Here is a 144,179-nt window from a genome sequence, read left to right on the forward strand (position 1 = left end):
CACACTGCACACTGCCCTAACCCATCTGGACAAGAGGAATACCTATGTGAGAATGCTGTTCATCGACTACAGCTCAGCATTTAACACCATAGTACCCTCCAAACTCGTCATCAAGCTCGAGACCCTGGGTCTCGACCCCGCCCTGTGCAACTGGGTCCTGGACTTCCTGACGGGCCGCCCCCAGGTGGTGAGGGTAGGTAACAACATCTCCACCCCGCTGATCCTCAACACTGGGGCCCCACAAGGGTGCGTTCTGAGCCCTCTCCTGTACTCCCTGTTCACCCACGACTGCGTGGCCATGCACGCCTCCAACTCAATCATCAAGTTTGCGGACGACACTACAGTGGTAGGCTTGATTACCAACAACGACGAGACGGCCTACAGGGAGGAGGTGAGGGCCCTCGGAGTGTGGTGTCAGGAAAATAACGTCACACTCAACGTCAACAAACAAAGGAGATGATTGTGGACTTCAGGAAACAGCAGAGGGAGCACCCCCCTATCCACATCGACGGGACAGTAGTGGAGAAGGTGGAAAGTTTTAAGTTCCTCGGTGTACACATCACGGACAAACTGAATTGGTCCACCCACACAGACAGCGTTGTGAAGAAGGCGCAGTAGCGCCTCTTCAACCTCAGGAGGCTGAAGAAATTCGGCTTGTCACCAAAAGCACTCACAAACTTCTACAGATGCACAATCGAGAGCATCCTGTCGGGCTGTATCACCGCCTGGTACGGCAACTGCCCCGCCCACAACCATAAGGCTATCCAGAGGGTAGTGAGTTCTGCACAACGCATCACCGGGGGCAAACTACCTGCCCTCCAGGACACCTACACCACCCAATGTCACAGGAAGGCCATAAAGATCATCAAGGACAACAACCACCCGAGCCACTGCCTGTTCACCCCGCTATCATCCAGAAGGCGAGGTCAGTACAGGTGCATCAAAGCAGGGACCGAGAGACTGAAAAACAGCTTCTATCTCAAGGCCATCAGACTGTTAAACAGCCACCACTAACATTTAGTGGCCGCTGCCAACATACTGACTCAACTCCAGCCACTTTAATAATGGGAATTGATGGAAATTATGTAAAAATGTATCACTAGCCACTTTAAACAATGCCACTTAATATAATGTTTACATACCCTACATTACTCATCTCATATGTATATGTATTTACTGTACTCTATATCATCTACTGTATCTTGCCATCTTTATGTAATACATGTATCACTAGCCACTTTAAACTATGCCACTCTATGTTTATATACCCTACATTACTCATCTCATATGTATATACTGTACTCTATACCATCTACTGCATCTTGCCTATGCCGTTCTATACCATCACTCATTCATATATCTTTATGTACATATTCTTTATCCCTTTACACTTGTGTGTATAAGGTAGTAGTTGTGGAATTGTTAGGTTAGATTACTTGTTGGTTATTACGGCATTGTCGGAACTAGAAGCACAAGCATTTCGCTACACTCGCATTAACATCTGCTAACCATGTGTATGTGACAAATACAATTTGATTTGATTTGATTATAAGCATGTACATACTTATATTACAAATTAATTTGGGACATTTTATCTGCTTTCAAAATGTACAACAAACATTACATTTAAAAACATGACTTCTTTATCTGATTATCAAAACCTGAATTTAGAGAAATATAATCTTTATAGTTCTCTGTAAAATGTTGATTGTCGGATTCTGAAATTTCTTATGCATGAAATACATTGTTTTTTGTTAGATGTTTAAATTCTCTTTTCCTATCTTTATTTTGGCAAACTAAGAGGTGTTTCCGTAGTGACCTGGTATACTGTATAAATTGTGAACTTAGTTGCTTACTTAATTGATACCGTAACTAATGCGGCACATGTGATTGACAAATTATTATCACAATCAATAGGATCCAAAATATAAATATTTATCTATGCGTTTAATGTAGATTATCATTTCAGATGTTTTTTTCTCTCAATAAATGTAAAGAAAGTCAATTAACAATCAAGTGTCAATAGCAAAACAAAGCTAATTGTTTTAGTTGTGACTGTTTCGTGTTGGTCAAGTTAGACTTATTTTGGTCTTTAATGAATCCCCATAGCTAGCATATGGCTAGCTATCTATCCTTTGGACAGATGTACATCCCCCAAAAAAACATTCTAGTCCCACAAGCATTATTTTCATATTTTCTGAAATATATGTTCAGTATTTAATAGAGCTGTTACAGTGAACGTATTAATGCCACACCGGCGATCACGAGTCATGACGGCAGTCAAATTTCACGTGACCATTAGCTGAAGGTAAGGTGACACAGTATGTGGCGCTGCAATGGATTATAATTATTTTTTACAAATCAACATAAATAATTTGAGTCTGTAACAAAAACAATTTAAAAAAATCCCAACTGAGCTTCCTTAGCTGGAATATAAAAGTGCTGAGTCAACCTTTAGGACGTCATTTAAAAAAAAAAGATGTTACTGCTACATTTCAACACGAGCACGTCATAGTCAGTAAATGGTGGATGAATGACTGACTGCTGTGTACTCTGTTTGCTGGCCAATAATATCCTGTGCTCTTCTTTAAAAGGCTGGGTGTGTTTTGTGGGGCTTCATTTCTGCCGAGGTCATGATGAAGGGAGTCTCTGTAGGAGTCGGGCTCCTTGGGCTGCTGCTGGCCTGCGTTACCACAGCACCAACCAATAAGGTAGGGTCACACACAGGTAACAGTGGGGAAGGTACTCTACCTAGTGGTTAAGAGCGTTGGGCCAGTAACCCAAACTTTGCTGGTTTGAATCCCTGAGCCGACTAGGTGAACAATTGGTCGACGTGCCCTTGAGCAAGGCATTTAACCCTAATTGCTCGTGTAAGTCGCGCTGGATAAGAGCGTCTGCTAAATGACTAAAACGTAAATGTAATATTGTTTTCGATTGTGTTGATTTGCCTGCATGTAAATGTGACCGTGTGTGTTTGATTAGTTACATCAGCTCAGATGTGTCTTTTGTTCACAGCTTTGGGGGCACAGAAAGCACAAAATAGAACAGTTCAAGATACCTCAAGTTGAAGGGGTCAGATTGAGCTAGACCGTGTTAGACTAGGTGAGGTCTATAGCTGTCCTGGTTGCTTTGCTTCTTTGCCCTGTCCAGTCCCTTGAAAACAGGGTGCACCATGTCTCCTAGCTATACAAACAAACACCTGGGGTGAAAGAACGACTGGTCAATGCTTTTTCTCATTTGAGAGTATGTGGGCGTGTATGAGTCTAGAGGGCAGTCAAACAAAAAGTAGTTGTAATCAGTGCGAGACCAATCAGGTTTCAGATATACTAATCTTGAGTTCTGCTGGTTATGTATTTGTAAATGGTGGGATTGCTTGTGTGTACAGTGTGTGTGCCTGCGTGTGTCTGTGCGTGTGTACGCGTCATCAACTAGCACTCAGTCTCATGTCAGAATTAGACGTTCAGACATGTTTCTCAAACGTCAAATGACAAAGTTGTTGCAAACGTCACATTTCGAAGTGTTTAAGTTTAAGTGTAAGCATTAACTCAGAATTTCTCAGGTTAGGGTTAAGGTTTGGGATAGGCAAAAAATACATAATTCTATCACTGGATTGTAAATTGCAACCTTTATAATCAGAGGCAGATGCTTACGCCTATTCGCTATCCCTGTCCACAGTGCCCTATTAAAACCGAAAACTATTTGAAGGTAAGAGTGCTCACTGTTGCCCCTAGTGGTTGGTTTCCACATCATCTCCTGATGTCCTCAGACATTGATGGACGTCAAATACTGACTTGTATCACGGGTGACCTGGCTGTTGTCATTGTGATCATAAAATTGGGTTCAGCTATACCGGCCACGTGGAGTGTTTTCAGTATGTTCTGGATCTACAGTATGTAAACAATGGAGCAGGTGATGGGCCCTGTACAGTCTGCTATCCAACTAACCTCTGTCTTTCCAGACTCACATACCATCCCCCCCCCCCCACACACACACACACACACACACGCCACCCCCCTGACCGTCATGGATGATCCCTAGCTCACTTAGGGCCTGTGACAGCTAGGGAGAGAGAGTATGGACCAGGGTGGGGGGGTGGTGAAAAGGAAAGTAAATAGGGAGAGTAAAGGGTAGAGAAAGAGAGTGATAAAGTAAAGAGAGAGCGGTGGAGTGGGCTTACTGAAGGCTGGGAGCTGGGGCGGTGGAGGGAGATAATTATCCGAGTGTGGGGGTCAGGGGCTGAATGGTGGAGGTGGAGAGAGTGACAGAGCCGCCGATAAGCCCTTGTTCACACAGACAGAAAGAGAACAAGGAGAGAGAAGGGGACAGAGAGAGAGAGAAACACTGTGACATCCCTTACTGAGGCGGTGGGAATAATGTTGAATGGAAAGAAAGGCATGAGTAAACAAAGAAATGAATGAAGGGGGAGACCCTTTTCATAGACCACCATGGCTGGACATACAGTACTAGTACTGTTACGCAAGCCACACACACACACACTTAATGCGTATGGAGCGGGATGACATTGTGAATCAAGGGGCGTTTAATCAATGTCAGAGCTCAATCAGAGTCCCATGTGACAGTGTTCCCCTCTGCTGCACTCGGCCCTCGTCTCACCTTCCCCATGTTGACCCTAAGAGTGGTCAATATGTCCTCACCAAAGATTCTCTAACACAAGAAATCCAGACACTGCCTACATAAAGTTGTGTGTTACTGGGTATATTTAGTAAGTAATACCCTCTCTGTGTGTGTAAGTGCAAGCTTATATCCCTGTTGTGAGAAACATTAGGCTCTGCCTGCCTGCCTGCCCAGGTCCTCTTAATTACAAACATACAGGAGATAGTTTATTAAACTGCCACCCTCTCCTGCCTCCTCACACGCATGTGAGTGAGTGTACAGATGTAGTCCTTTTTGTTTTGCATGTCAGTGTCAAGCCACAGCATGCCAACATATTACAGAGTGTTATCAGTGCTCATTCTACAATTCAATCTCTAAAATCGGGACGCAAAAATGATAAACGCAGTCATTAAATGCTAATTTGTAATGGTAATTGATAAACGTAATGCTTAAATACTACATTGGAATTCCAACGAAGCATTTCATTTTTAGAAATAATGCTATGACGTGACACACGCAATAAAAAGACTGCATATGTATTCAAATGTTGTCTGATGGTAAACAGTGTGCCCACTAGGCACACACTGGTTGAATCAACGTTGTTTCAACGTTGTTTGTCAATGTGTTGTGACATGGAATCTATGTGGGAAATACATTGCATTTGAAAAAAAGTTATCCACGTACACTGGGGGAAATTTCAACCACAGGATTACATCATGATGGTAACCAAATTTCAACATAGACAAACCTTAGACAAAAAAATATGTTGAATTTGTACAACGCCAGATCTTCAACGTTACATCCACTGTCAGAAAAAAACTATAGGCTGGGCAGCACCTCCTACTGGAGAATTGATCTGTATCTACAGCTACCCTTTGGTCCAGGGTTTTATCCAAGACCAGCGATGATATTTGTCACTGACTGTTACCAATGTTCCATTGTGAGAACGATTGTTGAGATATCTCCACTTAACAACGAAAAAGATACACTGATGCTATTGAAGTCATTCCAAAGGGTAGGTTTAACAGAGACTAATTAAATGTCACCATACTTTATCATCAATGATGCTATATACAGTGCTGTGAAAAAGTATTTGCCCCCTTCCTGATTTCTTTGCACATTTGTCACACTTAAATGTTTCAGATCAAACAAATTTAAATATTACACAAAGATAACCAAAGTAAACACAAAATGCAGTTTAAGTGATGATTTTATTTATTAAGGGAAAAAAAAGCTAGCCGAACCTTCATGGCCCTATGTGAAAAACGAATTGCCCCCTAAACATAATAACTGGTTGTGCCACCCTCAGCAGCAACAGCAATCAAGCGTTTGAGATAACTGGCAATGAGTCTTTCACATCGCTGTGGAGGAATTTTGGCCCACTCTTGTTTGCAGAATTGTTCTAATTCAGCCACATTGGAGGGTTTTCGAGCATGAACCGCCTTTGAGGTCACGCCACAGCATCTCAATCGGATTCAAGTCCGGACTTTGACTAGGCCACTCAAACCGTATTATTTTTATTTTTTAAGCCATTCAGAGGTGGACTTGTGTTTTGGATCATTGTCCTGCTGCAGAACCCAAGTGCGCTTCGGCTTGAGGTCACGAACTGATGGCCGGACAGTCTCCTTCAGGATTTTTTGGTAGAGAGCAGAATATGGTTCCATCAATCACAGCAAGTCGTCCAGGTCCTGAAGCAGCAACGCAGCCCCAGAACATCACACTACCACCATATTTGACTGTTGGTATGATGTTCTTTTTCTGAAATGCTGTGTTACTTTTACACCAGATATAACGGGACGCACACCTTCCAAAAAGTTCAACTTTTGTCTCGTCAGTCCACAGAATATTTTCCCAAAAGTCTTGAGAAAGAGACTGGGCAAAAATGGCATCCATGGCAGAGTTCCAAGGCGAAAACCACTGTTGACCAAAAATAACATAAAGGCTCATCTCAACATCAAGATGTTTTTTGCCAAAAGTGAGATGAGCCTTTGTTATTTTTGGTCAACAGTGGTTTTCGCCTTGGAACTCTGCCATGGATACCATTTTTGCCCAGTCTCCTTATGGTTGAGTCATGAACACTGACCTTAACTGAGGCAAGTGAGGCCTGCAGTTCTTTAGATGTTGTTGTGGGTTCTTTGTGACCTCTTGGATGAGTCGTCACTACACTCTTGGGGTCATTTTGGTAGGCTGGCCACTCCTGGGAAGGTTCACCACTGTTCCAAATTTCTCCATTTGTGAATAATGGCTCTCACCGTGGTTCGCTGTGGTCCCAAAGCTTTAGAAATGGCTTTGTAACCCTTTCCAGACTGATAGATGTCAATTACTTTGTTTCTCATCTGTTCCTGAATTTCTTTGGATCGCGGCATGATGTCTTGCTTTTTGAGCTCTTTTGGCCTACTTCACCTTGTCAGACAAGTTCTATTTAAGTGATTTCTTGATTCAACAGGTCTGGCAGTAATCAGGCCTGGGTGTGGCTAGTGAAATTGAACTCAGCTTTCCAAAAAATGTGATTAACCACAGTAAATTCATGATTTAACAAGGGGGGGGGGGGGAAATTACTTTGTCACATAGGGCCATGAAGGTTCTGATAGATTTTTTTCCCTTAATAAGTACAATTATCACTTAAACTGCATTTTGTGGTTACTTGGGTTATCTTTATGTAATACTAAAATTAGTTTGATTGTCTGAAACATTTAAGTGTGACAAATGTGCAAAAAAATAAGAAATCAGGAAGGGGGCAAATACTTTTTTCACAGCGCTGTAAGTCTATATATGAATTGCAAAGTCATTAACAACTATTGTTTCAATTCAACCCTGAATTAAATCAAAATAGACAATACAATATGCATTGGGTTTCAAGCGCTGGTTGATTTAAAATGTTATATTTAGTGATATCTAGTTGCGTTTGCTTGTCAACGCAACCACATATCGACATTTGAAGGAGATGTATCCTCTGCTTGGATAGCTCCGTCCGGCTTTAATTCCAGTTTGTCTACAAATTAATAATTGATATGTTGGATTCGCGTCTCCAACTCAACCGAAACTCAAACTGTATTTAATGTGCTCTTAAAGTTTGTGTTTGAACATTTTTGGTATGCCCAGTGGGTTGATGTTGCTTCATTATCCTTTATAGAACAGGGACTGGGACATCTACAGCTTTCACATGAACTCCACAGTGACCAGTCGCTATGCAACCACTATCATCACCAGCCGGGTTGCCAATCGGATCAACCAGTCACAGGAAATAGAATTCCATGTCAAGATTCCCAAGAATGCTTTCATCAGTAAATTCAAAATGTAGGTCTACATGAATGTTTCACTGTCTAAGATGAGTTTACACACATATTACATCAAATATTACAAAAATGCTCACACATACAGTAACCCTACCTCTCTCTCTCTCTCTCTCTCTCTCTCGCTCTCTCTCTCACTCTTGCTCTCGCTCTCTCTCTCTCTCGCTCTCTCTCTCACTCTTGCTCTCGCTCTCTCTCTCGCTCTCTCTCTCCCCTCCTCCGTTCCTGTCTTTCTCAGGACCATTGAGGGGCAGACGTATGATGGGGTTGTGAAACAGAAGGAGGAGGCTCAGCAGCAGTACACTCAGGCAGTGTCTCGTGGTCAAAGCGCTGGCATAGTCAGGTGTGTGTGGGTGTGTGCATGACTATCTAAACCTTGTCGTACTGTAATCATGGTCAAATTATTGACCAGGCACCCAGGGCACATGTCCAGGGGCCCTGACCTCCACCATTGACTTTGTTAGTCACTCTACACATTTTGCCATGACTAATGCCATGTTCAAAATGTATGGACATGGCATTAGTCATGGCAAAATGTGTAGAGTTGTAGGAAATTAGTATGAAACATTTTAACATTTTCTCTCCACCCCATCACAAAAACAAATGGCAAAAAAGGCTAGGGCCGCCCCTGTGTGTGTGTGTGTCTGTGTATCTGTGTCTACAGTATGCATGTGTTGTTATGTATTAGACGGTACCCCTTTTTGTCTCCTAAAGTTCAGTGGGGAGGACCCTTGAGGAGTTTAAGACATCTGTGACTGTGGCCGCGCTCAGTAAGGTGACCTTTGAACTGACCTATGAGGAGCTGCTGAAACGCCGACTGGGCAAGTACGAGCTGCTGATCCATGCTCAACCCATGCAACCTGTTGCTGACTTCAAGGTGAGAGGGAGAGAAGAGAAGAGGAGAGGAGGGAGAGAGAGAGAGAGAGAGAGAGAGAGAGAGAGAGAGAGAGAGAGAGCACTGACCAATGATCGATGAGTCATTTGATATTTGGGTTGATGTTGTGTTTTCTTGCTCCTTTTTTCTGTCTCTTCCTTATGGCCAGATTGATGTGTACATCAATGAGCGACCAGACATTAACTTCCTGGAGATAACAGGAGGGCTGAGCACCAAAGCACTGGCAAATGCCATCACCAAAACACATGCTTCAAGTGAGGTAATGTCCAAAACAGGGTAATGTAGAGCTAACCAACAGAAAAGTCCAGACCCCAATACATTACATGGTAAAAAAATCTGTTTATGAGCCCTTGAGCAAGGCACTCAACCCTAATTGCTCCGATAAGTTGCTCTGGATAAGAGAGTCTACTAAATTACTTAAATGTACATTTTCACACCTCTGGATATGTTCATGCTAATACGAATTAGCTCATTCTAACAGGGTAGGGTAAAGCAGGGTGTGTTTTGAAAAGCATAACCGTAAACTACCAACTCCTCCCCAGGCCTGGGTACATTTCTACCCCAGCAAGGAGCAGCAGAGCCAGTGTGAAAGCTGTGGAGAGCAGGGCCTGAATGGAGACCTGGTCATCGCCTATGACGTCCACAGGAAAACATCCATGGGAGATCTCAATGTACCCTTCTTCCATCCTCTTTCTGGCATTACTTCTTCATCTCTTCCCTATCATTTAATCACTGTCTCTCATTCCCTCTTCAGGAGTCAGAGGGGTATTTTGTCCATCACTTTGCCCCCAGTGACCTACCACGCATTCCAAAGAATGTGGTCTTCATCATCGATCGGAGTGGCTCCATGAATGGCAGGAAAATGGAGCAGGTTTGTGTGTGTCTGTGTGTTGCCTGTTGTAATGCAGCTGAAGGCTTAGCGTTTAAGCAATGTACACATACACCACATATTTACATTCAATGAAGGGGACAATGCATATTGATTGAGTGGTTAATTGGTTGCATATGATTGTATTTTGATTGCACTGCGATCTGTCAGACCCGTGAGGCCTTGTTGAAGATCCTGGGAGACCTGGCGGAGGACGACCACTTTGGCCTGATCACGTTCGACAGCTCAGTGTCTACCTGGAGGAAGGAGCTGCTGCCGGCCAACCAGGACAACCTGGAGGCTGCTAAGAGCTTCGCACGAAACATCCATGAAAGAGGAGGTACAATTATTACTTACAGACAAGACTCTAGTAACACTGAAACAAAAAAAGATAAGAGGAAACGGAAAAAGGGAGAGGAAGAGGCCTCAACCACAAGCAGCTGCAGCCAGAGAGCGGCAGGAGCCAGTCAAAGGCAGAGAAGAAATGACCGGTGCGGGTAGACTGTATGCAGATGTTCCTCTGCTGGAAGGCGGAGGTTCATCTCATATGGCGACATCCACGTCAGATCTCGGCCCTGGGATGGAGTTGGTAGAATTGCCTGATAGCATGTGGGTCATGAAGCAGATGACACCACAGATTGTCATCACCTACAAAGGAACCAATGTGTTACCTGACTCTGTGTAGACGTCACGTGTAAAGGAGACAATGCGTTATGTAACTTTGCCTAAATGTCACGTGTAAGGGAGAGGATGTCTCGCGTGGCTGTAGTCAAAGGAGGCATGGGCTTGGAAATGAAGGGGTATAACTACCAATGTAAAAGGTAGGGAAAGAGCGGAGAGGAGATTCTTGGGAAGACGGATCAGGAGCTGATTGATGTATTAGAAGTGAAACGACTTTTGGTGTAAGGTCAGAACAGAACTTAGAAGCTTTTGCATTATAATTGCCATACAAAAAAAACAATGAAATCCATCATTTGTGAAACTGTGGAACCAAAAGAGAAGTGTTACTGGTTTTCATTAACTAGTTAAATTACTTATTGAATAAAATGCTGAAGAAGAAGAGTAGCGTTGCAACAACTACAGGCTCAGGGGGTTCACCTTAGGTGTCCCCAGACCATATCGTGGGCTCGAACAGGAAACCACAGGGGGTAACTGTGTAAAAAGATACAAAAGGAGCACTGGGTATCTATAGTTTGTCCTTACTCAGACAAAGTGTTGAACCCCTGCTTTCAGCTAGGAAATTATTTCAAGAAATGAGTCTTAGCTGAAACCCTATACCCGGGGCAGCGAGTGTGACTCACCCATGAGGGTAAACTAGAAAGGGAAGACAAGCCGCTAGCAGGAATGTCTGAGAGTATGCCGAGCTTATAAAAATCGTATAACCCTGTTGTCGTGTCTTTGGCTATGCCGGATTCAGGCCAACGTCATGACACTGTGGTTGCGTGAAAGGCGGGATGACACGTAGTAAGCCGGACCATGGCGCAGATAAATATTGGATTTCTCCCGAGTGGCGCAGCGGTCTAAGGCACTGCAACTCAGTGCTTGAGGCACCATTTCAGACACCCCGGTTTGATTCCAGGCTGTATCACAACCGGCCGTGATTGGGTATCCCATAGGGCGGCGCACAATTGACCCAGCGTCGTCCGGGTTTGGCCGGTGTAGGCCGTCATTGTAAATAAGAATTTGTTCTTAGCTGACTTGCCAAGTTAAATAAAGGTTGGTGTTGTACACAAAAATAGCCCCAGCTCACGCGTAATATACTGTGACACAAACTACCCTTGAAGTGTTAACAGTAGGAAGGACTGAGCTAACCTCTGGCAGGCAGAGATAGACCAAGAGGGGTGACCCGGGTTAATAAAATGGAGCCTAGAGCTTCTCTGCTAACTCAGCCTAGGATGGGAAGAGGGAGTCCCGCTCACTGGGAAAGAGGCTCATACCGCGGAATAATCCAGGCCTACGGCGCAGTGGTAGTTGACCCACCCTGTGTGGTCAAGAGAAGATCCACAGGCAAAGACTACCGGTGCGTTTGTGACCCTAGTATGACCCGTAGTAGTCACCTCCACATGACCTACTTACTTATTTTCAAAGATTTCCATAGCTGACAGTACAGTTACGATATAGCAGAATTGTGTAGCACTTAAAGGGATAGTGAAATTTTGGCAAGGTGAACTCATGAGTCAGATGAACTCATGGATACCATTTTTCTGTCTCTGCGTCCAGTATGAAGGAAGTTGAAGGTAGTTTCGCAAGTCAATTCTAACTAGCACAATGACTGGAAGTAAACTGGAACAGCTAGCATGCATGATATATTAAAATGTTATCCATGAGTTTATCTCCCTCTGGTTAAGTAGATAAAGGGCTTAATTGACAAAGGCTCTCACTAACCCTTTAAAGGGCACACAAGGTAAAATAATGGCAGATATGAACAACAGCCTAGTTGGTGACAATAGCAGCTAATCCATAGATGTGTTTTCCTCTCTCTTCTCTTCTTAGCCACCGACATCAATGCTGCTGTGTTGGAGGGCACAGCCATGCTGAACCGACACCCACTAAAGGGCTCAGTCTCCCTTCTTATACTTCTCACTGATGGAGACCCAACCACAGGTACACACACACACACACAGTTTTGTATTGCTATCCTTGTGGGGACCAAAGAATTGATTCCCATCCTAACCCTAACCCTAACCATAACCCTTAACCTAACCATAACCCTAAGCCTAACCTTGGGCGTCCCGAGTGTCACAGCGGTCTATGGCACTGCATCATAGTGCTAGAGAAGTCACTACAAATCCGGGTTCGATCCCGGGCTGTGTCGCAGCAGTGACTGGGAGACCCATGAGGCAGCTCACAATTGGCCCAGTGTCATCAGAGTTAGGGGAGGGTTTGGCCAGCTGGGATGTCCTTGTCCCATTGCGCTCTAGCGACTCCTGTGGCGGGCCGGGTACATGCACAATGACACGGTCACCAGTTGGACGGTGTCTCCTCCGACACATTGGTGTGGTTGGCTTCCGGGTTAAGTGAGCAGTGTGTCAAGAAGTAATGCGGCTTGGCAGGGTTGTGTTTCGGAGGACGCATGACTCTCGACTTTCGCCTCTTCCCAGTCCGTATGGGAGTTGCAGCGATGGCATAAGACTGCAACTACATATTGGGTAGCATGAAATTTGGGAGAAAAAGGGAGGTCAAATGTTTTATCAAAACAAAAAACCCTAACCTTAACCCCAAACCCCTAACCCTAACCCTGACCAAAATTCTAAACCTAACCCAATTGTAACCCTAAACTTAACCCATAAGCCTAAAATAGCATTTCTCCTTGTGGGGACTGGCAAAATGTCTTTGTTTTATTATCCATGTGAGGACTTCTGGTACCCACAAGGATAATTAAACAAAAAACACACGCACGCACGCGCACGTGCACGCGCACACACACACACACACACACACACACACACACACACACACACACACACACACACACACACACACACACACACACACACACACACACACACACACACACACACACACACACACACACACACACACAATGAAAGCCAATCTCACTTTCCTCAGGTGAGACCAACCTGGAAAAGATCCACAAGAACATAAAGGAGGCTATTGGTAAGAAATTCCCCCTTTACTGTCTCGGCTTTGGAATGGATGTCAACTTTGACTTCCTGGAGAAGATGGCGCTGGAGAACAGTGGTGTGGGACGCAGAATATATACGGACTCTGATGCTGCTCTGCAGCTGCAGGTAAGGTAACACACAGTGTGTGGCACTGCAATGGACCGTAATTATTTCTTACAAATCTCAACATAAATAATTTGAGCTTGTAACAAAAACAATTTAAAAAAAATCCCAACTGAGCTTCGTTAGCTGGAATACAAAAGTGCTGAACCAACCTTTAAGGTTTTATTTGAACAAACCTAACGCAAGGCGTGTCAGAAATATTTTTGCTATTTTTACAACCAGAATTATGAGCCCAGTAGCTGGCGGTGGCACGAAAGGGCTGGGTTTTGATGAATAAACAAGTTGAAGGTGTGTCGAGGCTTGATCCCTCACTGGCCAATCAGAACATGCCCCATGGCTAAATACTGTATGTGGTTGCTTCAAGTTTTGTATCTGCGGTCTTTTATGTATTGTAATCAACTCTAATTAGAATGTTAGTCTGTTATAGGCTAGTTTGTTAAATAGCCTACAGAAACAAAATATATTTTGTTCTGACCTATCGCATATTTGCTAAATATATTGAACTTGTTTTTGAATAGTAATTACATGGGTTCAATATGGAAATATATTGTTAACATTCACACTGATAATGGCTTAGTGTAAAATGCACCACGTCTGAGCCACGGACAAACGTTGTCAATAAGAATGATTCAATCGTTATTGATAAGAGCTAAAAAAGAGAGCGTGAATAATTTGAATCAAATTCGAATAAAACGAAACAACAACTTGTTTTAAATATGCTGTCTAAATACTGTTACAGGTAGGGCTGTTATGGGGACTGTATTAGCGCCACACCGGGGGTCAGGAGTCATGGCACCATCCAGTGTAATTAATAACTTCACCATGCTCCAAGAGATATATAATGTCAGATATTTTTACCCATACCAATATGTGCCCTTATTACCATGCAACTTATGTGACTTTGATGTTTACTCCTGAACTTATTTAGGCTTGCCACAACAAAGGGATTGCACACTAGTGCGACAGTTTTTACATGACAAAATTGCAAACTAACGTTTGACACTTTCACCTCTTTACCCCCAGTTGAAAATAGAGCCCTTAATAAAGTGTAATCAAATCCTATCTCATCTAAGCAGGTTGTTTCCCGTTTATCTGACTGTAGTTGACTTGGGAGGAAACAAGGAGGAGCAGGGGGTGGGACTAATGGCTTCTGTACTGTATGATTGACAGGGCTTTTATGAAGAGGTGGCTACACCCCTATTGACGGACGTGCAGATGGTATATCTGGGTGGGGCTAACCTGACCCAAACCAACTTCAGCCAGTATTACAACGGCTCCGAGATCGTGGTGGCTGGCCAGATCCCCGATAACAACATAGAGATGTTTACCGCAGAAGTCATAGCCATATCGGTGAGGTCACCTCTGCTCTACCCCCCTTTATAAGTTCATAGGTCAGATCACTCCACACTGTCCTGTTCTTTGTTTAGTATGTTCTTTTGTTTTTTTTAAATATACAAAATGTTGATTAAAAAAAGGTGCTCCATATCAGTACTTTAGAGACAGCTCAGTCAAACGTCAATATATACAATAAAGTCAATGTTTAGTATTGTGATGTGAGGATGCTTTGATTATTTCAGAAAAGCAATAGGGTGATGTACTCTGACACATTACCAATGAAGGAGCCCATTGAAGCCAGGTCTGACAGCCACATCCAGAGGCTGTGGGCCTACCTCACTGTAAAGCAGCTCCTGGACAAAGAGTGAGTTTGCTTTGCATGGCATTGTCTGTGATTGGGTGTGTTTGCACCTGTGTCTATGAAGAGAGGTATCCTACAAGGCAAGCTAGATTTACTTAGGGTTTTCTAAACCCAACCAGCTTCAGTTAGCTTCACACACCAGCTCAGGCTTCATCCATACTACAACGGTGGATATTGCTCATCCGCCTGCTGCTAACTCTAGCAGATTTGTAACTGCACGAGCATAAGTCAAATGCCAAACTCTACATCGAGACAATGCTGAAACATTCATTCATGGGCGAGTCAGTGCCACATTTTAATTTGTGCCAACAACAAAAAACTATTCTATAAAAATCTAGCAAATTCAGCAGGCTATGGTCTGAAATAGTCTTTTAGAAGTGCAGTTTTTTTTTATTACTTATCGTTAATACCATCTTTGGTTTGCTTATCAATGCAGATTCACCTTTTTTTCCCCATTCCTGTCAATATTTCTGTATTATTAAGTCATACAAAAGTGTTACATTGAGTGAAGTTTAAAATTAATTCTGTGATATATTTTAACATTAAATGTTTACAAAAACAAACAAACATTTGATTAATAAAATATGTAATCAGTCATCTTCAAAAATTGATTTGTAGACATTTTTCAAATGTATATAAAAAAAAATGAAAATATCATATTTACGTAAAGTATTCAGTTACTCAGTACTTTGTTGAAGCACCTTTGGCAGTAAATACATCCTAGAGCAGGTGTTCTTAAACTTTTTCAGCCTGGGACCCAAATCAGAAATTCTGTGTTTTCCTGGGACCCAGGCTTACGAAAACATGCAACAATACGTACATATCGGTACATTTCATTGCACTTATGTCCATTAACAAATGCAGCATAGACAAATAACAATTAAATGAAATACCCATATAAATAGCTATTCATGTCTCTTTGCCCCCTTAAAACATTTTTGACGTGCGTTTTTCTAGATTGTTTTGTTGTTATTCTGTCTCTCACTGTTCAAATAAACCTACCATTAAAATTATAGACTGATCATTTCTTTGTCAGTGGGCAAACGTACAAAATCAGCAGGGGATCAAATACTTTTTTCCCTCACTGTATATACAGTATATTGAATTTTTTTGCAAACATTTCTGTTTTCGCTTTGTCATTATGGGGTACTGTGTATAGATTGCTGAGGATTTTTAAAAATTTAATCCATTTTAGAATAAGGCTGTAACGTAACAAGATGTGGAAAAAGTCAAGGTGTCTGAATACTTTCCGAAGGCACTGTATATGCCAAGTCACAATCGAAACAATGATGTCACTACCAAAACGCCTGTTATTTTGGCAAAAATGAAGATAGTAAAAGTAACAAGTAAATGAATCAATACGTTTCAGATTCATACATTAATCATTGGACATTATTCAGAGAATAATAGAGATTATATGTCTTTAAATTCAATTTCAAGGAATAAAACACCTGTCGTGGAAATTCTACACAGGGACACTCAAAGTCAATATTAAATGAATCATCCTTTATTCTCAATGCGCTGGAGAGGTTCTAACCAACTCAATGCACCATGTACACATGTCGATCAGGAGCTCCAAAAGGGCAGCCCGTTAGTTCTCTTATATACTTACACAGAAAGTAATAATAACATGATTTAGCTTATTCATTATTCATCATTAATTCATCATTAACATTTGCTTCATTCATATGACCGACCAATACTGGTTCATGCATGTGACAGACCAATACCTCACGAGGCTTTCTTCTCTCCAAGCTGAGACCTTGAAACTGAGATATCTTTCTCAAAACAAGGGTCTGGGCGTACTGCCAAATTGCAGATACTACAGTGAGGAATTCTCCCAGGCACGTTCAATCAGTCACTTACATGAACACAGCAATTGGTTATTAGAAAAGCACAAACGTAAACATTTCCAGTTCATTACACCCAAACCATTCATTCCTATGCTTTACAGTGTTAAATAACACAAATATATGATAACAATATTGTTTGTGAACAAAGTTTCATTTTGTCATTTTAATAAGGTTAGGAGCAAAATGTGAAAATCGTTGTGGAAATCTGATGCAGCTCAAGTCGACTACAAAACCCACGGTGCAATGCTCTCTCTCTCTCTCATTTGCATGCTTTCTAGCTAGCTAATGTACACACAATAATACCAAAGATAGTACAAGGTGCCAGATGTTTCACCGGATGTATAAATCTGAAGCATCCAAATATGGTGAGGAGATGAAGCCCAGTGGGAGAATATGGAGTGAGATGGAACTGGGCCTACATTCTGCAGATTTTCTCACTGAAGAAAAGCCCGATCTCAATACAGTTTTCTGTTACCAGAACTAGAATCTGTTACAGATAGAGTGCATTAAGTTTTGCAGGTTCAAGTCCCCTACTTTTTCTGAATGTCCTCTCTCGATATGATCAAATTCATGAAAATGTGGTCATTTAAATGTATGTAAAATTGTATTCATATTCGTGGGTTTATTTACCTTCATTCAATACACACACACACACACACACACACACACACACACACACACACACACACACACACACACACACACACACACACACACACACACACACACACACACACACACACACACACACACACACACACACACACACACACACACACGGCAAGGGGGGAGAATAGAAATCGCGTTGCGTGATGGACGTTGAAAGAAAAACTGAGTTGAATATTTGGTCCACTGTTTAGTTTGAGCACATCTTAGCAAAATACATACTTTGTCATGACGATATAAAAGGATGGATGTGTTCTAGACAAGTATGCCCATACCATATATTGGCTGATATGGCAATCAGGAGTGGAGGTAATGTTTTACAAAGCATTATGAAATGTTTGTTACTCCCTCTCTCCATTGACAAGAACCTTATTGTGAGAACGTGGCACAATGCGATTTCCTGAATTCACTGACGGACCACTTATCTTAGATGTTAAATCACGGTGAAAAGACATGTTTTACCCAACTCATAGAACATAGACTATCACCAAATTAACAGGAGTTTCATTCTGTAATGGATTATCCCTTTAAATGTTTTGAAAATCGTATTTTGTAAATGTTTTATGCAAATACAATTATAATACCCGTGTTTGTGTGTGTTTGTTTCAGGGTGCAGTTGAGCGGGAAGGCAAAGGAGAAGGTGAAGAAGGAGGCCCTGGATCTTTGTCTGAAGTACGGCTTTGTGACTCCTTTCACCTCAATGGTGGTCACCAAGCCCCAGGGAGAGGACTCACAGGTGGCCCACAAGCCCAAGGAGGGGGAGAAACCGATACGATCTAGTCAAGTCCTCTCCGGGTCAGCATTCTTGAACCGCCAAGCCCACGGTGAGCAAAACTACCCTCACCATCATCATCATCATCACACACACACACACACACACACACACACACACACACACACACACACACACACACACACACACACACACACACACACACACACACACACACACACACACACACACACACACACACACAATTAATGTATGGTGTGAGTCAATGGTGTAAATAAAAGACCAAAGGCTGTCAATCTAGAGTATAAACTTTACATTATAAACTGTATATGAACTTTAAATATATGTTATGTTTATCAGGCCCCCCTCCAATGCCAGCCCAAGACTTTTATGGTAAGACAAATACCTTACCCCTAATTTTACTCAATCTTCTATTTTGGCCGAGATTAAGTTCAAAACTGCGATAAAGCGAGCTTGAAGTGCGATCGGATTGAATCCTGGCCCTTGTCTAGGTTATATTCAGAAGTCACTACTGACTGTACCCAAAATGTTCTCTCTATTTTTATCCCTCGCTCTCTTTCACTCTCGTTCTCTCATCTATTCTCCGGTTACTTAACTCTATTTTTTCTCAGATGGTGAAATACACATTTGTCTGTGCAGTATGTGTGTTTGTAGTTGGACAGAATGGAAAGAAAATAACTACAGTAAAAATATATAGTCACCGGCCAGTTTATTAGGTAACCACCCCGTTCATGAAAATGGAGCGCTCCTACAGACAGTGAGTCTTGTGGCCGTGGCTTGCTATATAAAGCAGGCAGACAGGCATCAAGGCATTCAGTTACTGTTCACTTGAATGTTAGGATGGGCAAAATAAGTGACCTAAGAGACTTTGAGCGTGGTATGACCGCCGGTGTCAGGTGAGCCGGATCCAGAATCTCAGAAACATTGCCTTCCTGGGCTTTTCGCGCACGACAGTGTCTAGGGTTTACCGAGAACGGTGTGACAAACAAAAACCATCCAGTCAGCAGCAGTCCTGTGGGCAAAAACAGTTAGTTGATGAGAAAGGTATGTGGAGAATGACCAGAAAGGTCAAAGGAGAATGGCAAGAATGGCAACAGGTGGGCCACAAACAGGCAAATAACGGTGAATTACAACAGTGGGGTGTAGAACGGCATCTCGGAATGCACAACTCATCGATCCTTGTCACGGATTTGATATTGCAGCAGACGACCATACCGGGTTCCACTCCTACAACTAAAAACAAGAAGTGGATCCAGTGGGCACACGATCACCAACACTGGACAGTTGACAAATGCTGTTGCATCACGATGATGGCAGAGTCAGGATTTGGCATAAGCAGCATGAGTCAATGGCCCCATCCTTCCTGGTGTAAACTGTACAGCCTAGAGGCGGTGGTGTGGGGAATGTTTTCCTGTCACACACTAGGTTCCTTGATACCAATTGAGCATCGGATGTTTCAGACACCTTGTAGAATCAATGCCCCAAAGAATTCAAACTGTTCTGGAGGCAAAGGCGGGTCTGACCCAATACTAGATGGGTATTACCTAATAAACTGTCCATGAGTGTATGTGAACATATACAAACACTAAAACCTGTATAAATAGCATCAAGATCAGTGGGATCAGGTTAAGATTAGTACAGTTGAAGTCGGAAGTTTACATACACCTTAGCCAAATACATTTAAACTCAGTTTTTCACAATTCATGACATTTAATTCCCTGTCTTAGGTTAGTTTGGATCACCACTTTATTTTTAGAATGTGAAATGTCAGAATAATAGTAGAGAGAATGAATTATTTCAGCTTTTATTTCTTTCATCACATTCCCAGTGGGTCAGAAGTTTACATACACTCAATTAGTATTTGGTAGCATTCCCTTTAAATTGTTTAACTTGGGTCAAATGTTTCGAGTAGCCTTCCACAAGCTTCCCAAAACACGTTGGGTGAATTTTGGCCCATTCCTCCTGACAGAGCTGGTGTAACTGAGTCAGGTTTGTAGGCCTCCTTGCTCGCACACGCATTTTCAGTATTGCCCACACATTTTCTATAGGATTTAGGTCAGGGCTTGGCCACTCCAATGCCTTGATTTGTTGTCCTTAAGCCATTTTGCCACAACTTTGGAAGTATGCTTGGGGTCATTGTCCATTTGGAAGACCCACTTGCGACCAAGCTTTAACTTCCTGACTGATGTCTTGAGATGTTGCTTCAATATATCCACATCATTTTCCTACCTCATGATGCTGAAGTGCACCAGTCCCTCCTGCAGCAAAGCACCCCCACAACATGATGCTGCCACCCCCGTGCTTCACGGTTGGGATGGTGTTCTTCGGCTTGCAAGCCTCCCCCGTTTTCCTCCAAACATAACGATGGTCATTATGGCCAAACAGTTCTATTTTACTTTCATCAGATCAGAGGACATTTCTCCGAGAAGTACGATCTTTGTTCTCATGTGCAGTTGCAAACCGTAATCTGGCTTTTTTATGGCGGTTTTGGAGCAGTGACTTCTTCCTTGCTGAGCTGCCTTTCAGGTTTTGTCGATATAGGACTCGTTTTACTATGGATATAGATACTTTTGTAGCTGTTTCCTCCAGCATCTCCACAAGGTCCTTTGCTGTTGTTCTGGGATTGATTTGCACTTTTCGCACCAAAGTAGGTTTATCTCTAGGAGACAGAATGCGTCTCCTTCCTGAGCGGTATGACGTGGTCCCATGGTGTTTATATTTGCGTACTATTGTTTGTACAGATGAACGTGGTACCTTCAGGTGTTTGGAAATTGCTCCCAAGGATGAACCAGACTTGTGGACGTCTACAATTTTTTTATGAGGTCTTCGCTGATATCTTTTCATTTTCCCATGATGTCAAGCAAGGAGGCACTGAGTTTGAAGGTAGGCCTTGAAATAAATCCACAGGTACACCTCCAATTGACTCAAATTATGTCAATTAGCCTATCGAAAGCTTCTAAAGCCATGACGTAATTTTCTGGAATATTCCAAGTTGTTTAAAGGCACAGTCAACTTAGTGTATGTAAACTTCTGACCCACTGGAATTGTGATACAGTGAATTTTAAGTGAAATAATCTGTCTGTAAACAATTGTTGGAAAAAGGACTTGTGTCATGCACAAAGTAGTTGTCCTAACCGACCTGCCAAAACTATAGTTTGTTAACAAGAAATGTGTGGAGTGGTTGAAAAACGAGTTTTAATGTAAACTTCCGACATCAACTGTATATACTAAATAATTTAATCAAATTAATGGGTCATTAATATATAGTTTAATTTTACAGACAATTTTGTCACAATACACTTCACAAACAAAACAAAAATGATAGGGAAGAGGAGAGAAAAAAGGATTAAAGGGGATGGAAAACCGTCAAATCAAAAGGAATGGCAACAACAAATAGATGCTATATCAGTGGATTCCCCCAGCACTATTAACTCAGTCAACTTTTCTCCTGTCATTCCCTACCTGGTCTTCACCCAGAACAAGGACTAAGAGGCAAGTGTGCCCATTTCAACTGTTGTGAAAGTGAAGTGCAGAAGAAAACAATTTCCGCAATGATTGAATTCTGGCCAATTCCCAAAATTCGGTGATGAGTTTTACAACTGCCCCTGCTTTACAGGAAATGCTAGGAGAATGGGAGGGGCAGGAAGAGGAATCACGTCAAGAAGCGGCGGCAAGTGACTATCTTTCCCTTGTATCACAGCTGAACGTGTTGGACATCAGCTTACGTGTGCTCAATTTGTGTTTTTTTTTTGTCGTAGGCTTGATGAAACATACTGATTATGATGTCGGTCATGCTATACAGGAGTCATTTCCTGCCATGGGTAATTCTTCCACATAAAAAAAAAATATTGTTTGATATTTTTGTGTGTGTGTGTATCTGTGTGTAGGATTCTTTGTGTTCATGTTCTGACTGTGTGTAGGGATCTCAGCTTTACTTGATTTTAGTGAACCTCCGCGAATTCGCCCAATTGAACCAGCAATGAGAACTCCAACTACAACTGGTACTGAAATATTTATGTCGCCCTGAAAATGTATTTTTTTAAATATTTAAGATGTTGTCTAAGGTTATTGCTGTTTTTTCTCACACAGTATCTTAAGCACCCTTCTGCTTTCTCTCTCTCTCTCTCTCTCTCTCTCTCTCTCTCTCTCTCTCTCTCTCTCTCTCTCTCTCTCTCTCTCTCTCTCTCTCAGTGAGTCCTCTCCGGAGGTTCCTGTTGCCCGCTGAGGGTCAGGCTCTGCCACTGTGCTATGACATTCCTGTGGCTCTCTCTCTCAGACTCCTAATAGACCCCAACAATGGTGACTTGATTTTGAATTCAAATGTTATTTAATTCTTTCATTCAATTATTCATTGTCCTTTCCACATCATCCACTCACTCATCAAACATCGTCGAATGAACCGTGTCCGTCTTTCACCAGAGTTGTCTATGAATGGTCAGCTTGGACAATCAGCCAGTGCAGGCTACCAGAATATTGTGATCCATTACAGAAGCGATCAACATATTGAGTTAGACACTACTGGCATCACCTTCAACGATGGCCAGAATACAACATACTTCTCCTGGAGCCTGAAAATCAACCGCGAAACGGACAGGTGCTCAATCATATACCAACGACATACTTTCGAATAAAAGTCCTTTTGTGCTATTGTTTTGTTTCTGTGATGAGAATTCTGATTTTGCCTTTTGTGCAGTGCAAGGTGTTTTATGCATAGCCTGGTTAAACCAAGTGAAGTGAGCCAATAGTGAGCGTAGCGTTCAGTCTTGTTCAGTATTTAGTATTGTGTTGTCGACATAAAGAGCTCTAGAGTGTATATTACTAAAGTGGCCTAATGACAGGAATTGTTATATGGTAGCTATATAGGGTACTTTATATGGTGCCGTTTTTTGTTGTTGATGAAATTGATACATCTCAGTCTTGTTATGTCTCTCCCTGCAGTGTGTCTCTGATCCTAAGGGACAAGGAGATGGATGTCACCATAGCGTCGACACGGGTCGTCATCATGCTCTACAGGAGGAATGGAATCAAGTTCCTGTGGCCCGTCCTGAGGCAGCGCCCGACAGGAGACAACATTATCGGGATCATGGGTGTGTGAAACGTTATCGGTCACTCCACTTCATATCCTTATGGTCTAGTCAATAGTCATGACATATTCTCTTTGTTTCTATGTGTGATGAGACGCTTTTGAAAACAATGTTTGTTTCGATTTTTGACAATACTTGTTTTTGTGTGACAGATGAAAATACGTTACTTAGTGACACGGTATAATATAAAATATGACAACATATACCATTTAGCAAATGCTTTTATCCAAAGCAACTAATAGTCATTTTACAGATGGGTGGTCCCGGAAATCAAACCCATAATTCTGCCGTTGCAAGGGTCATGCTCCACCTACTAATCTACATAGGACAACTCCTGAGCTTCAGAGGACCCTCTCTTTATAATGGCCTTGTAATTTATGGTGACAGATCAATCGAGTACAGGCTTAACTGAATGACAACAGAATATAATAAGGACATTTTATTGAATAATTTGGGGTAGGCCTCATCTCCGAGGAATGCTCCTCACAGCCAGATGCTGATGACAGGTTGCCCTATGCTGGGCAGCTGGCATCGGACCCCCCGCTGAGGGAAAGGAGTTCCAATGACGGGCCTTAAGGTTATTATGCTGTTGGTGGTGGGGAGGTGGAAAGTCATTGGAAGACTGTTGCTGACATATAAATATTCCCCTAGTTTCATGCCCATTGGTTGAAAGAAAGGATAGTGATTATTGCACAAGTGAGCCAATAGGTTCATCAGCAACTGTGGTGGAATTGCCATAGTGTGCCATGCTTATAGGTTGACGTTTAACAGGTGGATGACAATCCGCACGCTTGCCAATAGGAAAGGAGGAAGAGAGACGTGACTCTATGCTGACGAGGCGACATTGTAGACACTACCATATAAAACACCTACTATGCTGATGAGTGAGATAGGAAGCGATGTGAATTATGAGTTAACTAGATTAATGACAAGTGATGATCCATTCAGACCTGCCTTTCTGATTGAACTTTCGTAAGTACATTATTTGTACTGTGTGTTGCAGCTCGTCCACCTGTTGCCTATGAGGAGGTCCAGGGAATAGCAATGAAACTTAAGATTCAGGACAAAGAAGTAGACGTCTCCAGGTAAGCAGTGGTGGAAAAAGTACCCAACTGTCATACTTGAGTAAACGTAAAAGATACCTTAATAGAAAATGACTCAAGTAAAAGTCACCCAGTAAAATTCTACTTGAGTAACAGTCTAAAAGTATTTGTTTTAAAATATACTTAAGTATCAAAAGTAAAAGTATAAATCCTTACATACATCCAAATTCCTTATATCAAGCAAACCAGATGGCACCGTTTTCTTGTTTTTGTAATTTATGGAAAGCCAGGGGCACACTCCAACACTCAGACATCATTTACAAACAAAGCATGTCGGTTTAGTGAGTCCGCCAGATCAGAGGCAGTAGGGATGACTAGGGAAGTTCGGTTGATAAGTGGCGTGATTTGGACTATTCTCCTGTCCTGCTAAGCATTCAAAATGTAACGACTACTTTTGGGTGTCAAGGAAAATGTATGGAGTAAAAAGTACAATATTTTGTTAAGAAATGTAGTGAAGTAAAAGTAGTCAAAAATATAAATAGTAAAGTACAGATACCCCCCAAAAAACTACTTTAAAGTATTTTTACTTCATCACTTTACACCACTGCAGGTAAGTTTAACTGTCTATCATACACAAGCTGTTTAGAGATCTGACTGTTCATATGTAGTCTGTGATACTACTGTGTATCTATATCAAGGATGCGTATTTGGTATTCTGTTTATGCTATTAAATGAAGAACCTTGCTGTGGATTGTGTGTGCGTTGTAGGGACTCTGCTGTGGATCTCAGTGTTCGCTCTACTCCCACCGTGGCATGCTGGTTGATGCCTCTTCAGTCTGCCCTACAGGGAGAGCTAGCTGACTTCACCGTCACACAACTCTAACTGACCATGTAGTTGCTCCCACCGCCAACTCATAAACATTAAACATACAATAATTATGTTCCAGAATTAAGAAGAGCAACCATTAAGACTGAGGTTTCTAGGAGTTCACATAGTAACACAACTCAAATCTCCTGTGACAAATTCATTGTAGAATAAATATCATTTTCGTGAACAGTTTGACGACTTTTTTGTGTTTGCACTCCACCCTCTTCAATAATCGCTGTCTTTCTGACGAAACTCAAGCTGATCCTCTAACTGCCATCATGAACAAACTCACACACTCACACACTCACACACTCACACACGCACACACGCACACACACACACACACACACACACACACACACACACACACACACACACACACACACACACACACACACACACACACACACACACACACACACACACACACACACACACCCCTGTTGTGTACCTGTGTTTACAATCAGGTTTGACTCTCTGACCACCATCTACAAGGCAAAGGCTGTTTGCACTTGGTGGTTCTGGGAGGTGATTGTTACCAAGTGGGCCACCAAGTACATAACATGGAAATAATCAAACATTCTCTATTTATATATAACTAACCATCATTTTATCAGAGTTGTGTGTATGTGAGTCGTGCTTCGATCCGTGTGTATTATCCCTGCCAGTGGAAAAAAAAATCTATTACGCAATCCAGGAATGCATTTCTGCAATAGTTCACATGCACTAAGGTGACTAACTTGTTTTACCAGACACGTTGCTGAATGAAACAGACTGAAAAGGGAAGCTGACATTTATGTGGACTCAACCCTTGAACTCAAACTAGTATCACAAACATTTTCAGTAAATCTACAATCTAATTGTCCCAAGGCTCTTCAGTGTGTCTTGACATATGCTTATGTAAATACACAGACATATGCTATGTAGATTTTACATTTGCTTTATGCTTTACTGATAACAAACAAAGCCCAAGGATCTAGACTTTGATCCGCCTGAGTGCTTTGGGCATACTTTTACCATAACAAGCGTTCAGGGTTCTTGGATATTACTTCTGTAATACCTTGTGTTTTGTGTCACTGTATTTTTTTTGTGTGTGTGTGTGTGAGTGTGGGCGGGACAAGGACACAGAAGGGAGGGATCATGCCATGGTTGAGACATTCACTACATGACTCAACCTACCGTATACCAGTTACCTAGCAATGACAGAACACACTAACCACAAAACTGTTGGATTTCACTGGATACTTAATTACCATATTCCCTAACTGCGGAGATTTGTAGCTTTTTCAACCACGGGAACTCTGACAGATGGATGTGAAGATGAAATATCAATGACAGAACACACTGACCACAAAACTGTTGGATTTCACTGGATACTTAATTACCATATTCCCTAACTGCGGAGATTTGTAGCTTTTTCAACCAACGAAACTCTGACAGATGGGTGTGAAGATGAAATATCGATGCTGTAAGTATTACACATGTATGCTCATGTAACCACTGACCACAATAGCATACAGAAAATCACATACGTTATCTGAAATTACATGGTTAGGCTATTCTACCATGGCTATCATTCATTTTCACTCTACCAGTTGAAATTGAGCAAGGCATGTCACAAATGTCTTATCTAATCGCAGCTATAATAGGCAGCACCTTGCACTCTAACCATAACCCTAACCCTCAGGTATTCATCTCCATTCCTTGATATTGCCTACAGTCTGATATCAGGACATTGGTTTCAGTCCAGACTTCTACCGAAGCCCAATGAAAGAAAATAGGACTCGCTCAACTTGTTTTCCATGTGTCACCAGAAATACGGAGGCGTACTGATAGGGTTGTGTGTGGATATATCTGACAACGGTTGGCACATCATACTCACAGAAGAAAAAAACACTAGTGCTTGAGGATCCAAATGGTACAAACCCCTGAATGTGGCCAATTTGAGGACAATTATGAAAGTGATGTTTTTTGAGTGGTCGCTTGCAATCCTGCTCTCCATACAGCTTTTGGTTTCGGCATCGAAGTTGGAGATGATTGACTATGAGAGTCAACACGTCACCTGCTCAAAGGTAATATGCCAACGATCCTAACAACAAGAGAGGTCAGCGATCATGGAGTGTGTGTGTGTGTGTGCCTGTGTGTGTGTGAGAGAGAGGGACAAAGAGAGAGGATTCAGAGGGGAGAGAAAGATAGACATCAACAATCATGGTTTATTATGTTGTCACATCACACATTCAATTTCCTTTATGTACTGTATGCCACGATCTGTTAATAATTTAATTAAAAAATAATAATAATATGAAATGAAAAAAAAAGAAAAACACCTTGCACGTCACTTATTTAATGTCTTCAAATATTTGAATATCGTTTGTTTATTGTACAAATATTTAATGACTATGTAATGAGATCACAAGCTGGCAATACGGTCTACATACTACAGAGCACACTTTGTCAAAAGACGTGTCATATTACTGTTGCATGTAGTGTCATAACAGCACACAAGGAAACCAAACAAATTGGTGGAAAAAAACTATAAGACTATAAATCCATGGCTCACCAACACCTGTCACCTCAACAACATCCTGTTTCCACAAGTAGGCCTACACAGCTATCTAGACTCTAGGGCCTTGGGAACTAAGGAGCAGTTTGTGTATATATATACATATATATACATATATATATATATATAGAGAGAGAGAGAGAGAGAGAATGTCAGTCATGATTAAAACTGATCCCACAACAGGTATGTTTGCAGTTGTGTAGTCACTGTGTATGTATGTATGGACACACCTACTCATTCAAGGGTTTTTCTTTACTTTTACTATTTCCTACATTGTAGAATAATAGTGAAGACATCAAAACTATGAAATAACACATATGGAATCATGTAGTAACCAAAAAAGTGTTAAACAAATCAAAATAAATTTTAGATTCTTCAAAGTAGCCACCCTTTGCCTTGACAGCTTTGCACACTCTTGGCATTCTCTCAAACAGCCAGCTTCACCTGGAATGCTTTTTGATTGTGGAGGCCAGCTCATCTGATGCAGCACTCCATCCCTCTCCTTCTTGGTTAAATAGCCCTTACACAGCCTGGAAGTGTGTTGGATCATTATCCTGTTGAAAAACAAATGATAGTTCCACAAGCGCAAACCAGATAGGATGGCGTAACGCTGCAGAATGCTGTGGTAGCCATGTTGGTTAAGTGTGCCTTGAATTCTAAATACATCACAGACAGTGTCACCAGCAAAGCACCCCCACACCATCACACCTCCTCCTCCATGCTTTACGGTAGGAAATTCACACATGCGGAGATCATCCGTTCACCTACTTTACGTCTCACAAAGAGACTGCGGTTGGAACCAAAAATCTCCAATTTGGACTCATCAGACCAAAGGACACATTTCCACCAGTCTAATGTCCATTGCTCGTGTTTCTTGGCCCAAGCAAGTCTCTTCTTCTTATTAGTGTCCTTTAGTAGTGGTTTCTTTGCAGCAATTCAACCATGAAGACCTGATTCACACAGTCTCATCTGAACAGTTGATGTTGAGATGTGTCTGTTACCTGAACTCTCTGAAGCATTTATTTGGGCTGCAATTTCTGAGGCTGGTAACTCTAATGAACTTATCCTCTGCAGCAGAGGTAACTCTAGGTCTTCTTTTCCTGTGGTGGTCCTCATGAGAGCCAGTTTCATCATAGCACTTCATGGTTTTTGCCACTGCACTTGAAGAAATGTTCAAAGTTTCTGAAATTTTGATGGATGGTCATTTCTCTTTGCTTATTTGAGCTGTACTTGCCATAATATGGACTTGGTCTTTTACCAAATAGGGCTATCTTCTGTATACCATCCCTACCTCGTCACAACACAACTGATTGGCCTAAATGAAATAAGAATGAATGATGTTCCACAAATTAACTTTTAACAGGGCACACCTGTTAATTGAAATGCATTCCAGGTGACTACCTCATGAAGCTGGTTGAGAGAATGCCAAGAGTGTGCAAAGCTGTCAAAGGCAAAGAGTGGCTACTTTGATGAATCTCAAATATAAAATATATTTTAATTTATTTAACACTTTTTTTAGTTACTACATGATTCCATATGTGCTATTTCATAGTGTTGATGTCTTCACTATTATTCTACAATGTAGAAAATAGTAAAAATAAAGAAAAACCCTTGAATGAGTAGGTGTGTCCATACTTTTGACTGGGACTGTATGTTTGTATTCATGAATACAATATAGTACTTATTGACATTTGTGTAGTCACTCTGTATGTATGGATGAATACAGTATGCCGGTGTTGATCTTAATTTGAGCCAGTTTGCTACAGTAGGAAAATAATCCTGCAGCAACAGGAAATGTTAAAATAACGGACAATTTTGTAAGGGTTGATACTTTTTTTCAGGGCAAATCAAGTCGGAAATTTCAAATTGGAAATTTCAAACTTTAGAAGCCTTTTTGGAACTCAAATACACTACAAGTTTGCATTTCCTGCGAAGCAGGAAAATTCTCAGCAACAAAAGAGTGATCAAATTAAGATCCTACATCTGTAGTACCTATCAGTAGGTCTTTAGTGACCTTGTATGTATGGATTACTACACTACAGTATAATATTTTTCGGTGGGTGGTCATCACTGTGTCTGTATAGATAAACACGGCGTAGTACTTACATACAAGGTAAACAGTTTATACCGTTGTATCTCACCAGGGTCTCTTTAACTGCACAGTGAAGGCATGTGCTGGGATTCCGATCCAAAAGTGTCCTGTGGATGCAAAAGGGCTGTCGGTGCAGCCTGTGCTGTGCTGCAGACAGGGCACAGCATGCAGACCTTGCCTACACATTCGCCTTGACATCCAGCCCAGAAACGACCAGACAGGTGTGTGAACAACCTACACACACTTTTTTTCCATTTCAACCTCTGCGGTTACAATGTGAAACACGATATGGAAAGTGTACCCATATTAGCTTCTACTGCATGGTTTATTGCTCAACCCCTCACGTTGTGTCAGTAAGTCGTGCCGTCGTCACTCCTGCGGTCAACTGGGTTCTCTCTGTGTTTCAGCATCGTATGCGAGTGTGTGTTACACTGTGCCACAGCTAATAATGCCTCTGTGCAAAAAGCTCGAGTTCACAGTGATCCCTGCTGCTCCGGATGAGCAAGCTTCATCCAAGGTATATTCCATATGAATTCCCGTGTGAGTGTGTGAGTGTGTGAGCCTGTTTTGTGATTCATCTCCATGCTCTCCTATATACTCAGCAGGCATGGCTGTCACTGCTGCTTGAGTCTAAAGCCCTGTCCTTCAGCAGTCAGGTGACTGTGTATGTTTGTAACCTTCACTCGACTGTGGTGCTTCCGTCAGTGGATGAAGGTACGGTCTTGGAATTCCCGTTGTGATCAAACAGCTTACGTCAACACATATTTGTTTGATAATGATCCTCCGAGGATCCGACTGGTTAAAATCTGATAGTCAATTGTTTCTATCCGTCCTTAGTGTGCTCATCCGCCTCACAGGGAGTTGTAGAGGAATGTGAAGGTGAGTTACATGTTCTATGTTTGTTTGTTTCCATGTTGTTATTGCCATAGAAATATAAGTACTAGAATGGTTGTACCTATTCAGGAGTGTACCCATAGGACTAAAGCAGGATGTATCGCATTCAATCTGGTTTAAAACCCATTCTAATCATTCTAATTCTATGATTCTTGCACCTCCTGAGTCTTGGTTGCAGACACATTGGTCTTCCTTTAATGGATCGTCCCCAATAGAGGGGCTATTGATGCTCAGACGTTCAACACACTATCAATTGCGTCCCTGTTGAAATGCAACAGCTTTCCTGGGGTTAGAGGTAGGGACAAGGCTCGGCAAAGGGTTAGGGTTATGGTTCAGGCTAGAGCTAAGGTCAGGGTTAGGGTTAAGACTAATGTTAGGGCTAGTGGATAGTTGAACATTTGTTGATAGTCGGATGAGCCTATATTAACCATCTGTAGGGGTCTATGCAAATTCCAAACCAATATATATTTTATTCATGACCATTTGTTCTGTTTTTCCATAATGACTCTGGTTTATGAAGTGAGAGACATGGTTAGACGTGTGCAACTCTGGAATTAGAGTAAATGGCTTGGTTTTGCTGCTCTCTAATTTGCCGGTGTGTCTGTCAGTCCCCAGTTTCAGCACTCCGATTGATCCGGAGAGACGTGAGGTGATGCTGCGAGTCGCAAAGGAAGAGGACAGTCCCTACCACCTAGAAATGTGCCTACAACATGAACATAATGGAATGTGCAGGGTCCGTGTTGTACTTGGCTTTCCTCCCAACTCAGTTATTTATATGCAATATTCTTCTCAGACTTTCACTCTTCCCTCTTCGATGATAACATGTTGTCTGTTGTCCTACAGACCTGGAAAGAGAAGTCCCTTCCACTGCACTCTGTCACCCCCTGCATGTGCTTCCAGGTACTGTTGCTATTTCCCCCTTAGCTATTATCAATCTGTATCGGGCCAACTTTTGTCAGTTGTGATATTACTACACACTCACACATCCAACTCAGTCTAACTGACAACATTATCCCCTTTGTGTTGCTCATTCGAGTTCTCCGGTTTTGTGTGTAATTGGTGTGTGTGTGTGTGTTGTGTGTGTTTCAGTTGTGGTGGGATAAAGGAGACGAGAGGTCTCGTCGATCTAGGAGCTGTCCTTTTAGGAACAACACCGGTAAGAGATGAACCGTGCAGCGTCCTCCTTGTTACACGTGTTCCACTATGACAGTCATGAATGTGGGTCATGGAGTTGATTCCCATTGCTTCTGTAACTCCCCTATAAAGTATCTTATACCTTTATCGCTCTCTTCCAGAGCTGTTCCAGAGGAACCTATGGGAGAATGTGTCAGTATCTGTGGTACAGGGCCAGATGAACAGTGGCGGTGCAATGCTGTCCTGGAACCTGACTGCCCCCTGTAGGGTGGAGGCTGAAGTGTGGCCCTGCCAGAGAGATGCAGGCGTGGACAAGGACAGATGCACAGAGCTGGGGGACATTAGGCAGCGTCTGTCAAATGACATATGGAGGGAAAATGACAGGGGACTCTGGGTACGTATACAGGAGCATTTGATTGGTGCCTCACATTTTTTATCGGTGCATCTTTAAATGTCCTTTTGTCATTGGGATGTGCTCTTATCATTTGTATCAATTGGTTTTGTGTTTTTATGGTGTGGTGATATATGGATAAAACAGATTATTTTATGATTTTTTCCCTTCTGTTTCAGCTGATGCCAGGTGTGTTTGAGGATGTCAAACCTGGCCTTGATCTCTGTGTGATGGTAAGACACTTCTACTGGTTGACTCTGTAGGGGACTTGGCTCTAATATTGAACTTGGATCCTGCTGTAGCATGATGGGAGCTCGTCTTATAGTAAATGTGTGTGTGTGTGTGTGTGTGTGTGTGTGTGTGTGTGTGTGTGTGTGTGTGTGTGTGTGTGTGTGTGTGTGTGTGTGTGTGTGTGTGTGTGTGTGTGTGTGTGTGTGTGTGTGTGTGTGTGTCCATCCTTGCAGGTGAAGGTCAAAGGGAAGAACAGTGAGCTTGGCCCCTTCTGTCCCATTGACTGTGAGTATTTTAGGAAAGGGCTGAAGTATCAATATACTAAATAGTATCAATATAAGTATCAATATACTAAATATGGACCCTACTAAAACTGATACATGTACCATTTCCTGACCACTTCTCTGATTGTGTGTGTGAAAAGAAGGCAGTTATGTTTAAAATCTTCATCATCAGTCAAGTATTTACTTGTATGCTTTATGAAACAAATGCTCACAAAAAGTTGATTGGTCTGTTTTGCCTACCTGTAGGGACTGATAACAAGAAATTCTGAGGATTGGGAAATAATTCATATCTGTACTTCTCCCTCTCAGCCAGATGGTGGCACTGGCGCTGGGGTTTGCTGGTTCTGGTCTCCCTGATGCTGGTAGGCCTAGCAGGAATGTGTCTCTATTTCCTGCATGGCAAACTGAAACGTGAGTCATTCTGGTCAGATCTCCCCCAACTAAACACAAGCAAAGGCACTGTGTGTAGAGACAAAAAAAAGTGTTACATTTGTGTTACTATTGTGTTAGTGTTGTGTTATTGCGCTACTCTGTGGTGAAGTGAGAGCTAAGCTCTTCTCACCACAAATACGCTCTCTGCCTCCCGCCAATTCATGATTAATAGTGGAGAACGGGGGAGCTTTAAAGGAGATCAAGATGTAGAGAAAGACAATAAATCCGATATCTTTTCTATTGTGCGTATTCTTCAGGCTCCCACTTCTCTCAATAGCACTATTCATTCTTTTTTTTTTGTATTCTAATTTTCTTTTTTTATAGCTCTATTCATGTATCTCTCAGACTTTTTTTCTGGTGGGTGTTGTTTACTACAGTCAGGAATTTTTTTTTTGGGGGGGGGGTCAATGGTCAAAGTTGTTTTTGTAAAGGACAAAAAAAACTCTCATTGAAAATGACACAAAGGCCTCTGTGTTACAGAACCATGTCAGGGTGTATCATATTACATTTCTGTCTCTCCAACAGGGTGGGCATGGGAATGGCACCAGAAGGAGTGTGATCAACGTAAGCAGGTTTCTCATAGTCCAAATGTACAACATGTAAAATAAAGAAGATACATATTTATCTGGCAATAATCCTTGACAAAACAATGGAAAATGAATGTATTTAACTCCCCCTTCCCTTCGGCTCCCTTCCTTCCTTACTTCCTTACTTCCTTCCCTTTGTAGTACCTATAAGGGGCCACGTGGTGCTGCTGAGCCCGCCGGATGTGGATAACTCTGTGTCAGAGCTGGTATGTGAGCTTGGCTCCTCTCTGCATGCCAGGGGCCTCAGTGTGTCTGTGGACCTGTGGAGTCGGGCTGAGCTGTGCTCTCTGGGGCCCCTGCCCTGGCTGCACTCCCAGCTGCAGCCCCTGGACAGCCAGGGGGGCAGGGCCTTACTGGTACTGACGCAGGCAGCCTGGAAGAAGGCAGAGGATTGGGGTCAACAGTGGGACCAGCATGGCCAGCAGGGAAGGGACATAGCCCAGGCAGTGGAGGAGAAGAGGCTTCTCCAGGGCTTGTCCTCCCCATACGCGGACGTGTTCAGTGCCGCTCTGAGCTGCATCAAGGTGGACCACCAGCAAGGGTGCGCTGGAAAGCGCTTCCTCCTGGTCCACTTTGAGGCCCATTCTTCCAAGCCCCTCAGCAGTGAAAGGGATCTCCCAGAGTTGTTCCAAGGGCTGCCCTTGTTTCACCTGCCCTCCCAGAGACAGGAGCTCCTCGTTCAGCTGGCCATAGGGTCTAATGGGCCTAGGGCTGGTATAGGTGGATAGAGGGGCTGAAGGACACTATTTACGGGCTGTCTAAAGGGACTCCAGGGTTTGAGGAGAGACAGTGGGATACCTGATGAAGGGGTTTCCCCATAATTATGTTGTCATTGGAGTGGAGAACAGCTGGGAGACTGTGCCCTTACAGTAGAGCAGTCGCCCTGAGGTCTAATTCCTCCCAACCATCCAAGCCTGCTCACATCATCACCCCAACACCCCCGGCCACTCACTTTACATTAGCACTGCGATACACTGGACGCAACTTGTTGGATGCAGAACCCTTGGATTATACTGGATGTGGTGATGTTATGAGGGCTAGAGTTATTGAGAGTGTATGAAACTACAACACAGCTGTCACCTTCCGTACACCTTGAGGATGGACTTCTATGTGTGACACTATTATATAGGTTAGGGGAGACCAGGGAACAAAGTAACTGTTTAAGCTTTTGTTTAGTATGAAAATAATATTCGATGTAGATTCATTATCTTTTTATACAAACACACATATCTTAGCTATCATTATACACTGTAACGAAGTTTGCAATCTGTTGAAATGATGAGAATAGAAAGGTCATCACACAGAACAGTAGAAACATATATGGCAACTAGAAATCAAAACTGGATGGCTTTCAGAGATAGATGAGAGGGGTTGAGGGTGGCTGAAGGATGGGACTAAAAACAAAAAAAGATAACCAATGTAAAGTATACTGTGTCTGTAAAATGTATATATATATATATATATATATATATATATAAATGTATAAGCTGGACGTAGAAGTCTAAGTATTGTTGTCCATTAGTTTACTCCAATAGGGGAGGGGGTGGTAGGGTTGAGGAAAATAATAAATAAAGAATAAATATTTATGAAAAAATACATATACAGTACAAGTCAAATGTTTGGACACCTATTCATTCAAGGGGTTTTCTTTATTTTAATGTTCTATATTGTAGAATAATAGTGAAGACATCAAAACTATGAAATAACACATGGAATCATGTAGTATCCAAAAAAGTGTTAAACAAATCAAAATATATTTTATATTTGAGATTCTTCAAAGTAGCCACCCATTTGCCTTGATGACAGCTTTGCACACTCTTGGCATTCTCTCAACCAGCTTCATGAGGTAGTCACATGGAATGCATTTCAAATAACAGGTGCGCCTTGTTAAAAGTTAGTTTGTGGAATTTCTTTCCTTCTTAATGCGTTTGAGCCAATCAATTGTGTTGTGACAAGGTATGGGTGGTATATAGAACATAGCCCTATTTGGTAAAAGACCAAGTCCATATTATGGCAAGAACAGCTCAAATAAGTAAAGAGAAACAACAATACATAATTACTTTAAGACATGTAGGTAAGTCAATGCAGAACATTTGAAGAACTTTGAACATTTCTTCAGGTGCAGTTGCAAAAACCATCAAGCGCTATGATGAAACTGGCTCGTATGAGGACCACCACAGGAAAGGAAGACCAAAAGTTACCTCTGTTGCAGAGGATAAATTCATTAGACTCACCAGCCTCAGAAATTGCAGCCCAAATAAATGCTTCAGAGAGTTCAAGTAACAGACACATCAACTGTTCAGACGAGACCGCGTGAATCAGGCATTCATGGTCGAAATGCTGCAAAGAAACCACTACTAAACCTCTATTTTCTTATTCTTATTTCTTTTTAGGCATCATTTTTTGGGGTGTTTTTGTTTTTTTAAATATTTTATTTTTTTCATTATATTCATATTTTGTTTTCTTTATTTTAATTAAATTTTATAATTAGTTTTAAAAAATTGCCTGCATTGTTGTTTAGGGCTTGTAAGTTAGCTTTTCACTGTAAGGTCTACACCTGTTGTATTTGGCGCATGTGACAAATAAGATTTGAATTTGATTTAAAGAAGTGACTTGCTTGGGCCAAGAAACATGAGCAAGGGACTTTAGACCGGTGGAAATCTTTCCTTTTGTCTGATGAGTCCAAAGTTGCAATTTTTGGCTCCAACCGCCGTGTCTTTGTGAGACGCAGAGTAGGTGAACGGATGATCTCCGCATGTGTGGTTCCCACCGTGAAACATGGAAGAGGAGGTGTGATTGTGTGGTGGTGCTTTGCTGTTTACACATTCAGTGATTTATTTAGAATTCAAGGCAGCGATATGACATCCCGTCTGGTTTGCGCTTAGTGGGACTTTCATTTGTTTTTCAACAGAACAATGACCCAAAACACACCTCCTGGCTGTGTAAGGGCTATTTGACCAAGATGGAGAGTGATGGTGCTGCATCAGATGCCTTGGCCTCCACAATCCCCCGACCTCAACCCAATTGAGATGGTTTGGGATGAGTTGAACCGCAGAGTGAAGGAAAAGCAGCCAACAAGTGCTCAGCATATGTGGGAACTCCTTCAAGACTGCTGGAAAAGCATTCCTCGTGACGTTGGTTGAGAGAATGCCAAGAGTGTGCAAAGCTGTCATTAAGGCAAAGGGTGGCTACTTTGAAGAATCTAAATTCTAAAATATATTTTGATTTGTTTAACACTTTTTTGGTTACTAAATGATTCCATATGTGTTATTTCATAGTTTTGATGTCTTCACTATTATTCTACAATGTAGAAAATAGTAAAAGTAAAGAAAAACCCTTGAATGAGTAGGTGTATCCAAACTTTTGACTGGTACTGTATATATATATATATATATATATATATATATACAGACATTTTTAATTATTTATTTTATTTATTTTTTACAAAATAATATATGGGGGATTGGAAATGATGCAGACAATTACACTCATAGAAGCCACAATCTATCTGCAATATTAAAGTTGATATACCACTTTATGTATATATTCCATGTATGGAATATATATATATTTACAGTGGGGAGAACAAGTATTTGAAACACTGCCAATTTTGCAGGTTTTCCTACTTACAAAGCATGTAGAGGTCTGTAATTTTTATCATAGGTACACTTCAACTGTGAGAGACGGAATTTAAAACAAAAATCCAGAAAATCACATTGTATGATTTTTAAGTAATTAATTAGCATTTTATTGCAAATTGGGGTTGTACTATTATATGGTATTTAGACACATTCACACAATGATGTAAAATGTAACTTATTTACATCAAGTTTGCCAGTACAACTAAGATTAGGCCCTAGAAAAAAAGTAAAATACACACTTTTGACTGCTAAAAGTATTTTATATAAAATGTATAAACTTTGGCTACTCTGTTTTTACAAATCTAGGAGTCTAATCTGAGTCTTGTGTGAAAATACAACAATAACTAGAGAAGTACATATCCTGAAGAAAATGTGGTATGCATGCTAGCTTGTGAATGATCGATTGATTGGTAGGAGAGGATATGCTGAACATGTTTTGGTTTGGTGTCTCTAGCTTGAACGGATACAAGAGTTACTGTTGGTTGGTTATTTTATGCCAATGTATGGAAATGTATACAGCTAAAGTTGTAAAAATGATTTAATAATTTGAAGTAAGGATCGCCTGAACATGTGAAAGTTGCTTGGTGTCTATAGTGTGAATGTTTCAAGAGTTACTGTTGGTGAGTTATTTTATGCTAATTTATGCACATGCATGGAATTATAGTTCATACAAGTTTTAAAGAATTTTAATTTAGGATAGCCTGAACATAAGAAAGTTAGTTTGATGTCTCTAGCTTGATCGGTTCAAGAGTCACTGTTGTTGAGTTATTTTATGCAAAAATATGCAACTGTTATAATACATTTTTTAACATTATAGAATTGGATATTAGGATAGCCTGAACATGTGAACGTTGGTTTGGTGTCTCTAATTTGAACGGTTTAAGAGTTACTGTTGGTGAGTTATTTTATCTTAATTTATACACATTCACATCGTAATAATTGATAAAGATCTTAAATCATTTGAAGTTTAGGATGGCCTGAATGTTTTACAGTTGGTCTTATAGCTTAAATGGCCTAGGAGGAAGACCATTTTAAATAGCCACCACTGTATTACTGTGGTTCTAATTCGAACCCAGGTTATTTATGTAAATGTTAAATGCTTATAGTTTAAAAAGTATAAAAGGCTATGGAGCTTTTATTAACATTTAAAACGGTTATAGTTCAAAAAGTATAATTGATCAACATTTGAAAACCAATCCATTTAAGTTGGGTCAGTTTGAACATCTCGACGTTGGTTTGGCGTTGATAGCTTAAATGGTGTAAGAGGAGATTAGTGTCACATTTAGATTTTTTTACCATTCAAGTCTATGTACCATTTTCCCCTGTTGAAATGCATTGGGAGATCATTTAAACATTGTCACAGTTAAAAAATGATAAATGCTATAAAAAATATTTTCTCAACAATCTAAGTTGGAGTTTTCTGCTCATCTGGAAGTTGGTTTCGTGTTAATAGCTTAAATCATTTACGGGCTATAGAGCAAGCCGAAGAAATGAAACAATGATAATAATAATGAGTATGTAAGAAATCTAGAGTTGTACATTATTTTGGATGCATAATTAATTATTGTCATCAACTATACCAATCAAAATACATTTTTACTGATAAAAATTACATGTGATTGGATACATGGGGAATGTTCCGCAGGTCAATAATCAAGAAAGAGAAGAGGCAAGAATATTTAGAATTCGACCTGAAAAATATATTTTTTGTAAATACAAAACAAAATAATTTATGGGTTGAAGCAAAACTTCCTCGGCATGTAGATAACCAAGCATTAGCACATTGAATAACAGCTTTCTAAGTTATTCCTAATTGTATAACTAGTGTTAGTGTTACTTTGTTACCTGGTCCCTCCTACATACAATGTTCAACAATTGCTCTTTATCTTACTCTTAAATCTTTTTTTGTTGTTGTAGATTTCTGAAAGGTATTTTGAAATATTAGCTGGATCAAAATAGGACAATCCTAAATGCCATGCTCCTTCTTATCTGTTTATGCATTGGTGTAATGACCTAAATTACTTTTGACCAAAACAATATCTCTATCATGTAATGTATAATATATTCTATTTTTCTATGTGCAAGATGAAAAATCAATGTATTTCGATACAAACAAATAGTACTTTTAGTTTTAAAAAACTTTACAGAAGTGACAGACAACAAATACCCATGGGAAACAGCCGCGGGTGGGGGGGGGGGGGGGGGGGGGTCCCACAAAGGACAGAATGCAGCCCTCCGCTCACACAGTTATAAATAACATTGCTTCTTTGTGTGGTGGTGCGCTTGGTGCTCTGATTGACCGACTTATACAGTAGTCCCGGACCCTTTTGCCCCTCAAGAGGTTGTGATTGGTCAAGGGCTAGCCTGTCTGAGCGCAAACCAGATCCGATGAGCAACAAGAACGACGACAGCTGAAATCAACAGAGTAGAAAGACGGCGGTCCCACAGAGACTTGCACAGTTCAGTCATTCCTTTGAAGGGTGCCTTCGGACAAAACCGTTTGCTGTTCACGCTCAGCGTCGAAAAACTTAGAGGTAAATATAGTGTGAACTTTTCAAGGTAATTTACAAAAAAATAGTCCATGTGATCTACAGTGTTGTCAAGTTGCAGAGAATTGCATGGAGCTATTTTCCTTAGTTGTTTGTCGTTACTGACAATAACACTCATTATACTTTCTACAGCAGGGTTGGGGAGTAACTGATTACATGTACGTTTGGAAAAACTAGATGATTTCTTCTTGGATACTTTTAAATTCAGAAAGGATGTTTGCTAAACAATAGATTATGACACTTTCAGTTTTCTCAGTTACATTCAATTCAGCATTGAAAAAAAGGTGCAAGTTTAAAGTGCCAATCAGCAGTTGAAACAATGACAAACTGAACTCCCTGTGCCTATTTTGGTAAAAAGCTGAGGGATGATGCTGGAGAAATGTAACCACTCTCAACTTCATAGACATAGCTATGAATTGACTCATTCCAATTGGCTCATTCATCCCCCCTCCTCTCCCCTGTAATTATTACGTAGGTCGTTGCTGTAAATAAGAATGTGTTCTCAGTCAACTTACCTGGTAAAATAAGAACAAATATATACAAATAAATGAATGCAAAGGCTGACCATCCATGATATCAAAATTATAGTTTTAGTTTTGTGTTTAGGCCATACAGTGTTTGTTTCCATGTACTTTTACTTACAAACATTGGAGTAAAACAATTCAATATTTCGGGTTCTTAAGGAATACGACAGTTGAACTTAGTTCATGAAGCATTTATAAGATATATTCTTCAAGAATCAATGGGTACATATCATTAACTCACAAGTCCAAAAATGGATGTAGCAACTGCAGATTGCCCCTTTAAGGCCTAGATTCAATCAGTTCAAGCGTTTTAAGGGCGATAGCCGACAACCGCATAGCTGATGTTTTGGCAGTATCGGAGGTAGAATAGAGCTCGGCTACCTGATCCGAGCCCGACGGGCCCTGACATTATACATTGGGTTAGGGCGGGGTAGGGCCTGTTTTTCCATCAATAACTAGGGTACGGGCAGGCCTCAGGTATCACTAAATTGATCACAAAAATGTTGAAGTTGAGCCATTTGCTCGTGCTCTGCTGCACAGTACAGTCATATCTGGGTGATATCATAACGTTGTGTCAGATGTGCTCCAATCTCATCAAATATAAAACAGGAGAGATTATTTTGCAGAAAATAATAATGTTCCTTGAGTTTTGTCAGAGTTTAGAGTGATGAAAAGTAGCTAACAGCTAACTGCTCGCTCATGTCTTTTCATTGAGCAGAGCAACCCAAGAAGAGCAATTACCATGGTTACTCAGACTCAGAGCCACAATAAACAGAACAAGCTGTGCGCAAGGAGCGACTGACAGACAGAGAGAAGCAGCTAATAGATTTACTAAGGAGGCAGTTATTTTGGGTTTCGGGCAGGGCCGGCCTTAAATTTGGCAGAAGCAATCGATCCTGGGTAGGTTAGGGCCTGAGCTTCGGGGGCATGGGTAGGGCTCGGGCTTAAAATTCATGCCTGTGCAGTGCTCTGAGTTGGAGCTATCAAATCGGTGATCAACTGCTCTTGTGATCATCACGAAGCCACAGCCCTCCCACTTGATAGAAATTCAGAACGAGAAAGTGTGGGCTATATAAAAAATAATGACTCTCAAATTGAAAATCATTAAGCAAAATACTGAGGATTTCTATCAGCCTAATCGATGTGTAGATTATGTCTCACATTCCAGTTTTCAAACTTGTAAACAAGGCTGAATGGGATTTCTCTTAATGTGGGAAGGTAAAGGGGATACCGAGTCAGTTGTCTTCTGCATTTAACCCAACCTCTCTGAATCAAAAAAAGTGTTAAACAAATCAAAATATATTTTATATTTGAGATTCTTCAAAGTAGCCATCCTTTGCCATGATAACAGCTTTGCACACTCTTGGCATTCTCTCAACCAGCTTCAGCTGGAATGCTTTTCCAACAGTCTTGAAGGAGATCCCACATATGCTGAGCACTTGTTGGCTGGTTTTCCTTCACTCTGTGGTCCGACTCATCCCAAACTATCTCAATTGGGTTGAGGTTGGGGGATTGTAGAAGCCAGGTCATCTGATGCAGCACTCCATCCCTCTTCTTCTTGGTAAAATGGCCCTTACACAGCCTGGAGGTGTTTTGGGTCATTGTCCTGTTGAAAAACAAATGATAGACCCACTAAGCCCAAACCAGATGGGATGACATATTGCTGCAGAACGCTGTGGTTGCCATTCTGGTTAACTGTGCCTTGAATTCTAAATAAATCACAGACAGTGTCACCATCAATGCACCCCCTCACCATAACACCTCCTCCTCCATGCTTTACGGTGGGAACCACACATGCGGAGATCATCCGTTCACCCACACCGCGTCTCACAAAGACACAGCGGTTGGAACCAGAAATCTCCAATTTGGACTCCAGACGAAAGGACAAATTTCCACCGGTCTAATGTCCATTGCTCGTGTTTCTTGGCCCAAGCAAGTCTCTTCTTCTAATTGGTGTCCTTTCTTAGTGGTTTCTTTGTCGCAATTAGACCATGAAGGCCTGATTCACACAGTCTCCTCTGAACCATTGATGTTGAGATGTGTCTGTTACTTGAAATCCGCGAAGCATTTATTTTGGCTGGTAATTAATTTACTTATCCTCTGCAGCAGAGGCTCAATCAGTAATCAACTTTACGTTTCTATCGCACAATCTCTAGTGCTTCAGTGATAAAGAATGAATAGAGTCTTGAACTCATGAGGCATTAAAATTAGGGGTCGTTCCAGGAAATTAGTGCCTTTTTGTTTCCCTTTGATATTTTATGTAGAAATTGTGTCATAAGTTCCAGACTTGTCTCCGTGCTGCTGTGCTGTTTGATGCTACTTGGCTACCTGCCAAACTTTACAGATTGAATTTAAATCTGCATTTAACACATTTATGAACACTTAGTTTTTCCCTTGCTCAACTTTTTTCATTCAACTATTTCACCCCGGATGCTTTTTCTGGACATGTTTGTACAGGACCTCCACCAGCCGAAAAAAGCTAAGTAGTAACATTAACACTACGCCATCTAATTGCAGTCGCTGTAATCATAATATACAGGAGACCTATCGCCTTATGGTGAGGATAGCAGTGTTGCAAGCCCAGCTTCAAATGCAATCATTAGGCAAGGGTCATTTAAGTGCAGGAAAGGATAAAACAGCTTGTTATCTGAAAAAGTACACATATTACTTTAAATACCCCACACACAGTCCCCGCAGCCAGACAATTTTCTCAAGGCTTCTTGAAAGAAATGCTGTCGGCATGCTCAGCCGACAGAAACGTTCAACCGCCGAAGCCTCCCACCATTAGCTCTGACAAATGGAAAACCCTAGTCATTGGCGACTCCATTACCCGCAATAGTAGACTTTTAAATAGTCATCCAGCAATCATACACTGTTGACCAGGAGGCAAGGCTACCGACGTTAAGGCTAATCTGAAGATGGTGCTGGCTAAGGCTAAAACTGGCAAGTGTAGAGAGTATAGGGATATTGTTATCCATGTCGGCACCAACGATGTTAGGATGAAACAGTCAGAGGTCACCAAGCGCAACATAGCTTCAGCGTTTAAATTTGATTAAAAAAAGATATGTCAGCTTCAAGTAACTGTCTCTGGCCTCCTCCCAGTTAAGGGGGGTGATGAGCTCTACAGCAGAGTCTCAATGTTTTCTGCCCCTCCCAAAATATAGAATTTGTAGATCATTTTTCTGGGACTCACCCACAAACAGGAAAAAGCCTGGCCTGTTGAGGAGTGACGGACTCCATTTTAGCTGGAGGAGTGCTCTCATTTTATCTATCAACATAGACAGGACTCAAACTCCTCTAGCTCCACAATGAGATAGGGTGCCAGGTTAGCACAGTCAGTTTAGTCAGCTCACCTATCCCCAATTGAAACCGTTTCTGTGCCTCGATCTGGGTTGAGCAAAACTAAACATGGCGGTGTTCTCCTTAGAAATCTCACTGGAATAAAGACCTCCTCCATTCCTGTCATTATTGAAAGCGATTGTGATCTCTCACATCTCAAAATAGGACTAATTCATGTTAGATCCCTCACTTCCAAGGCAGTCATAGTCAATGAACTAATCACTGATCATAATCTTGATGTGATTGGCCTGACTGAAACATGGCTCAAGTCTGATGAATTTACTGTGTTAAATGAGGCCTCTCCTCCTGGTTACACTATTGACCATATCCCCTGCGTATCCCGTAAAGGCGGAGGTGTTGCTAACATTTAAGACAGAACATTTCCATGTACCCCCCCAAAAGATGACTGCGTTTTCGTATTTTTAGCTTCTAGTCATGAAATATATGCAGCCTACTCAATCACTTTTTATAGCTACTGTTTACAGGCCTTCTGGGCCATATACAGTTTTCCTCACTGAGTTCCCTGAATTCCTGTCAGACCCTGTTGTCATGGCAGATAATATAAAACATTTTGGTGACTTTAATATCCACATGGAAAAGTCCAGAGACCCACTCCAAAAGCTTTCGGAGCCATCATCGACTCAGTAGGTTTTGTCCAACATGTCTCTGGACCTACTCATTGCAACAGTCAAAACCTGGATCTAGTTTTGTTCCATGGAATAAATATTGTGGATCTAAATGTTTTTCCTCATAATCCTGGACTATCGGACCCCATTCTTATTACGTTTGCAATCACAACAAATAATCTGCTCAGACCCCAACCAAGGATCAACTAAAGCTGTGCTATAAATTCTCGGACAACCAAACGATTCCTAGATGCCCTTCCAGACTCCCTCCACCTACCCAAGGATGTCAGAGTACAAAAATTGGTTAACCACCTAACTGAGGATCTAAATTGAACCTTGTGTAATACCCTAGATGCACCCCTAAAAACAAAAAGAATTTGTCACAAGAAATTGGCTCCCTGGTCTACAGAAAATACCCGAGCCCTGAAGCAATCATCCAGAAAATTGGAACGGAAATGGCGATCCACCAAACTGGAAGTCTTCCGTCTAGCTTGGAAAGACAGTCCCGTGCAGTATCGAAGAGCCCTCACTGCTGCTCGATCATCCTATTTTTCCAACCTAATTCAGGAGAACAAGAATATAACATTTATTTTTGATACTGTCGCAAAGCTAACTAAAAACCAGGATTCCCAAGAGAGGATGCCTTTCATTTCAGCAGTGATGAATTTATGAACTTCTTTGATGAAAAGATCATGATCATTAGAAAGCAAATTACGGACTCCTCTTTGAATCTGCGTGAATCTTTGAATCTCTTTGAAACTCAGGTGTCCTGAGTCTGTACAGAACTGCCAGGACCTAGGATCAATGGAGACACAAACGTTTTTTTTATCCTGTATCTCTAAACACATTCATGAAAATAGTTATGGCCTCTAAACTTTCAAGCTGCATTCGGGACCCTATTCCAACTAAACCAGTGAAAGAGCTACTTCCTGTAATAAATGGCTCCCTATCCACCGGATGTGTACCAAACTCACTAAAAGTGACAGTAATAAAGCCTCTCTTGAAATAGTCAAACCAAACGTACAAATCTTTCGGCCTATATTTAATCTCCCATTCCCTCTCAAACATTTTTGAAAAAGCTGTTACGCAGCAACTCACAGCCTGACCTGAAGACAAATGTATGCGTAACACTTCAGTCTGGTATTAGACCCCATCATAGCACTGAGACTGCACTTGTGAAGGCGGTAAATGACCTTTTAATGGCGTCAGACCAGGGGTCTGCATCTTTGCTCGTGCTCCTAGACCTTAGTGCTGCTTTTGACACCATCAATCACCACATTATTTTGGAGAGATTGGAAACCCTTATTGGTCTACATGGACAAGTTCTTGCCTGGTTTGGATCTTATCTGTTGAAAAGATATCAGTTTGTCTCTGTGGATGGTTTGTCCTCTGACAAATCAATTGTAAGTTTTGACGCTCCTGAAGGTTCTGTTTTTGGACCAATATTGTTTTCACTATATATTATACCTCTTGGTGATGTCATTCGGAAACACAATGTCAACTTTCACTGCTATGCGAATAACACACAGCTGTACATTTCGATGAAACATAGTGAAGCCCCCAAATTGCCTACACCGGAAGCCTGTGTTTCAGACATAAGGAAGTGTATGGCGGCAACATTTTACTTTTAAACTCGTACAAAACAGAGATGCTAGTTCTAGGTCCCAAGAAACAAAGAGATCTTCTGTTGAACCTGACAATTAATATTGATGGTTGAACAGTCATCTCAAATAAAACTGTGAAGGACCTCAGCGTTACTCTGGACCCTGATCTCTCTTTTGACGAAAATATCAAGAATATTTCAAGAACAGCTTTTTTCTATCTTCATAACAATAATCACAAACTAAACTAACATAAAAGCTAATCCATGCTTTTGTCACGGCTCAGAGGTGAGCCGACAAGGCAGAGACAGCAAGGGCGGTTCATCTCTCCAGTGCCTTGCCGTTCACCTTCGCACCCCTGGGCCAGATTACACTCAGTCATCGGAACAACTGGCTATGGAACCATGACCTGTTCACCGGACGTGCTACAGTACCTTGTCCCGGACCTTCTGTTTCTGACTCTCTCTCTTCCGCACCTGCTATCTCAACCTCTGAATGACCCTGCTGGTCGTCTATGAACGTTTGAACATCTTGAAGAACAATCTGGCCTTAATGGCCATGTACTATCTCCACCCGGCACAGACAGAAAAGGACTGGCCACCCCTCAGAGTCTGATTCCTCTCTAGGTTTCTTCCTAGGTTCCTGCCTTTCTAGGGAGTTTTTCCTTGACACCGTGATTCTACGTCTGCATTACTTGCTGTTTGGGGTTTTAGGCTGTTTTTTTGTGTAGCACTTTGTGGCATCTGCTGATGTAAAAAGGGCTTTATAAATACTTTTGAATGATTGGTTTTAAAAGCCTTTTATATTAAATTAAGTGCCCTTTAATGTGACTCACCACCTGGATTCTGTCTTATGTAGCAACATTTGAATATCTGTTTTTACATTGGATAAAAGTAGAGACAGAGGTACAACATTGTATTTCATACACTGCATTTGAGGAAACAATGGGAAAGTAATTCTGCTTTGAAAGTTGATCAACTTGTAAACTCACTTTGGAGAAAATCGCCTTTCAATGTTTTGGTACTACCATTGGAGAGCCCTTCTTTGTCTACACCCATTCAGCATTGTTCACACCCTCTTAAGCCTTAGCCCCACCTATCTCTTTAAGGGTTGATCCAAGCATTCTGTACTAACTTGCCAGCTACTTCTAGACATCTAAGAGAGAGAGAACACCTCACTGAACATTACTCGTCCTAGCAGAGCTGGTTACGCTGTTATGTTTTCCAGAGCGTTGGTGACTACAACTATGCTGTCAGATTGTCCGTTAGTAAATTCAGAGCGGTTTGCTTTCAGAGCGCACACTGGACGCTCTGGCCAATAAGTAGGGTTGTTCCGAAAGCTCTGACCTCACAACGACAGACAAGCACCCAAGTTAACTGGCTAACATTGGCTAGCTACTTCCAGACACATAATGAGAGAACACCCCATTCTGACCATTTTACTCCCGCTAGCAGAGCTGGTTAGGCCGTTTTCATGTTATCCAGAGCGTTGCTGACTGTAACTGTGCTGCTGGCAACAATTGAATTATGCTTTGTTGCCGACGGTTACTGACACCGGACATATTCAACGGGCGTTGAGCGTAAAAAATGGTATCAGTTATTCTGCGCTCTGGCACACTAAGACGAGAGTCTTTTGTTGAGAAATATAGCTAGATAACTAGCGAGGTAAACAATGAATCCAGCCAGCCAGCTAACGTTAGCTAGTTAGCTAACAGTACACTAACTTGAAATGAAAATACTTTGTCAAAATTAGAGTGGTCTTTTGTTAAGACAGGTAGCTAGTTAGCTAAACAATGGACCATAATCACAACTCATGGCGTTACTACCCTGCATGAATCTGCAGGTAGCTAACCAACCAGATTCTATGGCTAAACTAGTCAAGCAAATGTGTCTGAGATACGAAGAATAAGATCATGCACATAATGTTAGCTAGCGACCCAGCCAGCTAACGTTAGCTAGCTAACAGTACACTTGAAATGAAACCACTTGCTGTCAAAATTAGAAACGTGCAATATCTGAAAATGTAGCTAGCTAGACTATCTTACCAGTATACATCATGTTTGGATGCATCTCCTGTCTGATGCCATGCATAGTTTCCCTTAGTTTGACGACATAATCCAAACTGGTGTTTTCTCCATCTCCTTAGCTATCATACTCGAATTCCACTGATTTCAAAACTCGGTACTCCAGAAAGTGGAGAGCATACACATAACGTTAGCTAACTAACAGTACACTTTCACTTGACATTAGGTTTATGCAGTTTTACGATGCGATACATTTGAAAAAAAGCCGCGTTTAACACGATTACCTAGCCATACTGACAAGCTCCAATAGACAGATGCGTGCTATATGGCAGACCAATCCAAACTCATCTCTCGGCATGTCCAGCCCACTCAATATCTCAGCCAATCATGGCTAGCGGGAAGGTTGCTCACTTTTTCTGTGGCTAAACCAACTAGGCTCGTAATCTAACAATTTTATCTGTATTTACAGATGGCATACAAGTTTGATATTAAGGCACATGAAAGTTTACATGTTCGAGAAGACATTTCTGCCAAAAAATGCATTTTGATAAAAATGTGAAGTCATGACATGCGACATAACGCCTAGTTTCCTGAACCGGGTCACTAATATAGACCACATGGAAAATTCAATAAATACATTTTTTAAATTAATAAAGACTTGCTAAAAGTGCAAAATTCTGATTTTGACATGTCCCTTTTGTGGATCCTCTTTGACTTCTAGGAAGATTTTAACCAACTTAACCACAACATTTATTAGTAGTTATTTTGTTGCTTTGACAAAGTATTTTCTGAGGATTTGTATTTATTTCAGTTGATTAGGGATTCATTTTAAGGTAAAAAGAAAACCTGTTCCTCATTTTAAGGTCAACCCTGTGGCATGAACTGAACTCTCATTAAACAAATATATTCTAAAGAAACAACGAACATCTAATAGTGAAACTATAGCGTAAAAGCTGGTGAGCAGGTTCTACTCTTTTTGGCCATTTTCTAGTGTTTTGTTGTGGAAAACTGAGCTGGTCGAGCAGGTCAACCCTGTTACCTATAGATAGACATGCTAGGGGTGAAACTTGCGTTCACCCCATTTTTGGGGTGAAACTTGCGTTCAATTGCCCCTTCTTGTTGCAGACAACAAGCTTCCATCCCCCTGTCACAAGGGGATTTATGGATATCATATTACAATTAGGTGAAATAAAACCAAGTTACACTACTCAAAAGGCTACAAAAGGTGCAATTACCTATTCTACAACAATCAATGGGTATAATGTATAATGGGCTATGTGGGCTATGTATAATTCATTTAAATTTCCCAAAAATGTATGTATCAATTGCAGACTGGCCTTTAAATTATCTAAACGATTAAAGTAAGTGTTCAACCTAATACAGAACTGTATACTTTCCTGTCTGTGTCCCCTGGTTCCTATAGAACTCGTGGTCCAATCCACTCTCTCATACTGTCTCAGTGGCTGCTTGATAGGGAGGGTGTGATGAGGACTGGCTGGCCCCTCCTTGCTGCAGGGCTGTACTCAGTGCTGTCCCATGTGGTTCTGGTCCGAGGCTGTCTGGACTCCTGTAAGGAATGCTCAGGGCTTCAGAATGACCTGTGTCTGGAGTGCAGAACAGGCTGGACCCTCCATGACAACACATGTGTAGGTAAGCGGGACTGTGTTTGTGTGTGTAGAGAGAGAGATATATATTATGTGTGTGTGTGTTTCTCAGATAAATGAAGAGATGCATCAACATCTAATATCTTTCTAAATGTTGGTGTTTATAATGTAAAATGCTTCAATGTACAATCTTACTGTGCTGTACTTTATACAAAACCTGTTCTGTTGTGTTGCTATAATATCTGTTGCTGTTGTGTTCCAGACATAGATGAGTGTGGCACAGAGCTGGGCCAGTGTCCCCCCAACACCTACTGCTTCAACACAGAGGGCAACTATCAGTGCAAAGGTCAGTGCTGCTACCAGGGTTCAGAGGTCAGTGCTGCTACCAGAGCTCACTTCTTCCTCTTCAACAGCAGTTGGTCGGCCTCCGACCGCAAGGCACTACAGAGGGTAGTGCGAACGGCCCAGTACATCACTGGGCCAAGCTTACTGCCATCCAGGACCTCTATACCAGGCGGTGTCAGAGGAAGGCCCTAAAAATTGTCAAAGACTCCAGCCACCCTAGTCATAGGGTAGACTGGAAGCGGTTCCGAAGCGCCAAGTCTAGGTCCAAGAGGCTTCTAAACAGCTTCTACCACGAAGCCATAAGACTCCTGAACATCTAGTCAAATGGCTACCCAGACTATGTGCAGTGCCCCTCCTCCCCCTCACCCCCTCTTTACACCACTGCTACTCTCTGTTGTCATCTGTGCATAATCACTTTAATAACTCTACCTACATGCACATACTACCTCAAATAACCGTTGCCCCCGCACATTGACTCTGTATCGGTACCCCCCTGTATATAGTTTCGCTATTGTTATTTTTATCTCTTATCTCTTATTCTTATCTGTATTTTTTTGAAACTGCATTGTTGGTTAGGGGCTCGTAAGTAAGCATCTCACTGTAAGGTCTACACCTGTTGTATTCGGCGCATGTGACTAATACAATTGATTTGATTTGATTTTAAACACTATGGGGCGAATCCTAACTTCCCCTTAAGTAAACTTTTTTGTTTCCCAATTATATAATTTAAAAAAAGGTGAAAGTTTGTCATAAGACTATCAAGAGCTTCATTGTATAGATAAGAGTTGTCTTGAATACCACAGAGATCCTATTCAATTTAATGTGTAATTCTATGTTCAATACAATTTCATTCAGAATCCATAAGATTTCTCCAGGTTGCTGTATACAATTATATTATGATCTCTGAAACAGAATCTCCTCTCCCATTAGTGTGAACTGTGAACTGTGTATGGGTGTTATGAGTTGACACAGATCGTTTGTGGTCTTCCAACAGGCTGTGACCAGGCCTGTGTAGGCTGTATGGGTGCTGGGCCAGCTCGCTGCAGGAAGTGTGCTGCTGGCTACAGACTAACCGGAGCCAAGTGTTTAGGTAAGTGGCGTATTTTGTGTATGAGAATGTGTACAGTATGTATAAGGATGAGTGTGTGTGTGTGTGTTTGTCTGTCTCTCTGTCTGGATGTTTGTCAGTCTGTCTGATTCTTAGTCCAGAAGTATCTCTCTCTCACTCTCACTCTCACTCTCACTCTCACTCTCACTCACTCCCTACTCCCTCCCTCAGATATAGATGAATGCAGTGAGCGGGTTCTGGCGTGTTCAGGGCTAGATGAGATCTGTATCAATTTGGATGGTTCTTTCCTCTGTGACTGTGCTGAAGGCTTCACACGCATTAACAATGTCTGTGTGCAGAAAAAGCTACCCAGAGGTAAGTGTTCTAACCACACGTGCTCACACCACGCACTGACGCGCGCATGCACACACACACACACACACACACACACACACACACACACACACACACACACACACACACACACACACACACACACATCCCCCATCTCTTTCCCACTCTCCTTCTAGCTGTATTTATTTTATTTATTTATTTTTGAGATTTTAAAACATACATTGAACACCGAAGAGAAGCCGCACCGAACACCCAAAATTCTCCGGTTGTACCCCGAACACCCCCCCCCCCCCCCCCCCCCTTCCTCCTCATAACCCCACCCCCATGCTCACCAACTACCACCCCAGTTCAACCAACACCCCCGCCCAGCCACACCCCCGCCCAGCAGAGATAAAAATAAACATATGAGGAATGGAGTGGGTACAGTGCCTTCAGAAAGAATTCACACCCGTTTACTTTTTCCACATTTTCTTGTGTTACAAATTGGGATTAAAATTGATATTTTGTCATCAATTTACACAACATACTCTGTAACGTCAAAGCGGAAGAAACATTAGAAAATGTGTAAAAACAAAACAAAAACAATGATGTGGTTAGATGTAACGTAATGTAGACAGACATTCACGCTTGCCGTACAGAGTTGAAATGTCTAGCCAACATTTTGAATTGAATAACATCGCTTGTGAACTTCAGAGCGGTAACGATTTGACGCTTTGACTTTGATTAAAGGCAAGTACAAACGCATATTAGTAGTAGTCATCGCTCCTTCTCGAGAGTCTACACATTCTGGGTGATGTGAAACAACGTCAAAATTCACTGGCTTCTTCTCTGGCGAGCTCTCATTGGTTATTGCTCATCACCGTTCTAAAACTTGTCTCACACGACAAGAGCACTGCAGATTTTATGCCGATAATAAATCGGGAAGTCTGGGACTGCTCAAAGACAAGATCGGTATCCTTCAGAATGCATATCTGACCCACTCACGTTAAACGAGCCTCAGTGACGGCCGCGCGCCCAAGTAGACATTGACATGGGGATTTTGTCTTCGATCTCTACAACTTGTCTGTGACAGCTGAATCGGGTCCAACATCGTGTAATGTGTGTGTACCTGGCTTGAGCTTTCCACACCTGGATTGTGAAACATTTGCCCATTTATTATTTTCAACATTTTTCAAGCTTTGTCAAATTGGTTGTTGATCATTGCTAGACAACCAACAGATGAGAAAGTATGAATTTGCTTATAGAAATGAAAATATCAACGAAGATAATGTATTTATACCGGTAAATGTGTGCTTTCCTGTTGATAATTAGATTTCCCTGGGGCACAGACATCGACTCTAGGGGGTTAAAGATAAATATTTTTGCTAAGAGTATTATTATACTGTTGTTTGATTGACTGTCTTTCCAAATCTCCCAACAGTTGTATTTGTAGGGTTAATTTTAAGTAATGTTGTGATTTTTCAGCCATTCCTTAATTTATAACCAGGAACAAGCTATCTGTGGGCAATACCAGAATAAATGGTCTGATGATTCTGTCTCTTAACAGCAAAATCTGCAGAGCTGAGATGGTTGTATGCCGCATATATGTTCGTAGCAAGAATTTTGTACAGTACTTTAAATTGAAAAACTCAAAGCGTTGAATCAGCTCATACACCTTGTACCCTGGAATCGGTACATCAAACATTTCTTCCCAGCTATTTTGCAACCTGCATGGCACAGCTGTCAACATTTTGGTCCTCAAATGAAACTGGTATATTTTTCTATTTTTGCAAATGTTTTTCACCAGTTTTGGTCCTTAATATAGGTCAGACAGACCAGTTCCCTACTTCTTCCCCCTTCTACTTGCCTTCTCCATTTCTGCGGTAGTGCTGCAATCAATTGGTCGTAACTTTGAATTGAGCGAACCTTCTCATATATTTCCAATAGCTGCTGTTGTGACATAACTCTACCATTCCTATTCATAATATCATAAATATAATACCCTCTTTAATACTTTTTTTCCATAAAGATTTTTTTTAAATCAATGAGTATATTTGAGTTTAACTATAATATTTGTTATAATGTACTTTGAACAAGGTTTAATTTTCAGTTAACCGAAAATGAGAAGTAGGGTGGCAGGTAGCCTAGTGATTAGAGCATTGGGCCAGTAACCGAAAGGTTGTTAGATCAAATCCCCTTGCTGACAAGGTAAAAATCTGTTGTTCTGCCCCTGAACAAGGCGGTTAACCCAATGTTCCTTGTCCGTCATTGTAAATAAGAATTTGTTCTTAACTGACTTGCCTAGTTAAATGAAGGTTAAATAAAAAATAAAATTAAAAGTAGCTGTATTTAGGCAAAAATAAAAATTTGGAACAAGATATGAATCTACTGGAGAACAAGTTTGGGTTTAAGTGAGAGGTTTAGTGCTTTCATATTTAATAATTGCAGCGCCTCAAACTGATATTCATTATAGATATAGGCATGTTTAATCTTGTCTGGCTTAGTGTTCCAGAAATATGTTTTGCTCATATGATTTGAAAAACAAATCACCTGGAGCAGGCTACTCCATAAGTAAGTAAACTGTGATATAAGTTTATCAGTGTAGTTTCTAAGTCATTGCAGGATCTTGTCTATTTTTGTTAACTTTCTATTGAAAAGTATTGTTGAAAATGTATTTATTTCTCTCTCTCTCTCCCTCCCTTCCTCCCTGTAGGTGTGGGTGAGAAGGGTCTGTTTGAGGACGTCCAGGATGAAGAGGTGGAGGTACTCCAGCAGATGTTCTTTGGGGTGCTGCTCTGTGCTTTGGCCACCCTGGCTGCTAAAGGAGACATGGTCTTCACCTCCATCTTCATGGGTGGAGTGGCGGCCATGGCTGGATACTGGCTCATAGACAGGGGAGACCGCGTATTGGACAGCTTTCTGAAGGGACGCTAGAGCTACACTGCTGTCAAGGACTTATTACCATAACCTGTTGGTGGGTATATGTACATAGGAAATGTATTATTGACATTAACACCAATCAGACAATAGCCTGGGTGCCAGTCTTTTAATGCTCTCTTGCCACAACTCCTCATGAAATTGTGTAAACATGGCAATTGCTTAAGGAGTTGGCAAGAGAGTAGAAACAGACTGGCACCCGGGCTAAACAGACTATTACATATGAATAAATAAATAATGATCCCTGAGACAAACTGTCATTTTAAAAGCTTAAATAATAAACATTGCTGTGTTAGTTAACACTATCATGCTCTCAATGTCAACAAAGATTACAGAAAGGACACTTGATCTCATAAAACGGTGTTAAACAAAACATTTAAATAAAATGTGTCTGTGTGTGTATGTACACTGAGTGTTCAAAACGTTATGAACACCTGCTCTTTCCATGACATAGACTGACCAGGTAAATTCAGGTGAAAGCTATGATCCCTTATTGATGTCACTTGTTAAATCCACTTCAAGCATTGTAGATGAAGGGAAGGAGACAGATTAAAGAGGGATTTTAAAGCCTTGAGACAATTGAGACATCGATTGTGCATGTGTGCCACTCAGAGGGTGTATGGGAAAGACAAAATATGTAAGTGCCTTTGAATGGGGTATGGTAGTAGGTGCCAGGCGCACTGGTTTGTGTCAATAACGCCAACGCTGCTGGGTTTTTCATGCTCAACAGTTTCCCGTGTGTCTCAAGAATGGTCCACCACCCAAAGGACATGCATCCAACTTGACACAACTGTGGGAAACCTTGGAGTCAGCATCCCTGTGGAACGCTTTCAACACCTTGTAGAGTCCATGCCCCTAATGCTAGTTAGTACCTTACTTCAAAATGGGGGAGGGTGTTCTTAATGTTTTGTACAGTCAAAGTATGTATGTACACTATGCATAGTAAGTTATCAATTTCAAAAGAAAAATGACAGAAGTCTCAAAGATGCATTAAATGTTAAAATACAATGTGTGTGTGTCTGTATGTGTGTGCGTGCGTGTTTGTAGGTATGCACAGTGATTTAGCAAACTGTCAACGAAAAGTCTTCATTACTCTGGTCCACCCTCCTGCTTCTCTTTGGAACTCCTTCAAGACTGTTGGAAAAGCATTCCTCATGAAGCTGGTTGAGAGAATGCCAAGAGTGCGCAAAGCTGTCATCAAGGCAAAGTGTGGCTACTTTGAAGAATATAAAATATATTTTGATTTGTTAAACACTTTTTTGGTTACTACATGATTCTATATGCGTTATTTCATAGTGTTGATGTCTTCACTATTATTCTACAATGTAGAAAATAGTAAAAATAAAGAAAATACCTGGAATGAGTAGGTGTGTCCAAACTTTTGACTGGTACTGAACTTTGGCTTTGATCATCCTGTCTGGCTGTAGGTCTGTACAACATAAAAGTATAAGAAGGTTGTGGTAAGAACATCTCATCATGGACAATACAGAACTAAAGGTTGATACAATCTGCATCATATTCACAAGGGGAATTCTTACCTCTGACAATTGGTTTTCTCTGAAAAACGAATTAGACCATATTATTATATTGAATATAGCCTACCCTATACAATATGACCAAAATTTGTTGATAGATATTGCCTAACCTATACAATATCACCAAAAGGAGTTGATAGATTAAGCCCTATCAACGGCACTAACATTAATATGACAAAGGAAAATGTTTGCAAATTATTTGTTATGCAGAATCAGAAGTACTAACCTGTCCTCCAGCGAAGACAGACAGATGTCAATCCCATCAGGAGCACGCCCACTCCAGAAGCCACACCCACTGCTGCCTGCCATAATTGGGCCACTGTTTGGTGACATGATGACATCAGGAGAGGTCATTAGCTTTAAATCCCAATGTAAATATTTAAAATGGTAGACAGGTGTTAGAATACCACATTATTATTAGTCTTGGTAAATGTTTCCGTTTTCATATATGTGAGGAAAGACAGCTAGTTTTACATTTAATTAATTTAGCAGACGTTCTTATCCAGAGTGACTTACATCAGTTATTAATTCTTCTTGACATAGCTAGGTGAGACAACAACATGTCACAATCGTAGCCAGTTCCCTCAACTAAGTAGTTATCAGCAAAGTTAGTGCTAGTAGGAAAAGGAAAGTGTATTTTTGCCGTGGGATTAATAAAAAGGATACTTAACCAAAACTATTTTTTGAGAATTTTGCGTTCACAACACTGTCTGTGGAGCTTTGACCTCCAGTGTGTACATTTGTGGTGAAAAAAAGAAATATATATACAAAACCTGGGTAAGATAAAGGTAGTCTATTTGTTTCAGTTTTGCTAACTAAAGATGACCAACACACCTGATGTAGGAGAAGAAACATTATGAGACGAAAAATGTACGTTTGTTTCATATCTAAGAAGTGTACTACCAATATAGAGGGAACGTACAAGCAGCTATGAATAGGTTAATGAGTAAACCACAGTCAAACCTGGTGCAAAGAAAGTCATTCTAATTATACAAAAAGATGGTATCTAAATGGGTTGATTTAATTCGTCAAGTATCACCTTTTTTTGTAATGAAGCAAATTTCTAATGATAAAAAACATACAAAAACCTGGAGAACATAAAGCAATTCTATGTGTTTAGGTTCTATCTGCTAACTAGGTAATGATGACTAACACACCTGATGTAGGATTCAGTGCTGTACTGGGGGTCAAAGGAGAGGTCAAACCTGGTGAGAAGAGATCTCATATTACACAAGAAAGTCCTTAATTAAGCAGAAAGAGAGAAGTACAGTACACATGACCTACAATTTAGATGGACTAAAAGTACACAAATCTGGACTGAAATTACAAGCAACTGTGAATAGATCTATTAGTAAACCGGTCAGAGCTTTAGTGAATTAATGTGAACAGAAAAATGTCAACTGTAAACTAAGTTACATTTAGTCGGTCTATTTGTAGTTGGTCTCTGTAATGTATCGACGTGACTCAGACTCTCGTGAATCATTCACTTGTACTTTATTCCTGGTCCACCAAGAATAGCCTCCCTCCTTTCCTCACGTGACCCATAGTGCACCACTGGTATTGCACCACTAGATGTCGCTAATACACTACATCCCTCGTCTTCTTAGATGTTTGACTAACCATTATGATAACATTATGATCTCTAAACTGTAGATCTATGCATTATAACGTAACAAAACATTATCTAGTGCTCAAAATAAAGTATTTCTGGTACGAAGGTAGTTGACAACTTGTTTTGCTTTGGTTGCTGTAACAGAAGCATGTCACCTTGTTGGATTGTGCTTCCAGTTGCTCTCCTAGATCTGTCTGAGTTCTGTCAGCCCTTCTCCTTCCTTTCAGCATCAGCAAGCCCAATGGCGTTGTCGTGTGGTGCAGCTCCTGGCTGCATGTCGGCTGACAGCTCTGGCTGTTTGGTTCTAATTTGGAGGTTGAACAACAGTTCAGCTGGACTGCGGCCTGTGACTGAGTGTAGCGTACTCCTGTAGGCCATGAGAAACGTCTGTAGTTCTGTGCACCAATCCTTCCCTTCTGATTGAGTGGTGTGAATTGCTTTGACAAGCGTCCTGTTGTGTCTTTTAACTTCGCCATTGGCCTGAGGCCAGTATGGAATGATGCGTAGGTGTCGGATCCCGTTTCCCTCCACAAATGCTCGGAAATCACTCGCTGTGAGAGAAGCACCATTATCCATCACAATAGACTCAGAATAGCCATGGACTGCAAACGTCACCCTTTTGATTATATTGGCGGTGGTGATGCAGTTTAGGATACATCAACCCATCTTGAGTAGTAGTCTGATGTTACGAGGAGGTGTTCTCCTGTTGGGACGGCCCACACATGTCAATGGCTAGGAATTGCCATGGTTTAGCTGGTACTGTAGCTCTGTTCTGACTGTGTGGACCTGCTTTGGTGGTGTGTCATTGACTTGACATGCTGGACAGGACTTCACGAGCAGTTCAACCTCTTTACCAATGTTTGGCCACCACACTTTTGTGCGCAGTCTCTGTTTTGTTTTTACTATCCCTTGATGCCTTTCGTGTGCTAACATAAAATTCAGATTCTGAGCTGCTCGTGGCATAATAATGTGGTTGCCTCGTTGAACTATCTGTCCAGCAATAGAGAGTTCTTCTTGAACATGTCGGTATGCAGTGCCGCACATGCTCTAATCACCCTGTCTGATGCTTGTTGGTATAGTAGCTAGAACGGAATCCTTTGCTGACATTTATTCCAGCTCTACGTAGTAGAAGTGGTCTTTCTGAGGCCCAGGCTTGTATACAACCTTGAATCTGTAAGGCTGCATTCTCAGTACCCATTTCTCAACCCTCGCTGATGGTTTGGATTTTGGAGAATAAATTGTCTCTAAAAGCTTGCAGTCGGTTACCATTACAAAGTCTTTGCCATAGAGAAACACATGAAACTTCTGGCATGCCCAGACTATGGCGAGTGCCTCTCTATCAGTCTGAGAATACCGTCGCTGTACATCTGTGAGAGCACGGCTAGCGTAGTACACTGGCCTGTGTGAACCATCTTTTTGCTTCTGACTCAAGATAGTCCGTTCTTCCCAAACACAATGACATCATCTGAGATGTTGTGGACCCCCTCAATGCCTTGTAGGACATGACGGATGATGTGCTGTTATGTCTCTGGAGCAGAGGAGACACTGAACATTAGTCTCTTGTAGCGCCACAAACCTGTGTGAGTCATAAATGTGGTCAGGGAACGAGACTCAGGTTTCAGTTCGATCTGATGATATCCCCACTTTAGGTCCAGTTTTGAGAAGACCACGGCTCCTGACATGTCCTCCAGGATCTCGTCGATGGTGGGGATGGGGTGTTGCTCCCGCACAACAGCTTCATTTCTTCTAATCATGTACACACAAACTCTGATGTCACCAGTTTTCTTGTGTACTACAACTAATGGGGACACCCATGCTGTAGGTCCATTCACTTTCTCAATAAAATCCATGTCCTCTAGCTCGTTCGTCTTCTCTTCAACCAGCTTCCTGACACTGAATGGTATTCTGCGTACCGGCTGTGCAACAGGTGTGGCTGTCTCATCTACATGAATTCCTAACTGGAAGTCTTTCAGATTTCTCAGCCCTGTGAAACCGTCGTTGTTTTCCTCCTGAAGTGCAACTTTGAATGTCTGTGTGTCATCATCTCGGACTGAGTTTGTGTGCCTCTGGCCATATGTGCGATATGCCAAGAGCAACTGAAGATGTCTTTCCCAGTACAGACGTCTGTGCATCTTTCACGGCTAGAATGTCTGCAGTGACCGACTCGTGAACTAACGACTGCTGTAATGTTGCCAGTGAACAGGCCCTCAACTGCTAATGGTTGCGTTGAACCATATAGGTAGTCTCTTGGATGATAGTTTCAGTTAAACTTGCATTTGGTCTGCAAATGACTGAATGTTGCTGTGCCCACAATATTACAACTAGCCCCAAGGTCAATTAACATGTTAACTGGCTGGCCATTGATTAATAACTGCACTTAAGCATCATCAGTACTGCTGGTAAGTGTGAACACATGTTCATCATTGTCATTGTCTGTTTTGTCATTTTGTATAGCAGGTGTGTTTGTGACTTGATTTGCATTCAGTTCTGTCTTTGTCCTGCACGTTCTGGAGAAATGTCCGTCTTTGCCATATTTGTTGCATCGTTTACCTTATGTGATGGAACATGCCTGTCCAGTATGGCCCTCCTGACCACACGTAACAGCTTTGTCATCATTAGATGGCTTGCCTTTGTTGTATGAAGAAAATATTGTTTTACTTTTTTCAATTTTGTTCCATTCCCATCCATCTGGGTTGTTTTTGTTCAATTTTCCCTGTTGAATTGTGGTTAGAGTGACGTCCATCTGGCGCTGAAACCGTTAACGCAACACATTTCAGTGACACTTGTCAATCCCTTAAAAAAATCATCCTTGAAATCTCCATAATCACATGTGGCAGCCAACTGTTTCAGTCTGCTCACAAACATGTCCACTGATTCCCCCTGCGCTTGTTCAGCTTTCCTAAACAAATGTTTCTCGTAGAGAATGTTTTTATTTTGTGGAATAAAACAGATGATGATGAAATCCTCCTTGTCATGACTGAACTGTGAAGTAGAACACACATCAATATCATTCTGTATATTATATTGTTTAAGTTACATTTTCACAAAATCTACAACGTAGAAGTTCATTCAAATGATGGATCTATAGTTTCCATAACAATTACAAGTGACACATGAAACTTTTTTCTCTAACTACAAGGCAATATTTTTTTATTTTTTTTATTTTATCTTTATTTTAACAGGGAAAACAGACTGAGACCTGGATCTCTTTTACGGCTGTGCCCTGTGTAAACATGTTGACATGTACAGTTTTAGACATACAGACAAGAACATTTCAAAACATACACAATTCAACAGAAACAATCACAGACAACATCATATTGATCCTCCATAAGCATTTTAAAATGGGCAAGGGACACCAGAGTGTCTAACTTAAGTTGGATCTGCAGTTTGTTCCATGAATAAGGTGCAAAGGAACTGAAGGCAGTCCTACCCAACTCTGTGGAGACCGCAGGAGTCTCTAATGTAATCCACATCTGTGATCTGGTTTTAAAATTAGTACATCTTGTGGAAATTAATGATGATATATATGGAGGTAGTTTTAAAAGAAGTGCTTTATAAATAAACAAGAGAGCATGTTGCTCTCGCCTCACAGATAGAGAGACCCAACCCACATGTTGATATAGGATACAGTGATGAGTTCTGTAACTATCACCCGTGATAAACCTGAGTGCACAATGGTAAATAGCATCCAGTGGTTTTAATGTGTTTGCCGATGCATGCATATAGATAATATCACCATAATCTAAAACGGACATAAAAGTAGCCTGCACAATTTTTTTCCTATTTACAGAGGACAGACAAGCCCTGTTTCTGTAAAGGAATCCTATCTTGAATTTGAGCTTTTTTCCCAATTCAGTAACATGTTTTTTAAAAGAAAGCCTATCATCTAACCATACCCCTAAGTATTTATATGCAGACACCTTATTGATTTGAGTACCATCCAAGCTAGTGATTACAAACGTGTTTCTAACTGAGAGTTTAGACCTAGAAAAAAACATGACATTTGTTTTCTTAGCGTTTAAAACAAGTTTAAGCTGTAAAAGAGACCCCTGTAGTATCCTAAAATCAGACTCCAACTGCATTAAAGCTTGGTCCGCTGTTGGAGCAATAGAGTACATCACTGTGTCATCTGCATATAAATGGAATTTACAATATCTGACATCATCACCAATGTTGTTTATATAAAGTGAGAACAATAGTGGGCCAATTATTGAACCCTGAGGGACCCCTTTAAGTAACTGTAAGGGGTCAGACTTGACCCCATCGACCATGACGGCTTGAGTTCTATCTTTAAGATAGTCATAAAACCATCGGCAGGCATCAGTGCCCAGTCCTATAGATGACAGCTTACTCAAAAGGATAGCATGGTCTACAGTGTCAAAAGCTTTTGACAAATCTACAAACAACGCAGCACAGTGCTTTCTATCGTCTAAGGCATTTGCAATATCATTTACAACAAGCATAGTGGCCGATGTGGTACTGTGTTTAGATCTAAAACCAGATTGATTGGTACTAAGAATACTGTTAGCAGAAAGAAAAGATTGTAACTGTTTGTTGACTATAGATTCTAGAATCTTTACCAGACAAGGGTGCCTAGAGATGGGTCGATAGTTATCCAAATCATTACCGTCACCTCCCTTATGTAATGGCAGAACAAAAGCTGCTTTCCACACCTTAGGGATATTTCCTGTGCTTAATGTTAGATTAAAAATGTGTGTTACTGAACCAGCAAAAATAGGTGCAGCACACTTAAGTAAGTACGGGTCTAAATTGTCAGCGCCTAAGGATTTCTTAGTATCAATGGCACACAGGGCAATTAGAACCTCTGCTTCAGTTATTTTCTGGAAACTAAAAACAGGGTTACCATTTTTCAGAGTAACGGTTGAAAAGCAAGACGAAAAATCAACTAACTGGCCAGTACCACAAAGTCCACTTTTCCTTTCAAATAAAAAACCAGCAGAGATGAAATGCTTATTAAAAGCATCACAAATATCATTTTTTTCAGTTAGAATACAGAAGTCTGAGGTAATTTGCTTAGGAAGAGAAACAGCAGAATTCCCCCGTTTCAGTGAATTAACGGTTTTCCAGAATTTTGCAGGATCTCCTGCAGAATCTGTCATAGCATTAAGGAAGTAATTTGATTTTGCCTTTTTGACAGCTGCAGTACATTTATTTCTCAATTGCCTAAAAAACAGCCAATCAGCTGGAGTACGTGTTTTCCTCGCCAAGGCCCAGGCCCGATTCTTTTGCAGGAAAAGACCTGACAATTCAGGAGAGAACCAAGAACTGGTTCGGTTTCTTACTCTGTGATTCTTAAGCGGGGCATGTTTATCAGACATAGAAGTAACAATAGAAGAGAAAAAAGCAAGGGCTAAAACCGGGTCCAGAAAGCAGCAAGTGGATAAAAGCTCAGAGTGATATAAGTCAAGGATAAAAGCTTGCTGTGAGAAATGTTTATAATTTCTCTTAGAGATTATACAGGGATCAGAGTGTTTCAGCCTGGTATCTCTAATACAAGCAATAGGGCAGTGGTCACTGATATCATTTGCAAAAACCCCACTGGCTGTGTATTTATGGGGGGTATTTGTTAGAATAATGTCTAGTAGAGTGGATTTTACTGGGTTCTTAAAGTTGGGACGGGTTGGTTTAGTTATCAGCTGAGTTAGATTTAGCTCAGTACAAATGCCTTTTAATTTATCGGATACTGGTGAGAGCCAATCCAGGTTAAAATCTCCCAAAATCAGTAATTCAGAGTTTGCATAATTAGACAGTATATCAGATAATTTGCATAGAGTACAAGGAGGAGCTGAGGGGGGGCGATATACCCCTGCTAGAGTTAAATGAGCATTATTACCAAGTACCACGTTTAAAACTAGACATTCATATTGCTTTGAGACAGAGGTTGATATGGACACAGAAACATTTAAGCAGCATTTAACATAAATCGCAATACCACCACCTCTAACAACTCTATCAGTTCTATAAATATTGTATCCAATCAACTGAACATCTGAATCTGGCACAGAATCACACAGCCACGATTCAGATACAATCAGAACGTCAACATTTGATTGTGAGACCAAAATTTCAATAAAGTCCAACTTTTGGATCAGGCTTCTAGCATTCAAATGAATTATTCCAATACCATTGCTACGGGAATTCATATCAGATGGAGTATCCAAGGTAGCACCTGAAGCTGCACTGGATGAGCAATAAACCATTTTCGAGATATTGACAGAGCTCAATTTTATGGGGACAAGATTACTACTAACAATACCTCTCTGCATGTGAGTAGTATTCGCAATACGGTGATTGGACAATAATCTAGGAATTGCAGAAAGGTTGTTAACTGTAGTTTGTTCCATGTTTGCAATTGAGGAACTAATTAATGAAACTGGGAGAGGAGCATTGAACATAGTCTGATAGGGGAGCGTACAATCCCAAAAGTCAACCCCCGAGAATACACAACGTCAGGTATCAAAGGCTCTACATGAGGCAAGAGTAAGAGACATGTTGGTGGAGAGGATGCTGGAGCCATACCTGTTAAGATGTAAATTGTCCCGAAGAAATAGACCTGGTCGGTCTGTAAAAGCTGCAAAGTTATCCACAAAAGGAATTCCCATCGTGCAGCAGTATAAAAATGTAACTGTTGTTACTGACAAATAAGATCAATTAATATTGTTGTGATGCTGTTAATTACTAGATTGGCTGATGCTACTCATGTGGTACACAGCGAGGGAGAGCTGTGACACACTGGTCTGGACAGGAGTCCGTTGTTAGAGCAGTATTCACACAGAAGTTGGCTTGAGCTTTGATTGATTCTCTCAAAGTTTTTTGGGACCTCTCCTTGTTTGAAATTGCAAATCCAACAGTTGTATTGGAACGGGGCAGTGCTCGGGTCTGTGTATGACTGTCCATGTGGGTGTTTGAGTGAGAAAGACGCATCGTCCCGACAACATCAAAGCCTTTCAAGAGTCTGAAGTCAGGACTTCGAATTAGGTGTCAGCCAGACTAATTAATGAGTCCCTTTCCTTAAATCCGTTTTACTAAATTTCTATCAGCATGTTAAATGTGCAACCTGAGGAAAAAGATCTCTGGAAAACCTATACTCCACACACAGAGACGCACACAAAGCTCTCCCTCACCTTCCATTTGGCAAATTCGACCATAATTCTATCCACCTGATTCCTGCTTAGAAGCAACAATCAAAGCAGGAAGCACAAGTGACGAGATCAATAAAAAAATGGTCAGAGGAAGCAGAAGCTAAGCTACAGGACTGTTTTGATAGCACAGACTGGAATATGTTCAGGGATTCCTCCGATGGCATTGAGGAGTACATCACATCAGTCATTGGCTTCATCAATAGGAGCATTGATGACGTCGCCCAAACTGTGACTGTACGTAAATACTCCAACCAGAAGCCATGGATTACAGGCAGCATCCTCACTGAGCTAAAGGCTAGAGCTGCCGCTTTCAAGGAGCGGGACTCTAACCCGCAACGAACCATCAAACAGGCAAATTATCAATAGGGAACTAAGATCGAATCATACTACACCAGCGCTGACGCTCGTTGGATGTGGCAGGGATTGCAAACCATTACAGACTACGAAGGGAAGCACAGCCGAGATCTGCTCAGTGACACGAGCCTACCAGACGATCTAAACTACTTCTATGCTCGCTTTGAGGTAAATAACACTGAAACATGCATGAGAGCTCCAGCTGTTCCCGGAAGACTGTGTGATCATGCTCTCCGCAGCCGATGTGAGTAAGACCTTTAAACAGATCAACATTCACAAGGCCGCAGGGCCAGACGGATTACCAGGACGTGTACTGCGAGCATGTGCTAACCAACTGGCAAGTGTCTTCACTGACATTATCAACCTCTCCCTGTCCGAGTCTGTAAAATCAACATGTTTCAAGCAGACCACCATATTCCATGTGCCCGAGAACACTAAGGTAACCTGCCTAAACGACTGCCGACCAAGGGCACTCACATCTGTAGCCATGAAGTGCTTTGAAAGGCTGGTCATGGCTCACATCAACACCATCACCCCAGAAACCCTAGACCCACTACAATTTGCATTCCGCCCCAACAGATCCACAGAGGATGCAATCTCTATTGCACTCCACACTGCCCTTTCACACCTGGACAAAAAGGAACACCTATGTGAGAATGCTATTCATTGACTACAGCTCAGCGTTCAACACCACAGTGCCCTCAAAGCTCATCAATAAGCTAAGGACCCTGGGACTAAACACCTCCCTCTGCAACTGGATCCTGGACTTCCTGATGTGCCGCCCTAAGGTGGTAAAGGTAGGTAACAACACATCTGCCACGCTGATCCTCAACACAGGGGCCCCTCAGGGGTGCGTGCTCAGTCCCCTCCTGTACTCCCTGTTCACTCATGATTGCACTGCCAGGCATGACTCCAACACCATCATTAAATTTGCCGATGACACAACAGTGGTAGGTCTGATCACTGACAACGATGAGACAACCTATAGGGAGGAGGTCAGAGACCTGGCCGTGTGGTGCCAGGACAACAACCTCTCCCTCAATGTGATTAAGACAAAGGAGATGATTGTGGACTACAGGAAAAAGAGGACAGAGCACGCCCCCATTCTCATTGACGGGGCTGCAGTGGAGCAGGTTGAGAGCTTCAAGTTTCTTGGTGTCCACATCACCAACAAACTATCATAGTCCAAGCACACCAAGACAGTTGTGATGAGGGCACGACAAAACCTATTCCCCCCAGGAGACTGAAAAGATTTGTCATGGGTCCTCAGATCATCAAAAGTTTCTACAGCTGCACCATTGAGAGCATCCTGACTGGTTGCATCACTGCCTGGTATGGCAACTGCTTGGCCTCCGACCGCAAGGCATTACAGAGGGTAGTGCGAACGGCCCAGTACATCACTGGGGCCAAGCTTCCTGCCATCCAGGACCTCTATACCAAGTGGTGTCAGAGGAAGACCTTAAAAATATTTAAAGACTCCAGCCACCCTAGTCATAGACTGTTCTCTCTGCTATCACACGGCATGCGGTACCAGAGCGCCAAGTCTAGGTCCAAGAGGCTTCTAAACAGCTTCTACCACTGAACCACTGAACTCCTGAACATCTAATCAAATGGCTACCCAGACTATTTGCAGTGCCCCCCCCCCCTCTCTCACCCCCTCTTTACACCGCTGCTACTCTCTGTTGTCATCTATGCATAGTTACTTTAATAACTCTACCTATATTGAAGTCGGAGGTTTACATACACCTTAGCCAAATACATTGAATCTCAGTTTTTAACAATTCCTGACATTTAATCCTAGTAAAGATTCCCTGTCTTAGGTCAGTTAGGATCACCACTTTATTTTAAGAATGTGACATGTCAGAATAATAGTAGAGAGAATGATTTATTTCAGCTTTTATTTCTTTCACATTCCCACTGGGTCAGAAGTTTACATACACTCAATTAGTATTGGTAGCATTGCCTTTAAATTGTGTAACTTGGGTCAAACGTTTTGGGTAGCCTTCCACAAGCTTCCCACAATAAGTTGGGTGGATTTTGGCACATTCCTCCTGACAGAGCTGGTGTAACCGAGTCAGGTTTGTAGGCCTCCTTGCTCGCACATGCTTTTTCAGTTCTGCCCACACATTTTCTATAGGATGGAAGTCAGGACTTTGTGATGGCCACTCCAATACCTTGACTTTGTTGTCCTTAAGCCATTTTGCTACAACTTTGGAAGTATGCTTGGGGTCATTGTCCATTTGGAAGACCCATTCGTGACCAAGCTTTAACTTTCTGACTGATCTCTTGAGATGTTGCTTCAATATATCCACATCATTTTCCTGCCTCATGATGCCATCTATTTTGTGAAGTGCACCAGTCCCTCCTGCAGCAAAGCACCCCCACAACATGATGCTGACACCCCCGTGCTTCACGGTTGGGATGGTGTTCTTCGGCTTGCAAGCATCCCCCTTTTTCCTCCAAACATAACGATGGTCATTATGGCCAACCAGTAGTATTTTTGTTTCATCAGACCAGAGGACATTTCTCCAAAAAGTATGATCTTTGTCCCATGTGCAGTTGCAAACCGTAGACTGTCTTTTTTATGGCGGTTTTGGAGCAGTGGCTTCGTCCTTGCTGAGCGTCCTTTCAGGTTATGTCGGATTAGGACTTGTTTTACTGTGGATATAGATACTTTTGTACCCGTTTCCTCCAGCATCTTCACAAGGTCCTTTGCTGTTGTTCTGGGATTCATTTGCACTTTTCGCACCAAAAAACGTTCATCTCTAGGAGACAGAACGCGTCTCCTTCCTGAGCGGTATGACGGCTGTGTGGTCCCATGGTGTTTATACTTGCGTACTATTGTTGGTACAGATGAGTGTGGTACCTTCAGGAGTTTGGAAATTGCTCCCACGGATGAACCAGCCTTGTGAAGGCCTACATTTCTTTTCTGAGGTCTTGGCTGATATCTTTTGATTTTCCTATGATGTCAAGCAAAGAGGCACTGAGTTTGAAGGTAGGCCTTGAAATACATCCACAGGTGCACCTCCAATTGACTCTAATTGTGTAAATTAGCCTATCAGAAGCTTCTAAAGCCATGACATCATTTTCTGGAATTTTCCAAGCTGCTTAAAGGCACAGTCAACTTAGTGTATGTAAACTTCTGACCCACTGGAATTGTGATACAGTGAAATAATCTGTCTGTAAACAATTGTTGGAAATATTACTTGTGTCATGCACAAAGTAGATGTCCTAACCGACTTGCCAAAACTATAGTTTGTTAACAAGAAATTTGTGGACTGGTTGAAAAACGAGTTTTAATGACTCCAACCTAAGTGTATGTAAACTGCCGACTTCAACTGTACTACCTCAACTAACCGGTGCCCCAGCACATTGACTCTGTATTGGTACCCCTCTGTATATTGTCTCGCTATTGTTCTTTTACTGCTGCTCTTCAAATACAAATAACTTTGAACTCTTATTCTTATCCACATTTTTTTGAAACGTCATTGTTGGTTAGGGAATCGTAAGCATTTCACTGTAATGTCTACACCAGTTGCATCCGGCGAATGTGACTAATAAAATTGGATTTGATTTGTATAATCAAGATCAAAATCAAAATAATGTCAAATGCTAACAAAGACGAGGGAATGGTTGAAGTCAATTTATTCTGCTTACTTTTTGTGGTTGTAGAGAACATTTCAAACAGAGCAAAAAAACATAGGATTTTTTTTTTCTGTACCTCAAGGGTCTTATAGAAGAGGGAGTTATATAGGAGGTAAGGGGGAGCCACCCCTTTTTTCAACAAACAAAGCCCTCCCCCATTGCCTGATCCACCATCCTGACCACTGGGTTCAGGTGTGTATCGAAACAGAATGTAGAGATGTAGGATCTGAAAAGCATTTAGAAAATCTACATTTTTAAGTTCTGATTATCTGATGTTGCCAACAATGTAAACACTTTTAAAACCGAAATATTATATTTAGATTTAGATTTTACTTCATAAATTGTTTCCAACCGTTATGGAAGGAGGTATCACACAGATAACAGAATATACTTAAATACAGTATACATTTAGCATTTACTGGCGGGGAATACTATATTTTTTTAAAGGGGAGTAAAACCCGAACCCACCCAACACCCCCAAATAAAAAAACTAACACAGTAGCCACTATTATGGACAGGCATGTAACAGAAACCAGGTGTCCATGTGTGATACAGTAGATCAGGGCCCATTCTAGCATTTTGGGGGCCCTAAGCTAGATTTGCCCACCTCGCTGGAAAACATTTTAGTGGCCCCCCTCATGGCGGGGGAGAGAAACATGTGCAGCTTTAAAGCTAATTTCCTACAATTCTACTCATTGTGCCATGGGGTTGAAGAAAGAAATTCAGTTTTAAAGCTAATTTCCTGTAATTCTACACATTTTGCCAAGGGATAGCAGCCGCTTATGTCGCTTATGCCTAGAAATGGTACTGCAGTAGATGTATTAGATACTTATTTACAGTAGCATAATGTATGATAAATAAAGGACATCCTGAAAGAAACAGTATTTCTGTGAGACAAAGCTACAGAAAGCCAGTGGTGTCGTTTCAGTGTGCCTGCAGAAGACTGTACAACCCATCCGGCTGGGCTGAGGTTGCTGGTCTGTCGGGGATTGAGCTGTATACGTGGGACGCATCAGACTTGAGAAAAGAAACATACAGTTTAACTTCAGTCCCTTGAATCTACAGTACTGTACATGTAATGTATTCTAAAAGGATGTAGCATCAATCTGAAACTGAGAGTAGTTCACAATCACCATACATAGTGGGTGATTCTGAACTTACATGGTCTTTTTCAGATGACTGTCCATTCTCTTCAACAAGGCCTGTACAACACAGAGGGAGCCTGAGTTAGAGTTTCTGTGTATTTATTTGTGTGTGTGTGTGTGTGTGTTACTTTGCTGTTCTTGATGTCACTTCACACTTCTCCTTCTGACTCAAACCACCCTGCAGACTTACAGCTCTGTTCTCACGCTTTCAAGATGCTCTGCCTAACACCTTATTTATGTTTTAAGTTAGTATAGTTGACATTAAGTGACAAAGTGTTATTGTGCTGAGGGTCCCATATTCACGTGCCAGGTGGGGAAGACAAGGACAGAAGACATTCTGTTACTAACTCACCTGAGGGCAAAAACGTGGACGGTACAGAGGTGATGAGAGAATAGATCCCAGCATCCCTTGAATCCAACATGGCTGCACTGCTCATAGCTCCCATCACCAAATCATCTAGAACAGAAACTAAAATAAAATGTTATTACAATTTGTGTCTGTAGATGCATGTGTGTAGTTGTGTTAGTAGTGTGTGCAGTGTTTGATGTATTTTGTTTGGAACATACATTGGCTGTGATCATCCTGTCTGGCTGTAGGTCTGTACAACATAAAAGTATAAGAAGGTTGTGGTAAGAACATCTCATCATGGACAATACAGAACTAAAGGTTGATACAATCTGCATCATATTCACAAGGAGAATTCTTACCTCTGAGAATGTTTCTCTGAAAAACAAATTAGACCATATTATATTGAATATAGCCTACCCTAAACAATATCACCAACAGGAGTTGATAGACTTACCCATGTCAAAGGCACTTACATTAATATGACAAAGGAAAATGTTTGAAAAATATTTGATATACAGAATCAGAAGTACTCACTGGTCCTCCTGCAGAGATAGACAGCTGTCAATCCCATCAGGAACACGGCCACTCCAGAAGCCACACCCACTGCTATCTGCCATAATTGCACAGCTGTTTGGTGACCTGATGTCATCAGGAGAGGTCATTAGCTCTTAATCTCAAACTAAATACTTAAATGGTAAACCATATTATTGTCAGTCTTAGAAAATGTTTCTGTTTTCATATGTGTGAGAAAAGACAGCTTGTCAGCTAAACATTTGACATTTACAGTTAAGTAACTTTGCAGACGATCTTATCCAGAGTGACTTACATCAGTTATTTCATCTTAAGATAGCTAGGTGAGACAACAACATATCACAATCGTAGCCAGTTCCCTCAACTAAGTAGTTATCAGCAAAGTCAGTGTTAGTAGGAAAACACAAGTTCATTTTTGCCGTGGGATTACTAAAAAAGGATACTTATCCGAAACTATATTTTTACACTTTGAATTCACAACGCTGTCTTTGGAGCTTTGACCTCCTGTGTGCCAATGTGTGATAAAAAAAAGTATTAATACAAAAACCTGGGTAAGATAAAGGTAGTCTATTTGTTTCAGTTTTGCTAACTTAAGATGACCAACATACCTGATGTAGGAAGAGAAAAAATATGTTTCATATCTAAGAAAAGTACAACGGTTTAGAGGGAAAGTACAAACAGCGATGAATAGGTTTATGAGTAAACCAGTTGCAGCTTTAATGAATTCGAGTGAACAAAAATGAAATAGCCATCTAAGCGATGCTTACTAGTTGGTCTCACTGTGACGTCAGGGGTCAAAGTAGAAGTAACAGTCAAACCTGCTGGAAAGTAATACAAGTTAATTCTGTATCTGAGTACACAAGACAATAGGTATTCATTATTTCTGAGTCAGTAGAACACAACTGATTCTGTAGAAATATTAAATGTTCACTATTTTATAATTTGTTAAAACCTTGACTGCATGTACAATTGGAAAAAGTATTTGAACGCCCAACCCAGAAGCCACACCCACTGCTGCCTGCCATAATTGCACAGCTATTTGGTGACATTAGGAAGGTCATTAGCTTGTGTTCCCAGGGTCAATACCACATCTCAAGAGTTGATCAACATTTTAATTGTGGGGTGGTATGTCTCAGTTGTTTGATTTGTGTAGGAAAAGACAGGTAGTCAGCTAGAGAAGGATACTTACCCAGAATGCTTTCTGTGGAGCTTTGACCTCCTGGGCACATGCAAGAGAGAGACTGTTTAATAACAGTTAACACACAACACAACTTATTACGCCACTAAACTAAAATAATAAGGACTCTTTGGGGTGTCAGTTGTCAAAGTAGAACTAGTAGTCGAACCTGGTGCAAAGCAAAGTCATTGGATCTGATTATACAATAATAAATGTATCTAAATGGGTTGATTTAATTAATGAAAGATCAACCTCTTTTTTTAAACAGGGGAAGTTTGTGAGTAAGAAAACCTGGGTAAGATTAAGCTATTCTATTTGTTTTAAGTTCTATCTGCTAACTAGAAAAAGATTACTAACACACCTGATGTAGGATTCACTGCTGTGCTGGGGGTCAAAGGAGATGTCAAACCTGGTGAGATGAGAGAACTCATATTACACAAAAACAAATGTATTAATCACATTTGTTTCATATCTACTATGGTCATTTTAAGAAGGAAGTTAGAAGCATCCAATGCATTACCTACAGACTGAAAGGACAAGCAGATTTGAATAGGTATATTGTTCTTGTAAACCAGTTGGAGCTTTACTGAATTAATGTGAACAAAAATATTCTAGTTACTAAGCTAAATTTAGGGCCTACTTACTTGTAGTTGGTCTAACTGTGATGCCAGTAATCAAAGTAGAAATAACAGTCGAATCTGTTGGGAGAAATAAAAAGTGATTGTATATCTGATTACACAAGTATAAAGGTATTTATTATTTGTCAGATAACAACAGAACTCAGTCAGTAGAGAGATTACATGTTCAGAATTTCATTATATGGCATATTATTGTTAAAATCTAGACCATTGACTGATTTGACAATTGAAAAGTATTTGAATGCCCACTCCAGAAGCCACACCCACTGCTGCCTGCCATAATTGCACAGCTGTTTGGTGACATTGGGAAGGTCATTAGCTTGTGTTCCCAGGGTCAATACCACATCTCAAGAGTTTATACAAATGTTCATTGTGAGGTTGTATGTTTCAGTTGTTTGATTTGTGTAGGAAAAGACAGGTAGTCAGCTAGAGAAGGATACTTACCCAGAACACTTTCTGTGGAGCTTTGACCTCCTGGGAACATGCAAGAGAGAGACTTGTTAACAGTTAACACACAACACAACTTATTACGCCACTAAACTAAAATCATTAGGGCTCTTTGGTGTGTCAGTTGTCAAAGTAGAACTAGTAGTCGAACCTGATGCAAAGCAAAGTCATTGGATCTGATTATACAATAATAAATGTATCTAAATGGGTTGATTTAATTAATGAAAGATCAACCTCTTTTTTTAAACAGGGGAAGTTTGTGAGTAAGAAAACCTGGGTAAGATTAAGCTATTCTATTTGTTTTAAGTTCTATCTGCTAACTAGAAAAAGATGACTAGCACACCTGATGTAGGATTCACTGCTGTGCTGGGGGTCAAAGGAGAGGTCAAACCTGGTGAGATGAGAGAACTCATATTACACAAAAACAAATGTATTAATCAAATTTGTTTCATATCTACTATGGTCATTTTAAGAAGGAAGTTAGAAGCAGCCAATGCATTACCTACAGACTGAAAGGACAAGCAGCTTTGAATAGGTATATTTTTCTTGTAAACCAGTTGGCGCTTTACTGAATTAAAACATCTTGTCAATATGGGCGCGCTGTTTCCACTTTGGAAAAAATCGTGCCCAAATTAAACTGCCTCGTACTCTATTCTAGATCGTACAATATGCATATTATTATTACTATTGGATAGAAAACACTCTCAAGTTTCTAAAACTGTTTGAATTATATTTGTGAGTAAAACAGAACTCATTTTGCAGCAAACTTCCAGACAGGAAGTGAAAAATCTGAAAACGATGCTCTGTTCCAGGGCCTGCCTATTGAATTGCCTTATATTTATGGATATGCATGCACTGCATACGCCTTCCACTAGATGTCAACAGGCAGTGGAAGGTGGAATGGGGTGTCTAGCTTGATCTGAGGTCGAACAAGAGCTCTTGGAATGACGTGACCAGAATTTCCTTTGTCTACCAGTGCGCGGGAAGTACCTCCATATTGCCTTATGATAAGCGTTCGGTATACACGGCTAATATCTCCGGCTTTGTTTTTATTTGATACATATTAGAAAAACATCATAAAGTAGGTTTTCTCAACCGAGTTTCATCAGTTTATTCAACGTTTAATGGGACTTTTGGAGTTTTCCGTTCTCTGCGTCGAGAGAAATTTGGAACGTCATCAACATTGGCTAGCCTTGTGGAGCGAATTCGACAGGAGAGAAGGACATTCTAAAACCAAACAACGATTTATTCTGGACAAAGGACTCCTTGTACAAGTTCTGATGGAAGCTCAGCAAAAGTAAGAACAATTTATGATGTTATTTCGTATTTCTGTGGAAAATGTTTAGTCCTATTATCCGCCCTTTTTGCGGGCGCTGTCTCGCTATAACGTAAGCTGTTTGTTATGGTAAAGTTCTTTTTTTAAATCTAACACGGCGGTTGCATTAAAAACTAGTGTATCTTTCATTTGCTGTCCAACATGCATTTTTTAGTAAAGTTTATGATGAGTTCTTTGGTCAGATTAGGTGAGTGTCCAAAATAGCTCCGGACAATTTGGTGAATCGATGCTACATATTCACAATGTATAACCACGGTTTGCAGCTCTAAATATGCACATTTTCGAACAAAACATAAGTGTATTGTATAACCTGATGTTATAAGACTGTCATCTGATGAAGTTGGTCAAGGTTAGTGATTAGTTTTATATCTTTTGCTGTTTTTTGCGATCGCTACCTTTTGCTGCTAATAAATGCATTTGTGTGTTTGGCTATTGTGGTAAGCTAATATAATGCTATATTGTGTTTTCGCTGTAAAACACTTAAAAAATCTGAAATATTGGCTGGATTCACAAGATGTTTAACTTTCATTTGCTGTACACCATGTATTTTTCATAAATGTTTTATGATGAGTATTTAGGTATTTCACGTTGCTCTCTGTAATTATTCTGGCTGCTTTGGTGATATTTTTGATGGTAGCTGCAATGTAAAACTATGATTTATACCTCAATTATGCACATTTTCGAACAAAACATACATGTATTGTATAACATGTTATAAGACTGTCATCTGATGAAGTTGTTTCTTGGTTAGTGACTAATTATATCTCTATTTGGTCGGTTTTGTGATAGCTACCTATGCGGTAGAAAAAAGTATTTTGCTATTGTGGTTAGCTAATAGAAATACATATTGTGTTTTCGCTGTAAAACATTTAAAAAATCGGAAATGATGGCTGGATTCACAAGATGTTTATCTTTCATTTACTGTATTGGACTTGTGATTTCATGAAAATTATTTTATATGATATCCCTGTCGCGTTAGGCTAGGCTATGCTAGTCAGCTTTTTTGATGAGGATGCTCCCAGATCCGGGATGGGTAGCAATGAAAGGTTAATGTAAACAAAAATATTCTAATTACTAAGCTAAAACTTAGGGCCTACATACTTGTAGTTGGTCTCACTGTGATGCCAGGGGTCAAAGTAGAAGTAACAGTCAAATCTGCTGGGAGAAATAAAAAGTGATTGTATATCTGGTTACACAAGTATAAAGGTATTTATTATTTGTCAGATAACAACAGAACTCAGTCAGTAGAGAGAGTACATGTTCAGAATTTCATTATATGGCATATTATTGTTAAAATATAGACCATTGACTGAATGTACAATTGGAAAACGTATTTGAACGCCCATTCCAGAAGCCACATTTACTGCTGCATGCCATAATTGCACAGCTGTTTGGTGACATTGGGAAGGTCATTAGCTTGTGTTCCCAGGGTCAATACCACATCTCAAGAGTTTATACAAATGTTCATTGTGAGGTTGTATGTTTCAGTTGTTTGATTTGTGTAGGAAAAGACAGGTAGTCAGCTAGAGAAGGATACTTACCCAGAACACTTTCTGTGGAGCTTTGACCTCCTGGGAACATGCAAGAGAGAGACTTGTTAACAGTTAACACACAACACAACTTATTACGCCACTAAACTAAAATCATTAGGGCTCTTTGGTGTGTCAGTTGTCAAAGTAGAACTAGTAGTCGAACCTGATGCAAAGCAAAGTCATTGGATCTGATTATACAATAATAAATGTATCTAAATGGGTTGATTTAATTAATGAAAGATCAACCTCTTTTTTTAAACAGGGGAAGTTTGTGAGTAAGAAAACCTGGGTAAGATTAAGCTATTCTATTTGTTTTAAGTTCTATCTGCTAACTAGAAAAAGATGACTAGCACACCTGATGTAGGATTCACTGCTGTGCTGGGGGTCAAAGGAGAGGTCAAACCTGGTGAGATGAGAGAACTCATATTACACAAAAACAAATGTATTAATCAAATTTGTTTCATATCTACTATGGTCATTTTAAGAAGGAAGTTAGAAGCAGCCAATGCATTACCTACAGACTGAAAGGACAAGCAGCTTTGAATAGGTATATTTTTCTTGTAAACCAGTTGGAGCTTTACTGAATTAAAACATCTTGTCAATATGGGGGCGCTGTTTCCACTTTGGAAAAAATCGTGCCCAAATTAAACTGCCTCGTACTCTATTCTAGATCGTACAATATGCATATTATTATTACTATTGGATAGAAAACACTCTCAAGTTTCTAAAACTGTTTGAATTATATTTGTGAGTAAAACAGAACTCATTTTGCAGCAAACTTCCAGACAGGAAGTGAAAAATCTGAAAACGATGCTCTGTTCCAGGGCCTGCCTATTGAATTGCCTTATATTTATGGATATGCATGCACTGCATACGCCTTCCACTAGATGTCAACAGGCAGTGGAAGGTGGAATGGGGTGTCTAGCTTGATCTGAGGTCGAACAAGAGCTCTTGGAATGACGTGACCAGAATTTCCTTTGTCTACCAGTGCGCGGGAAGTACCTCCATATTGCCTTATGATAAGCGTTCGGTATACACGGCTAATATCTCCGGCTTTGTTTTTATTTGATACATATTAGAAAAACATCATAAAGTAGGTTTTCTCAACCGAGTTTCATCAGTTTATTCAACGTTTAATGGGACTTTTGGAGTTTTCCGTTCTCTGCGTCGAGAGAAATTTGGAACGTCATCAACATTGGCTAGCCTTGTGGAGCGAATTCGACAGGAGAGAAGGACATTCTAAAACCAAACAACGATTTATTCTGGACAAAGGACTCCTTGTACAAGTTCTGATGGAAGCTCAGCAAAAGTAAGAACAATTTATGATGTTATTTCGTATTTCTGTGGAAAATGTTTAGTCCTATTATCCGCCCTTTTTGCGGGCGCTGTCTCGCTATAACGTAAGCTGTTTGTTATGGTAAAGTTCTTTTTTTAAATCTAACACGGCGGTTGCATTAAAAACTAGTGTATCTTTCATTTGCTGTCCAACATGCATTTTTTAGTAAAGTTTATGATGAGTTCTTTGGTCAGATTAGGTGAGTGTCCAAAATAGCTCCGGACAATTTGGTGAATCGATGCTACATATTCACAATGTATAACCACGGTTTGCAGCTCTAAATATGCACATTTTCGAACAAAACATAAGTGTATTGTATAACCTGATGTTATAAGACTGTCATCTGATGAAGTTGGTCAAGGTTAGTGATTAGTTTTATATCTTTTGCTGTTTTTTGCGATCGCTACCTTTTGCTGCTAATAAATGCATTTGTGTGTTTGGCTATTGTGGTAAGCTAATATAATGCTATATTGTGTTTTCGCTGTAAAACACTTAAAAAATCTGAAATATTGGCTGGATTCACAAGATGTTTAACTTTCATTTGCTGTACACCATGTATTTTTCATAAATGTTTTATGATGAGTATTTAGGTATTTCACGTTGCTCTCTGTAATTATTCTGGCTGCTTTGGTGATATTTTTGATGGTAGCTGCAATGTAAAACTATGATTTATACCTCAATTATGCACATTTTCGAACAAAACATACATGTATTGTATAACATGTTATAAGACTGTCATCTGATGAAGTTGTTTCTTGGTTAGTGACTAATTATATCTCTATTTGGTCGGTTTTGTGATAGCTACCTATGCGGTAGAAAAAAGTATTTTGCTATTGTGGTTAGCTAATAGAAATACATATTGTGTTTTCGCTGTAAAACATTTAAAAAATCGGAAATGATGGCTGGATTCACAAGATGTTTATCTTTCATTTACTGTATTGGACTTGTGATTTCATGAAAATTATTTTATATGATATCCCTGTCGCGTTAGGCTAGGCTATGCTAGTCAGCTTTTTTGATGAGGATGCTCCCAGATCCGGGATGGGTAGCAATGAAAGGTTAATGTAAACAAAAATATTCTAATTACTAAGCTAAAACTTAGGGCCTACATACTTGTAGTTGGTCTCACTGTGATGCCAGGGGTCAAAGTAGAAGTAACAGTCAAATCTGCTGGGAGAAATAAAAAGTGATTGTATATCTGGTTACACAAGTATAAAGGTATTTATTATTTGTCAGATAACAACAGAACTCAGTCAGTAGAGAGAGTACATGTTCAGAATTTCATTATATGGCATATTATTGTTAAAATATAGACCATTGACTGAATGTACAATTGGAAAACGTATTTGAACGCCCATTCCAGAAGCCACATTTACTGCTGCATGCCATAATTGCACAGCTGTTTGGTGACATTGGGAAGGTCATTAGCTTGTGTTCCCAGGGTCAATACCACATCTCAAGAGTTTATACAAATGTTCATTGTGAGGTTGTATGTTTCAGTTGTTTGATTTGTGTAGGAAAAGACAGGTAGTCAGCTAGAGAAGGATACTTACCCAGAACACTTTCTGTGGAGCTTTGACCTCCTGGGAACATGCAAGAGAGAGACTTGTTAACAGTTAACACACAACACAACTTATTACGCCACTAAACTAAAATCATTAGGGCTCTTTGGTGTGTCAGTTGTCAAAGTAGAACTAGTAGTCGAACCTGATGCAAAGCAAAGTCATTGGATCTGATTATACAATAATAAATGTATCTAAATGGGTTGATTTAATTAATGAAAGATCAACCTCTTTTTTTAAACAGGGGAAGTTTGTGAGTAAGAAAACCTGGGTAAGATTAAGCTATTCTATTTGTTTTAAGTTCTATCTGCTAACTAGAAAAAGATGACTAGCACACCTGATGTAGGATTCACTGCTGTGCTGGGGGTCAAAGGAGAGGTCAAACCTGGTGAGATGAGAGAACTCATATTACACAAAAACAAATGTATTAATCAAATTTGTTTCATATCTACTATGGTCATTTTAAGAAGGAAGTTAGAAGCAGCCAATGCATTACCTACAGACTGAAAGGACAAGCAGCTTTGAATAGGTATATTTTTCTTGTAAACCAGTTGGAGCTTTACTGAATTAAAACATCTTGTCAATATGGGGGCGCTGTTTCCACTTTGGAAAAAATCGTGCCCAAATTAAACTGCCTCGTACTCTATTCTAGATCGTACAATATGCATATTATTATTACTATTGGATAGAAAACACTCTCAAGTTTCTAAAACTGTTTGAATTATATTTGTGAGTAAAACAGAACTCATTTTGCAGCAAACTTCCAGACAGGAAGTGAAAAATCTGAAAACGATGCTCTGTTCCAGGGCCTGCCTATTGAATTGCCTTATATTTATGGATATGCATGCACTGCATACGCCTTCCACTAGATGTCAACAGGCAGTGGAAGGTGGAATGGGGTGTCTAGCTTGATCTGAGGTCGAACAAGAGCTCTTGGAATGACGTGACCAGAATTTCCTTTGTCTACCAGTGCGCGGGAAGTACCTCCATATTGCCTTATGATAAGCGTTCGGTATACACGGCTAATATCTCCGGCTTTGTTTTTATTTGATACATATTAGAAAAACATCATAAAGTAGGTTTTCTCAACCGAGTTTCATCAGTTTATTCAACGTTTAATGGGACTTTTGGAGTTTTCCGTTCTCTGCGTCGAGAGAAATTTGGAACGTCATCAACATTGGCTAGCCTTGTGGAGCGAATTCGACAGGAGAGAAGGACATTCTAAAACCAAACAACGATTTATTCTGGACAAAGGACTCCTTGTACAAGTTCTGATGGAAGCTCAGCAAAAGTAAGAACAATTTATGATGGTATTTCGTATTTCTGTGGAAAATGTTTAGTCCTATTATCCGCCCTTTTTGCGGGCGCTGTCTCGCTATAACGTAAGCTGTTTGTTATGGTAAAGTTCTTTTTTTAAATCTAACACGGCGGTTGCATTAAAAACTAGTGTATCTTTCATTTGCTGTCCAACATGCATTTTTTAGTAAAGTTTATGATGAGTTCTTTGGTCAGATTAGGTGAGTGTCCAAAATAGCTCCGGACAATTTGGTGAATCGATGCTACATATTCACAATGTATAACCACGGTTTGCAGCTCTAAATATGCACATTTTCGAACAAAACATAAGTGTATTGTATAACCTGATGTTATAAGACTGTCATCTGATGAAGTTGGTCAAGGTTAGTGATTAGTTTTATATCTTTTGCTGTTTTTTGCGATCGCTACCTTTTGCTGCTAATAAATGCATTTGTGTGTTTGGCTATTGTGGTAAGCTAATATAATGCTATATTGTGTTTTCGCTGTAAAACACTTAAAAAATCTGAAATATTGGCTGGATTCATTTAGTTAGAAAACAACACAACTCAGTCAACAGAAAGATGACATGTTCACAATATCACATTATTGTTGACACCCAGACCTTTGACTGAATGTACAATTGGAAACAGTATTTGCAAAGACGGTCCCTTAGAGGACCAATACACCTGTTGTAGGACTCTGTAACGCTCGTCGTAATCCTCCTCGTCTGAGGAGGAGCAAGGATCGGACCAAAGCGCAGCGTGGATTGAATACATACTTTAATTATTTAAACGAAGATGAAAAACACTTGACAAAATACAAAACAATAAACGATGTGAACAAACGAATGAAAACAGTACCGTGTGGCGAACAAACACAGACACGGCAACAATCACCCACAAACAAACAGTGAGAACAGCCTACCTTAATATGGTTTCCAATCAGAGACAACGTAAAACACCTGCCTCTGATTGAGAACCATATCAGGCTAGTTAGACAACCCTAAACCAATGAAAACACATAACATGGAATATACCCACCCAGCTCACGTCCTGACCAACTAAACAAAAACTAAACAAAGGAAATAAGGTCAGGAACGTGACAGTACCCCACCCCAAGGTGCGGACTCCGGCCGCAAAACCTAAACCTATAGGGGAGGGTCTGGGTGGGCATCTGTCCACGGTGGCGGCTCTGGCGCTGGACGTGGCCCGCACCCCACCATAGTCACTACCCGCTTTCGTGGCCTCCTTTTAACTGCAACCCTCCAAATTAACCCCACTGGACTGATGGGCGCCTCCAGACGGAGGGGCAGCTCCGGACTGAGGGGCAGCTCCGGACTAAGGGGCAGCTCCGGACTGAGGGGCAGCTCCGGACTGAGGGGCAGCTCCGGACTGAGGGGCCGCTCCGGACTGAGGGGCCGCTCCGGACTGAGGGGCCGCTCCGGACTGAGGGGCAGCTCCGGACTGAGGGGGAATTCCGGCATTGCCGGCGTGCCGGCGTGACAGGTAGCTCTGGCAGCTCCTGGCTGGCTGGCGGCTCTGGCAGCTCCTGGCTGGCTGGCGGCTCTGGCAGCTCCTGGCTGGCTGGCAGCTCTGTCAGTGCCTGGCTGGCTGGCGGCTCTGGCAGCACCTGGCTGGCTGGCGGCTCTGGCAGCTCCTGGCTGGCGGCTCTGGCAGCTCCTGGCTGGCGGGTGGCTCTGGCTGCTCCTGGCTGGCGGCCGGCTCTGGTGGCTCCTGACTGACGGACGGCTCTAGCGGCTCCTGACTGACGGACGGCTCTGAAGGCTCAGGACAGACGGGCGGCTTTGAAGGCTCAGGACAGACGGGCGGCTTTGAAGGCTCAGGACAGACGGGCAGCTCAGATGGCACTGGGCAGACGGGCAGCGCAGGCGGCGCTGGGCAGACGGACAGCTCAGACGGCGCTGGGCAGACGGGCAGTGCAGGCGGCGCTGGGCAGACGCTGGGCAGACGTACAGCGCAGACGGCGCTGGGCAGACGGCAGACTCTGGCCGGCTGAGGCGCACAGTAGGCCTGCACATTTGTGGCCTGCAGGGCTCTGGCAGTGCTCCTCCTTGCACAAAGGCAGAGGTAGCGGTCCTGCTGCTGGGTTGTTGCCCTCCTACGGCCTCCTCCACGTCTCCTGATGTACTGGCCTGTCTCCTGGTAGCGCCTCCATGCTCTGGACACTACGCTGACAGACACAGCAAACCTTCTTGCCACAGCTCGCATTGATGTGCCATCCTGGATGAGCTGCACTACCTGAGCCACTTGTGTGGGTTGTAGACTCCGTCTCATGCTACCACTAGAGTGAAAGCACCGCCAGCATTCAAATGTGACCAAAAAATCAGCCAGGAAGCATAGGACCTGAGAAGTGGTCTGTGGTCACCACCTGCAGAACCACTCCTTTATTGGGGGTGTCTTGCTAATTGCCTATAATTTCCACCTGTTGTCTATTCCATTTGCACAACAGCATGTGAAATGTATTGTCAATCATTGTTGCTTCCTAAGTGGACAGTTTGATTTCACAGAAGTGTGATTGACTTGGAGTTACATTGTGTTGTTTAAGTGTTTTCCTTTATTTTTTTTGTTGAGATTTTATAATCAAAGTGAGTCAGATCATGAAGACCTGCAGCCATGACAGATTTGTTTAGAAAATGACTCACCTGTAATGCTTTTCCCATCACTGCGTAGAGAGAGAGAGTTTGGTCCTGAGCTCACTCTGTAATCACAGCTCACCTCTTTACGCCTCACTGACTGTAGACGACTGATCAGATCACTATTGTTTGGAAAGAATTGACAGAACTGCTGTCCGGATGCTGAGGTGGTTTTTCTCTTCTTGATCTTTGCTGTGAAGGATGGCTGACTCTCCTCTCCAACATACAGGTTACAGGTGGTGTTAGGACTGACGGATCCAGGAATCAAACAGACGATGTTGAAGTCCTCATCAAATTGTCCTGTAATGTCTGGTTTTGGATCTGTTAGGAAAGGAGAGAGACTCCTTTTTGCATCACTCTATTTGAATGTAATGTACATGTCACAATGGACACAATGGACAACTAACAGCATGTCTTATTTGATATCATGCATATTTATGAGTGCCATTTAATCATGTGTGCTGTGTTTACAACGATTTCCTTTCATTCTTAAGTGTGAAATGAATTGAAATCACATGGACTATTTTGCTTGCTTATATGGTGTGGGGGATGATGGAGTGTGTCACGTGTCATTTAGTTCTAAATTCATTTTCAATGTTTAAGTACTCATAGATATTGCAGCACCTGATCAACGTTTGAAAAATAAAAACTATTAATTCACTGTTGTCTATTAGATGATAACAATGCATCAACAATTATGTAGTTTGGATTAACAAGATAACTTTGATTGATTGATGGTATTATTATTTAGTAAAAGCAAAAAACACTCACAAGGACCTTGGTAATGACCTTGGGCTTCGATGTATTGGAAGGTGACTGGAAATAACACAATAGGTCTTGATCAGGAAAATGTACCATTCAAAAAAAGCATGAGAGACAAGAACACTTTGTAGAAGTTGGTAAATGTCACGTTCGTCATAACATTTAAGTGAGGAGGACCAAGGCGCAGCGTGATAACAATACCGTTTTCTTTAATGAAGACGAAAACGAAACGAACACTATACAAACTAATCAAAACAACAAACAGACGAACATGAAGCTATACAAACAATAAGTGCAGACACTGGCAACTTACACATAGACAATCACCCACAAACTACCTAATTACTATGGCTGTCTAAATATGGCTCCCAATCAGAGACAACGATAGACAGCTGTCTCTAATTGAGAACCAATCTAGGCAACCATAGACCTACATACACCTAGACTGAACAAAACCCCATAAACATACAAAACCCCTAGACAATACAAAACACATACATCCCCTATGTCACACCCTGACCTAACTAAAAATAATAAAGAAAACAAAGATAACTAAGGCCAGGGTGTGACAGTAAAGTATCATATACTACAATGGATCCGTGGGCATGTTATCAAGCAGTAGTCATTCTGATCTGAACAAAATATAATGATACAGAAAAATACATCAATAAGATGATCAATGGAATAAGACACAATTATTACAGCCATGAGATTCAGAAATATATAAAGAGTTCCTGAAGTAAAATATTAAAAGAGGAGAGAGAATCCTGTAGCACTAACAGATGATGGAACTTGGAATGGAAGAATAACTCACCCAAAAGGAGGATGACCAAAAACAGATGACCAGCCATATCAGGGATGAATAACGCCATTTGTCAGACATCTACAGACTGTTAGTCTGACTTCACAGAAGATGGTAACTGTGTCAGAGAGGATTGTTTGAATAGAGAAGTAGATGTGGAGCTTGTTCACAGGAAAACCACAGATAGCAGAAACCAGTCTCACACGGAAAGTGTGGCTAACGATGCAGAGGAACATTCAGAATAGTTTCTCAGTCACTATTTTTGTTGTCTCAGGCTATTTGTCTTTAACAGCTGATATGTTGCATAATTAGATGGCTTTAATTACATTTTCAAAACCAACAAACTAACTTGTCTGTCTGAGTAAAAGATTTGTCATTGACTTTCTGTTTTTATGTTTTTGACAACTGTATTTGTATTTGTGGTTGAGTTTTCTGATCTCTAAAGCGTAGTAACATGTCACTTTGATCACAGCTGGAAATGCTTGACCTGCCTACAGGATGAGCGAGTTTGACAGCTCAGCTGAACTGAGTCTCTCTCTCTCTGATGACTCCAGAACTCACTTTCAGCTGAGGAAGGTCTGTGAGAATAGAATAATTGAGGGGTTTATTTGCTAACTAGCGTTAGCACTAGTTATAACTTGCGAAACTACCTTCAACTTGGTTTCCATGAGTTCATCTGACTCTGGCTAAGTAGAAAAAGGGCTTAATTGACTAAATCTCATAATATCCATTTACGGATCTCTTCCATTACCTCATACTGCGACAGTATGGGGAATTAAGGAGATAATATATTCCTTAATTGCTTCATGTAATAGTTTATGACAACAAACAGTATGATAAAATATCCCAAGAGGAACATGGTAGTCATGGCACAACAGTACGTGGTTTACAACCATTGAAATAGTATTCTTACCCTGCATTGAGACTGCAGAAGGCTCACTGTATATGGATCTAAACTGTGAACCTGTAGCACTGTACTGCCATTGTATTTTGACCTCAGCTGGTGAACTTTGACCTGTTCATCTGAGCAGCTGAGCTCCTGTGAGTGTACAGAATGAAGCTAGAGTAAGTTCACTCTTCCCACTATGTAGAAGAAACACTGAGTTACAGAGACAAAAGGAGGACTCAGACAGCTCAGCTTAACTGAACTGTCTCTCTCTCTCTCTCTGATGACTGAAGGACACACTGTCAGACTAGGCTGAGGAAAGTCTGTGAAATTTGAATATTTGAAAGTCTGTGATATTTCACACTACGGCAATGTGTTAAATCTCGTATATTGTCTAAGTCTTATGTTCCCTTCATCAATATCATTGTACCCACAAACAGAGAACACAGAGAGACAGTGAATCTCCATATTAAGTTAACTAGCCTTTTACTGAGCAGATGACAGTGTCATGACGTTGGCCTGAGGGTGAGGTTTATGACCCCCCATAAATACCTTTCTCCCTTTCCTCTCTCTTGACTCTACCGAAGGACTCTTGAAAAGCCTTTGTTAAACATAGAGAGTCTGGGAACATCAAAAGGTGGGGGGAAAGGAACCATATTTCGGTAATCCACCCAGTTGAAAATATGCATTGGTACTCAATGAATATGATGCCAGATCAGTTGGCGTCTGAGACATTATGACTGATGACAGGACGATATAAACTGTATCTAGGAAAGTCTACAAATTCTAGTTATCAGATTCACATGGAATTGTTGTGCAATTTAAATGTTTAAATATGAAACTACTTGTGAAAAGATTAAATGTAATTTTAGCTTCCAAATGAGAGAATTGGGTTTTCATAAGGTTAAAGCTCTGCTCACTCAGTGAGAATATAGCACGAGCTTAAAAGTATGGCAACTTGGTATGAACTTTGAACTCTTATTCACTTCAGAAGTGATACCTCCTAGCCAATTGAGTTAGCCGCAGCCACGGTAAACGTGGGCTAGGAAAGGACGGACGACGTATCCAGTCTAACACACAACGACGATACTACAACTTATCCAGTTTACCACCAGAGACATTCTTCCGAGGACAGGAAGATCTCTGTTGGGCAACACGGCCTTCCATCTACGACCAACCTATTGAAGCGCAGCTCAGAGTAAATATTCCTTGCATTTTCCTTTTCCAAATGGGCGGTTATGTAGAATGCATAGGATTCTGTATATACGATAGCATGGCTCACGAGGTCCCATTGAGACCCAAAACCCTTTGTTCCTAGTCTTCCCTCGCTTTCATTCAAACCCAACCCCCTCTCTTTGTGTAACCAGCCATCATATTGTTTCCGTCCACCAGGGACGTTTTTCATGTATGAAATAATTAGTAATCAATTTACTATCCATTCTGTGTTTATTTAATTCTGTGTGATTATTTAGCGATTTAGTAAATAAATAATTAAACCAAATTTTGTATTGCTGATTCAGCTTGTTAGCCAGGGTTCGTGAAGATAATCAAGAATTCTATGATGTTCAGATGAGACTGAATAAGGTGACGATTGATGATTGACTGCTACTGATGTGTCACGACTTCCGCCAAAGTCAGTCCCTCTCCTTGTTCGAGCGGCGTTCGGCGGTCGACGTCACCGGCCTTCTAGCCATTGCCGATCCACTTTTCATTTTCCATTTGTTTTGTCTTACACACCTGGTTTCAATTCCCCAATTACCTGTTCATTATTTAACCCTCTGTTCCCCCATGTTTGTTTGTGAGTGTTTATCTGTTCATGTATGCGCACGTGAGGCTGGTTACGCTGGGTTATGTTAAACCATCATTTGTATTTCGTGTTAGTTTTTGCCGTCTTCTTTTGGGTCGCCAAATAAAAGGCTACTAACTATCTGTTTTGCTACTAACTATCTGCTCTCCTGTGCCTGACTTCCTACAGCTCATCACGCACACCATTACATGATGTAAAGATTACTAGGTCTTTAAACTTCTTAAGGCTAGGGGGCACTATTTTCACGTCCGGATGAAAAGTGTGCTCAAAGTAAACTGCCTGCTACTTAGGTCCAGAAGCTAGGATATGCATATAATTGGTAGATGTGGATAGTAAACACTATAATGTTTCTAAAACTGTTAGAATTATGTCTGTGAGTATAACAGAACTTATTTGGCAGGCGAAACCCCGAGGACAAACCATCCAGGAACTTTTTTCTTTGAGGTCACTCTCTTTTCAATTGGTTTTCTATGTGGATCTAGATTTCTAAGGCACTTGCTTGCAGTTCCACTAGATGTCAACAGTCTTTAGAAATTGGTTGATGTTTTTCCTTTGAGTAATGAAGAAGTATGGCTGTTCAGAACGAGGGTCGAGTCTAGTGTACTGTTGTGGTTGGGGCACACGACCTGAAAGCTTGCTCCACTTTGTTTTCGTCCTGTATTGAACACAGTTTATCCCGTCTAAAATTTTATCGATTATTTACGTAAAAAAATACCTAAAGTTGGATTAGGAAAGTTGTTTGAAATGTTTGGACAGCGTTTACAGGTAACTTATTAGATACTTTGTAGTCATGTTGCGCGAGTTGGAACCGGTGTATTTTCTGAATGAAACGCGCCAAATAAATGGACATTTTGGGGATGTAACGACATAAGTTATCGAATAAAAGGACCATTTGTGATGTTTACTGGACATAATGGAGTGCCAACAGAAGAAGATCTTCAAAGGTAAGGCATGAATTATATCGTTATTTCTGACTTTTGTATCACGCCTGGCGGGTTGAATTATGATTTTCATGTGTTGGTATGCTGGGCGCTGTCCTCAGATAATAGCATGGTTTGCTTTCGCTGTAAAGCCTTTTTGAAATCTGACACTGTGGCTGGATTAACACGAAGTTCATCTTTAAACCAATGTATAATACTTGTATGATTTATGAATTAATATTATGAGTATTTCTGGTTTTGAATTTGGCGTGCTGCTATTTCACTGGGTGTTGTCAAATCAATCCCGTTAATGCGATTGGCGCGTGAAGGGATCACTAAGAAGTTAAGAGTGTATTCGGAAGATAACAGCTCTATAAACATTATTTCGTGGTGCCCCAACTTTCTAGTTAATTACATTTACAGGATTAGTTTAATCAGGTAATATTAATTACAGAGAAATTATTCTATAGAATAGCATGTCATATCACTTAATCCGGCATTGCCAAAGACATGACAACAGTGACTGACTAAAATATTGTTAGCACATTTCATTGAATGGGGAAACTAAAATCGTTAAAATTGTAAAACTACTAAAACTAAAGTGTGTGGACATCTTACTATGTCACCCTTAACCTCTCTGGGGTAGGTGGGGCGCAATCATCCCACCTGGCCAATAGCCAGGGAAAATACAGAGCGCCATATTCAAATAAAATGATATAAAAATCAAACTTTCATTAAATCACACATGTAAGATACCAAATTAAAGCTACACTCGTTGTGAATCCAGCCAACATGTCAGATTTCAAAAAGGCTTTTCGGCGAAAGCATAAGATGCTATTATCTGATGATAGCACAACAGTAAACAAAGAGAGTAGCATATTTCAACACTGCAGGCACGACACAAAACGCAGAAATAAAAATATAATTCATGCCTTACCTTTGACAAAAAAAAATTGTTGGCACTCCAATGTGTCCCATAAACATCACAAATGGTCCTTTTGTTCGATTAATTCCATAGATATATATCCAAAATGTCCATTTATTTGGCGCGTTTCATCCAGAAAAACACAGCTTCCAACTTGCGCAACGTAACTACAAAATATATCAAAAGTTACATGTAAACTTTACCAAAACATTTCAAACTACTTTTGTAATACATCGTTAGGTATTTTTAAACGTTAATAAGCGATCAATTTGAAGACAGGATGATCTGTGTTCAATACAAAAAGATACCAAACTGACGCAACTTTTTTGGTAATGTGCCTCTCTCAAACAATTTACTTCAAGTGACCCTCATTTACGATGGCCGTACTTCTTCATTACACAAAGGAATAACCTCAACCAATTTCCAAAGAAATTCTGGTGTCCCAATGAAAACTCATTGAAAAGACAGTGACCTCAAAAAAAAAAAAAATCTGAATGGTTTGTCCTCGGGGTTTTGCCTGCTACATAAGTTCTGTTATGCTCACAGACATGATTCAAACAGTTTTAGAAACTTCAGAGTGTTTATCCAAATCTACTAATAATATGCATATCTTATATTCTGGGGATGAGTAGCAGGCAGTTGAATTTGGGCATGCTATTTATCCAAAAGTGAAAATGCTGCCCCCTACCCCGAAGAAGTTAACAATGTTATCTGGCTAACCTTGAGCTTGGAGAGACCAAACAGCATCTAGCAATGTCAAAAAGTCAAACGAGCATCCTACTCATTCTGGGAGAAAAAAACATCCTTCAAATGTCTTTGTGTGTCTTCTGTTGTCCATTTACATTTATACAGATGCAGTATAGTAGTAGAATGGAGACTGTTCATTAGCGGTAACAACCAAATCACACAGTACATCATGACTTACTTTCCACAGGCTGATCATTTAATTGTTTTATATACAGTACCATTAATGCACATTGGTACAGCATGGTCAACCAACCGGCAGGTTAGTTTTCTTAGGTGACGAGAGGTGGCTATAATACTGTAGGAGAGGTATCATAGCTATGATACATAGTGAAAGTATGCATTTGTTCTCAGTTCTTACCCGCATACAAGTCTGAAAGAAAGTCACCTTTATTGAATGAATATAAACAAGCTGGCCAACACTCAATAGTAATAATCTGATACAGCATATACAATAGCAAAAGTCTGGGGCACTGGAGACAGCCTCCTACAGTAGGTAAAACACAGAACATTCTCTCTCTTTCTCTCAGGGGGTTTCCTGCAACAGTGTTTTGATTCTCTCGTGCTCTTTCTTTGTCACTTACACATACACATGCGCTCACACACACACCTACAGTACACACACACGTATGCATGCGCACACACACACATACTTCTCACAGATTTACACGCGTAACACTCCAAAATATGCCGCCTCTCTCATAACACTGCACAGGCTGTCTACTAGGGGGACACGATATGTGAGGAGACACACACCACTCTCAAACACAACATCACACTGTCACAACGCAGAGGCAATTCATGTATGAGGACTGGAGCATCATGGGAAATAAGCGCACGTTCACACAAGTAATCATTCAGCATGCTGGACACACATTCAACTTGTTCCTAAATCTTTACTGTACAGCAGAAAACATTTACTATTACAAATAGTACAGTCCCAAACTGATTTAAAAAAAATGTCATCAAGAATAACTTAAATACAAAAAAATTACGCAATTGTTCAGTAAAAAAATTAAATCCGGCGGTGGTCACAGTGTTTTGTTTCATCCAAAGGTTTGCATTTTCAATATAATACAATAAATCAAATGCAACTTGTACACAACAAAGAAAGTGAATCTGTCAGCCTGTAATTAGGCTTCTCATATTCTGAATCAGAAGGTCTTTAACTCCTTTGAAACTATTGGTGATGTCTGTTGGCCTTCAACTCCTGGGTCGTGTTCATTAGGCACCAAACAGAAGAAAAATGCACTGAAACAGGGAAGGACTACCTGGACTTGTCCAATGAGAAGTGCTCATTCTCATTTTCCGTTGCAAAACATTTTAAAACATTGCGTGCCCTAATGAACACAACCCTGGTGTATGTTAACTGATAGGCCATTGATGAATCCTTAACAGTTTGATTGCACATCAAGATCTCGCTCTGCATAGAGGATAGGAGATTCTCCCCAACCTTTCACTCTCAGTTGGCACATTACGTAAAAATCTGCATGCATCAGCACAATGACGTGTTCCACATTTTCTACCATGTTCTATATACCAGGTGCTGTATATTCACTTTTCATAGTAGGAGAACCCCCTATTTCAAGTATTCAGTAGTAAATTACCTGAAAATTGAGGATTCTGAATCCGTTCCCCATGATGGTAAAGTGAGAGGTTCTTCACGTCTCCATCCGTGTGTTCTTCTGGATTGCTTTTCCTTACAGATCATTAGTACCAATCTGCATTGAAAACACAAACACAACATCCACACAACGTCTTTATTCTTTCTTCAATTTGATTTAATCCGAACTGTTGATTGTTAGTCAATCAGAGTTGGAGTTGTAAGACAACTGTCCTGTCTGTGTTGAAGTTGACTCAGAGGTGACCATCGTACAGGGATCCCTTCTGTTTGGATCCCAATGGAGGATGGGGCACTTTTCTTCAACAGTCACAATATCAGCCACAAGGAGCGAAACACACACACACACACACACACACACACATACACACACACACACACACACACACACACACACACACACACACACACACACACACACACACACACACACACACACACACACACACACACACACACACACACACACACACACACACACACACACACACACACACACACACACACACACACGGAGGGGGGCAGGTGGTGGGAGTGGGGAGGTGTAATAGTCTTGGATGTCTTCCCACTAGAAGGGTTTGTGTGGTTTTCTACACACTCAACTGTCACATATGTCAACACATCTGGGTACACCAGGACAACGGCATTGAAGACAACAACAAGCAAACACACAACCCAGAGACTGGCTGGACAATGGATCTGCAACGACGGAGTCATTCCAAACCTCCACTTTAATAAAGGTAGTGATAGTCCTCACTCACAAGTGCAAGTTTCTATCTGCTGTGCTGCTCAAAATAGTCTCTTTGCTACTTTAGTGAGCTGCAAAAACAGGATGTCTTCCCCTCTGTGAGAAGACTAAGGTCTCACTCTAACCCAATGGTGTGTGTGTGTGCGTGTGTGTGTGTGTGTGTGTGTGTGTGTGTGTGTGTGTGTGTGTGTGTGTGTGTGTGTGTGTGTGTGTGTGTGTGTGTGTGTGTGTGTGTGTGTGTGTGTGTGTGTGTGTGTGTGTGTGTGTGTGAGTCTCAACATAGATTTCTCACACTGCAACAGGAATGTAACATTAGCTCTTCTAAATGAGAATGGAATCATTTTCTCACTCCTTTCCTTTGGGCTGTGTCTCAAGGTTTGTGTCTCAAAACGAGTCACTAGGTTTGGATTTGGGTTAGCACAGACTGCTGAAAGAGAAGAAGAAAGAAGAAAGGGGAGATGAAGAAGATGAGGAGGAGGAGGAAGGAGGGAGGGAGTCAATGAACAGGAGAGACGGCTGTAAAGGTATGGCAGGAAATCTCCTGGGTGTCCATGGATGACATCAAACATATAAAATCTATACCCTCCTTGCACCATTTCTTCAGAGTCTCTCCAGCTGATCCTATGTACAACACAGTCTTCTACCGTTTATAAGCACACAAGGTTTTGGGATCAACTCCCTATTGAATGACATGGATGCACAATGTCCAATGGCCATGTCTCTCAGCTGTTTCTCTGGTTGGACACTATGTTGTGTGAGCACCAGTGATCTAAAAGCACCATTAGAAGTATCCCTGCAACAGGGGAGGAGGAGGTGCATAGGTGCATATCACGCTGAGAGACACATAACAACGGAATCTGATTGGTGTATGTTTTGAATAGACCATTCTGATTGGTACTCATGCTGCTTCAATACATCTAAACACTTTTTGATTGGTGCCCTTGACTCATGACTGGATTCAAAGTGGCATTATTAGTTCTGACGTCTGCATAGATGGGAGTTCTGACTGCATCTGGTTCAACTGAGGAAACAGGAGAGATACACAGACGGCAGCCCTAAGCCCAAAGGCCCTGCGACACCCCCAGTACAGGGCCCTGCCCATAAGGCCATGCCAGACTGCACATTAACGGCACAAGGAAACCTTTCTGTAGTTGAGGCAAGGCCCACAGAGAGAGAACAGAAGAGAAAAAAGGGAAGAGAAAGAGAAAAGGCAGGAAGTTGTTTCAAAACATCTCACCCCTCAGAGCAACGTCAGAAGGATAATCAACGAGGGGCTATGCGTTCTATGGAAAATAATGAACGACGTGGAATGTGTGTTCCACGACGCGCCGGCTATAGCTCCGTAGTGATCCCGTACAAAAACATGATTACAGTTTAAAACTGCAGTAAAAGCGCAGTAACTGCAGCCGACTGTGGTATTTTGGACTCAGCAATTGCAGAATAACTGCAGTTGAACAGCAGTTATACTGCGCTGTAAATGCAGTTAACCTGCAAAATTACTGCAGTAAAAAAAATGTTATTTTGGACGGAGTATTAGCAGCATACTGCAGTTATACTGCACACTAACTTCAGTTATACTGTAGTGTACTGCAGTTATACTGCACACTAACTGCAGTTATACTGCACACTAACTTCAGTTATACTGTAGTGTACTGCAGTTATACAGCACTCTAACTGCAGTTATTACTGCACACTAACTTCAGTTATACTGTAGTGTACTGCAGTTATACAGCACACTAACTGGAGTTATACAGCACTCTAACTGCAGTTATACTGTAGTGTACTGCAGTTATACAGCACACTAACTTCAGTTATACTGTAGTGTACTGCAGTTATACAGCACTCTAACTTCAGTTATACTGTAGTGTACTGCAGTTATTACTGCACACTAACTTCAGTTATACTGTAGTGTACTGCAGTTATACAGCACACGAACTTCAGTTATACAGCACTCTAACTGCAGTTATACTGTAGTGTACTGCAGTTATACAGCACACTAACTTCAGTTATACTGTAGTGTACTGCAGTTATACAGCACACTAACTTCAGTTATACAGCACTCTAACTGCAGTTATACTGTAGTGTACTGCAGTTATACAGCACACTAACTGGAGTTATACAGCACTCTAACTGCAGTTATACTGTAGTGTACTGCAGTTATACAGCACACTAACTTCAGTTATACTGTAGTGTACTGCAGTTATACAGCACTCTAACTTCAGTTATACTGTAGTGTACTGCAGTTATTACTGCACACGAACTTCAGTTATACAGCACTCTAACTGCAGTTATACTGTAGTGTACTGCAGTTATACAGCACACTAACTTCAGTTATACTGTAGTGTACTGCAGTTATACAGCACACTAACTTCAGTTATACAGCACTCTAACTGCAGTTATACTGTAGTGTACTGCAGTTATACAGCACACTAACTGGAGTTATACAGCACTCTAACTGCAGTTATACTGTAGTGTACTGCAGTTATACAGCACACTAACTTCAGTTATACTGTAGTGTACTGCAGTTATACAGCACTCTAACTTCAGTTATACTGTAGTGTACTGCAGTTATTACTGCACACTAACTTCAGTTATACTGTAGTGTACTGCAGTTATACAGCACACTAACTTCAGTTATACAGCACTCTAACTGCAGTTATACTGTAGTGTACTGCAGTTATACAGCACACTAACTGGAGTTATACAGCACTCTAACTGCAGTTATACTGTAGTGTACTGCAGTTATACAGCACACTAACTTCAGTTATACTGTAGTGTACTGCAGTTATACAGCACTCTAACTTCAGTTATACTGTAGTGTACTGCAGTTATTACTGCACACTAACTTCAGTTATACTGTAGTGTACTGCAGTTATACAGCACACTAACTTCAGTTATACAGCACTCTAACTGCAGTTATACTGTAGTGTACTGCAGTTATACAGCACACTAACTTCAGTTATACTGTAGTGTACTGCAGTTATACAGCACACTAACTTCAGTTATACAGCACTCTAACTGCAGTTATACTGTAGTGTACTGCAGTTATACAGCACACTAACTTCAGTTATACTGTAGTGTACTGCAGTTATACAGCACTCTAACTTCAGTTATACTGTAGTGTACTGCAGTTATACTGCTCTCTGACTGCAATATTTTTTTCTTCAGGGTGAATTACCATGAATTAAAAACAAATACAAAATAGCCTCAACAGCAAATTATTGCAGGATGTCCAAGGATATGCAGTAACACATTTGCCACTAGAAACATCCAATGAAGTAGTTAACAAGTTTACTAGATAGCTACAGTAGTTGCCTTGGTAACCAAACAAACAGACTTGATAGTTTAGCTAACCAAACCATAAATCCACGCTTGCTATTATGAAAATCAAATTCCACAATGCCAATAATGTTTTCAAAACATAGAACATTTAAGTGATAATGCCCGAGAAGCCAGTGTTTGAAGGTGTCACGTTTCTGACCTTATTTCCTTTGTTTAGTCTTTGTTTAGTTGGTCAGGACGTGAGCTGGGTGGGCATTCTATGTTTTGTGTTTCTATGTTGGGTTTGTTGTTTGGCCTAATATGGTTCTCAATCAGAGGCAGGTGTTTGTCATTGTCTCTGATTGGGAACCATATTAAGGTTGCCTGTTTTCACTGTTTGTTTGTGGGTGATTGTTCCTGTTCCAGTGTTTAGTGTTCACGTTACGGGACTGTATCGTCTTCGTTCCTTTTTTGTCGGTTTGTTGTTTTGTTCGGTGTTTAAGTATTTTCCCATTAAATATGGATTATATTCACGCTGCATCTTGGTCCTCCTCTCTTTCACCCGAAGACAGCCGTTACAGAAGGATATATTGGCACGGGTGTTGTTAGGCCCGAGACAATGTTACCAACATATTCAAATAATGATTGACATGTTTTAATAAAAAATGTAATTCTGATTAATTTATTCATACTATTTCATCCTTCCACAAGATATAGTCCAGAAACAAATCTAAGGTTGCTACCCAAGCCAGCTGGTCGTTCGTTCTATTGGTTCGGTTGCCAGACACGCGACCAAGTCATTCATTGTTTTTGTGCTGTATATATGGATGCGACCCAGTCGTACGTTCTAAATGTTCCATTGCCAAAAATGTGCCTGGCATAGAAAATATGCTCTCTCGTTAGGACACTGTTGTTCTGAAGAGTTAGCCATTAACACAGCTAACAAGGTAACTTCAAATTGAAGCTGTAAAGACTGCAAACTAGCTCCACTTCGTTTGACCTTTTTTTCAATTCACATTTCTTTGTATATATATCCATAAAAATTATGCCAGCTGATTCATGATTTTGACTGGCTGAGAAACGCTGCCTGCCTCTCTCTCTCGTCCCGACTCCCAACCCCTACACTTTCATTACTATGGAACAGTTGGAGATGTCATTTGAATATTGAAACAGTAAGGTTTATACAAATCTCAGCCGTTGAAAACTACATTTTATTAAAATAAAATGTGAGATAATGTCTCGATGCTTTTTATAGTGGAGATCAAGTTTATAATTTCCCTTCCTGATGAGATAGTGGATTGCGCAGTCAGAAGGAACAAAGTAAATACGCATTTTAACGTCATAGATTTTGCCGGTGGTAAATTGTGCAATAGACACAGGCTGGAATGCGCTTTTAACCAATCAGCATTCAGGATTAGACCCACCCGTTGTATAAGTAATAATGAACTATAGCCATTGAACTCTACCATGCTGATATACCATGTGGTATAGGGAAATAATGCACAAAAGTACTTCACTACTGTATAAGGTGCCATTTGAGACACTGTGTAGATTTAGACCCACAATGCAACACACCACACAACAGAGAGGATAGTTCCAGGCCCTGATTGTAAACACAACAGAGGGAGACATCTGACCTGGTCAGGGGAGGGGCGATGGCCGGCATGGGGGGGTCCTCTGGCAGGCCCTGGTCTTCCGCGGTGGTGTGGGGGCGGGTGGCGGGGGTGCCCGCCGTGCGTGTGGAGGGTGGTGGGGGTACTGCTGTGGATGCTGTTGTGGGTGCTGTTGGGGGTGCTGTTGTAGGTGGGAGTGCTGCTGCTGTGGTGGAGGCCCATTGGGGTGCTGTCCTGGGTGGGCGTGTTGTTGTTGTGGGTGTGGGTGCTGCGCTTGCTGCGGGTGCTGGGGCCGTTGTTGGTGTTGTTGGTGCTGAGGGGGGGGGGGGGGGCTGTTGGGGATGCCCCTGTGGATGCTGCTGCGGCTGAGGGGGGTACTGCTGTTGAGGCTGCTGGGGGTGTGGGTGTTGTTGGGGTGGGGGCTGGGGGTGCTGGGAGTGTGGGGCATGGGGGTATGGGGGCTGTTGCTGCTGCTGGGGGTTAGGAGGGTGCTGATACTGTGGCTGGGGGAGCTGAGCCTGGGGGCCCGGGTGGGGTTGCTGGGGTTGGGTGTGGTGAGGAGGGTGGGGGTGGTAGTGGTCATCTTCATAGTTGTCTGCAATCAGCTTCATCCTGCTCTGTGTCTATGGAACAAAACACAAACATGTCAGTGCTACAATTTAACACGAGAGACCAAACACTGACTTAGTCATTATGACTACCTAATGACAAGGAACTGATCTAGTTAGAAGGGAGAGAGTAGCAACTAAGTAGTTGAAATAAATGTTCAAACGGACCACTGCTGCTATCGTGAGCAAGTCCTTCCTGCAAAATATACTTTCTGTATCTGCTGTATACATAAAGGCAGGGTTGGGGTCAGTTACATTTCAATTCAGTCAATTCAGGAAGATAACTGAAATTCCAATTCCATATTTCTAATACTCTTCAATGAGAAAGAAAGGGAATTGGAATTTTTATTTTACTTACTGAATTGACTTAATTGAAATGGAATTGACATCACCCCTGAATAAAGGTTGAATACAAGGTCCACCTGCGTTTTGTCTCCAGTTCTGACCTGCTGTTTGAGTTGGTGCATCAGTCTGTCCTTCTCCCTCTTCAGAGCCAAAACCTTTTCCTGGGTCTTCTTCTTCCCAGAGGCAGACAACTCTAGCAGAGCGATGTTAGCGTCCTTCTCACTGATCGCTACCAGCAGGGCCTGTTGCCTAAGGAGAGAGAGGAAGAGTGAGAGAGTGAACGAGAGCCAGAGAGAGAGGGAGAGCGAGAGATAGAGGAAGGGAGAGAGAGAGAGGCAAGACATGCCTCTTTCCACATCCAAAGATTGATCATGAGATGGCTTTTAAGCATTCACAAGGCCAAGCAAGTTCTGCTTTATATTCTTGTACTACATGAATGATTTGACCGCAGCCCCTCTTGAAAACGCTGAATGAATATAACATGAATATGAAGAATATCAATAGTTTTCATTGTTCTGCTAATGTACAGTATGATTTCTAGTAGACGAGAGGCGCTGCTTGGTGGCGTCCAGCTCCTGTCTGGTCCTCTCCAGGGTGTTCATCATCTCCTCCAGCTGATACACAAACAGAGGATGTGATTGTGATTCTCTCTCTCTCTCTATATATATATATATATATAAATTACAGACCTCTACAGTGTATCAGACCTCGGCAGTGTATCAAATACTTGTTCTCCCCACATATATATATATATACTGTATATATACAGTGGGGAGAACAAGTATTTGATACACTGCCGATTTTGCAGGTTTTCCTACTTACAAAGCATGTAGAGGTCTGTAATTTTTATCCTAGGTACACTTCAACTGTGAGAGACGGAATCTAAAATCCAGAAAATCACATTGTATGATTTTTAAGTAATTCATTTGCATTAAGAAGGAGGAGGAAGAGGAGGAAGGAGGGATGTCACGACAAGAGGAAGCAGCAGCGCACACAGGAGACAGGAGGAAAAGAGGAGAAGAGTAAAAGAAACCATAGAAACGTTAGAATCATAACAGAAAAGAAGAACGACAACAGAGGACCCAGAACCAGAAGAGGTTGGAGTGTATTCAGAGACAGACAGGGGAGATCATCATCATCAGAAGCACCAATGAGAGTCAGTCACTGAAGAACACAGCAGCCTGACAGACAAAGCTAATGCAGGATGCACAGGATACACCTTCTCCTCTGACAGCCAGGTTAGAACCCTGCCTGTGTATTAGCTGCTGGCTGCACAGCCTGTGAGTGCGGGCCGGGCATGCAGTCAGTCAGGACACCAGCCGGGCTAGAGAGAGGGGGAGCGAGCGGGGGTAGGCTAGGAGGAGGGAGGGGGACAATAGAGCTAGTGTATATAGACAGCAAGGCGGAGAGGAGCCCAAGTGGGCTAGGGAGCAAGGAAATCAGGCAATGGAGGCACGGCAGACAGATAGACAGAGGGGACAAACCAACTGACTGAAACCTCTGCGGACCAAACCAGACTCTGGGTGGGTTCAATACTGGGCATACAGACCCTACCTACTAAAGCAGCTCAGCACAGTTGACCTGGAGCACAGCAGCTCTAGTCATGCAGGCCAGGCTACTAGGCTGAGAACCAGCCTTTATATCTGGCACAGCAAGCTGGACAGGGGAGTGGGCAGGGCAGGGGAGAGAGCACGGCAGGGCCGGGCAGGGGAGAGGGCAGGGAGACCAAGGGAGAGCAGGGGAGAGGTCAGTTTAGAGAGGATGGGTTTCACTGTGAATAGTAGGGTGGAGGTATTGAAGTATAAAGGGTGAGGGTGGTTGTGGGGGAGGATGAGGGGGCAGGCGGACAGATGGGGAGTTGGAATGAGCAGGAGAAGCAGAGTGCTCACGGCAGGAGAAGGAGCTTTAAAGACCTTCCTACTGTACAGAAGCTACACCAAACAGCCAACACACAAAAGGACACATCACAATCCAGTTTTCAAACAAGGCTGAATGGGTTTTCTCTGTGGGAATGGAAAGGGGATACCTAACCAGTTGCACAACTGAATGCATTCAACCGAAATGTGTCTTCTGCATTTAACCCATCCTCTCTCGCCTGGAGAGCAGGTGTTGTTGGGAGGTTAACTTCCATGCTCAAGGGCAGAACGGAGGATTTTTCCACCTTGCTGTCTCAGGGATTCGAACCAGCAACCTTTCAGTTACTCGCAGCCAATGGCAATGTCCTTTTTAGGTATAATGCCAGGAGCCACTTGTGGATTTGACAGCTCTAACAAAGTCCCACATCTGACACCGTCAAAACATCAGCTATGTGGATGTTGGCTAAAGCAGATCTGATTGAATCGGGCCCTAAGTTTGTTCCACCTGAGCAAGTCTGACCACAAGTGAAAGACCACTATGACACACCAATTTAATTTGATTGATCCTTTTTGTCTTCTTCTAATGTCTCTTAAGGGGAAAGTAATCAGATTAAGTTACTAATTACAAGTTTGAACAGGTAACTAGTAACTGTAATGGATTACATTTTGAAAGTAACCTACCCAACCCTGATCTGCAGCGACATTTATTTAATTAAAATAATAAAAACAATAACTCCACTTTAGAGGGGAAATCTGCAGTTCAAAAATGCAACAACTCTCAAATTCATAGACATAGCTATGGATGCAAGGACTGACCATCCATGATATCAAAATGAAAGTCTTAACCATGTTTAGAAACAAGCTTATATTTTGGGTTCTGATGGGGTACGACAGTTGAACTAAGGGCTCTATTCAATTGGTATTGTGTAAATTCTAATAAAATAAAATAAAATAAATTTGTATTGGTCACATACACATGGTTAGCTGATGTTAACGCGAGTGTTGCGAAATGCTTATGCTTCTAGTTCCGACAGTGCAGTAATATCTAACAAGTAATCTAACAAATTCACAACGACTACCTTATACACACAAATGTAAAGGTATGAAAAAGAATGTGTACATATAAATATATGGGTGAGCGATGGCCGTGCGGCACAGGCAAGATGCAGTAGATGGTATAGAATACAGTATATGCATATGAGATGAGTAATGTAGGATATGTAAACATTATTAAAGTGCCGTTATTTAAAGTGACTAGTGATACCTTTATTAAATCCATTTATTAAAGTGGCCAGAGATTTGAGTTAGTATGTTGGCAGCAGCCTCTCTATGTTCGTGATGGCTGTTTAACAGTCTGATGGCCTTGAGATAGAAGGTGTTTTTCAGTTTCTCGGTCCCAGCTTTGATGTACCTGTACTGACCTCGCCTTCTGGATGATGGCAGGGTGAACAGGCAGTGGCTCGGGTGGTTGTTGTCCTTGATGATCTTTTTGGCCTTCCTGTGACATCGGGTGCCGTAGGTGTCCTGCAGGGCAGGTAGTTTGCCCACGGTGATGCATTGTGCAGACCTCACTACCCTCTGGAGAGCCTTGCGGTTGAGGGCGATGCAGTTGCCGTACCAGGTGGTGATTCAGCCCGACAGGATGCTCTCGATTGTGCATGTGTAAACATTTGTGAGTGTTTTAGGTGACAAGCCAAATTTCTTCAACCTCCTGAGGTTCACCACGCTGTCTGTGTGGGTTGACCATTTCAGTTTGTCTGTGGTGTGTAGTCCGAGGAACTTAAAACTTTCCACCTTCTCCACATCTGTCTCATCGATGTGGATGGGGGGAGGTGCTCCCTCTGCTGTTTCCTGAAGTCTACAATCATCACCTTTGTTTTGTTGACGTTGAGTGAGAGGTTATTTTCCTAACACCACACTCCTAGGGCCCTCACCTCCTCCCTGTAGGCCATCTTGTAGTTCTTGGTAATCAAGCCTACAACTGCAGTGTCGTCTGCAAACTTGATGATTGAGTTGGAGGTGTGCATGGCCATGCAGTCATGGGTGAACAGGGAGTACAGGAGAGGGCTGAGAACACACCCTTGTGGGGCTCCAGTATTGAGGATCAACGGGGTGGAGATGTTGTTTCCTACCTTCGCCACCTGGGGGTGAAAGTGATTGAAATTTAAAGGCAATGTTAACGCATTAGATGACACTGCATTCACTATAAACTTGACAAATGTCGGCTCAATCATAAATCACCTTTACATTTCTATCGCACATTCTCTAACTCTTCAGCGATACAGATTGAACAGTGTGCTGAACTCATAATGCATTGAAATGCTGGGTCGTTCCAGGAAATGAGCACCTTTTGCGTCCCTTTGATATGTTAAGTAGAAATTGTGTCACAACTTCCGGACTTGTCTCCATGCTGCTGTGTTGTTTGTTGCTACTTGGCTACCTTCAAAACATTTCGGTTTGAATCCAAATCTGCGTTTATCACATTTGCCAACGTCTTAGTTTTTCCCTCACGTAACTTATTTTATTCAACTTTTTCACCCCAGACGCTATATCTGGACAGCCAGCCGTGTTGCAAGCCCATCTTCAGATGCAATCGTTAGGCAAGGGCAATTTAAGTGTAGGAAAGGATGAATCAGCGTCTGTGCCACCAGTAACTACAGATAGTAGTATAAATCCCCCTGCACAGTCCCCACAGACGGGCAATTTTCTCAAGGCTTCTGGAAAGAATTGCTGTCGACATGTTCAACCGGTTCTCCCCATTAAGCAACAAATCGAGATCAAAGGTTGGAATCAGAGCATTCTCAGGTCTCTCCTCCAACCTTTACGGGGTCTGAGCCGCCGAAGCCTCCCACCATTTGCTCTGACAAATGGAAAACCGTCGTCATTGGCGACTCCATTACCTGCAATATTAGACTTAAAAAGAATCATCCAGCGATCATACACTGTTTACCACGGGGCAGGGCTACCAACGTAAAGGCTAATCTGAAGATGGTGCTGGCTAAGGCTAAAACTGGCGAGTGTAGAGTATAGGGATATTGTTATCCACGTCGGCACCAACAATATTAGGATGAAACAGTCAGAGGTCACCAAGCGCAACATAGCTTCAGCGTGTAAGTTAGCTAGAAAGATGTGTCGGCATCAAGTAATTGTCTCTGGCCCTTTTCCAGCTAGGTGGAGTGATGAGCTCTATAGAAGAGTCTCAAAACTCAATTGCTGGTAAAAAATGTATTCTGCCCCTCCCAAAAAATAGAATTCGTAGATAATTGGCCCTCTTTCTGGGACTCACCCACAAACAGGATCAAGCCTGGCCATCTTAGCTGGAGGGGTGCTCTCATCTTATCTATCAACATTGACAGGGCTCTAACTACTGCCAGCTTAGTGGAGTCTGCCACTAGCACAGTCAGTGTAGTCAGCTCACCTATCCCCAGGCAGTGTCTGTTCCTCGATCTAGGTTGACCAAAACTAAATATGGCGGAGTGTTCGCCTTAGCAATTTCATTGGAATAAAGACCTCCTCCATTCCTGTCATTATTGAAAGAGATTGTGATCTCTCACATCTCAAAATAGGGCTATTGTCACGTTCGTCATAAGGAGTAGACCAAGATGCAGTGTGGTGTGTTTCCATCCTTTATTTTGGAATAGAAAACTTAAAGAACAAAACAATAAAGCGAATAAACGAAACGTGAAGCTACATGCAGTGCAGAAAGCAACTACACACAAATATAGTCAAGATCCCACAAAGCACAATGGGAAAATGGCTACCTAAATATGATCCCCAATCAGAGACAACGATAAACATCAGAGGCAGCTTGGGAACCATACTAGGCCAACATAGAAATATAATTCACCTAGATAACCCACCCTTAAATCACACCCCGACCTAATCAACATAGAGAATAAAAGCTCTCTATGGTCAGGGCATGACAGTACCCCCCCCCCCCCCCCCCCCCAAAGGTGCGGACTCTGGCCGCAAAATCTGACTCAATAGGGGAGGGTCCGGGTTGGCATCTACCGTCGGGGGCGGCTCCGGTGCGGGGCGAAGTACCCACTCCTCTCGTGGACACGTCATCGGAGGAACCGGACCGTGGCTCGTTGCCTGAAGAACCGGACCGTGGGTCGTCGCCAGAGGAACCGGACCGTGAATCGTCGCCGGATGCTCCGGACCGTGGATCGTCGCCGGAGGAACCGGACCGTGAATCCTCGCCGTAGGCTCCGGACCGTGGTTCGTTGCCGGGGATTCCGGACCGTAGATCGTCGCAGGAGGCTCCGGAACGCAGAACGTCGCTGGATGCTATGGACCTCATACCGTTGCTGGAGGCTCCGGACCGCCGATTGTCGCTGGAGGTTCCAGACCGCCGATCGTCGCTGGAGGTTCCGGACCGCGGACTGTCTCAGGAGGATCCGGACCGCGGACCGTCGCTGGATGCTCTGGACCGCAGACCGTCGCCGGAGGCTCTGGACCGCAGACTGTCGCTGGAGGCTCTAGACCGCAGACTGTTGCTGGAGGCTCTGGACCGCAGACCGTCGCTGGAAGCTCTGGACCGCATACCGTCGCTTGAGGCTCCGGACCGCCGATCGTCGCTGGAGGTTCCGGACCGCTGATCGTCTCAGGAGGTTCCGGACTATGGACTGTCTCAGGAGGTTCCGGACCGCGGACCGTCTCAGGAGGTTCCGGACCGCCGATCGTCGCTGGAGGTTCCGGACCGCTGATCGTCTCAGGAGGTTCCGGACTATGGACTGTCCCTGGAGGTTCCGGACCGCGGACCGTCTCAGGAGGTTCCGGACCGCGGATCGTCTTCAGGAGGTTCCGGACCGCGGACCGTCGCTTGAGGCTCCGGACCGCCGATCGTCTCAGGAGGTTCCGGACTATGGACTGTCTCAGGAGGTTCCGGACTGCGGACCATCTCAGGAGGTTCCGGACCGCGGACCATCGCTGGAGGCTCCGGACTGCCGATCGTCGCTGGAGGTTCTGGACCGCCGATCGTCTCAGGAAGCTCTGGACTAGGACCTGTCGCCGGAAGCTCTGGACTGGGAACTGTCGCCGGAAGCTCTGGACTGTGGAGGCGCACTGGAGGCCTGATGCGTGGGACCGGTACAGGTGGCACCGGCCTGACGACATGCACCTCAGGGCGAGTGCGGGGAAGAGGCACAGGACGTACTGGACTGTGGAGGCGCACTGGAGGCCTGATGCGTTGGACCGGTACAGGTGGCACCGGGCTGATGACACGCACCTCAGAGCGAGTGCGGGGAGGAGGCACAGGACATATTTGACTGTGGATGCGCACTAGAGGCCTGATGCGTGGGACCGGTACAGTTGGCACCGGGCTGATGAGACGCACCCCAGGGCGAGTGCGGGGAGAAGGCACAGGACGCACTGGGCTGTGAAGGCGCACTGGCAACACAGTGCGTAGAGCCGGCGCAGGATCTACTGGGCCGTGGAGGCGCACTGGAGGTCTGGAGCATAGAGCTGGCACTACGCGTCCTGGCTGGATGCTCACTTTAGCCCAGCAAGTGCGGAGAGCTGGCACAGGACGCTCTGGGCTGTGAAGGCGCACTGGCAACACAGTGCGTAGAGCCGGCGCAGGACATCCTGGACCGAGGAGGCGTACTGGAGACCAGGAGCGCTGAGCCGGTACAACCCGTCCTGGCTGGATGCTCACTTTCTAATGGCAAGTGCGAGGAGCTGGCACAGAACGCACCGGGCTGTGGATGCGCACTGGAGACACATTGCGTATCTCCGCAAAACATGGTGCCTGACTGGTCCCATGCTCCTCACGGCGATTGTCTTGCTCCAGACACCAAAACATCCACTCTACCTCATCACTCCCCTCAACTATCTCACAATACTCCTCGCTCAGTCTATCCCAATATTCCTCTTCGCTCTCAGACTCGCCCCTCGGCTTCGCCAGCCAACCCATGTGCCCCCACCCCAAATTTTTGGGGGGCTGCCTCTCGGGCTTCCGTCGTGGTCGTGAACTTCGGAGTCGCCGTTGATCCTCCTGCGTCTGCTTCCATGGAAGGATTTCGTCTCCTGACATTATTTCCTCCCAAGTCCAGGATGTCTTCTCCTCCTGGCCACGCTGCTTGGTCCGTTTGTGGTGGGATCTTCTGTCACGTTCGTCATAAGGAGTAGACCAAGATGCAGCGTGGTATGTTTCCATCCTTTATTTTGGAATAGAAAACTTAAAGAACAAAACAATAAAGCGAATAAACGAAACGTGAAGCTACATGCAGTACAGAAAGAAACTACACACAAACATAGTCAAGATCCCACAAAGCACAATGGGAAAATTGCTACCTAAATATGATCCCCAATCAGAGACAACGATAAATAGCTGCCTCTGATTAGGAACCATACTAGGCCAACATAGAAATATAATTCACCTAGATAACCCACCCTTAAATCACACCCCAACCTAACCAACATAGAGAATAAAAGCTCTCTATGGTCAGGGTGTGACAGCTACTTAATATTGAATAGTCAATTAACTAATCACTGATCATAATCTTGATGTGATTGGCCTGACTGAAACATGGCTCAAGTCTGATGATATTACTGTGTTAAATGAGGCCTCTCCTCCTGGTTACACTAGTGACCATATTCCCCACACAGCCCTCAAAGGTGGTGTTGTTGCTAACATTTATTACTGAACATTTCTATCTACAAAAAAAAGATGAATGCGTTTTTCATCTTTTGAGCATCTAGTCTTGAAATCTATACAGTCTACTCAATCACTTTTTATAGCTACTGTTTACAGGCCTTCTGAGCCGTTTACAGTGTTCCTCACTGAGTTCCCTGAATTCCAATCGGACTTTGTAGTCATAGCAGATAACATTCACGTTTTTGGTGACTTTAATATTCACATGGAAAAGTCCAGACACCCACTCCAAAAGGCTTTCAGAGCCATCATCGACTCAGTGGGTTTTGTCCAACATGTCTCCGGACCTACACATTCCCACAGTCATACCAACGATCTAGTTTTGTCCCATCTGCTCAGATCCCAACCATGGACAATCAAAAGCCTACCCATGGACATCAGAGTACAAAAATCTGTTAACCACCTAACTGAGGATCTTAAATTGATCGTTGCGTAATACCCTAGATGCAGTCGCATCCCTAAAAATAAAAATAATTTATCAAAAGAAATTTGCTCCCAGGTATACAGAAAATACCCGAGACCTGAAGCAAAATGGCGCTCCACCAAACTGGAAGTCTTCCGACTAGCTTGGAAAGACAGTACCATGCAATATCAAGAGCCCTCAATGCAGCTCGAACATCCTATTTTTCCAGCCTAACTGAGGACTTTTTTTTTTACTGTCGTAAAGCTAACTTAAAAGCAGCATTCCCCAAGAGAGGATGCCTTTCACTTCAGCAGTGATGAAGTCATGAACTTGAAAATGTCAAATCAAATCAAATGTTATTTGTCACATGCGCCGAATACAACAGGTGTAGACCTTGTAGTGAAATGCTTACTTACAAGCCCTTAATGATGGTGTTGGAGTCGTGTTTGGCCACACAGTCGTGGGTGAACAGTGAGTACAGGAGGGGACTAAATACACAACCCTGAGGGTTCCCCGTGTTGAGGATCAGCGTGGCAGATGTGCTGTTGCCTACCCTTAATACCTGGGGGCGGCCCGTCAGGAAGTCCAGGATCCAGTTGCAGAGGGAGGTGTTTAATCCCAGGATCCTTAGTGATGAGCCTCTTTGGCACTATGGTATTGAATGCTGAGCTGTAGTCAATGAACAGCATTCTCACATAGGTCTTCCTTTTGTCCAGGTGGGAAAGGGCAGTGTGGAGTATATTGAGATTACTTCATCTGTGGATCTGTTGGTGGTGGCATGCAAATTGGAGTGGGTCTAGGGTATCCAGGAGGATGCTGTTGATGTGATCCATGACCAGCCTTTCAAAGTACTTAATTTCTCCCAACGTGAGTGCTATGGGATTGTAATCATTTAGGCAGGTTACCTTTTCTTCCTTGTGACTTTAGTTTTCTGCTTGAAACATGTAGGTATTACAGACTCGGTCAGGGAGAGGTTGAAAATGTCAGTGAAGACACTTGGCAGTTGGTCCGCACATGCTTTGAGCACACGTCCTGGTAATCCATCTGGCCCCGAAGCTTTATAAATGATCAAATCAAAATAATCAAATCAAATGTATTTATATAGCCCTTCTTACATCAGCTGATATCTCAAAGTGCTGTACAGAAACCCAGCCTAAAACCCCAAACAGTAAGCAATGCAGGTGTAGAAGCACGTGGCTAGGAACAACTCCCTAGAAAGGCCAAAACCTAGGAAGAAACCTAGAGAGGAACCAGGCTATGAGGGGTGGCCAGTCCTCTTCTGGCTGTGCCTGGTGGAGATTATAAGAGAACATGGCCAAGATGTTCAAATGTTCATAAAAGACCAGCTTGGTCAAATAATAGTAATCACAGTGAACAGGTCAGGGTTCCATAGCCGCAGGCAGAACTGTTGAAACTGGAGCAGCAGCACGGCCAGGTGGACTGGGGACAACAAGGAGTCATCGTGCCAGGTTGTCCTGAGAAATGGTCCTAGGGCTCAGGTCCTCCGAGAGAGAGAAAGAAAGAAAGAGAGAAAGAGAGAGAGAATTAGAGAGAGCTTGAAATGTTGTCCTGTTTAAAGTTCTTGCTCACATCAGCTACCGAGAGCATTATCACACAATCATCCAGAACAGCTGGTGCTGTCATGCATGCTTCAGTGTTGCTTTCCTCAAAGCGAGCATAAATGGCATTTAGCTCGTCTTATAGACTCGCGTCACTGGGCAGCTCATGTCTGGGTTTCCCTTTGTAGTCCGTAATAGTTTTCAAGCCCTGCCACATCTGACGAGCGTCAGAGCAGGTGTAGTAGGATTCAATCTTAATCCTGTATTGACGCTTTGCTTGTTTGATGGTTCCACTGAGAGCAAAACTGTATTTATTTTAAGTGTCCAGATTAGTGTCCCGCTCCTTGAAAGCGGCAGCTCTAGCATTTAGCTCAATGCGGATGTTGCCTGTAATCCATGGCTTCTGGTTGGGGTATGTACGGTCACTGTGGGGACGACGTCGTCGATGCATTTATTGATGAAGCCAATGACAGAGGTGGAATACACCTCAATGCCATTGGATGAATCCTGGAACATATTACATTCTGTGTCATCTGACCACTTCTGTATTGAGCGAGTCACTGGTACTTTCTGCTTTAGTTTTTTCCTCAAATCAAATCAAATGTATTTAAATAACCCTTCTTACATCAGCTGATATATCAAAGTGCTGTACAGAAACCCAGCCTAAAATCCCAAACAGCAAGCAATGCAGGTGTAGAAGCACGGTGGCTAGGAAAAACTCCCTTCTTGTAAGCAGGAATCAGGAGGATAGAATTATGGTCAGATTTGCCAAATGGAGGGCGGGGGAAAGCTTTGTATGCATCTCTGTGTGTGGAGTAAAGGTGGTCTAGAGTTTTTTTTCCCCTCTGACATTTTACATTTACATTTAAGTCATTTAGCAGACGCTCTTATCCAGAGCGACTTACAAAATTGTAAAGTTCATACATATTCATCCTGGTCCCCCCGTGGGGAATGAACCCACAACCCTGGCGTTGCAAGCGCCATGCTCTACCAACTGAGCCACACGGGACTACGTGTGGTCCCGTGTGACATGCTGGTAAAAATGTGCAAAAACAGATTTAAGTGTACCTGCTTTGCTGTTCAGTGTGTTTTAATCAATTATTTGGTGACGTGAACATATTTAGTATAGATTTTTCAAAAAAGGATAACTTTTTTAATGTTTCACTAATTTTATTTTTTGAAATGCAGTGAGGATGATGGTCCACCGCTTCCTCCTCTGAGGAGCCTCCACTGCTCATGTAAATATTGTAAATATTGTATAAAAAAAATTAAGAACACCTGCTAATTCCATGACATAGACTGACTAGGTGAATCCAGGCGAAAGCTATGATCCATTATTGATGTCATTTGTTAAGTCCACTTCATTCAGTGTAGATGAAGGGGAGGAGACAGGGTAAATAATTATGTTTAATTCTTCTTATGTTTAATTCTTGAGATAATTGAGAAATGGATTGTGTACGTGTGCCATTCAGAGGGTAAATGGGCAAGACAAAATATTGAAGTGCCTTTGAAAGGGCTCTGTTAGTAGATGCCAGGCGCACCGGTTTGTGTGAAGAACTGCTGGGTTTTTCATGCTCAGCAGTTTCCCATGTGTATCAAGAATGGTCCACCACACAAAGGACATCCAGCCAACTTGACACAACTGTGGGAAGCATTGGAATCAACATGGGGGGGTTGGGGTGGAACTCAATATTCACAGAAATGTATAAGAAGTCTGATCTGATGTAATTTTGTAACAAACTTGTGTGAATAAAAACTGTGCACAGACCTCAGTTGAACGTCTAGTTTTGATTTACATTTGGTTGAGTCGTCAACAAATGTGAATTCTATGTGAAATCAACAACAACAAAAATCCACTACACACTCATGGAACATAAACAATTATCAAACGGACAGGTGTTTCATGAGTTTCATTTCTGGAGTGTATTAACCCCTTTTTGTTTATCCTTGTTTTAAATTATTTTACCCCTTTTTTCTCCCCAATTTCGTGGAATCCAATTGGTAGGAGTTACAGTCTTGTCTCATCGCTGCAACTCCTGTACGGACTCGGGAGAGGCATGTCTCCTCCGAAACACAATCCAACCTAGCCACACTGCTTCTTGACACAATGCACATCCAGCCGCACCAATGTGTCAGAGGAAACACCATACACCTGGCGACCTGGTCAGGGCGCACTGTGCCCGCCACAAGATTTGCTAGCGCGCAATGAGACAAGGATATCCCTGCCGGCCAAACCCTCCCTAACCCGGACGACGCTGGGCCAATTGTTTGGCCCATGGACCTACTGGTCGCGGCCGGCTGCAACAGAGCCTGGGCTCGAACCCAGAATCTCTGGTGGCACAGCTAGCACTGCGATGCAGTGCCTTAATCCGGCCGCCCGGGTGGCGCAATGGTCTATCTCTTTAAGAATGATAAAGAATAATAAAAAAATATTTTGATCTCACTTTTTGTAATGAGTTTCATGTTTCACTGCAGTTTTTCAGAGAAACAGACGGTCACTAACTACATAATAAGTATGGCGTCTGTGACTGAGAGAATGGGTTAAATAGAGAGGAAGATGAGGAGGCTGCTCACATTAAAAACAAATAGAAAGTCCATCAACTGGTGTGATGGGTGGTTGGGGAGAGGTCAATGTCTCCTTCTCTTAACATAAGCATAAACCATTTGCTTATCTGTCAGAGGAAATTACTATATTTTATTCAGGCTTTCTTTTTAACTACACTGCACAATAAAAAGCAGGTTTCATGTACAACTGCAGTATATATTGCCAACATCCAAAAGTAACAAATGAGAAACATTCTTGCTGTGGCTCCATATGACTCTCCACAGTGTGCATTAGAGGCAATATTTTTCCTATCTACTGTAGTTATTAGCTTAATAAGATAATAGAGGTGCAGATACGTTATCAGTGAAACTACAACACTGAATATTTCCATGGAAATACAACATGACAAGTGGGGTTTCATCACTCGTGAGATGCTTGTTGTAATAGTCAGAAACATTAATACATTTCTCATATTGGTATTTTTGGAGGGTGAATTTAGTTTTGATTTTCATATCTTGCTAAAATAGTCTGGTAAAGACGTTGAATTGTTTCAGTTAAATGTATCTGAGGTATCTGAGGTTTGGTTCAACAGTATTTCCACCAATCCATTCTGAACACAACGAGTCTCTGAACTGTGATACGCTGAAGTTTCAGAAGTATAGGATGTGGCAAGAGCCTTTCCACCCTGTTGTGGTGTGTGTGTGCGCGTGTGCGTATGCACTCGTGCATCTGTTTTTAGGTATGGATACGTGACAGCGTACATGTACTGGTTTGTATGTGATCTGTAGACTGTCTGTGACTGCTGCAGGAAAATGTAGGCCTCTTTGCCACGTCACAGTAGAACTGACCACAATACAGAGAATCTGGATGCAAGAGCAAAATTATCAATGTCCTTGACTACCTGTTGTCCATAACACCAATGGTTGGTTTCCCAAACCCAGATGAAGCCTACCACTGGAGTAAAAATATGTAATTTGGCCATTGAACATGCTTTTTAGTCCAGGACTAGGCATAAACTGTCTCTGGGAAACCGACCTGTTTTGATGACAAGGTAGTTATATGGACTGAAAAAAACATTTAGGGAAAATAGCACCTTGATCTTCACCAATGCCCTGAAAACGATGACATAGATAACATTACATATTTTTAGCATTATCTAGATCAAAATCAAATAATGTCAAATACTAACAAAGATGAGGGAATGGTTGAAGTCAATTTATTCTGCTTGCTTTTTTGTTTTACAGAGGAGAACATTTCAAACAGAGAAAAAAAGCTAATGATTTTGTATTTACTGTACCTCAAGAGTCTTATCAGGAAGGTTAAACGAGGCTAATCTCCCATGTTAACAGGAGAAAAAAAATTGTCATGAAAGTTATGGTCACACCAATTTCATCTTAACCGCTCCGCAGTCATTGGACTAAAATGCTAGAACGTGTCTACAACACTGCACATTGGAGACTCTGAAGTGCTGAATTTAAATTGGGAATTTGAAAAATAACAGGTAAACGTGGGGAAATGGGTAGATTTAATAGTGTTTAGGAAATTTATCTTTTTCAGTTTTGATTATCTGATGTTGCCAACAATGTAAACATTATTAAAACCAAAATATTATATTATATTTGTATCTATTTGACTTCAAATACATTTAAAAAAAATTAATTCTATCCAACAGTTATGGAAGGAGGTATAACACAGATGACAGAATATATATAAATACAGTATATATTTAGCAATTACATGAGGGGGGGATTTTTTTTTGAAGGGGAGAATGTCCCGGACCTCTCCAAAACGCCTGAATAAAAATAGAGACACAGTAACCTATATTATGGAAAGGCAGGTAACAGAAGCCATGTATCCATGTGTGATACAGTAGATACCTCGCGGGCAAAACATTTTAGTGGCCCACCCTCAGTGTGGGGGAGAGAAAATGTGCAGCTTTAATGTTATTGTAATGCAATTCTACTCACTCTGCCATGGGGCGGAGATAATTTTTTTGTTTTTAAGCTAATTTCCTGCAGGTCTGCACGATTTGCTATGCAATGAAAAGACAACTTTGCAGTTTTAAAGCTTATTTCCTGCAGATCTACACATTTTGCCATGGAATGGAGCCGCTTATGTTACTTAAAAATAGATACAGTACTGCAGTAGATGTATTAGATCCTGTTTTACAGTAACACGATGTGTGATAGGTCATCCTGAAAGAAAGAATATTTCTGTAAGACATAGCTACAGTGGTGTAGATTCAGTGTGTCTGCAGAAGACTGTACAACCCATCCGGCTGGGCTGAGGTTGCTGGTCTGTCAGGGATTGAGCTGTATACGTGGTATGTGTCAGACTAGAGAAAATAAACAGACAGTTTAACTTCAGTCCTTTAATTCTACAGTACTGTAAATGTAATGTATTCTAAAAGGATGTAACATCAATCTGAAACTGAGAGCCATTCACAATCATCAAACACAGTGGGTGATTCTGAACTTACATTGTCGTTTTCAGATGACTTTCCATTTTCTTCAAAAGGACCTGTACAGCAGAGGGAGCCTGATTGAGTGAGTGTGTGTGAGTGTGAGTGTGTGTGTGTGTGTGTGTGTGTGTGTGTGTGTGTGTGTGTGTGTGTGTGTGTGTGTGTGTGCGTGTCTGTGTTACTTTGCTGTGCTTAATGTCACTTCACACTTCTCCTCCTGTCTCAAACCACCCTGCAGACGTACAGCTCTGTTCTCACGCTTTCAAGATGCTCTGACTAACACCTTATTTATGTTTTAAGTTAGTATGGTTGACATTGGGTGACAACGTGTTTTTGTGCTGAGGGTCCCAAATTCTCGTCCCAGGTCAGGAAGACAGGGACAGAAGACGTTCTTATACAAACTCACCTGAGGGCAAGAACGTGGACGGTACACTGGTGATGAGAGAATAGATCCCAGCATCCCTTGAATCCAACATGCCTGCACTGCTCACAGCTCCCATCACCAAATCATCTACAACAGAAACAAAATGAAAATGAAATTAGAATATGTGTTTGTACATGCATGTGTGTAGTTGTGTTAGTAGTGTGTGCAGTGTTTGATGTATTTTGTTTGGAACATACATTGTCTGTGATCATCCTGTCTGGCTGTAGGTCTGAACAACATAAAAGTATAAGAAGGTTGTGGTAAGAACATCTCATCATGGACAATACAGAACTAAAGGTTGATACAATCTGCATCATATTCACAAGGGGAATTCTTACCTCTGAGAATTGCTTTTCTCTGAAAAACAGATTAGGCCATATTATTATATTGAATACAGCCTACCTTATACAATATCACCAAAATGAGTAGATAGATATAGCCTACCCTATACAATATCATGAAAAGGAGTTGATAGATCAACCCATGTCAAAGGCAAAGACATTAATATGACAAAGGAAAATGTTTGCAAGTTATTTATTATGCAGAATCAGAAGAACTCACTGGTCCTCCTGCAGAGATTGAAGGCTGTCAATCCCACCAGTAACATAACCACAGAAGCCACACCCACTGCTCCCTGCCATATTTGCACAGCTGTTTCTGTTAGGTGACTTTGGGAAGGTTATTAGCTTGTATTCCCAGAGTCAATACCAGATATCAAGATTTGATCTCAGAAAATGTGTCATTAAATTGTGAGGTTGCATGTCACAGTTGTCTCAGTTGTGTAAAAAAGACAGGTAGGCAGCTAGAGAAGGACACGTACCTGGAACACTTTCTGGACTGTTTGAATTCACAACAATGTCTGTGGAGCTTTATTAAAAGACAACACACAACACAACATATTACACACTAAACTAAAGTCTAGTGGACATACTTACCTTTACTTGGAGTGTCAGTGGTCTGAGAAGAATTAACAGTCAAACCTGGTGCAAGGAAAGTCATTCTAATTATACAAAAATATAGTATCTAAATGGGTTGATTTAATGAATCAAGTACCAACCTCTTTTTTTATAACGAGGCAAATTTCTAAGGATAAAACAATTACAAAAACCTGGAGAACATAAAGCAATTCTATGTGTTTAGGTTCTATCTGCTAACTAGGTAATGATGACTAACACACCTGATGTAGGATTCAGTGCTGTACTGGGGGTCAAAGGAGAGGTCAAACCTGGTGAGAAGAAATCTCACAAGAAAGTCCTTAATTAAGCAGAAAGAGAGAAGTACAGTACCCATGACCTACAATTTAGATGGACTAAAAGTACACAAATCTGGACTGAAATTACAAGCAACTGTGAATATATCTATTAGTAAACCGGTCAGAGCTTTAGTGAATTAATGTCAACAGAAAAATGTAAATTGTAAACTTTTTTTTACATTTAGTGGGCCTATTGGCTGTTGGTCTCTGTCATGTATCGACGTGACTCAGACTCTCGAGAATCATTCACTTGTACTTTATTTTATTTTATTCCTGGTCCACCAAGCATAGCCGCCGTCCTTTCCTCACGTGACCCATAGTGCACCACTGGTATTGCACCACTAGATGTCGCTAATACACTACATCCTTCCTCTTCTTAGATGTTTGACTAACCATTATGATAACATTATGATCTCCAAACTGTAGATCTATGCATTATAACGTAACAAAACATTATCTAGTGCTCAAAATAAAATATCTCTGGTTCGAAGGTAGTTTTGCTTTGGTTGCTGTAACAGAAGCATGTCACCTTGTTGGATTGTGCTTTCAGTTGCTCTCCTAGATCTGTCTGCGTTCTGTCAGCCCTTCTCCTTCCTTTCAGCATCATCAAGCCCAATGGCGTTGTTGTGTGGTGCAGCTCCTGGCTGCATGTCGGCTGACAGTGTTGTGGAATATCTTGAGTCAAATATTTGCACAGATACCGGAACTTGTGAATTCAATTCAGACTTTATTACAAACGTAACAGAGCCGAGCCCTTCCATGGAAAATACTAAATTCTCATATTACAGAGTCCTGCCTTTATAGTATTCTGTCTTTGCATAACGTATAGAGTCCCCTCCCTCTACATGAAAATAGCTTCCCTTGATCTTTCTCCACCATTATCTTTCCATCTCAGTTCTTGCCTGTTAACGCCCACATCTGACAGCTGTATAGGTTATAATGGTAGCAGGCCCTGTTCATATATTTTCCATTCCTTATATAGCCACTCTGTCTTAACACTTCAAAGTGGACAGTCTAAACACTGCCTGCTAATATTGGAGTCATGAGTTTTGGTTGCTCTGTCTGTTTGGTTCTATTTTGGAGGTTGAACAACAGTTCAGCTGGACTGCGGCCTGTGACTGAGTGTGGCGTACTCCTGTAGGCCATGAGAAACGTCTGTAGTTCTGTGCGACAATCCTTCCCTTCTGATTGAGTGGTGCGAATTGCTTTGACAAGCGTCCTGTTGTGTCTTTCAACTTTGCCATTGGCCTGAGGTCATTATGGAATGATGGGTAGGTGTCGGATCCCGTTTCCCTCCACAAATGCTCAGAAATCACTCGCGGTGAGAGGAGCACCATTATCCATCACAATAGACTCAGAATAGCCATGGACTGAAAACGTCACCCTTTTGATTATATTGGCGGTGGTGATGCAGTTTAGGATACATCAACCCATCTTGAGTAGTAGTCTGATGTTACGAGGAGGTGTTCTCCTGTTGGAACGGCCCACACATGTCAATGGCTAGGAATTGCCATGGTTTAGCTGGTACTGTAGCTCTGTTCTGATTGTGTGGACCTGCTTTGGTGGTGTGTCATTGACTTGACATGCTGGACAGGACTTCACGAGCCGTTCAACCTCTTTATCAATGTTTGGCTACCACACTTTTTACTATCCCCTGATGCCTTTCGTGTGCTAACATCAAAGTCTGTTTTTGAGCTGCTCGTGGAATAATAATGTGGTTGCCTCGTAGAACTGTCCGTCCGACAATAGAGAGTTCTTCTTGATCACGTCGGTATGCAGTGTCATATGTGCTCTATTCCCCCTGTCTGATGCTTGTTCGTAGAGTAGCTAGAACTAAATCCATTGCTGACATTTCTTCCAGCTCTGGTGACGGAATGCACATGGCACTGCGTGTTTGGCTATGAAGTAAATGTGGTCGTCCCCATAGTATAGAGATGCCGGAGGGTTCAGAGTCATCCGTGACAGTGAGTCGGCTGCATTCTGAGGCCCAGGCTTGTATACAACCTTGAATCTGTAAGGCTGCATTCTCAGTGCCCATCTCTCGATCCTCGCTGATGGTTTGGATTTTGGAGAATAAACGGTCTCAAAAGGCTTGCGGTCGGTTACCATTACAAAGTCTTTGCCATAGAGAAACACATGAAACTTCTTGAACGCCCAGACTATGGCGAGTGCCTCTCTTTCAGTCGGAGAATACCGTCGCTCTACATCTGTGAGAGCACGGCTAGCGTAGTACACTGGCCTGTGTGAACCATCTTTTTGCTTCTGACTCAAGATAGTCCGTAGCCCCACTGGACTAGCATCCACAATCACGTGTGTCTCTGCATCTTGATTGAAGTAGGTCAGGTCATGTGAACTGGCCAGTACGTTCTTCAGCGCGTTGAATAATGATTCTTGTTCATCTCCCCACGTCCATTTCCTTGACGCTTTTGATAGTCTTCTCAGCGGTACGGATGTGGTTGCCAGATTAGGGATTAATCTGCCGCAGTAGTTTACCAGTCCTAAGAAACTCCTTACTTCAGCATCATTTGTCGGTCTGCGTGTGTTCTGCACCGCTTCCACCTTTGACTGTGCTGCTCCGACGCCGTTCTTTGAGAGAACGTGGCCCATTAACTTCATCTCTGTTGGTTGGAATTCACATTTGTCACTGTTGAGGGTGAGGGTGAGCCCCCTCTTCTGCAGTCATCTCAGGAATTGTAGTCGTTTGTTGTGTTCTTGTGTGTTCTTCCCAAACACAATGATATCATCTGAGATGTTGTGGACCCCCTCAATTCCTTGTAGGACTTGACGGATGATGTGCCGTTATGTCTCTGGAGCAGAGGAGACACTGAACATTAGTCTCTTGTGTCACAAATGTGGTGAGGGAATGAGACTCGATCTGATGATATCCCTACTTTAGGTCCAATTAAGGAAGACATCCTCTTCTGCAAACCAGGACAACAGGAGATGATATTTTTAAAGTACTGGACATTTTTGTCACATCAAATGGACTTTGGTGGTAAAGATGTGTTGGTATCTGTACTGATGGCGCAAAATCCATGACAGGGAGACTAAGTGGTAATCCGAATGGAAGCAGTTGCTCCCGACGCCACTTGGGTACACTGCAGCATCCACCGAGAGGCTCTTGCTGCCAAAGGAATGCATGACAGATTGAAAGATGTTTTGGGCACTACAGTGAAAATGGTTAACCTCTCTTGGGTAGGGGGCAGTATTTTCACCTCCGGATGAAAAGCGTGCCCAAAGTAAACTGCCTGTTACTCAGGCCCAGAAGCTAGGATATGCATATATTTGGTTGATTTGGATAGAAAACACTCTAAAGTTTCTAAAACTGTTAAAATAATGTTTCTGAGTATAACAGAACTGATATGGCAGGCTACCTGCCGCCCCCAAACATATGACTTCCCAAACTGTAACGATCGTCCTGGAAAGAAGGTGACCAAAACGCAGCGTGGTAAGTGTTCATTGTAATTTAATAAATAAACTGAACACTGAAACAACAAAAAAACAACAAAGAGAGTGAACGAAACGAAACAGTCCTGTCTGGTGCAGACACAAAACAGAAAACAACTACCCACAAAACACAGGTGGAAACAAGCTACCTATGTATAGTTCTCAATCAGAGACAACGATAGACAGCTGCCTCTGATTGAGAACCACACCCGGCCAAACACACAGAAAAAGATAACATAGAACACACAACATAGAATGCCCACCCCAACTCACGCCCTGACCAAACCAAAAATAGAGACATAAAAAGGATCTCTAAGGTCAGGGCGTGACACAAAAAATTTTAGGCTCTCCCGTGTGGCGCAGCGGTCTATTGTAAATAAGAATTTGTTCTGAACTGACATGTCTAGTTAAATAAAGGTTAAATATAAAACAAATACAAATATGACAGAGCATTGCAGGTAAGCTGATCAGCAAAATAAAACTGCTTCCTAATTGTCAGAATCTGTTATGATTTAGCCTGTGGTTTTTGGCGGAGTTGCTTGAAGGGCATAAAGCTGGAATCCCATTCCATTTAGAGGCTAGAAAATACAGTTGTTTTATTTTTAAACTAACATTTTTATGTAGTCTAATTTGAGATTAATAGTTTGATAATGCCACCCAAAAAAGCAGCAGCCTCCGAAGAAGTAATTTCACCATCTTCTGATCCACCCAAGAAAGATGAAAAGGTGTCTGCAAAAGCTAAATCAGTTTGTAGGCCTACAGTATGTGTGTATTAAAGAGGCAATCTTTAATTATATCAACCCATTGATTCATGAAGAATATAACTTATAAAGGCCTCATGACTACAGCAACCTAGTTAAACTGTGATTCCCAATCAAGACCCAAAAATATAAGCTTGTTTTACTCCAATGTTGGTACAAAGTAAATGTAAACAAACACTCTATAGCCTCATAATGCAATAGATTAACTAATGATATTGTGATTTAAAATTTTCTGTACGAAGACATTTTATTTAATAAATTGTATCCAACTGTTATGGAAGGAGGAATCACACAGAATATACATAAATACAGCATTTACTAGGAGGAAAAAATTATATGCTCCAAACTCCTCCAAAACTCCATAATAGAAATGCTACCACAGTAACAGATATTATGAATAGGCATGTAACAGAAGCCAGGTGTCCATATGTAAAATATATAATACATGCTAAGAGACGTGTTCAGTAACTTGATGAGTGTTAATTTCACTAGGGTAGGGGGCAGCATTGGGGATTTTTTATGAAAAGTGTGCACAAATTAAACTGCCTGCTACTCAGCCATAAAAGCTAGAATATGCATATAATTAGTAGATTTGGATAGAAAACACTCTGAAGTTTTTAAACCTGTTTGAATGATGTCTGTGAGTATAACAGAACTCATATGGCACGCAAAAACCTGAGAAAGAATCCAACCAGGAAGTGGGAATTCTGAGGTCTGGAGTTTTTCAACTCATTGCCTATCGAATACACAGTGTCTATGGGGTCATATTGCACTTCCTAAGGCTTCCACTAGATGTCAACAGTCTTTAGAATCTTGTTGAGGCTTCTGCTGTGAAGTGGGGGCGAATGAGAGGGGATTGAGTCAGAGGTCTGCCAGAGAGGATGAGCTGACCACGCGCTTTCACGTGATAGTTAGCTTGCATTCCATTGCAATTCTATAGACAAAGGAATTCTCCGGTTGGAACATTATTGAAGATTTATGTTAAAAACATCCTAAAGATTGATTCTATACATCGTTTGACATGTTTATACGGACTGTAACGGAACATTTAGACTTTTCGTCTGCACCTAGTGATCGCGCCTCATGAATTTTGATTACTGTGCTAAACGCGCGAAAAAAGGTATTTGGACATAAATGATAGACATTATCAAACAAAACAAACATTAGTTGTGGAACTGGAATTCCTGGGAGTGCATTCTGATGAAGATCATCAAAGGAAAGTGAATATTTATAATGCTATTTCTGACTTCTGTTGACTACACAACATGGCGGATATCTGTTTGGGTTGTTTTGGTCTCTGAGCGCTGTACTCAGATTATTGCATGGTGTAGTTTTTCCGTGAAGTTCTTTTGAAATCTGACACAGCGGTTGCATTAACTTCTCTAGGGTAGGGGGCAGCATTTTCACGTTTGGATGAAAAACATACCCAAATTCAACTGCCAGTTGCTCATCGCCAGGAGATAAGATATGCCATAATAGATGTGACTTCCCAAATTATTAGTAAATTTGGATAGAAAACACTCTGAAGTTTCTAAAACTGTTTGAATCATGTCTGTGAGTATAACATACTCTTATTTAGCAGGCAAAACCCCAAGGATAAACCATTCAGATGGTTTTTTTTTGAGGTCACTGTCTTTTCAATGAGATTTCATTGGGAAACCAGATTATTAGTAAATTTGGATAGAAAACACTCTGAAGTTTCTAAAACTGTTTGAATCATGTCTGTGAGTATAACATACTCTTATTTAGCAGGCAAAACCCCAAGGATAAACCATTCAGATGTTTTTTTTTTGAGGTCACTGTCTTTTCAATGAGATTTCATTGGGAAACCAGATTTCTAAGCAACTTGCTTGCAGTTCCTACGGCTTCCACTGGATGTCAACAGTCGTGAGAAATAGGTTGAGGTTATTCCTTTGTGTAATGAAGAAATACGGCCATCTTGAAGTCGAGGCACTCCTGGTGTCCTAGACATGCGTTTCAATCAAACAGAAGGCATGCTACATATCGTTTTAATTTTGGACATATATCAACGGAATTAATCGAACAAAAGGACCATTTGTGATGTTTATGGCACATATTGGAGTGCCAACAACAGAAGCTCGTCAAAGGTAAGGCATGAATTATATTTTTATTCTGCGTTTTGTGTCGCTTCTGCAGGGTTGAAATATTTTCTCTCTTTTGTTAACAATGGTGCTATGCTCAGATAATAGCATCGTATGCTTTCGCTGAAAAGCCTATTTGAATTCTGATATGTTGGCTGGATTCACAACTAGTGTAGCTTTAATTTGATATCTTTCATGTGTGATTTAATGAAAGTTTGATTTTATAGTAATTTTCATAGTCATTCATTTTAATGTGGCGCTATGCATTTTCTCAGGCTTTTTGCCAAGTGATACAGTAGCGTCTTGCTTAAACTCAGATTTTTGGATATAAATATGAACTTTACCGAACATAAAATACATAAATTGTGTAACATGAAGTCCTATGAGTGTCATCTGATGAAGATTATCAAAGGTTAGTGATTAATTTTATCTCTATTTCTGCTTTTTGTTAATGCTCTCTTTAGCTGGAAAAATGGCTGTCATTTTCTGTGACTTGGCTCATACCTTACATAATCGTTTGGTGTGCTTTCGTCGTAAAACCTTTTTGAAATCGGACACTTTGGCTGGATTTACAACAAGTGTAGCTTTAAAATTGTGTAAAATACTTGTGTGTTTGAGGGGACGCTAACGGGGACGCTAACGTCCCACATACCCTAGAGAGGTTAAGGAGAAGTGGATCTAAAATTCCATGCATGACAGTTGTATCTTTTAGCAATGTTTATTATGAGTATTTCTGTAAATTGATGTGGCTCTCTGCAAAATCACCAGATGTTTTGGAACTACTGAACCTAACGCGCCAATGTAAACTCAGATTTTTGGATATAAATTTGAACTTTACCAAACAAAACATACATGTATTGTGTAACATGAAGTTTTATGAGTGTCATCTGATGAAGATCATCAAAGGTTAGTGATTCATTTTATCTCTATTTCTGCTTTTTGTGACTCCTCTCTTTGGCTGGAAAAATGGCTGTGTTTTTCTGTGACTTGGCTCTGACCTAACATAATCGTTTGGTGTGCTTTCGTCGTAAAGCCTTTTTGAAATCGGACACTGTGGCTGGATTTACAACAAGTGTATCTTTAAAATGGTGTAAAATACTTGTGTGTTTGAGGAATTTTAATTATGGGATTTCTGTTGTTTTGAATATGGCGCCCTGCAGTTTCACTGGCTGTTGACGAAGTGGGACGCTAGCATATCGTAGTGAGGATAATAAAGGACATCATGTGAGAAAGAGGGTATTTGTATGAGAAATGTGAGACATAGCTACAGAGAGCCAGAGGTGTAGAGTCAGTGTGTCTGCAGAAGACTGTACAACCCATCCGGCTGGGCTGAGGTTGCTGGTCTGTCGGGGATTGAGCTGTATACGTGGTACGTATCAGACTAGAGAAAATAAACAAACAGTTTAACTTCAGTCCATTGAATGTACAGTACTGTAAATGTAATGTATTCTAAACAGAAGAAACATCAATCTGAAACTGAGTCTTTCATAATCACCAAACACAGTAGCTGATTCTGAACTTACATTGTCTTTTTCAGGTGATTGTCCATTCTCTTCAACAGGGCCTGTACAACACAGAGGGAGACTGAGTTAGAGTGTGTGTGTGTGTGTGTGTGTGTGTGTGTGTGTGTGTGTGTGTGTGTGTGTGTGTGTGTGTGTGTGTGTGTGTGTGTGTGTGTGTGTGTGTGTGTGTGTGTATGTGCGTGTTTGTGTTACTTTGCTGTTCTTAATGTCACTTCACACTTCTCTTCCTGCCTCAAACCACCCTGCAGACTTACAGCTCTGTTCTCACGCTTTCAAGATGCTCTGACTAACACTTTATTTATGTTTTAAGTTAGTATAGTTGACATTGAGTGACAAAGTATTATTGTGCTGAAGTTCCCAAATTCACGTCCCAGGTCAGGAAGACAGGGACAGAAGACATTCTGTTACAAACTCACCTGAGGGCAAGAACGTGGACGGTACATAGGTGATGAGAGAATAGATCCCAGCATCCCTTGAATCCAACATGCCTGCACTGCTCACAGCTCCCATCACCAAATCACCTACAACAGAAACAAAATTAAAATGAAATTAGAATATGTGTTTGTACATGCATGTGTGTAGTTGTGTTAGTAGTGTGTGCAGTGCTTGGTGTATTTTGTTTGGAACATACATTGGCTGTGATCATCCTGTCTGGCTGTAGGTCTGTACAACATAAAAGTATAAGAAGGTTGTGGTAAGAACATCTCATCATGGACAATACAGAACTAAAGGTTGATACAATCTGCATCATATTCACAAGGGGAATTCTTACCTCTGAGAATTGTTTTTCTCTGAAAAACAGATTAGGCTAAATTATTTATATTCAATATAGCATACCCTGTACAATATGACCGACATGAGTTGATAGATATAGCCTACCCTATACAATATCATGAAAAGGAGTTGAAAGGTTAACCCATGTCAAAGGCAATTACATTAATATGAGAAAGGAAAATGTTTGTAAGTTCTTTGTTATGCAGAATCAGAAGTACTCACTGGTCCTCCTGCAGAGACTGACAGCTGTCAATCCCATCAGGAACATGACCACTCCAGAAGCCACACCCACTGCTCCCTGCCATAATTTCACAGCTGTTTCTGTTTGGTGACATTGGAATGGTCATTAGCTTGTATTCCCAGAGTCAATATTAAATGTCAAGAGTTGATTTAAATATTTCATTTGTTTAAGAAAAGACAGGTAGTCAGCTAGAGATGGATGCTTATCTGCTAACTAGGCAAAGATGACTAACACACCTGATGTAGGATTCAGTGCTGTACTGGGGGTCAAAGGAAAGGTCAAACCTGGTGAGAAGAGAACTCATATTACACAAGAAAGCCATTAATTAAGCACAAAGAGAGAAGTACACTACACATGACCTACAATTTAGATGGACTAAAAGTACACAAATCTGGACTGAAATTACAAGCAACTGGGAATAGATCTATTAGTAAACTGGTCAGAGCTTTAGTGAATTAATGTGAACATAAACATGTAAACTGCAAACTAAGTTACATTTATTGGTCCTATTGGTAGTTGGTCAAAGTAGAATTAACAGTCGAACCTGCTGGGAAGCAATACAAGAAGAGTTAATTGTGTATCTGATTACACAATAATAAAGGTATTCCATATTTTTTTTGTAAACAACAGAACTCAGTCAATAGAAAGATGACATGTTCACAATATTATAATGTGGCACATTATTGTTAAAACCCAGACCTTTGACTGAATGTATAATGGGAAACAGTATTTGCAAAGACGGTCCTTTAGAGGACCAATACACCTGTTGTAGGATTCACTGTGATGATGAGAGGCAAAGTAGAACCAGGACCTTTCTTACTGCTGCAATGTGCTTTGTTATAAAAAAAAAACCCAGCAGAGCCACAAAGTAATCTTAAATCAGTTTTACCAAATGTTTACCAGCATATCACATCTGCAACCTGAGAAAAAAAAATCCTAGACCACCTTTACTCCACACACAGAGATGCATACAAAGCTCTCCCCTGCCCTCCATTTGGCAAATCTGACCATAATTATATCTTCCCGATTCCTGCTTACAAACAAAAACTAAAGCAGGAAGTACCAGTGACTCGCTCCGGACGCTTGTAAGTAATCCCGGCTAGGCCCTCAGACGAACCATCAAACAAGCATCCGTCAGTACAGGATTAAGATTGAATCCTACTACACCGGCTCTGACTCTCGTTGGATGTGGCAGGGCTTGAAAAATATTACGTACTACAAAGGGAAACCCAGACGCGAGCTACTCAGTGACGTGAGCCTACCAGATGAGCTAAATGCCTTTTATGCTCACTTCGAGGCAAGCAACACTGAATCATAAACGAGAGCACCAGCTGTTCTTGATGACTGTGTGATAATGCTCTCGGTAGCCGATGTAAACAAAACCTATAAACAGGTCAACATTCACAAAGCCGCTGGGCCAGACGGATTACCAGGATGTATTCTCAAAGCATGCGCGGACCAACTGTCAACTGTCTTCACTGACATTTTCAACCTCTCCCTGACCGAGTCTGTAATACCTACATGTTTCAAGCAGACCACCATAGTCCCTGTGCCAAAGGAAGCGAAGGTAACCTGCGTAAATGTTTACCGCCCCGTTGCACTCACGTCGGTAGCCATGAAGTGCTTTGAAAGGCTGGTCATGGCTCACATCAACAGCATCCTCCCGGGCACCCTAGACCCACTCCAATGTGCATACCGCTCCAACAGATCCACAGAAGATGCAATCTCAATCGCACTTCACACTGCCCTTTCTCACCTGGACAAAAGGAACACCTATGTGAGAATGCTGTTCATTGACTACAGTTCAGCTTTCAACACCGTAGTTCCCACGAAGCTCATTACTAAGCTAAGGACTGGGACTAAACACCTCCCTCTGCAACTGAATCCTGGACTTCCTGAAGGGCCGCCCCAGGTGGTAAGGGTAGGCAACAACACGTCTGCCACGCTGACCCTTAACACTGGGGCCCTGTACTTAGTCCCCTCCTGTATTCCCTGTTCACCCACGACTGTTTGGCCAAACACGACTCCAACACCATCATTAAGTTTGCTGACGACACAACAGTGTTAGGCCTGATCACAGACAACAATGAGACGGCCTATAGGGAGGAGGTCAGAGAACTGGCAGTGTGGTGCCAGGACAATTACCTATCCCTCAATGTGAGCAAGACTAAGGAGCTGATTGTGGACTACAGGAAAAGGCGGGCCGAACAGGCCCCCATTAGCATCGACGGGGCTGTAGCGGAGCATTGACTTCCGGCGTCGAAAAGAGATGGCTGCCTCGCTCCGTGTTCCTTGGAAAATATGCAGTATTTTGTTTTTTTACGTGTTATTTCTTACATCGGTACCCCGGGTAATCTTAGGTTTCATTACATACAGTCGGGAGGAACTACTGAATATACGATTAACGTCAACTCATCATCGTTCCTACCAGGAATATGACTTTCCCGAAACGGATCCAGTGTTTTGCCTTCCACACAATACAATGGATCTGATCCCAGCCGGCGACCCTGTGCGACGCCGAAAAAGGGGAAAACGTGGCGGTCTCGTGGTCAGGCTTCGGAGACGGGCACATCGCGCTCCACTCCCTAGCATACTACTCGCCAATGTCCAGTCTCTTGACAATAAGGTTGATGAAATCCGAGCACGGGTAGCATTCCAGAGAGACATCAGGGATTGCAACGTGCTCTGCTTCACGGAAACATGGCTAACTCAAGGGACGCTAACGGAGTCGGTGCAGCCAGCTGGTTTCTTCATGCATCGCGCCGACAGAAACAAACATCTTTCCGGTAAGAAGAGGGGCGGGGGGGTATGCCTTATGATTAACGAGAAGTGGTGTGATCATCATAACAACACACAAGAACTCAAGTCGTTCTGTTCACCTGATCTAGAACTCCTCACAATCAAATGTCGACCGCATTATCTACCAAGGGAATTCTCGTCAATCATAATCACAGCCGTATACATTCCCCCCCAAGCAGACACATCGATGGCCCTGAACGAACTTTATCTGACTCTTTGTAAACTGGAAACCACACACCCTGAGGCTGCATTCATCGTAGCTGGGGATTTTAACAAGGCTAATCTAAAAACAAAACTCCCTAAATTCTATCAGCATATCGATTGTGCTACCAGGGCTGGAAAAACACTAGACCATTGTTATACTAATTTCCGCGACGCTTATAAGGCCCTCCCCCGCCCCCCTTTCGGAAAAGCTGACCACGACTCCATTTTGTTGATTCCAGCCTACAAACAAAAACTCAAACAACAAGCTCCCGCGCTCAGGTCTGTTCAACGCTGGTCCGACCAATCTGAATCCACGCTTCAAGACTGCTTCGATCACGTGGATTGGAATATGTTCCGCATCGCGTCCAACAACAATATTGACGAATATGCTGATTCGGTGAGCGAGTTCATTAGGAAGTGCATTGACGATGTCGTACCCACAGCAACGATAAAAACATTCCCAAACCAGAAACCGTGGATTGACGGCAGCATTCGCGTGAAACTGAAAGCGCGAACCACTGCTTTTAACCAGGGCAAGGTGACCGGAAGCATGACCGAATACAAACAGTGTAGCTATTCTCTCCGCAAGGCAATCAAACAGGCTAAGTCTCAGTACAGAGACAAAATCGAGTCGAAATTCAACAGCTCAGACACAAGAGGTATGTGGCAGGGTCTACAGTCAATCACGGATTACAAAAAGAAAACCAGCCCCGTCGAGGACCAGGATGTCTTGCTCCCAGACAGGCTAAACAACTTTTTTGCCCGCTTTGAGGACAATACAGTGCCACTGACACGGCCCCCTACCAAAACCTGCGGGCTCTCCTTCACTGCAGCCGAGGTGAGTAAAACATTTAAACGTGTTAACCCTCGCAAGGCTGCAGGCCCAGACGGCATTCCCAGCCGCGTCCTCAGAGCATGCGCAGACCAGCTGGCTGGTGTGTTTACGGACATATTCAATCAATCCTTATCCCAGTCTGCTGTTCCCACATGCTTCAAGAGGGCCACCATTGTTCCTGTTCCCAAGAAAGCTAAGGTAACTGAGCTAAACGACTACCGCCCCGTAGCACTCACTTCCGTCATCATGAAGTGCTTTGAGAGACTAGTCAAGGACCATATCACCTCCACCCTACCGGACACCCTAGACCCACTCCAATTTGCTTACCGACCCAATAGGTCCACAGACGACGCAATCGCAACCACACTGCACACTGCCCTAACCCATCTGGACAAGAGGAATACCCATGTGAGAATGCTGTTCATCGATTACAGCTCAGCATTTAACACCATAGTACCCTCCAAACTCGTCATCAAGCTCGAGACCCTGGGTCTCGACCCCGCCCTGTGCAACTGGGTCCTGGACTTCCTGACGGGCCGCCCCCAGGTGGTGAGGGTAGGTAACAACATCTCCACCCCGCTGATCCTCAACACTGGGGCCCCACAAGGGTGCGTTCTGAGCCCTCTCCTGTACTCCCTGTTCACCCACGACTGCGTGGCCATGCACGCCTCCAACTCAATCATCAAGTTTGCGGATGACACTACAGTGGTAGGCTTGATCACCAACAACGACGAGACGGCCTACAGGGAGGAGGTGAGGGCCCTCGGAGTGTGGTGTCAGGAAAATAACCTCATACTCAACGTCAACAAAACAAAGGAGATGATTGTGGACTTCAGGAAACAGCAGAGGGAGCACCCCCCTATCCACATCGACGGGTCAGTAGTGGAGAAGGTGGAAAGTTTTAAGTTCCTCGGTGTACACATCACGGACAAACTGAACTGGTCCACCCACACAGACAGCGTTGTGAAGAAGGCGCAGCAGCGCCTCTTCAACCTCAGGAGGCTGAAGAAATTCGGCTTGTCACCAAAAGCACTCACAAACTTCTACAGATGCACAATCGAGAGCATCCTGTCGGGCTGTATCACCGCCTGGTACGGCAACTGCTCCGCCCACAACCGTAAGGCTCTCCAGAGGGTAGTGAGGTCTGCAGAACGCATCACCAGGGGCAAACTACCTGCCCTCCAGGACACCTACACCACCCGATGTCACAGGAAGGCCATAAAGATCATCAAGGACAACAACCACCCAAGCCACTGCCTGTTCACCCCGCTATCATCCAGAAGGCGAGGTCAGTACAGGTGCATCAAAGCAGGGACCGAGAGACTGAAAAACAGCTTCTATCTCAAGGCCATCAGACTGTTAAACAGCCACCACTAACATTTAGCGGCCGCTGCCAACATACTGACTCAACTCCAGCCACTTTAAAAATGGGAATTGATGGAAATTATGTAAAAATGTACCACTAGCCACTTTAAGCAATGCCACTTAATACAATGTTTACATACCCTACATTACCCATCTCATATGTATATATACTGTACTCTATATCATCTACTGCATCTTGCCATCTTTATGCAATACATGTACCACTAGCCACTTTAAACTATGCCACTTTATGTTTACATACCCTACAGTACTCATCTCATATGTATATACCGTACTCTATACCATCTACTGCATCTGCCATGCCGTTCTGTACCACCACTCATTCATATATCTTTATGTACATATTCTTTATCCCTTTACACTTGTGTGTGTGTGTAAGGTAGTAGTGTGGAATTGTTAGGTTAGATTACTGTTGGTTATTACTGCATTGTCGGAACTAGAAGCACAAGCATTTCGCTACACTCGCATTAACATCTGCTAACCATGTGTATGTGACTAATAAAATTTGATTTGATTTTGATTTGATTTGATTTGAGTGGGTCGAGAGTTTCAAGTTCCTTGGTGTCCATCACCAACGAACTATCATCGTCCACACACAACAAGACAGTTGTGAGGAGGGCACGACAAAACCTTTTCCTCCTCAGGAGACTGAAAAGATTTGGCAATGGTCCCCAGTTGGTCAAAAGGTTCTACAGCTGCACCATCAAGAGCATCCTGACCAGTTGCATCACCGCCTGTTATGGCAACTGCTCGGCATCTGTCCGTAAGTCGCTACAGAGGGTAGTGCGAATGGCCCAGTACATCCTTTTTGTACACTGCTGCTACTCGCCGTTTATTATCTATGCAAAGTCACTTCACCCCACATACATGTACAAATTACCTCAACTAACCTGTACCCCCGCACACTGACTCGGTACATGTGCCCCCTGTATATAACCTCATGATTGTTATTCTTATTGTGTTACTTTTATCAATTAGTTTTTATTTTAGTCTACTTGGTAAATATTTTCTTAGCTCTTCTTGAACTGCAGTGTAAGCATTTCAAGGTAAAGTCTACACTTGTTTTATTCGGCACATGTGACAAATTAAGTTTGATTTGAAGTACATTTAAAAAAAGAAACAAAACAAATGTGTAGCCTACCTGTTGGCAGTCCATGTGGGTGTTTGAGTTAGAAACACGCATCGTCCCGACAACATCAAAATAGCCTTTCCAGAGTCTGAAGTCAGGACTTCGAATTAGGTGTCAGCCAGACTATTTAATGAGTCCCTTACCTGTAAAGTTATATAGATCACTGTGTGGGGAGAGAGAGAAAAATCCTGTGTTCTCTCTGTAGTCACAGCTCACATCTCTCCTCTCCTGCAGACGACTGAACAGATCATTCTTAGACACACTGAAGGTACAGAGTATTCTCACGGATGACTTCCACCTCATCCTAATGGCCTGAGCCTCTTTGTAGGCCTGAGGCTGGTCTCCAGTGTACAGGTTACAGCTACTACCATCTCTGACAGACTCAGGAAGTACACAAGTAATGGTGATGCCATGAGAAGATTCATCATTGATATCAATGTCTGGTTTCTGTAGTTCAACTGTGAGGAGAATACATTGATTAATTGTATATAATGCCAACATGATGATATAATGATGGATTTTATATGTGATTACAGTAAGTCAAACTTATAGTATTAATTTGAACAATAATCTCTTACCAATAGTGACAGAAGCAGTGTCACTGTACGTTGATTGATAGTGAGTCTCTACAGTGTAGAAACATAAAAATTTGACCTCAGCAGGTGAAGTTTGACCTGCCCACTTCGCCAGCTCGGTCCCTGTGAGAGTCTGCTGACAGGGAGAGGGTTTAGGAACTCTCCCTTCCATGAAGAAGTTACAGTGAGACACAGATACAGATAGAGGAGTCTCACAGCTCAGATGAACTGAGTCTCTCTCACTGATGATTGTAGAACTGACTGTCAGTCTGGGAGGAGGTGGGTCTGTGAGATCAGAAGAATAGAGTGTGCTTCTTTGAAAGTTGCATTTAAAAAATATTCCAGGTAATCCACACATACAGTACTAACGGTACGGGAAAAACATATACCATATTTATTATTCTCTCCCTAAGAATTTGATCTAAAACGTTGTATTTCCTAAACATCTTAATTTCACATAATGATAGGATTTAATGTACTTTGTACAAACATAAATACTGACATAGTTGAACATTATATATAACAATGTATTATGGTGTATTATACTATAGATGTACTATATTATACTACTATATTATAGTGTGTTACATTGTATTATAAGTGTATGATTTTATTAACCACCTACTTACCCTGAACAGTGACTGAGAAAGGGTCACTTAATGGAGATGTGTGAGACCTCTCTATAGTATAGTAACACGTCACTTTGACCACATCTGAAAATGTTTGATCTGTCCTCTTGAGCAGCTCTGTTCCTATTATTGTTTGCGTACAGGATGAGTCTGGAAGATAAATAAATCTTCCCTCTATGTAGAAGGAACAGTGAGACACATGGAGAGATGGAAGAGTCTCACAACTCAGCTGAACTGAGTCTATCTCGTTGATGACTGCAGGCCTCACTGTCAGACTGGGAGGAGGAAGGTCTGTGAGATCAGAGGGATGATGTCACATTTCATTTAATTATAAATTCATTTTCAATGTTTAAGTACTCATAGATATTGTACCACTTGATATACATTTAAAACGAAAAACAATTAAGTCACTGTTGTCTATTAGACGATAACAGTGCATCTACAACTATGTAGTTTAGGTTTGACACAAAAGAAAAAATGGTTTGACACAAAAAAATATATAATAATTATGATTCCAGTTTAAAACGCTCACAATGACCTTGGTAATGACCTTGAGCTTCGATGTGTTGGAATGTGACTGGAAAAAACAAAATAGGTCTTGATCAGGAAAATGTGCCATTCTAAATAATAAATAAACATGTGAGACAGGAACACTTTGCACAAGTTGGTAAAGTATCAGTTACTACACTAGATCAATGGACATGTTATCAAGCAGTAGTCATTCTGATCTGAACAAAATATAAAGACACAGAAAAATACATCAATAAGATGATCAATGGAATAAGACACAATTCTTACAGCCATGAGATTCAGAAATATATAAAGAGTTCCTGAAGTAAAATATTAAAAGAGGAGAGAGAATCCTGTAGCACTAACAGATGATGGAACTTGGAATGGAGGAATAACTCACCGAAAAGGAGGATGACCAAAAACATATGACCAGCCATATCAGGGATGAATAATGACATCTGTAAGACATCTACAGACTGTTAGTCTGACTTCACAGAAGATGGTGACTGTGTCAGAGAGGATTGTTTGAATAGAGAAGTAGATGTGGAGCTTGTTCACAGGAAAACCACAGATAGCAGAAACCAGTCTCATACGGAAAGTGTGGCTAACGTTGCAGAGGAACATTCAGAATAATTTATAGTTATTTTTGTTGTCTGTAGCTGTTTGACTTTAACAGCTGATATTTTGCATCATTAGATGGCTTCAATTACATTTTGAAAACCAACAAACTAACTGTCTGAGTAAAAGATTTGTCTTAGACTTGTTGGTTTCATGTGTTTGACAGCTGTATTTGTTTTAGTGGTTGAGTTTGAGTTTTACTAATCGCTCCTTGTAATTTCAGACAATCTCGGTTTACCCAGAACTAAAGTCTTGTGTAATTGGCCAGATGCTTTATTTATGTACTGACTCCATATGTGTTAAGAGAAGAGAACCGAACGAGGATCAGAACCGGAACGAGGAGCTCGACCCTTTGTCTTTGCAAGTTAAAGGCAAATCTTTGGGCCAAATGTCACCTCCCCTTTTTCTACTTACATAGAGTCAGATTAATTTATGGACACCATTTTTGTCCCTGCGTGCAGATTGAAGTAATTTGATAACTAGCATTACAACAAACAGTATGAAAAAGTAGCCCAAGAGGAACATGGTAAAATGGCACAACAGTACATTGTTTACAAACATTCAGATAGTCTTCTTGCCCTGAATTGTGACTGTAGAAGGCTCACTGTATATGGATCTAACCTGCTAACCTTTAGCACTGTACTGACAATGTATTTTGACCTCAGCAGGTTAACTGTGACCTGTTCATCTGAGCAGCTGAGATCCTGTGAGTGTATGTCTACAGAGTGAAGCTAGAGTAAAGTCCCTCTTCGCACTATGGAGAAGAAACACTGCTCAACAGAGACAGATGGAGGAGTCTGACAGCTCATCTGAACTGAGTCTCTCTCTGATGACTGAAGGACACACTGTCAGACTAGGCTGAGGAAGGTCTGTGAGATCAGAGGAAAATAATATTTCACACTATGGCAATGTGTTAAATCTCCAATATTGTCTAAGACTTCTGTTCCCTTCGTCAATATCATTGTACCCACAAACAGAGAACACAGAGAGACAGTGAATGACATCTCCATATTAAGTTAACTATCCTTTTACTAAACAGATGACAGTGACTGACTAAAATATTGTGAGCACATTTCATTTAATGGGGAAACTAAAATCGTTAAAATGGAAAAACTACTGAAAAACTAAAGTGTGTGGACATCTTACTATATCACCCTTAACAATGTTATCTCACTAACCTTGAGCTTGGAGAGACCAAACAGCATCTACCGATGACAAAAAGTAAAATGAGCATCTTTCTCATTCTGGGTGAAAAAAACATCCTTGAAATGTCTTTGTCTTCTGTTGTCCATTTACATTTATACAAATGCAGTACATTAGTCAAATGGAGACTGTTCATTCGCAGTAACTACTCAGTCACACAGCACATAATGACTTACATTCCACAGGCTGATCATTTAATTGTTTTATATACAGTACCATTAATGCACATTTGTACAGCATGGTCAACCAACTGGCATGCTAGTTTTCCTAGGTGACGAGAGGTGGCTATAATACTGTAGGAGAGGTATCATAGCTATGGTACACAGTGAAAGTATGCATTTGTTCTCAGTTCTTCATGTGTAGTTTATAACCAGACATGCAGTCTATTTACATAGAGACCAGCCAGCATACAAGTCTGAAAGAAAGTCACCTTTATTGAATGAATATAAACAAGCTGACCAACACTCAATAGTAATATTCTGATACAGCACATACAATAGCAAACGTCTGGGGCACAGTACACACACACACACACACACACACACACACACACACACACACACACACACACACACACACACACACACACACACACACACACACACACACACACACTCGTATGCCTGCGCACACATACACACACTTCTTTTCACATATTTACACCCGCAACAGCCCAAAAATATGTCGCCTCTCTCATAACACTGCACAGGCTGTCTACTAGGGGGACACGATATGTGAGGAGACACACACCACTCTCAAACACAACTTCACACTGTCACGATGCAGAGGCAATTCATGTATGAGGACTGGAGCATCATGGGAAAAAAGCGCATGTTCACACAAGTAATCATTCAGCATGCTGGACACACATTCAACTTGTTCCTAAATCTTTACTGTACAGCAGAAAACACTTACTATTACAAATAGTACAGTCCCAAACTGACATATTCAATAAGCCAAACTGATAAAAACATGTCATCAAGAATAACTTAAATACAAAAACTTAATGCCATTGTTAAATAATTTAAAAAAAAGTATTGTCTGGCATTGGTCACAGTGTTTTGTTTCATCAAAATGTTTGCATTTTCAACATCTGTAACGGCTGTCGTCGGTGGAAGAAGGTGAGGACCAAGGTGCAGGTGATAAGTGTTCATGATATTTAATAATATTCCACAACTGAACACTGAATAACAAAACAAACAAAGAAACAACCGAAACAGTTCTGTCTGGTGCAGACACACAAAGACTGAAAACAACCACCCACAAAACCCAACAGAAAACAGACTACTTAAATATGGTTCCCAATCAGGGACAACGATTGACAGCTGCCTCTGATTGAGAACCATATCAGGCCAAACACAGAAAACCAACACAGAAATAGAAAACATAGATTACCCACCCAACTCACGCCCTGACCACACTAAAACAAAGAAAATACAAAAGAACTATGGTCAGAACGTGACAACATCATACAATAAATCAAATGCAACTTGTACACGACAAAGAAAGTGAATCTGTCAGCCTGTATTAGGCTTCTCATACTCTGAATCAGAAGGTCTTTAACTCCTTCGATTGCTATTGGTGATGTCTGTTGGCCTTCAACTCCTGGGTCGTGTTCATTAGGCACCAAACAGAAGAAAAATGCACTGAAACAGGGAAAGACTACCTGGACTTGTCCAATGAGAAGTGCTCATTCTCATTTTCTGTTGCAAAACATTTTAAAACATTGCGTGCCCTAATGAACACAACCCTGGTGTATGTTAACTGATAGGCCATTGATGAATCCTTAACAGTTTGATTGCACATCAAGATCTCGCTCTGCATAGAGGATAGGAGATTCTCTCCAACCTTTCACTCTCTGTTGGCACATTACGTAAAAATCTGCATGCATCAGTACAATGAAGTGTTCCACGCTTTCTACCATGTTCTATATACCAGGTGCTGTATATTCACTTCTCTTAGTAGGAGAACCCCCTACTTCAAGTATTCAGTAGTAAATGACCTGAAAATTCAGGATTCTGAATCCGTTCCCCATGATGGTAAAGTTTCCTTTCCTAACAGATCACTTGTACCAAACTCTGACATTGAAGTCCACATGTTGTCTTTTTTTTCTTAAATTTGATTTAATCCGAACTGGTGATTGTTGGTCAACGGGAGAGGAGTTGTGAGACAACTGTCCTGTCTGTATTCTATGTTGAAGTTGACTCAGAGGTGACAGTCGTATAGGGATCCCTTCTGTTTGGATCCCAATGGAGGATGGGGTACTTTTCTACAACAGTCACATTATCAGCTACAAGGAGGAACACACACACACACACACACACACACACACACACACACACACACACACACACACACACACACACACACACACACACACACACACACACACACACACACACACACACACACACACACACACACACACACACACACACACACACACACACACACACACACACACACACACACACAGGCACCATGAAGGACGGAGGTGGGGCAGGTGGTGGTGGGGGTGGGGGGGTGTAACAGTCTTGGTTGTTTTCCCACTAAAAGGGTTTGTGTGGTTTTCTACACACTCAGCTGTCACATACGTCACCACATCTTGGTCACCAGGACAACGACATTGACGACGACAACAAACAAACACACAACACAGAGACTGGCTGGACAATACATCTGCAACGACGGAGTCACACCAAACCTCCATTTTAACGAATGTAGTGATAGTTCTCACTCACAAGAGCAAGTTTCTGTCCGCTGTGCTGCAGAAAATAATCTCTGTTACTTTATTGAGCTGCAAAAATAGGATGTCCTCCCCTCTGTGCAGAGACTCAGGTCTCACTCTAACCGAATGGTGTGTGTGTGTGTGTGTGTGTGTGTGTGTGTGTGTGTGTGTGTGTGTGTGTGTGTGTGTGTGTGTGTGTGTGTGTGCGTGCGTGCGTGCGTGCGTGCGTGCGTGCGTGCGTGCGTGCGTGCGTGCGTGTGCGTGAGAGAGTCTCAAAATAGATTTTTCACACTGGAACAAGAATGAGAATTTGCTCTTCTAAATGAGAATGAATCTTTTTCTCACTCCTTTCCTTTGGACTGTGTCTCAAGTTTTCTTAGGCCAGACTATCCTTCGTGAGAACCACAGACAGGGAATGTTGCTTGCTGCTAAGGAGTTCTTTCTTGTAATGTACAAAATAGAGGAAAGTCACATACGTCACTCCACACACTGAATAAGGGTTTTCTCTATCCTTTGACCAGTTAAAAAAATTAAACAAAACATGTATTTTTATGCTCAATATGTTTTGTAATTGACAATATTCTGACCACACATAGACACACTCCACATATCTTTCTGTCTCTCTCTATATACAGTTGAAGAAGGAAGTTTAGATACACCTTAGCCAAATACATTTAAACTCAGTTTTTCACAATTCCTTACATTTAATCCTTGTAAAAATGCCCTGTCTTAGGTCAGTTAGCATTACAACTTTATTTTAAGAATGTGAAATGTCAGAATAATAGTAGAGTGAATTATTTATTTCAACTCTTTCTGCCTAAACCTGTGAGTCATTTCAGAGATCTCTAAACATATTAACATGGACTTGTCTATGTCTCATCTGTGTCTCATTTATGTCTCCTGTATTATGTTTCCTGTATGTCTCCAGAATGTTTTTCATTGAATTTATATAAAAATGTCAGTGTAATTTACAGTACCTGTATGTCTAACCTGAGTTTCCTGTTGTATGTTGTGTCCATCTCTACGTGTTTCTATTGAGTCTCACAGTCACCTTGTATTTAACATTTATATGTGTGTTATGCTGTTGGAGTTCTGTGTGTCTTGTTCAAGTGTTATACTGTATCTACAGACAACGTGCAGTAGACAAAGTATTAGTAATGCTTCATAAGTTGTTTCCCCAACACAAAGGGACATAATCAGGAACGATTGGTATCAGTAGTCCTGGTAGTGGTGCAGTATAAAGATGGGTAGTATGACTGTAGAGAGTTGAACTCTGACCTCCTCTGTGGTACTCCATCCAGGCAGGCCAAGGAGCAAGTTACTAAGAAGAGGGGTCCCAACCTCAAACTAGGCCCACAGGGGGACAAGAAGCCTGGTCAGATAATGGGGGATCCTCGAAGAACAACACCATGGACCCAGGCCGGCAGGTAGCCTAGTGGTTAGAGCGTTGGACTAGTAACCGAAAGGTTGCAAGATTGAATCCCTGAGCTGACAAGGTAAAAATCTGTCGTTCTGCCCCTGAACAAGGCAGTAAACCCATGGTTCCTTGGCCGTCATTGAAAATAAGAGTTTGCTCTTAACTGACCTGCCTAGTTAAATAAAGGTAAAAAAAGGTGTGCTAATACAAATAGTGTTTGTGTGAGTCAGAAAGTGAAAGATTTCTCATCATAGTTTCTCAAGGTTGTGCATGAGAGAGAGAAATAAAGAGAGGGAGAGTGAAAGAGAGTGTGAGTAATCACATCCTCTTTTTGTGTGTCAGCTGGAGGAGATGATGAATACCCAGCAGCAAATGTGTTACTGCATATCCTTGGACATCCTGCAATAATTTGCTGTTGAGACTGTTCTGTATTTTTTTATTTAATTATGGTAATTCACCCTTAAGAAAAAAATATTGCAGTCAAAAGTGCAGTATAACTGCAGTACACTACAGTATAACTGCAGTAATTTTGCAGTTTAACTGCAGTTACAGTGCAGTATAACTGCTGTTCAACTGCAGTTATTCTGCCTTTACTGCGTCCAAAATACCACAGTCGACTGCAGTTACTGCGCTTTTACTGCAGTTTTAAACTGTAATAATGTTTTTGTACGGGATCACTACGGAGCTATAGCCGGCGCGTCGTGGAACACACATTCCACGTCGTTCATTATTTTCCATAGAACCTATAGCCCCTCGTTGACTATCCCTTACATAACATTTGACTTCTACTAATTCCTTTCTACTCTCTTCACTTCCTGCTGACCTTTTCTGCCGGCCATATAACACCGTTACCGATAGGATGACGAGGAGGGGATGTGGGCGTAATCGTGTCCATGACAACCAAAGCTCTGATGTTGTTCTGAGAGGTGAGACATTTTGAAACAACTTCCTGCCTTTTCTATTTCTATTTCTCTTTCTCTTACTTTTTTTCTCTTTTTTTCTCTTCTGTTCTGTTCTCTCTCTGTGTTAGGAGTGTGCTGTGGTATTTATTTTTTGCTAACTGATAACTCTCTCTCTCTCTCTCTCTCTCCCTCTCTTGTTTGTAGATGATTCAGTTGCTATTGGAGGAGCACAGCCATTCCACGATGCTGAAATACATTGACTACCTACCAACCTTTCGTTACCACCATACAATCCACACTTCAATGGGGCCTTTATTTTATTTTTTACTGAGGATGAGGATACAGAGGAGGAGGAGGAAGAGGAGGGAGGAAGCAGGTGGGAGGGCCAGACGAGAAGACTGATAGTTGAGGTACAACTTTACTTGGAGAGTCCTCTTTAGGGTTGCAAATTCCGGTAACTTCAGAAAACTCCCAGGTTTTCCAGAAATGCTTATTCTTTCCTGATTCCAGGAATGTTCCAACTGGGATACATTTATAGATGTAGAATAAAGCACTGTGAGTTACTGGTTAGTGTTCAGTCGACAATCACTGTAAGCGGACAGCAACGACCGTAGTGCTGATTGTACTATTGTGTGTGTTTTTACAGGTGACTGAAGAGCCATCATGTGAAGAGGGGCAGCTGCAACTCTTTGAGAGTGACTCTGGGGAGGAGTCTTCCTACAGACACATAGGTGTTGTGAAGTTAGACTGGGTTGGACAGACTGGGTCCCACTCAGAAAGACAGACAGACAGACAGACAGACAGACAGACAGACAGACAGACAGACAGACAGACAGACAGACAGACAGACAGACAGACAGACAGACAGACAGACAGACAGACAGACAGACAGACAGACAGACATTACATTTACATTACATTTAAGTCATTTAGCAGACGCTCTTATCCAGAGCGACTTACAAATTTGGGCAGACGCTCTTATCCAGAGCGACTTACAAATTTGGGCAGACAGACAGACAGACAGACAGACAGACAGACAGACAGACAGACAGACAGACAGACAGACAGACAGACAGACAGACAGACAGACAGACAGACAGACAGACAGACAGACAGACAGACAGACACCTGGGCTGTCTGGTCTCAGCTCCGTGGTTCTGCTCACACAGCCAAACTCACACAGCCACTCTGTAATAATTGTCAAGATGCTCTGCTCACCTGTCTGTCACCTGACGTCCCCACAGAGCCCCGCCCACTCTCATAAGGCTAGCTGCACCCTTCACCCACCTGGCTAAGATCTAACGACTGGCTCTGCCCTGTTCACATGAGGTGCGCTCAGTTCAATTGAACATTTGCTACGTTGCGGAACGGTTTGTACTGAACAAAATGTTTCCCCAAAACGTTCTTGTAAGTTCTTGAATAGACTTTGAGGTACATTTCCTCCTGTTTGGGTGGGTGTGGTGGGGTGTGGCTTGAAGCAATGAGTGACGTATTTCAAGGGCAGTGGCCATGCTGACAGCATTCCCCAACCCACAAGCCAACCCCTCCCCGTTTTTCAACTGGTCATTCAGTACAGCACAGTTTCTGTTCAATTGAATGTTCCAGAACTTAAAAATGTACTGAACCCATTCCTGGCTTGCTCCCCTGTTCTCACCAACCTGCGTCTAATTGGTTCACTCTTGTGGTGGCTAATTTCTGCATGACCAAATGAGGAGAGTTATTTTATAATGAGAAAGGAGTATCCTGTAGCCTGATACATTCACATTCGCTATAAATTATCATTCAGTTTGGTCCCTGAGACGAGGTTCTAATCTCGTTCCTGGAACTTCATAGCACAAAAACACCAACTCATCCAATCGAGATACTCCCATCTCAAGTTAAACCCCTTCTTGACTCCTCTCCTGGACAATCTCACTGAGGAGAGTGAGCCTCTATGTCATACACTATCCCAGGATAAGTGCAACATCAGAGAGGACATACAATGGTTCCAGACACTGCCATTCACCTCCCCCCCAATGCCAACGGAGGGAGTGACTTGCACACAGACATTGTGGAGACAAGTAATGGTTCCCCATTAATCACGCCATCCCTTCAGAAGATTTAAGAATAGGTAAAGACACATTCACATATGAAGACAATGTTCCATCCTGTCCTCTTCCCTTTCTGATATTCTGCATAGCACCAGAGACATGTAAATGACAAGCCTGATCTCTCCCCTCTCTGGGCCCCAAGTGACTGAGCCCCAGCTGAGGGAGAAGTGCAACAGCCAACACCAAAGTCCAAAGGGATACATTCTAATAACAAGTATATCACATCAGCATATTATGCAGATAAGACATCTTCATTATCTATGTTACCCAACTAATTCTGATTCATCCACCACACTCTCCTGTCTCCGCCTTGCTTACCTGAGCTTTCCACCTGATTAGTTCCCCTGTATCAACAGTCCTTTCTCTGATCGGATCACCTGACTGGCTCCGCCCTGTTTACCTGATTTGCCCCACACTGCTGATCCCTGGCTGGCTATGATTGGCTCCCCTGCCTGGCAGTCTCTACCCTACTAACAGTCTAACACAGCAGCTTCACAGTGCTTCTTTTGCTATGTTGTTTTTTGTTGTTTTCTCTTTGTCAGAGACAGCCTGCTCGCTTTCCACATATTTAATGAAGTGCCATACAGTTACAGCTTAAGTTCGCATATACATATGCGTTAACAGCTAACCTATTTCACAGGAAGTTCCTTTGCTGTGTCTCTAAAAGTGAAGTGCTTCATATTTTTATTTTGTAATCTGTTGAGTGTGTTTAATTTGCAGTGCTTGACTATTGGCTATGAGTGCTTTGTGCAAAGTGCATCAGAACAAAACAGCCACTAGCGCTCTTATCTGACCAATGGGCAGCCACGGCCCTTGCCTCGACTACTGAAGGTTTCCTTGTGCCGTTAATGTGCAGTCTGGCATGGCCTTATGGGCAGGGCCCTGTACTGGGGGTGTCGCAGGGCCTTTGGGCTTAGGGCTGCCGTCTGTGTATCTTTCCTGTTTCCTCAGTTGAACCAGATGCAGTCAGAACTCCCATCTATGCAGACGTCAGAACTAATAATGCCACTTTGAATCCAGTCATGAGACAAGGGCACCAATCAAAAGGTGTTTAGATGTATTAAAGCAGCACGAGTACCAATCAGAATGGTCTATTCAGAACATACACCAATCAGATTCCGTTGTTATGTGTCTCTCAGCGTGATATGCACCTATGCACCTCCTCCTCCCCTGTTGCAGGGATACTTCTAATGGTGCTTTTAGATCACTGGTGCTCACACAACATGGTGTCCAACCAGAGAAACAGATGAGAGACATGGCCATTGGACATTGTACATCCATGTCATTCAATAGGGAGTTGATCCCAAAACCTGGTGTGCTTATAAACGGTAGAAGATTGTGTTGTACATAGGATCAGCTGGAGAGACTCTGAGGAAATGGTGCAAGGAGGGTATAGATTTTATATGTTTGATGCCATCCATGGACACCCAGGTGAATGAGATTTCCTGCATTACCTTTAGAGCCGTCTCTCCTTCTTCATTGACTCCCTACTTCATCCTCCTCTTCTTCTTCTTCATCTCCCCTTTTCTCTTTCTTCTTCTCTTTCTAGTGACTCGTTTTCTCCTTCTCAACAAGGTGGCCTGTGCCTCGTTCAAATCGTATACATATTATATATATATATATACATATAGATATTTATATAGAGAGAGACAGAAAGATCTATGCAGTGTGTCTATGTGTGGTCAGAATATTGTAAAAAAAAAAAAAAAAAGAGGATAAAAATACGTTTTTTTGTTGTTTTTTTTACTGGCCAAAGGATAGAGAAAACCCTTATTCAGTGTGTGGAGTGACGTATGTGTCTCTCCTCTGTTTTGTACATTACAAGAAAAAACTCCTTAGCAGAAAGCAACATTCCCTGTCTGTGGTTCTCATGAAGGATAGTCTGGCCTAAGAAACCTTGAGACACAGTCCAAAGGAAAGGAGTGAGAAAATGATTCCATTCTCATTTAGAAGAGCTAATGTTGCATTCCTGTGTTTGACACACACACACACACACACACACACACACACACACACACACAATTGGGTTAGAGTGAGACCTGAGTCTCTGCACAGAGGGGAAGACATCCTGTTTTTGCAGCTCACTAAAGAAGCGAAGAGATGATTTTCTGCAGATGCTTTGTCCAGCCAGTCTCTGGGTTGTGTGTTTGTTTGTTGTTGTCTTCAATGCCATTGTCTTGGTGACCAAGATGTGGTGACTTATGTGACAGTTGAGTGTGTAGAAAACCACACAAACCCTTCTAGTGGGAAAACACAAGACTGTTACACCCCCCCCACTCACACCACCACCACCACCTGCCCCCCTCCGTCCTCCATGGTGTGTGTGTGTGTGTGTGTGTGTGTGTGTGTGTGTTTCCCTCCTTGTGGCTGATATCGTGACTGTTGTAGAAAAGTGCCCCACCCTCCATCGGGATCCAAACAGAAGTGATCTCTATACGATGGTTACCTCTGAGTCAACTTCAACACAGAATACAGACAGGACAGTTGTCTCACAACTCCTCCTCCCATTGACCAACAATCACCAGTTTGGATTAAATCAAATTGAAGAAAAAATAAAGAGGTTGTGTGGATGTTGTGGTTGTGTTTTCAATGTCAGAGATTGGTACTAATGATCTATACAGATGCACAATCGAGAGCGTCCTGTCGGGCTGTATCACCGCCTGGTACGGCAACTACTCCACCCACATCCGTAAGGCTCTCCAGAGGGTAGTGAGGTCTGCACAACGCATCACCGGGGGCAAACTACCTGCCCTCTAGGACACCTACAGCACCCGATGTCACAGGAAGGCCATAAAGATCATCAAGGACAACAACCACCCGAGCCACTGCCTGTTCACCCCGCTATCATCCAGAAGGCGAGGTCAGTACAGGTGCATCAAAGCTGGGACCGAGAGACTGAAAAACAGCTTCTATCTCAAGGCCATCAGACTGTTAAACGGCCATCACTAAAATTGAGTGGCTGCTGCCAACATACTGACTCAAATCTCTAGCCACTTTAATAATAAAAAATTGGATGTAATGAATGTATCACTAGCCACTTTAAACAATGCCACTTTATATAATGTTTACATACCCTACATTACTCATCTCATATGTATATACTGTACTCTATACCATCTACTGCATCTTGCCTATGCCGTTCGGCCATCACTCATCCATATATTTTTATGTACACATTCTTATTCATTCCTTTACATTTGTGTGTATAAGGTAGTCGTTGTGAAATTGTTA

The 144,179-nt window shown here is 41.8% G+C and overlaps 5 protein-coding genes and 1 long non-coding RNA gene across 16 annotated transcripts; 3 read left to right on the forward strand and 3 right to left on the reverse strand.

The window, feature by feature from the left end:
* The first annotated feature begins 2,553 nt into the window (after positions 1–2,553).
* LOC139564175 (inter-alpha-trypsin inhibitor heavy chain H3-like) lies at positions 2,554–25,570 on the forward strand. 8 transcript variants are annotated; one of them, XM_071383438.1, is made up of 23 exons: positions 2,554–2,711; positions 7,748–7,911; positions 8,146–8,250; positions 8,622–8,784; positions 8,951–9,061; positions 9,345–9,473; positions 9,557–9,673; positions 9,842–10,010; positions 12,164–12,274; positions 13,241–13,422; positions 14,590–14,769; positions 14,997–15,118; positions 18,244–18,458; positions 18,728–18,760; positions 21,851–21,880; positions 22,005–22,058; positions 22,147–22,209; positions 22,309–22,389; positions 22,580–22,687; positions 22,808–22,982; positions 23,327–23,475; positions 24,476–24,557; positions 25,284–25,570. In XM_071383438.1, exons 1-23 carry the CDS (start codon positions 2,634–2,636, stop codon positions 25,396–25,398), a joined length of 2,736 nt encoding a protein of 911 aa, XP_071239539.1. In that variant the 5' UTR covers positions 2,554–2,633; the 3' UTR covers positions 25,399–25,570. The 8 variants fall into 8 exon arrangements, with proteins under 8 accessions (XP_071239539.1, XP_071239547.1, XP_071239553.1 ...); XM_071383446.1 differs by having other exon boundaries at positions 22,318–22,389; XM_071383452.1 differs by lacking the exon at positions 21,851–21,880.
* A 120-nt stretch (positions 25,571–25,690) lies between these two features.
* On the forward strand, positions 25,691–39,036 carry LOC139564206 (interleukin-17 receptor C-like). Of its 3 annotated transcripts, none has more exons than XM_071383513.1 (15): positions 25,691–26,851; positions 27,071–27,455; positions 30,091–30,259; positions 30,446–30,555; positions 30,641–30,752; positions 30,876–30,917; positions 31,541–31,665; positions 31,776–31,832; positions 32,022–32,088; positions 32,228–32,460; positions 32,637–32,690; positions 32,922–32,973; positions 33,282–33,383; positions 33,930–33,968; positions 34,133–39,036. In XM_071383513.1, the coding sequence occupies exons 2-15, from the start codon at positions 27,339–27,341 to the stop codon at positions 34,717–34,719; spliced, it is 1,866 nt and encodes a 621-aa protein (XP_071239614.1). In that variant the 5' UTR covers positions 25,691–26,851; positions 27,071–27,338; the 3' UTR covers positions 34,720–39,036. The 3 variants fall into 3 exon arrangements, with proteins under 3 accessions (XP_071239614.1, XP_071239622.1, XP_071239633.1); XM_071383521.1 differs by having other exon boundaries at positions 30,644–30,752; XM_071383532.1 differs by having other exon boundaries at positions 27,390–27,455.
* Positions 39,037–39,907: 871 nt separating this feature from the next.
* On the forward strand, positions 39,908–55,925 carry LOC139564215 (protein disulfide isomerase CRELD1). 2 transcript variants are annotated; one of them, XM_071383546.1, is made up of 7 exons: positions 39,908–40,166; positions 49,718–49,944; positions 50,161–50,244; positions 51,238–51,333; positions 51,523–51,666; positions 54,338–54,598; positions 55,609–55,925. In XM_071383546.1, the coding sequence occupies exons 2-6, from the start codon at positions 49,779–49,781 to the stop codon at positions 54,556–54,558; spliced, it is 711 nt and encodes a 236-aa protein (XP_071239647.1). In that variant the 5' UTR covers positions 39,908–40,166; positions 49,718–49,778; the 3' UTR covers positions 54,559–54,598; positions 55,609–55,925. The 2 variants fall into 2 exon arrangements, with proteins under 2 accessions (XP_071239647.1, XP_071239656.1); XM_071383555.1 differs by having other exon boundaries at positions 40,055–40,166; positions 49,755–49,944.
* Positions 55,926–68,856: 12,931 nt separating this feature from the next.
* LOC139564313 (uncharacterized) lies at positions 68,857–84,925 on the reverse strand. Its single transcript, XM_071383738.1, has 19 exons — positions 84,452–84,925; positions 83,647–83,691; positions 82,885–83,196; positions 79,264–79,311; positions 78,918–78,947; positions 78,478–78,531; positions 76,384–76,431; positions 76,038–76,067; positions 75,598–75,651; positions 73,504–73,551; positions 73,158–73,187; positions 72,720–72,773; positions 72,437–72,484; positions 72,088–72,117; positions 71,666–71,719; positions 70,586–71,006; positions 70,371–70,487; positions 70,035–70,075; positions 68,857–69,890 (listed from the first exon to the last, which is right to left on the reverse strand). The coding sequence occupies exons 1-16, from the start codon at positions 84,507–84,509 to the stop codon at positions 70,888–70,890; spliced, it is 1,062 nt and encodes a 353-aa protein (XP_071239839.1). The 5' UTR covers positions 84,510–84,925; the 3' UTR covers positions 68,857–69,890; positions 70,035–70,075; positions 70,371–70,487; positions 70,586–70,887.
* Positions 84,926–118,545: 33,620 nt separating this feature from the next.
* Positions 118,546–123,429, reverse strand: LOC139564317 (uncharacterized). The gene is made up of 3 exons (XR_011672719.1): positions 123,325–123,429; positions 122,909–122,949; positions 118,546–122,766 (listed from the first exon to the last, which is right to left on the reverse strand). It is a non-coding gene; the product is annotated as an uncharacterized lncRNA (long non-coding RNA).
* Positions 123,430–123,495: 66 nt separating this feature from the next.
* Positions 123,496–131,756, reverse strand: LOC139540990 (uncharacterized). The gene is made up of 7 exons (XM_071345124.1): positions 131,481–131,756; positions 130,855–131,136; positions 130,420–130,734; positions 124,160–124,207; positions 123,905–124,003; positions 123,681–123,699; positions 123,496–123,571 (listed from the first exon to the last, which is right to left on the reverse strand). The coding sequence occupies exons 2-7, from the start codon at positions 131,021–131,023 to the stop codon at positions 123,496–123,498; spliced, it is 726 nt and encodes a 241-aa protein (XP_071201225.1). The 5' UTR covers positions 131,024–131,136; positions 131,481–131,756.
* Positions 131,757–144,179: the final 12,423 nt, after the last annotated feature.

This window comes from Salvelinus alpinus, chromosome 2, assembly GCF_045679555.1.
Source record: "Salvelinus alpinus chromosome 2, SLU_Salpinus.1, whole genome shotgun sequence".
Lineage (NCBI taxonomy): Eukaryota > Metazoa > Chordata > Actinopteri > Salmoniformes > Salmonidae > Salvelinus > Salvelinus alpinus.

Excerpts from the sequence above, each read along its gene's own strand:
- LOC139564175 (XM_071383438.1), top strand. The coding sequence starts at position 2,634 with ATGATGAAGGGAGTCTCTGTAGGAGTCGGGCTCCTTGGGCTGCTGCTG. Across the intron at positions 9,062-9,344 it reads AAACACATGCTTCAAGTGAG|GCCTGGGTACATTTCTACCC; the intron begins GTAATGTCCAAA and ends ACTCCTCCCCAG. Across the intron at positions 9,674-9,841 it reads ATGGCAGGAAAATGGAGCAG|ACCCGTGAGGCCTTGTTGAA; the intron begins GTTTGTGTGTGT and ends GCGATCTGTCAG.
- LOC139564206 (XM_071383513.1), top strand. The coding sequence starts at position 27,339 with ATGAAAGTGATGTTTTTTGAGTGGTCGCTTGCAATCCTGCTCTCCATA. Across the intron at positions 30,918-31,540 it reads AGTTGTAGAGGAATGTGAAG|TCCCCAGTTTCAGCACTCCG; the intron begins GTGAGTTACATG and ends TGTGTCTGTCAG. Across the intron at positions 32,974-33,281 it reads CCCCTTCTGTCCCATTGACT|CCAGATGGTGGCACTGGCGC; the intron begins GTGAGTATTTTA and ends TCTCCCTCTCAG.
- LOC139564215 (XM_071383546.1), top strand. The coding sequence starts at position 49,779 with ATGAGGACTGGCTGGCCCCTCCTTGCTGCAGGGCTGTACTCAGTGCTG. Across the intron at positions 49,945-50,160 it reads CCATGACAACACATGTGTAG|ACATAGATGAGTGTGGCACA; the intron begins GTAAGCGGGACT and ends GTTGTGTTCCAG. Across the intron at positions 50,245-51,237 it reads GGGCAACTATCAGTGCAAAG|GCTGTGACCAGGCCTGTGTA; the intron begins GTCAGTGCTGCT and ends GTCTTCCAACAG.
- LOC139540990 (XM_071345124.1), bottom strand. The coding sequence starts at position 131,023 with ATGGAAGGGAGAGTTCCTAAACCCTCTCCCTGTCAGCAGACTCTCACA. Across the intron at positions 130,735-130,854 it reads CACTGCTTCTGTCACTATTG|TTGAACTACAGAAACCAGAC; the intron begins GTAAGAGATTAT and ends TTCTCCTCACAG. Across the intron at positions 124,208-130,419 it reads TGATCTATATAACTTTACAG|GTTTGACCTTTCCTTTGACC; the intron begins GTAAGGGACTCA and ends TCTTCTCACCAG.
- LOC139564313 (XM_071383738.1), bottom strand. The coding sequence starts at position 84,509 with ATGGCGTTATTCATCCCTGATATGGCTGGTCATCTGTTTTTGGTCATC. Across the intron at positions 78,532-78,917 it reads CTCCACAGAAAGTGTTCTGG|ATTTGACTGTTACTTCTACT; the intron begins GTAAGTATCCTT and ends TTCTCCCAGCAG. Across the intron at positions 73,188-73,503 it reads AGCAGTGAATCCTACATCAG|GAGGTCAAAGCTCCACAGAA; the intron begins GTGTGCTAGTCA and ends GCATGTTCCCAG.